This window comes from Oenanthe melanoleuca, chromosome 22, assembly GCF_029582105.1.
Source record: "Oenanthe melanoleuca isolate GR-GAL-2019-014 chromosome 22, OMel1.0, whole genome shotgun sequence".
NCBI classification, from domain to species: Eukaryota; Metazoa; Chordata; class Aves; order Passeriformes; family Muscicapidae; genus Oenanthe; species Oenanthe melanoleuca.
Genome location: NC_079355.1, coordinates 266,669 through 393,251, shown reverse-complemented (window position 1 = coordinate 393,251; position 126,583 = coordinate 266,669). Strand labels below are relative to the sequence as shown.

Genomic DNA, 126,583 nt, shown 5'->3' with positions numbered 1-126,583 from the left:
CCCTTTTTCTTCCCCTTTCCCTCTTCACTTTTTCCTTCTCACCTTTCTCCTTCCCTCTCCATGTTTTCCCTCCCGCTCCCCACTTTCACCCGCGCGGCCCCCCTCACCTTCTGTGTCTGGTCATGGTTGAGCTCGGTGAAGAAGTAAGCGAGGAGGTGCGAAGCGATCATGGCGGGAGCGGAGCGGCTCGGCTCGGCTCGGCTCGGCTCGGCTCGGCTCGGCTCGGCTCGGCTCGGCTCGGCTCGGCTCGGCTGGGTTCGGTGGGAGCGGAGCGGCCCCGGCAGCGCCGCGCGCTCCCCGCGCCAACCGCGCTCATTGAGGAGCTTCCCCCGCGCCCGTGACGTGGCCACGCCGCCGCTCCCCATTGGCCGAGCCGCGAGGGTGTGTGCCCGGCGCGCGCGGGGGGCGGGGCCGGGGGGCACCGGGGGGACACGGGGGGACACTGGGGCGATTCTGGGGGGACACTGGGGGTGCATTGGGTGGGCAGCGGGGAGACACCGAAGGACATTGGGGGGACACTGGAGGGGACACTGGGGGTGCATTGGGTGAGCACCGGGGGGACACGGGGGGGACATTGGGGGAGACACAGAGGGACACGGGGGGGATATTGGGCGGGTGCATTGGGGTGATTCTGGGGGGATACTGGGTGCGCATTGGGTGGGCAGCGGGTGGACATGTGGGGGACATTGGGGGGGGTGCATTGGGGAGACATTGCGGCTGCATTGGGTGGGCACCGGGGGGACACGGGGTGTGCATTGGGGTGACGCTGGGGGGACACTGGTGGTGCATTGGGTAGGCAGCGGGGGGACACTGACGGGGGCAGTGGGGGGACATTGGGGGAAACACTGGTTGGGGGACATGGGCAGTGCATTGGGTGGGCGCCGGGGGTGCATTGGGGGGCAGTGGGAGGACACGGGGGGTGCGGGGCTGGGTTATACGAGGGATCCCGGGCATGCAGCGGGGGTTACTGGGTGTATTGGGGTGCACCGGGGAGCTGTGAATGCACCGAGGCGGGCACGGGTGGGCTGGGGGTGCATGGGAGTGTACGGGGGGGCGCATTGGGCCTGCAGGCCTGGGGCATGCACTGGGGGAGTGCATTGGGGTGTACTGGGGTTGCATCGGGGGGGCTTCAGGGATGTTGGGGTTGCACCGGGGGGGTGAATTAGGGTGTACTGGGGGCCATGTATTGGTTTGTACTGGGGAAGTGCACAGCGGGTGCATTACGGGCGCTGCGGGTGCCCTGGGGGTTGCACTGGAGGATACTGGAAGTTGGGGGTGTACGGGGGGGTGCACTGGGAGGGTTGGGGGAGCACTGGGGGGGTGCATTAGGGGTGCAGTGAGGGTGTCCAGTGTGGTCTGCCGGGGGGCTGTATTTGGGATTCTCTGCGGCTGCATCACGCTTGTGCCGCAGCCCGTGTGCGTGTCCGTGCCCGCAGCCGGTGTGCGTGGCCGTGCCCGCAGCCGGTGTGTGTGTCCGTGCCCACAGCCCGTGTGCGTGTCCGTGGCTGTGCCCGCAGCCGGTGTGTGTGTCCGTGCCCGCAGCTCGTGTGTGTGTCTGTGCCCGCAGCCTGTGGCCGTGTCCGTGGCTGTGCCCGCAGCCGGTGTGTGTGTCCGTGTCTGCAGCCCGTGTGCGTGTCCGTGTCTGCAGCCCGTGGCCGTGGCCGTGCCCGCAGTCCGTGGCCGTGCCCGCAGTCCGTGGCCGTGCCCGCAGCCGTGTGCGCGCCCCCGCACGCAGCCGCCGCTCCGCCCCGGTGTGCCCGGTGCTGTCACATGCGTGTGAACGTGCGCAGCCCTGTGCACCCGTCAGGTCGCATCCATCACCCCGCGGCCCGTGGCGCTCGCTGCTTCGCGCGCGTGTCCCGCTCCCCGTGCGCAGCCACGGACGGCGGGGGGTGCCCGCTGCGCCCCCGAAACCTCGGGAGGCATCGTTTGGGAGCATCGCTGGGGCCGGGATCTGTCTCCACCACCCCGCTTTCTTCCTCGCCTCCATCCCGGCTCCATCCCGGCTCCATCCCGGCTCCGCGGGCCGCGGCCGGGCGTTGGTGGCCCCGAGCCCTACGAGGGCCGCGGCACGTCCTGGCCCTCCGGAGCGGCTCCGCTCCCCGCTGCCAGCAGAGCCGGTCCCAGCAGCCCTGGGGCAGGAGTTACCCAACCCGTCTGCCCGCTCCCGCCGCTTTCCCAACCAGTCCGGAGCAGCTCTGGCTCTTCTTGCCTTCATCCTCTCAAGAGTCCTTTCTACGCGGCCATTTACATCATTTTGGTGTTTTTGATCAAAGATCCCCCTCTTTCCGTTTCAAAGGAAAGAGGGGGAGAAACAACCGAAGCCAGAGGCAAGACAATCCTGCTACCAGACACCTTTTCCAGGAGGATCCAGTCCTGCCAGACCCACCATGAGTCTGTCAGGCGTTCCAGTTAAATCCCCAGATTGTGACATGATGCGTTTTAGGATTTGGACTCAATGATCCTTGTGGATCTCTTCCAGCTCAGGATATTCCATTAATCACTGCCCCTACATTTCAATTCACCATCTGATCCAGGTTCGTGGGGTTTTTTTTTATCCTAAAAAGCCAAATTCTCCCTGGTAAAGTTGAAATTAAAGCAGTGTTTGAGCCTAAAAATAGCTGGACACATCTGTCCGCCTTTCCCATCTGCCGCTGGCCTGGCTGGATGAAGGAAGCAACTGTCTGTGCAAAATGAGGGACCTGTCTCATCCTTCTGTCCCATAAAATCCGTTTATTCAGGGAAAATGTTCCCAAGACTCCATTGATTTGCCAGATAACGCCCTAGTCAAGAAAAGACAGGAGGAGCTGGGCTCTGCTCAACCAGTTCATCTAAATAAAGTAATTTTTTTTTAATTTGAGGTTTTTCAGTTGGCTTTGGAATTCCTTTCCTGGAATAAAGCTCCCAATGGAAACCTTTTCAAGGCATCCCAGCGGCTTCCCAGCTCCACATGAGCTTGTAATAATCTATTGGCATTTAATGCTGCGTTCCTTAGGAAAAGGAAGCGGCTGATTGCAGGGACTGGAGCTACAAGCAGCTCTAATTTCTCTAATGTGATTCCTTGGGGACTGATGCAGTAATAACCATGTTGGAGCGGGAGGAAGAGCCGTGCCCGGCGGCCAGAGCAGGGATGGTGCATCCTGGAGCGCTGGGACCAGCCTGACCCACAGCACAGAGCAAAGCCCCCCTGGAGCACTGCTGCTCCTGGGGACCCCCAGCAGAACACTGGGAACCCGGCGAGGGACATAACCCACTTTTCTACTGGGGAAACTGAGGCACGGGTGGGTGCAGAGGAATTGAGAACCAGACCGTCCAAGCAGGGAGCAGCTGGGATGACCCTGGAGCTGGAGCTGCTCCAGGAGAGGCGTGAACTCATCCGGGATCACTCGCCCCGTGATTCACCGCTCCAGCCCTGCTCCACATAGCTTCCAAGGAGGTTTCATTGGGCACGGGCACACACATCCCCACAAACCCATCGGCACCAGCGTGACACCAGTGACCAGTTATTGACTGTGCCCTGTCACCCAAAGCACCGGAAACCTGGGACCTGGCTGGACCCAGCCCTCGCACAGGGCCGGGAATAGAAAACCGGTTGGAGAACTTTTCTTTCTTCAGCCGCCGCGGGATGAGCGCGTGACCTTGGGCTGAGCTGGGTGAAACAGCTCACCCACCCCAAACTGCGAGGGGCAGGGGAGGGAGGACTGTGCCCTGCCCGCCTCGGGGATGGTGGGAATCCATCCTTCCTCCACCCATCCTGCTGCTGCTCCTCCGCACATCTCGTGGGCAATTCCCAGCCCATCCCAAACCCCTGCTGCACCCCAAGGTCACCCTGCACCGACATCCCTCCCCAAAACAGCCAGAGGGATTCCCCGGGGGTCGGATGGGTGTCCTGGGCTGGGCTGCCCCACAGCCTGGCTCCCCTCCCCACTCACCAGGCTAATCCCCACAGAACGGACGGAAAAGGGGAGATTAAATTAGATTAGCTGGAGCCGCCTAATTTTAGCTCCTCACATGTCACTGACACACTGCTCCAGCTCTTCCCTCGCTCCCCCAACCCCACATGACCCTCAAAGCCTCCAAGGCCACCAGTCAGGACAGGAGGACCCAAAGGGGGTGGGCATGGAGGTCACTAAACCTGTGCCAGGAGGGGACTGGGGGTGATGGCCACCTTCCACTGGCCATGGCCATCCGTGACTGGTGATGGCCATCCTGGAGTGGTGCTGGCCACCCTCCATTAGTGACAGTCACTCTCTATCAGTGGCAACCATCCACCTCCAGTGACGGTCACCATTCCTCATTTGTGGCCACCATCCCCTTGTGGTGGCCACTCTCCACTGGTGATGGTGACCCTCAGCCTTGGATCATCTCCACCCCTAAGGAGCCCCCTCTGCCCAGGGTGATTTTGTATTGGGACACTCCATTCTGGCACATCCCGATTTCCCCCTCCACTCCCAGCTCCTGCCCTGCATGTCCTCCCGAATCACCACACCGTGAAGATGACATTGGCCTGACCAGACCTCCCTCGGGGCAGTGCCAGCTCATCCAGCTGTACAGGAGCCCGCCAGCTCCATCAAACATCTCCTGATGCATTGGATGCTTCACAGGCTTGGCCCCGTGACGCCACAGGGAGAGGAGATGTCTGACCTCTTCCATTCCCAGGAGTCACACTGTTCCCAACATCCCAGGAAGGTCCCAGAAGTCCCAGTCCAGTACCCAAAGCCTGGATGCTGGGGATGGCAGGAGCTGTGTCAGGAAGGAAGGTGTCCCCAACAGCCAGCACGGCCAAATGCAGAGAGAGCCAAGGACCATCCTGTGACCCAGAGGGGCTGTGCCAGGTGCCACAAGACCTGGCACAGCTCCGAGGTCAAAAGTCCCGGTCAGGACACAGGACCCTGAGTCACCCTGCCCTGGCGTGAGCAACTCCTGCGTGCGGCACTTTCCCAATCCCAGCGGAAAGGGGAGGTTTCTCCTGCATCCCTGGGGCACTTTCCGTGGGCACAGCGTGGGACATGCCACGTCCCTGATGCCACCAAACTGGAGCACAGGACTGGGCAGGGGATGCTCAGTGCCAGGGGCTTTTCCCTCACCTCTCCCAGAGGACCCTCATCTTTTCTCCCAGGGCTGTGGGCAAGCTGGATGCCAGGGTCTCGTGGCAGTGGGATAACCACCCCAGTGGTCCTGTGCCACAGCCACATCCAGCTTGCCCCAACCCCATGAAATCCTTGAAATCTGAAGAAATCACCCGAAACTCGGATTTGAGGAAGGCACAGCCGTGACAGATCTCACCCTGCAGTCCTGTGGTGTCCTGGCAGGGACCAGTGTCCACACCAGCGTGGCAAAGCCACGTGCGGATGGATGTGCCTGCCAGCCCATCCTCGGGGTCTGGGTGAGGCACAGGAAGGGCTGGTGAGGGGCTGGGAGCCACCTCCAAAATCCCAGCTGAAAGCCACGGCACTGCTGGGGCCAGCCAAGGATTGAACCCCCGGGTTCCCCAAGTCCAGCACGATCCCTAAGCCCAGCTCAGAGCTCTCTCTGGGATACAGGAGTGGAGCTGGGCTCTCCCACGATCCTGCTCATCACAGGCAGCATCTCCCTTGCTCCCTAACGGAATGATCACAGCTCAAAGACCCCAGTCACATGTATTTCCACCAATTCACTCTGACAGGCAGAAAACCACCCCAAGTATTACATCCCACCTTGCTCCAACATCACCTCACCTGGTCGAGGCCGGAGATTTGAGAAACAGCTCCCCTCCACCCTGCCATCAATTACTCCCCAGCATCCATCCCGTGATCCCTTGGCACCCACAGCTGGTCCCCCTTCACCCCTTTGTGCTGCACCCATGGCAGATCCCCATCCAGGTACAAGCAGCACAAACTGCCTCACTCTCCCCAAGCCAGGGCGAAAATCCCCTTACCTGGGCGAAGCTTTCGTTGTCCATCCCGTTCTCCGTGGTCGCCATCCTTGGAGCATCCACGAGGGTTTGCTGAGGCAGAGAGCGAGAGCTGAGCTGGCTCTGGGAGGGCTTTATCATCTCTGATCCCGCGGAGGAAGGCGCTGCGTGCCAGCGCCCAGGTCATTGGCTGGGCACCGCGCGGATGGAGACGGGATTCGAGCAGCAGCGCCGTAATCCCGGAGCCTTGGGGTGACAGTGACGGAGCTGTCTGGGGAGAGATGCTCTCTGCAGGGTTTGGGCTCCTCCTGTCCCACACTGACAGCCCCACGGAGCGCCCCTCTGCTGCAGACCCCTCCTCTCCAGACCCCTTGGCACGGCAATAAGGAGCAGCCAGGCCATGGATCAGCCCCACATTGCTCTGTCCCTCTGGGGGTGACCTTGCTTGCCCCCAGCCCAAATTCCAGTGACTAGAGTTTTACTGAGGAATATTCCCTCCTTTCTTCCAGAGAGAGAAAATAAAACGGAGAAGCCCCCGCTGAGGTGGAATGGATGTGCTTGGAGGGGCCGGGAGCCCTGAGGCGGAACGAGGCCGGACAGCCCCAGCCTGCTGGAGACACATCATGCGTGTGCAAATGTGTGCTGCGTGTGAGAGCACACGTGGGACAGGCACACGTGGCCTCCCCCATGGATCTGACCCGGCAAAGGGCTTAATTGGGATCTGCAGCATCTGCCATGGCAGCAGCGGCGGCTCCTGTGCTTAGGAGGAGCTTTGAGAGTCCTGGAGAATTCCAAAACCCCGGATGGGGGATACAAGAGGGGGGAAAGAGCTGCCTGGCTCCTCCCCCAGCCCGTGGCTCCGTGGGTCTATCCCTACGTGACAGTGGGCACGCAGGGCCCCTCTCCCTTCTGTGAGAGGAGCTGCCAGGCAAAGAGGGTTAAGGTTGATTCGTTTATTAATTCTAACGGAGATTATTCAGCTCTGAGGGCCCAGCAGCAGCAGCCTGTGCTGGAGGGTTGTCTGGGATGGGAAAGGCAGGAACTGCTGTTATGGAGGAGGAGGATGGAGCTGCAGCCCCGGGTTTTCCCATGACAGAGAGTGATGGGCTTGACAGAAGGGGCAATGCCTGGATCTGGGAGCAGCAGGCTCCAGGCTGGATCTAGGCACCACCTGGATGGGCTGAACGTTAAGACCAGACCTAAATCTTCATCCAGGTGCTGAGCTCAGCCCCAGCCCTTGGTCAGATGCTGTGTGAGCTGGCAGGGCAAGGCAGAGCTGAGCTCCAGCCTTGGTCCCATCCCTGTCCTCATCCCTGCCCCTGTTCCCATCCTGATCCCTGTCCTTTTCCCATCCCTCCCCCAATCCCTGTCTCAACCCCATGCCCATCCTCATCCTTGCCCTGTCCCCATCTCCATCTTCATCCCCATCCCCATTTCAAACATGCTCCCAGTTCTCATCTCTGCCACCATCTCTGTCTTTGTTCCTGCTCCCACTTCAACCCCATCCTGATTCCTGTCCCCATCCCATCCCATCCCATCCCCATCCCTGACACCATCCTGGTCCCCATCTCATTCCCAAACCTTTCTCCATCCCTGTGACTATTTCCCATCTCAGTCCTAGTCCCTGTCTTGTTCCCTTACTCATTCCTGACCCCATCCCATCTTGGTTCTTGCTCCCATTCCATCTCCATTCTGTCCCATTATCATCCCTATCCCTGACACCATCCCTGTTCCCATCCTGGTCCTGTGCCATCTCCATCACCACCCTCATCCCTGTCCTCATCCCTCACCCCATTCTCATTCTCATCTCCATCCCTGTCGCCATCTCTGTCCTGATCCCTGTCCCATCCCTGTCCCCATCCCTTACACCATCCTGGTTCCTGTCCCATCCCATCCCTTCCCATCCCTTCCCATCCCATCCCTTCCCCAGGGCACATGGCCATCGGTGACAGCCCAGGGACCCTGGGACAGCCCGACCCCCACCCCGAGCTGTCCCCGCGTCCACTCGCCTCATGACGGGCTTTTGGCAGCGCCTTCATCCGATGGAAACTTCTTTTCTCTCCAGAAATTCCTCTGCTCTCGGACGGGGAAAAGCGCGGCTGCTGCAGGCTGGGATGCTCGCTCTGCCGCCCCCAGCTCGCACAAAGGCTCCTTCACCCGGCACGGACAGAGCCACCTTTGTTCCTCCATCCCGCCCGAGCGCTGCGGCTCCGGATCCACTGCCCGGGAACCGCCGGGCATGAGAAAACCCTGAAAACTAGGTGGTGGGACATCGCTACTTGTCCCCGACTTACTTCCTCCCTCCAATCCCGGTAGGATTTTAGTCATTATTTGGATTTAGGCTAGTCAGGGTTGTTTCATCTCCCGCTGGAATGAGGGGTGGGGTTGAGGGGATCCAAGCGATGCCGAGCCCCACAGCCCGGCTGGCCCTGCCCCAATCCTCGCCGTGCCAATAAATCCCTTTATTGTGTCTCCCGCCTCAGGGACAATCCAGGCACGGCGGGGTGAGACCTGCCCCTTCCCAGGACGGGACCCTCGCTGGTGGCCGGGACAGCTCCCACCCCCAGCGCCCCACCCCTGCTCTTCATCACGAAAGGGGGACAAACAACCCTTTGATAAGGAGGGGCGGAGGAGCGAGTGCCTGGGCTGCTGCAGGGTGGCGGGGATCCCTGGGATGTCCCCAGGATGTCCCCAGGAGGGAACCGACCCCGCTGCAAGTCCTACAGCATCAATCGCAGGGCTGGATTTAGCGGCAAACGCAGCCTCTGGAAATCCCTCCCAAATATCCCTTCAGGCTTCTGTGTGAGCTGGGGAAACTGAGGCAGGAGAGATCTCCGTGTCACATCAGAGCCCCGGGATATCGGGCAAGGACAAGGCACTTGGGAGCTGCAGTCCAGCAGCACCGACAGCAGCAGGAGAGAGGATTTCATTACTTTAATGACAGGACAAAAGTTTTCCAGGAGCCTGCCTGTCCTGCTCCCCTGCATGTCCCTGCCCTGGCAGCTGCGAGCTCATCCCTGGGCACCCAGAACCCGCTGGATGGGGATGGGCATCCTGGTGCCAAGCCAGGCTCGACCCTGCAGAGCTCAGGGACAGGTCGTGAAGGATGCCAGAGGCTGCAGGTGTCTTGGGGAGTGTTTGGCAGCACGGAGAGGTGGAAGTGGCCACAGCCTTTGAATATTCTGTTCCCACTCTCCCCACGACGGGCACCACGAGGCTGGCACGAGGCTGGCAGCTCCAGCAGGGGCCGGACACTCTCGAGACATCTGGGACCGCGCCAGGAAAGATTGGATCTAATCCCCTGCCAGCAGCTGCCCCGGGCCCAGATTAGCCCTGGCACCATCCCCCTTCCCCGACCTTCCCCGACCTTCCCCGGCCTCCCCAGCTCGGTAACTGGAAACCCTCGGGTCGTGTTTCCAGCCTGGATATCAAATGTCAGATCTTCGATGGATCATTGGCCTTGGGGTGGGTGGGATGGGGGTGGAGACACCTGGATTTAGGGAGCGTCCTAAACGCTGATTGAGGGTTGGGATCTGCCTCCAGCTCTGTCCGTGCCCAGAGAGGGAAAGTGAGAGGGAAAACTGAGCCTGGAGGGGTGGAAAACAGCGTTCCAAATGGGTGTTCCCAAAAAGCACCCCTGGGCTGGGATGGGGCTTCACAGGAGTTCAGCCTTTCCCGAGCTTCCATCCCTAACTGGGACCCCTCACGACTGTCACCTTAAAAAACACCCAAAAAAACCACCAAAACTGAAAAATGAGGTCCCTAATAACAGTGACCCCAAAAAATAGTGACCCCTAAAAAATGTGGGCCCCCTTAAAACCATGATCCCTAATAACCCCAAGTGCTAATTATTGTAACCCCCAAAAATGTGTCCCTAATAACCCCAAACCCTATTAACCATGGCCCCTAACAATTGTGTCTCCTAATAACCCCAAACCCTAATCACCATGGTCCCTAAAATGAGATCACTCATAACTGTGACCCCAAAACACCCTGACCTGCAATGACTGACCCCAAATAACCAAGACACCCCTGCAATAACTGTGCCTCCAGTAACCCCAGTTCCTTCCCTACTCACTTCCCCTCAGGGCACAACCCCTATAAACCCCATTTCCACCAGCCCCTTCACCACCCCCCACTTCTCATTTTCCCCTCCATAATTAATCCCCCTCTCTTGAACCTGGAGCATTTCCTGGCTTCTCCCACCACAGAGAAGGAACAAACCCCAGCTGGGGGGTTCAGCCCCCCCAGCTACTCCCAGTGTGAACTCAGGTGAGCAGCTGGGCACAGACCCACTTTTGGGGTGACTTTACACCTCCCTGCCCTCAGATTAATTTGTCAGATACCAGAATTATGCTCAGATCGGGGCAGGAATAATGAGATTATCCAGAGCCTGCTGTGGGATAGAGAAGCTCATTACAGAGCATTAAAGAGAAGAAAATTGGGTTTTTCTAAGTTCTTGGGAAAACCTCAGTTAACTTTGAGATGCTTCTCATTTTAGGGTTTCTTTAGAGTTTGCTCTGCACCCTCACTCCTCATATAAACACAGAAGGAACTTCCAGGACCCCGGGGCAGCTGGGGATGGTATCCACCCCCTGCAGGTGCTTCCAGGTTTTGGGGAAACTGAGGCAGAGCAGCCCCAGCCCTGCACAGGGAGCACGTCCATGCCCCACACAGAGAACCCACTGGAGCCCCAAATCCCCAAGGAAAATCAGGAGGAGCCCCTTGAAGGGCTTTTCCCCAGGAAAACACCAGAGAGGAGGGGAAATCCATCCCTGTGGTGGGACTGGGATGAGGCTCCCCCCATGGTGGATAACTCAAAGTGAGCTGACTTTTTTTGGAGGAAAAAGGGAGGTTTGGCCATTTTTTTCCCCAGCCTGCCTGAGTTTTGCAGCATGTCAGGGACTAACACTGCCACCTACCGAGCCAGGCCCCGTCTTTAAACCTCACATTTCTGCTTTCTCACCCAAAAGAGCTTCCCACGTTTTTAGGAACACACGAGGCCTGTTAAACCAACCCTGCTCTCTGGAGTGAATCCAGGTGTCCATAGGAGCCAGGCCCCCAAATATCCCTCAGGGTGGTCTGGGGGGGCTTTTCTGGGCTCAAGGCTTTGTGGATACTGGGTTGGGATGGGGAATGGGAACAACTGAGGAACAAAAAGGAATCAGAATTTTGGGGGCACCAGGCTGGGACAGTGGGCGAGGAAACTGAGGCACAGCTCGAGCTTGTCAGGCGCAGAGGGGTCCCAGCTGTGCCTCGTTTGGTGCCGGGTATTTCAGGCCCTTTCTCACCAACTCCCTCCCCTTTCGAGAGTCAGCTCAGCAGCTGCAGCTCTGGTGCTTTTGTGGATGGGGGAGCCGAGCAGAGCTGGGGGGTGGCCAGGGGTCCTGGGGGCCCCAGATCCTCCGGGGGTCCTGGAGCACTCAGGGACCCCAGAGCCTTTGGGGGTCCTGGAGCCCTCGGAGCTCCCAGAGCCCTCAGGGGTCCGGGGGGCCCCAGATCCCCCAGGGGTCCTGGAGCATTCAGGGGTCCTGGAGTCCTCAGGGACCCCAGAGCCCTCTGGGCTTTTGGGAGTCCCAGATGCCCCGGGGGTCCTGGAGCCCTCAGGGACCCCAGAGCCTTTGGGGGTCCTTCAGCCCTCAGGGGTCCTGGAGCCCTCTGGGCTTTTGGGGCCCCCAGATCCCCCGGGGGTCCTGGAGCACTCAGGGACCCCAGATCCCTCCGGGCTTTTGGGGGCCCCAGAGCCCTCAGGGCTCTCAGTTTCCCTGGGGGTCCCTGAGTCCCCGCAGGTCCTGGAGCCCCTGGTGGTCTCAGAGCCCCTGGTGGTGTCAGAGCCCCCGGGGGTCCCAGAGCCCCTGGTGGTCCCGGGGGCCCTGCAGCCCGCGCCGCCCCCCGAGCTGCTGGAGGCGCTCCTGGCCCAGCGCTTCGGGCCGCTGCCCCGGCCGGCCACCATCGCCCGCCTGCGGCGCGGCCCTCACGGCGGCTACGAGCCCAGCGGGGACCCCAGCGAGGTGCTGGAGCGGCGGCAGGCGGCCAACGCCAAGGAGAGGGAGCGGGTGAGCGCCCCAAAACCTGCTGAGCCCCCAGACCCACCGGGGCTGCTCGGGGGGGACACCGGCAGTGGTATCGGGTGGTCCGGGGGGAGTCTGCGTTTGAGGGAGTCATTTAATCCTGGCAGGGGACCCAGCTGAATTTTAGGAGGGTCTGGTTTAATCCTATGTTGGTCAGTTTAATCTTATGTTGGTCAGTTTCATCCTGGTTGAATTTTAAGAAGGCTGAGTTTAATTCTGAGGAGCCTAGTTTGATCCTGGGGAAGAGGGGCTTGGCTCAATGGAGCAAAGTCTGGTTTAATCCTGGAGAAACCCCAGCTCAATCCTGGCAACCCCAGGTTAACCCTGAGGTCCAAATTTAGTCCTGGAGGGGTTGGTTTAATCCCAAGCACCCAAATTTAAATCTGGGATGGTCCAATTTAATCCTGGAAGGGGCCTCTTTAATCCTGGTAAACCCAGTTAAATCTAGGGTTTAGAGCAGCAGCTTCATTCTAGATGGGGCAGAGTTAAATTCTGAGGCCTCAATTTAATTCTGGAAGAGTCATGCTTAGTCCAGGTGAACCCAGTTTAATCCTGATTTAAAGGCCCCAGTTTGATTTTGTGAGGGATCTACTTTAATTCTTGGGGAGCAGTTGGATTGGGGTCGGTTTAAGTCTGGGGGGACCCCAGTTTTGGCTGTGTATGGGTCTGGCTTAATCCTGGTAAACCCAGTTTGATCTTGAGGGATCCCAGTCTGAATCTGGGGAAATCCTGGTCCAGCTGGGGGCCCCTGGGGTAACCTCGGGGTCTCCCCTCAGTCTCTGACTGGTCCCTTTGGGGTCCCCTGTGCTACAGATCCGGAACCTCAACAGTGGCTTCTCCCAGCTGCGGAGCCTGGTGCCGCTGGTGCCGCGGGACCGCCGGCCCAGCAAGGCAGACACGCTGCGGGCAGCGGCAGAGTACATCCGCCTGCTGCGGGGCGTGCTGCAGGACTGCCAGGTGGGACCCCAAAACTGACCCTAAACTGACCCCAAAACTCACTGACACATCCGCCTGCTGCAGGACTGCCAGGTGGGACCCCAATACTGCCCCCAAAACTGACCCCAAAACTCACTGACACATCCGCCTGCTGCAGGACTGCCAGGTGGGACCCCAAAACTGACCCCAAACTGACCCTAAACTCACTGACACATCCGCCTGCTGCGGGGCGTGCTGCAGGACTGCCAGGTGGGACCCCAAAAACTGACCCCAAAACTCACTGACACATCCGCCTGCTGCGGGGCGTGCTGCAGGACTGCCAGGTGGGACCCCAAAACTGACCCCAAACTGACCCCAAAACTCACTGACACAGCCATTGCTGCGGGGCGTGCTGCAGGACTGCCAGGTGGGACCCCAAAACTGACCCCAAACTGACCCCAAAACTCACTGACACATCCGCGTGCTGCGGGGCGTGCTGCAGGACTGCCAGGTGGGACCCCAAAACTGACCCTAAACTGACCCCAAAACTCACTGACACATCCGCCTGCTGCGGGGCGTGCTGCAGGACTGCCAGTTGGGACCCCAAAACTGACCCCAAAACTCACTGACACACCCACTGCTGCGGGACTGCCAGGTGGGACCCCAAAAACTGACCCTAAACTGACCCCAGACTGACCCCAAAACAATCACTGCTGTGGGGCATGCTGCAGGACTGCCAGGTGGGACCCCAAAAACTGACCCCAAAGCATCCTGACACAGCCACTGCTGCGGGACTGCCAGGTGGGACCCCAAAACTGACCCTAAGCTGACCCCAAAAACTGACCCCTAAACTCCCCCATAATGTGGGGTTTTGGGAGGCTGATGGAGATTTTGTTGCTGTTTTTCATGTTGGAATCAAAAATTTAATTTATTTTTAGTAATTAAGTTTCTGTGGGGCACCCCAAACTAACCTCTGGGTCCAAACCCCCTTATAACTGGAATTTGGGGGGGCTGGGGGGGGGAGTGCCTGGTTGCAGATGGGTACATGGAGGGGGGACAGATTTCTTCTGTTTTTTTTAGTTTGGAATTCATCTTACAATTAACAACAAATGTAATTACTGGGGGAGGGCATCCCAAAACTGACCCTCCATTTCCAAGCTCCCCTATAATGTTGGGGTTTGGGGAGGCTCATGGGATTTTTCTTGATATTTTTCAGCTTGGAATTAATTTAGTAGTCAAAATTAAATTGAATTATTATTTGAGGAGGGACCTTAAAGCTGACCACTCACCTCTGGGGACCCCCTATAAAGTGGGATTTGGGGGATCATTATTCTTATTTTTCAGGTTGGAATTAATGTAAAAATTAAAAAAAATAAATTGAAAAAAAAAAACTGACCCACAACTCCTCTATAATGTGGGGGCCTGGTGGGGATTTTCCTGCTTGAGGTTTTAAAGGTTGGAATTAGTTTAATAATTAAATTATTAAATAATTAATTGTTAAATAATGATTAAATTATTATATGTGGGAGGGTTATTATTGGGGTGGTTGCTATTATTAGGGGGCCACTCCCCAATTCTAATATATGTTTTTAATTCCCCTTTTTCCCAGGAACTCAGCACTGAGCAAGAGCTGGGGGACACTTGCAGGGGTGTCCCTGGGGAGACCTGACCTGACAGTGCCCCCCGTGCCCCTGGGGACCTCTCCTCCTGCCCCCCAGCCTGGGGGACGGTGAGTGGGGGCACAACACCTTGGGGGGCACCCTGGGAATTTGTGGGGGTGGATCAGCTCGGGGGAGGCACCTGGGGTCCGGGTAATAGCAACATAAACAAGGCAGGCTCGAAATCACCTTTTCCCCAGAAATATTCCAAAGGTGAGAAAAATCTTTGGGGAAAACTTATTTTTTCGCCTTTTTTTTTTTTTTTTTTTTTTTTGTTTTGTTTTGTTTTGTTTTGTTTTGTTTTTTGTTTTTAAGGATTTTCCTGACATCCCTAAAAATCCGGGGGGGCCTCTCCCGACGTTCAAGTTCAAGGCTCCAGCCCCCATTTTCGGGATCACACTCCTGTCCTGGAGCCCTACACCTCGTGAAACCAGCACCCCAAAATTGGGGGGCAGGGGGTCCGTCACCCCTAAAACGTGGAGGTTGGGGGGGGGGGGGGGCGTGCAGAGCTGTAATTAATTGCTTTATGAAATCGTAATTAGCTGCTCCTCCCACGCCCCCCCCAGGTAAGGGCTTATTAACGATTGTTAATACAAACCAAATTAATCGGACAATAAAAAGAGATTGTGGGAGCACCAGCGCTGGGTTTGGGGGTCTCCCCCTTGTTTATGTGCAGGGTTGAGATGCCGGGGGGGTGCGGGGGGAGGGCGGGGCGGGGGGAGGTGCGGGGACACGCGTGGTGTGTCGGGGGGGGGCGGCCCTTTGTCAGGATGCTCTGAGGAGGAGGAGGAGGAGGAGGAAGGTGGGTGATGGCAGCAGCCCCCGGCTGCAGCATCCCTCGGGGGAGGGGGGATGTGGGGAGGGGGGATTTGGGGAGCTGGGTGACCCCCTTTTCCTCCCGCTGCATGCAGGTGTGGGGGTCTGCATCCCGCCCTGCCCCCTCCCAGGCCTCCATCCCTCGGTGGTACCCGAGCCCACCCCTCGCCGTGCCCGCCCGGGGGGCGATGCTGCGGCCCCCCGATCCAGCCCGGTTTCCAGCCCGGTTTCCAGCCCGGTTTCCATCCCGGTTGTCTCTCCCCCCCCGCCCTGCGGCTGCCGCAGCGGCGCTGGGCGCGGCGAGGGCGGAGGCGGGGTGGGGGTGGTGGGGCGGGGGGGATGCTGCGAGGGGGAAGCGTTGGGGGGTCCCGGCCCAGCCCCCCGGAGCCCCCCCACCTTCTCCGAGGGCCGCTCGGGCCCTGCGGCCGGGGGTCACCGGGCCCCCCTGGATTTATCCCGGCCAAGGCCCCCCCTGCCCGGTGGGACAGGTGCGCCCCGAGCTCCGAAATCGGGGGGTCCCCTTGTGCCCTGAGCGAGGGGGGCACTGGAGGTCACCCTTGGGATTTGGGGGAGCAGCCCCGCCCATGTTTTGGGGGTGCTCTGGTTGGGGGTCCCCTGGCAACAGCATCCTCAGAGGCTCGGTGACGGTGACTCGGGGGAGAGGGGGGAGGGTCCCTTTGGGGTCCTTTTGGGGTCCGCGAGCCGGGGGAGGCCGGGAACGCCCCCACGTGCGACGGCAGCGCGGCCCGACCCCCAGCAGCGGGTGACCCCAATTCGGGACTGGGGTGGAGAGGGAGCGCCCACGCCTGCACTGAGCTGTGCCCGTTCTCTGCTTCACCCCTGCACTGAGCTGTGCCCGTTCTCTGCTCTCAGCTCCATCCCTGCACTGAGCTGTGCCCGTTCTCAGCTCTCAGCTCCATCCCCGCACTGAGCTGTGCCCGTTCTCAGCTCCCATCCCTGCACTGAGCTGTGCCCGTTCTCAGCTCTCAGCTCCATCCCTGCACTGAGCTGTGCCCGTTCTCAGCTCCCATCCCTGCACTGAGCTGTGCCCGTTCTCTGCTCTCAGCTCCATCCCTGCACTGAGCTGTGCCCGCTCTCAGCTCCATCCCTGCACTGAGCTGTGCCCGTTCTCAGCTCTCAGCTCCATCCCCGCACTGAGCTGTGCCCGTTCTCAGCTCTCAGCTCCATCCCTGCACTGAGCTGTGCCCGTTCTCAGCTCTCAGCTCCATCCCTGCACTGAGCTGTGCCCGTTCTCAGCTCTCAGCTCCATCCCCGCACTGAGCTGTGCCCGCTCTCAGCTCCATCCCCGCACTGAGCTGTGCCCGTTCTCAGCTCTCAGCTCCATCCCCGCACTGAGCTGTGCCCGTTCTCAGCTCCATCCCCGCACTGAGCTGTGCCCGTTCTCTGCTCTCAGCTCCATCCCTGCACTGAGCTGTGCCCGCTCTCAGCTCCATCCCCGCACTGAGCTGTGCCCGTTCTCTGCTCTCAGCTCCATCCCCGCACTGAGCTGTGCCCGTTCTCAGCTCTCACCCCTGCACTGAGCTGTGCCCGTTCTCAGCTCTCACCCCTGCACTGAGCTGTGCCCGTTCTCAGCTCCATCCCTGCCCTGAGCTGTGCCCGTTCTCAGCTCTCACCCCTGCACTGAGCTGTGCCCGTTCTCAGCTCCATCCCTGCCCTGAGCTGTGCCCGTTCTCAGCTCTCACCCCTGCACTGAGCTGTGCCCGTTCTCAGCTCTCAGCTCCATCCCTGCACTGAGCTGTGCCCGTTCTCAGCTCCCATCCCTGCACTGAGCTGTGCCCGTTCTCAGCTCCATCCCTGCCCTGAGCTGTGCCCGTTCTCAGCTCTCACCCCTGCACTGAGCTGTGCCCGTTCTCAGCTCCCATCCCTGCACTGAGCTGTGCCCGTTCTCAGCTCCATCCCTGCCCTGAGCTGTGCCCGTTCTCAGCTCTCACCCCTGCACTGAGCCGTGCCCGTTCTCAGCTCCATCCCTGCACTGAGCTGTGCCCGTTCTCAGCTCTCACCCCTGCACTGAGCTGTGCCCGTTCTCAGCTCCATCCCTGCCCTGAGCTGTGCCCGTTCTCAGCTCTCACCCCTGCACTGAGCTGTGTCCGTTCTCAGCTCTCAGCTCCATCCCTGCACTGAGCTGTGCCCGTTCTCAGCTCCATCCCTGCACTGAGCTGTGCCCGTTCTCAGCTCCATCCCTGCACTGAGCCGTGCCCGTTCTCAGCTCCATCCCTGCACTGAGCTGTGCCCGTTCTCAGCTCTCACCCCTGCACTGAGCTGTGCCCGTTCTCAGCTCCATCCCTGCCCTGAGCTGTGCCCGTTCTCAGCTCTCACCCCTGCACTGAGCTGTGCCCGTTCTCAGCTCTCAGCTCCACCCCTGCACTGAGCCGTGCCCGTTCTCAGCTCCCATCCCCGCACTGAGCTGTGCCCGTTCTCAGCTCTCAGCTCTCACCCCTGCACTGAGCTGTGCCCGTTCTCTGCTCTCAGCTCCATCCCTGCACTGAGCCGTGCCCGTTCTCAGCTCCCATCCCCGCACGGAGCCGTGCCCGCTCTCCGCTGTGAGCCCCCAGGGCGGTGTAGCCCAGCCTGGGCAGTGCTGCCAGCGGGATGACCCCGTGCGGTCCCGCCCCGAGTGTCCCCAAGCTGTCCCCGCAGGGCGGTGGCCCCGCAGCCCTTATCTGCCGGGCACAGCTGCGCGCTGTTTTCGGTGCTTTTCCCCAATCTGTTCCTCGGGGTGACGCCGCGTGTCCCCGCGTCCCCAGGATGAGCACGGCCGCCAGCCCCGAGCCCCTGCCCGAGCTCCCCGCCCCCGGGCCCCGCTGCCCCCCGCAGGAGGACCCCGAGTTCCTGCGGGCGCGGAGCGGGGCCGGGGACCTGCGCCAGGACTTCAACCTCATGGAGCAGAAGAAGCGGGTGACAATGATCCTTCAGAGCCCGGTGAGCCCCCGGCCTCACGCAGGCCCTGTGTCCCCAACCCCTCCCGCCTGTCCCCAACCCCTCCCGCCTGTCCCCAAACCCTGTCCTTCGTGTCCCCAACCTCTTCCTTTACGTCCCCCAGCCCATCCCTCCTGGCCCAAATCCGGTCCCTCCTGTCGCCAGCCCCAGCCTTCTTGTCCCTGATCCCATCCTTCCTGTCCCCAAGCTAATAGATGTCACCACATGGTGGTGCATGTCCCCACCTGGCAATGTCACTGCCACCACGGTGCTGCTGTCTCTGAGCTGCCAGTGCCACTGCTGCCACCGTGCCGGCAGGTCAGTGGTGTCACTGACACCAAGAGGGTAATGCCGCCGTCACCGTGCCACCAGTCTGGTGGTGCCACTGTTGCCACTGTGGCATCAAGCTGGCAATGTTACTGCCACCAAGCTGGTGATGCTGGCACCACCGGTGAGCCACCAAGCTGTTGGTACCGCTGACACCGAGACAGCAGTGCCACCATCACCGTGTCACCGAGCTGGTGCTGTCACTATCACCACGGTGCCACCGCTGCCATGCCACCAAGGCAGTGGCGTCCCTGACATCAAACTGCCAGTGCCACCAAGCCAGCAGTGCTGCCCCTTGCCCCGGTGTCCCCAGCGGTGCCACCCCCCCGCTGTCACCTTGTCCCCGGTTCCGCAGTCCTTCCGGGAGGAGCTGGAGAGCCTGATCCAGGAGCAGATGAAGAAGGGGAACAACTCCTCGCACGTGTGGGCGCTGCGGCAGATCGCCGACTTCATGGCCACCACGTCCCCGGCCGCCCTGCCCACCTCCCCCATGGGTACGTGGGGCGGGACACTGCGGTCTGGGGACACCGCGGTCTGGGGATGCTCATGAAGGGTTCAGTTGAGGGAGGTGGGGTGGGAAAAGCCCCAAAACGTTGGGGAACACCAAATCTTTGCGATCTTGGAATCTCCAAACCTCTGGGGCCGCAGAAACCTTGGGGACCTTCCGGGGCATCAAATGCTTTGGGACCTTGAGGACCCCAAACACCTTTGGGGTCATCAAACCCTTGAGACCTTGGGGGCCCCTAAACTTTTGATATCCTGGGGACTCCTAAAGCTTTGGAATCATCAACTCTTTGAGACCTTGGGAGTGCCACCAAACCCCTGGGATCCTCCAAACCCTTTGGGGACCACCAAATCTTTGGGGCCATCAAAACTGAGGGACCACCAAACCTTTGAGGCTTTGGGGACCCCTAAAGCTTTTGGGGCCACCAAATCTTGATGTTCAGCAAACCTTTGGATCCACCAAACCGTGACAGCCGCCAAACCCCTCTGCCCCCCATCCCTGGTGAACTCCCCGTGGTTTGGGGGGGATCCCACCACTGATGGGGGTCCCCAATGCCCAGGGCTGGCATCGGTCACCCCCATCAATGACCTGCATGGGACGGAGGGGCCAGCACTGGCCAAGGGCGAGCGGCTGATGCGCTGCAAGGTGGGCAGCATCCACCGGCTGCTGGACCTGTACGGCTGGGCACAGCTGGGACACGCCGCCGTCACCGTGAGCACCCCAAAACCAGGCTCTGGGGGAAATTGGGGTTGTTCTGGGGGGATTTGGGGGGATTAGGGTGCCTTTGGTACCTGCTGGACCTGTACGGGTTGGGCACAGCTGGGACACGCCAGCATCACCATGAGCATCCCAAAACCAGTACAGTGGGCATGGGGGGCCTGGGAAGGATTTCAAGGGTAGCCAGGAGTCTTTTGAGGGGATTTAAAGGGGTTTGGTGTGGTTTTTGAGGGGAGGGGGTTGGGATCTGCTGGACCTCTTCAGATGGGCACAACTGGGGCATCTCATGTCACTGTGAGCACCCCAAAACCCCACGGGGGATCTGGGTTTTGGGAGAGTTAGAGGAGGTTTGGGGTTATTTGAGGGGGATGTAGGGGGAATTTTGGTTATTTTGGTGGGATTTGGTGTTGTTTGGGGGGGTTTGGACCTGCTGGGCCTGTTCAACTGGGCACACCATCAGCACCCCAAAACCTGTACAGGACAGGAAGGTTGGGGGTGTTTGGGGTTTGAGGGACTTTGTTGAGGAGATTGTGTTGTGTTTTGAGGGGTGGGGTTTTGTGTGGATTTTGGATTGGGGGTGACCGTTTGGAGATTTTCTGGAGGGAGTGGGGGGTTTTGGATGGTTGAGGTTTGGAGAGTTTTAGGAATTAGGATTTTTGGTGGGATTTTGGTGGGTTTGGTGGATTTTGGAAGGTTGGGAGCTGTTGGGCTCAGAGGGATGTCAGTGATTTGGGGGCTTTTGGACATTTGAGGTGGTTGGGATTTTAAGGGTTTGTGCATTATTTTGGACGGGAATTTGTGGGGGTTGGAGGTTTCGGGGTTGTTTTTGGGTTCCTTCAGGGTGCAGGTTTGGGGCTGAGTTTCAGAGGTTTTGTAACGGCTTAGGCGTGGTTGGAGAAGTGGGGGGGTTTTGCAGGGGTGTTTATTTGGGGATTTCTTCGGCACGTTTCCCATCCCACCCTGTCCCCGTGGCAGCTGCGGGTCAGCAAGGAGCAGGAACATTTCCTGGTGGCGCCGCAGGGGCTGGCGTGCAGCGAGGTGACAGCGGCCAGCCTGGTGAGTTCCTCCTTCCCCGGGGCTGCCCGGTGGGCAGCAGCCCCCCCTGAGCCCCCTGTGCCCCCAGGTGAAGGTGAACGTGCTGGGGGCCGTGGTGGAGCAGGGCAGCACCGGCTTCGCGCCCGACGCCCGCAGCTTCAGCCTGCACGCCGCCATCTACGCCGCGCGCCCCGACATCCGCTGCATCGTGCGGCTGCACACCCCTGCTGCTGCTGCTGTAGGGCTGGGAGCGGGGCTGGGGCTGGGGGGACTGGGGGAGGTACGGGAACTTGGGGGATTTGGAAGGATGTTTTGGAGGGGTTGGGGGATTTGGGGTTTGGGAGGATGTCCTGGAGGTTTGGGGGAGATGAGAAGGACTTGCGTTCATTGGGAGCTTGAAGGGGTTTGGGGCATGTGGGAGGTTTTGAAAGTTTTGGGGTGATCGGGATGATGAGGGGTTTGGGGGTTGGGGTTCTTTGTGGGCAGTTCATTTTGCGGGGGATTTTGGAGTTTGGGAGGTGGAGAGTTTGGGGGAAGTTAGGAAGTTGGTTATGGAAGGGTTTGGGGCGGTTGGAAATTTTTTTGGGCAGATTTTTTGAGGGGATTATGGGATTTTTTGGAGAGGAGTTTGGGAAGGAAGGGTTGAGGTTGTGAAGTTGTGGAAGGGTTGGGGTTTTTGTAGGGGTGGGCTGTTTTTGGGGTGTTGGTGTTGTCTTTCGAGCTGTTGCTGTTTTTGGGGGTGTTCCTTGGCCCTGCCTGTCCCCGCCGTGCCCAGGTGTCGGCCATGCGCTGCGGGCTCCTGCCCATCTCCCGCGCCGCTCTTCTCCTGGGGGACGTCGCCTACTTCGACTTCCGCGGGGAGGTGGAGGACGAGGCCGATCGTGTGGAGCTCCAGAAGTGCCTCGGGCCCACCTGCAAGGTGAGGGGACACCTGGGTGACGCGGGGGTCACCCCGCCGTGCCCTGCCCGCCCTGCTGACATCCCACCACGTGCTGCAGATCCTGGTGCTGCGGAACCACGGCGTGCTGGCCCTGGGGGACACGGCCGAGGAGGCGTTTTACAGCATCTTCCACCTGCAGGCCGCCTGCGAGGTCCAGGTGAGTGTGGGGCGAGTGTGAGCTGAGGCCGGGCCCAGCACCTGCACTGAGCAGAGCCAGCTCTCAGCCCTTCATATCCATCCCCATGCACTGAGCTGTGCCAGCTCTCAGCCCTTCATTTCCATCAGCTCTCAGCCTGTCATTTCTATCCCCGTGCACTGAGCGGTTCCAGCTCTCAGCTTCCCCCAGTGCCCCAGGAGCATGTCCTGAGCAGTTCCAGCTCTCAGCCCTTCATTTCCATCTGCTCTCAGCCCTTCATTTCCATTCCCATGCCCTGAGCCGTGCCCGCTCTCAGCCCTTCATTTCCATCCCCATACACTGAGCTGTGCCAGCTCTCAGCCCTTCATTTCCATCCCTTGCCCTGAGCCGTGCCCGCTCTCAGCCCTTCATTTCCATCCCTTGCCCTGAGCCGTGCCAGCTCTCAGCCCTTCATTTCCACCCCCGTGCCCTGAGCCGTGCCCGCTCTCAGCCCTTCATTTCCATCCCTTGCCCTGAGCCGTGCCCGCTCTCAGCCCACCCCTGCCGTGTGCCCGGCTCCGGGGCTGTTCCCGCTGAGCGGTGCGGTGCCCGCAGGTGTCGGCGCTGGCCAGCGCGGGCGGCGCGCAGAACCTGATCGTGCTGGAGCGGGCGCAGCAGCGCGTTCCCCACGGCCTGGGCGCCGTGCGCCGCGCCGGCACCACCTTCGGGCCCCTGCACAAGAGCCGCCTGGGCGAGCACGAGTTCGAGGCCCTCATGAGGATGCTGGACAACCTGGTGAGCACCCGAAGACGCCCAGCCCGCCCCGGAAGGCGCTCCAGCCCCCGGCTCGTCCCTGTGCGCCTGACCCCCGCTCTGTGCTCTTGCAGGGATACCGCACGGGCTACACGTACCGCTACCCCTTCGTGCAGGAGAAGAGCAAGCCCAAGAGCGACGTGCTGATCCCCGCCACCGTGACAGCCTTCGTGTTCGAGGAGGAGCCTGCCGGGACCCCCGCCCTGCGCCAGCACGCCCAGAAACAGCAGAAGGAGAAGACGAGGTGGCTCAACACCCCCAACACCTACACCAGGGTCAACCTGGCCGAGGAGCCGCAGGGCAGCGTCGGCGGCCAGAGGACAAAGACCACGGTGAGGGACAGAGGGGGCAGACAGGGGCTCGGGGAACCACAGCCAGGGAGGTGGAGGGTGTCCTGGTTATGGATCCTGCTAAAGTCTGGGGTGTAGGGAGCCCCTGTAATAATGATTATTTTGAAATCCCACCACTCCATTCTAGTGGGGCTGAGTGCCATCAGCTTCATTGGGGTCTTCCCTCTGTGCAAGATGCATTTATTGGGGTCTTCTCATTTATTGTAGTCTCCCTCTATGCAAGATATATTTATTGGGGACCTGCTTTATTTTCAGGGTCTTCCCTCCAAATAAGATCTATTTATTGTAGTCTCCTCTTTACGCAAAATGTGTGGACTGGGGTTTCCCCACATTTATCAGGGTCTCCCCTCTACATAAAATGCTTTTATTGGGGTCTCCCCTTTATGGGGGTCGCCCTTCTACACAAGACAAATTTATAAGGGCCTCCCCTCTATAATTGGGGTCTCTCCTCCATGTAAGACCTGTTTATTAAGGTCTGCCCTCCACACAAGATGCTTTTTTTGAGGTCTTCCTCTGTTGTTGGGGTCCTCCTTCTTTAGTCAGGGCTTCCTTCTATGCAAGGAGTATTTATTGGGGTCTTCCTGCATTTACGGTGCTTCCCATCCACCATTGGGGTCTTCCCTTCTACCATCGGGGTCTCCTGCTTCCCAAAACACCTTTCCTGGTTTGCAGTGGCTGCGAGCAGACGAGGTGGAGAAGGGCAGCAGTGGGACCCCCATCCGCATCGAGAACCCCAACCAGTTCGTGCCGCTCTACACGGACCCGCAGGAGGTGCTGGAGATGCGCAACAAGGTGGGCTGGGCTGGGGGACGGGGGCTCTCGGGGTGCTGGGCTGGCTTATCCTGGAGAGGGATTTATCCCTGTCCTCACCCACAGATCCGGGAGCAGAACCGCCAGGACGTGAAGTCAGCCGGGCCCCAGTCGCAGCTGCTGGCCAGTGTCATCGCTGAGAGCAGCCGCAGCCCCGTACGGCACCTGTGCCACCCGTGTCACCTGTGTCACCCCATGTCCCCAGCCCTGTCCACAGCCCCTGTCACCCTGTGCCCCCAACCCATGACACTCCATGGCCCCATGTCCCCAGTCAGAGCTGCTGACCATGTTGTTGCTGGGACCAGACACAGTCCTGTCCCCCCGTGTCACCCCATGTCCCCACTGTATCCCCAGGCCAATATCACCCCATGCCACGTCTTGTCCCAAGCCCCACATCACCCCACATCCCCAGTCCCAGGTCCCCCTTCCTAGAGCATCTAGCCCTTCCCTGGTTCCCCAGCATTCCACACGCTCAGGGGCAGTGACACCACTCCGAGAGGAGAGGGGACACTGCTCCAATGGAGTTGACACTGCTTGGGTGGGGGTGTTGGCACAGTTCCAGAGGGGTGACATCACTCCGGGGGCTTTGACACTGCTCCAGGGCAGTGACATCACTCTGGGGGTCTGTTTCAGTCTACCGAGAGCCAGCTGGGAGATGCAGAGGCCAAGGAGGGCCAGGAAGAGGCTCCCCCTGAGCCAGAGCCCCCCAACCCCTTCAGCCAGCTCACAGACCAGGAGCTGGAGGAGTACAAGCAGGAGGTGGAGAGGAAGAAGCGCCTAGAGGGTAGGAGAGACATCCCAAAGGCCCCAGACACCCCCAGGTGGCACTGAGGGGACCCGGGGCCAGCGTGTCTCTCTGTGGCAGGTGAGAAGGACGCAGCAGCAGAGGAGAGTGGGGCTCCCCCACCAGAGCCACCCCCTCCAGAGCCCCCGGCGCCTGCAGAGCCCGTGGAGGGTGAGTGGGGTGACGAGCACCCCAAAAACAGGGGTGGGGTTCCAGTGAGCAGCAGGAGTGGGGGGACAAGGGCGGCGGTGGCCAAACCGCGCTGAGACACAGCTCGCTGTCACCTCGTGTGCCCCGCCTGTCCCAGGGGCCCTGCTCCAGAGGGATTCACGGCAGGAGGACGTGTGTCTGCTGGGGTTTGGGTGCAGGGGACACCCCGACCCGCCCCAGCTCGCGCACTCCGGGGGCTGTGATGTTCCCGTTATTCCGACCCACAGCGCGTGCCGGGGCGCGGCTCGGGGCTGCTGGCTCTGCCATGGTGTCTCGTGGTGTCTGTCTATCTGTCTGTCTGTCTCCACAACGTCTCCTTTCTCTTTCCTCCCCGTGTGCCTGTCACCCAAGGAGTTACCCCTGAATCCCTGGCGCCGTAGTAAGTACGGAGAGGCCACCCTGGACGAGGGACACGGGCTCGGGGGGATCTTCGGTCTCCATGGCCCACTCCAGCCCCACTCGGGGGAAATCCCTTAGGAAATCCCTTGGGGAATCCCTCCTTGTTGCTTCCTTTTTTCCTGCTGCCTCCTCCCAGCTCTCCATCCCACATCGCTTGTCCCGCAGGGAGGGGGTGGCTCAGGGAACTGGTGCCTGTGGCAGGACAGGATCAAACCCCAACCTTCTCCACTCGTGGAGGCCAAATCCTGCTCCTGCCCAGGCCCCATCTGGGGGGATAAACCCCCCCCACCACACCGGTGCTGCTGCCCCAATTCCCTGTTCCCTCTCCCCTTCCCAAGGTGATAAGAAGGATGATGGCAAGAAAGCCCCCCCTGATTCCACTGCCAAGAAGGAGCCACCAGCGGTGGTGAATGGGAAGGATGAAGAGCAAAGCACTGAGGAAAACCTTGGAAAAGGGGAGACAGACCGGACAACTACCAACGCTGACCAGGACGCCCCCAAGGAGAAGGAGACAGTGACCAGCAACCCTGTGTCCCCCGACGGTTCACCCTCCAAATCACCCTCCAAAAAGAAGAAGAAATTCCGGACCCCATCTTTCCTGAAAAAAGGCAAAAAGAAGGAGAAGATTGAATCCTGATCCCCCAAGGCCGTGCGCGTGGCCGTCGCGGGATCCGGATCTCGGGGCGCGGGGCAGCCCCTGCCTCGTGCGCCTGGCCGAGGCGCGGCCCCACCCCGGCACAAGGCACCTCACCCCTTGTCACCCGCCTCCGGAGGCCACCGAGCTTAGAGAGACCGAGGTCCCCGTCTGGGGAAGCTCCCGCTGCATCTCCCTCCTGCCTTTCCCTCCTGGGCTCCAGCCCCTTCCCACCACGGGCCGAGGGTTGGATTTTCTGCACCACAGCCCAGATCTGCTTGATTTGAGGAAGAAAAGGGTGTTTTGTGGTTATTTTCTTCACCTTCTGTTTCAAGCTCTGCTGGAATGGCGCTGGCTTCATCCCCAGGGAAAACTGTCCATCGCTTCACCAGGAGAACAGGATCGAGCTGAAGGTGGGGATTGCTTTTCCTGAAGAAGCTGAGGGTTTTCCTTCCTAGATTGTCATCTTCCTCTCCTTGGGCAAAAGAACCACTTCATCCCCTTCTCCTGGTACTCCCACTCTGTTTTCTTCACCCAAGGAGCGCAGCAGGATTTCCCACCACTGGAAAAGTCCCCACCTCACTGCACGACCCACACCTGGGAAAATAGGGAAAAACAACCTCCGGGAATTGTCTGTGTTACTTAAAACTGAGCAAAACTCACTCACTAAGTGCTACTTCGAGATGAACACACGCTGCCAATTCCCGCCGGCCTCCGCTCACAGCGACCCCGTCCACGTTGGATCCCTGCTTTTCCCAGCTCTGGATTCCCAGCACAAGTTCAGTCCTTCCCTGGCGTTCCCTTCCCTCCCAGCATTACACCCTCCTGGCCAACTCCTTCCCAGGAAGAGCCCCAGCCATGCCAATGTTCCCCATAGCCATTCCAGCACTGGGATTTGGGGATAAATCAATGGGATCAGCCCCCCTCTGCTCCCAGTTTCCTGGGGTGCTCACCCTGAGCCTGCCTGTATCCATGGAGGCCTGTCCAGGAGATCTGGATTGCCTCAGAACCCCCTGTTTGGGGTTCCCTCACCCCAGCAGGATTTTCTCACGTGCCATCACTGTGGTTTCAAACCTTTTCACAGCTGTGAGACAGCCTGTGGGGCTTGGATCCCCTCTGGAAGAGTAGGGGTGGAGGCAGGGATTGCAGTGTAGGAAGCAGCAGAGAGACCCCAGACAGGGATCTTGCCAGAGCCCCATGGCCAATCTGAGCATGGATTTTGGGAAGAGCCTTTGCCTTGCCCAGTGTCCCCCCACAGGTCTCCATCCCCCTCCTGCAGGATGGGGGGCACCGAGGGGACACTCTGGGCCCATAACCCCCTCTGCTCCCCCACCCCTGTCACTGGGGGGGGGCTGTTCCTCACTGCCACTGATTTTAAGGCTCTTTGTGGCCGTTTTTGTCCCTGGGCCTGTTCCCCTGGGTGGGCCAGGGCAGCAGAGCCTGCAGAGACAGATGTGTCACCTTCCTGGGGGTAGCACTGCAGACCTGGGGGGAATTCCTCAATGACAGCACTGCCACGCCCCCAGCCCAACACGGGGGCTCCCCCCAGGCGTCTTGTCCCCCTGTTGTCCCTGAAGGTCTGTCCCCAGGGCCTTTGTCACCCCTTTTCTCCCCAAGGGTTTGTCCCTGGGGGCTCTGTCACCTTTTTTTCCTTGGGGTCTGTCCCTAGGGCCTTTGTCACCCCTTTTTCCAAGGGCCACTGGCTTTGCAGGGGACCCTGAGACTGACTTGCCCCTTCATGAAATTCCAGGGAGTTTCAGGTAGAAAGGGACAAGGGCTCCAGTGCCACCATCATCACCGTGATGGGGGTCCTGACTGCACAGCTGGAAGGAAACAGAGCCAGGATCACATCAAGGACCACCCTTGGGGTACTTCCCCCACCCCACCTCCCTGCCTCCCGCTCCAGCAAGGCTCAGGGTGGGGGTCTCTGCAGGGGAAGGCAGGAGGGGGCAAAGCCCTGATCCGGGGCCTCCACACCCGCAGCTCCACTGCAGAACAGAGGCTGATCCCATGTGGGCCAGGGGAAGGGCCAGTCCAGCTGGGCTCAGCACCCTCCGCACACCTGGGGCTGCCCGGGGAGGCTCCGGTGGCGGGGCAGGCGCTGAGCCCCTGGAATGGCACCGGGAGGGGGCCGGGGTGTGACACATCCCGGTGTGACACATCCCCGGTGTGACAATCGCGGCCGGGAGCGCACGGAACGGAACGCCGGTGTAAATAAACCCCGTGTTTGGCACCTGGCAGCGCTCCGACTGAGGGGATGGGGATGGGGATGGGGATGGGGATGGGATGGGGACGGGGACGGGATGGGATGGGATGGGGATGGGACAGGATGAGGATGGGGATTAGGGATTGGGGATGGGATGGGATGGGAACGGGGCTGGGGATGGAATGGGGACGGGGATGGGATGGAGGTGGAGGTGGGAGTGGGGTTCGGGGAGGATGGCACGGTGCCACGGTTCAAGAATGGGACTCCCCGATCCAGTGCCCTCACTGAGAGACACGCCGGAGCCGCTGGCACTGGGTGTGCCGGACACCGGGAAGGTTCCAGCCGCTTCTCAGAGAAGCCCCTCCCGAAGCCCCACTACCGAACCCAGGCTGGCCCGGGCGAGCTCCGGCTGACGGGCCCGCACCGACCCGCGCCCGCCTGCTTGAACCCGGGGGCCCGGACCGAGGGTGCGGCTCCAGCGGCCGGGGAAGGGACGGGAGCGGGGAAGGGACGGGCCGCGCAGGCCGGAGCGCCGCAGGCCCGCACGCAGCGAGCAGCGGCCGCCACACGGTGACGGCTCCGCCTTCCTCCCCTCCTCTTCCTCCCCTCCCCTTCCTGCCGCCCTCCCTCGCACGTCCGGGCCGGGCGGGCTCCCGGGGCGAGCGGCGGCGCCGTGCGGTGCTCCCGATGCGGGGCTGAGCGCGGCCCGCTCCCTCAGGCCGGGCCCGCTCCCTCAGGCCGGGCCCGCTCCGGCGCGGCGCCGTGCGAGCAGCAGCGCGGGGCTGAGCGGCGGCCATGGGCCGCAGCCGGTCCCGGTCACCGCCGCGGCGGGGTGAGGGGACACCGGGGCACCGCGGGGCCCGGGGAGGGCCGGGGCAGGTCGGGCCCGGGGAGATCCAGGCGGAAGGGCCCGGGGGTGGGGGGGACTGAGACCCTCCAAGGCGGGGAGGCCCCGGTTCCTCGCTGTGGGGGAGAGCAGAGCCCCATCCCTCGTCCTCCTTCCTCCTCATCCTTTTTCTTTTCCTTCTCTTCTTCTCCTCTGCTTCCTTCTCCTCCTCCTCCTCTTCGTCCTTCTTTTTCCTCCTCTCCTTTTCCTCCTTCTCCCCCTGCCCATCCTTATCTTCTCCTCTCCTTCTCTTCTTCTGCTCCTCCCGCCACCCCCTCTGTCTCCCTCAGGTTTTTGGGGACCATCACCCCTCCTGGCTGATCCCCCCCGGGTGATTTCCCCCTGCTCCAGGTGGAGGATTTTTCCTGCTGCTCTTTCACTTCTGGGGTGCCCAGAGGGGTCCCTGAGCCCAGAGCTGTGCTGGAGGGGCGGGAGGGGCCGTGTCGCGGCCTCCGTTGGGGATTTTCTGTGGGATTTCCTTTGGGGAGCGGGCAGTGAAGCAGCTGCTGACCCTTCCCCGGGCAGAGCGCCGGCGCTCGCGTTCCACGTCCCGGGATAGGGACAGGCGGCGGCGGGAGCGATCGCGGTCCCGGGACAGGGACAGGAGGAGGAGCCGGTCCCGCTCCCCACACCGGAGACGATCCAGGTGAGGGCAGGCACCGTGGAGGTGAGGGTGGGAACTGTCCAGGTGTGGGAAGAGACATCCAGGTGAGGGCAGGGTCCTTGAGGTGAGCGCAGGGACGATCCGGGTGAGGGCAGGGACACCAGCAAGGGGTGGGCACAGCTGGGTGAGGGCACCTGGGTGGCAGTGGGAGCCGCAGGTGGCAATTGCAGCCCAACCTAGTGTGCCCCAGCAGGTCCCCACGCCGGCACCGCTCCAGCTCCTCGTCACCAGCCCGGCCCAAGGAGCGCCGCGATGAGGAGAAGAAGGAGCTCAAGGACTCCAAGAAGGAGCGACAGATCACAGGTGAGGGGGGATTTTCCTCTTGGAACACCCCCAGATGCCCTGTGGGGCTGGGCCGTCCCAGGGACACCCCAGGAATTTTTGAGAATCCCATCATCTGTGTTTGCTCAGTCCCTGATTTTCTTCCCTCAGAGGAGGATTTGCAGGGCAAGACAGAGGAGGAGATCGAGATGATGAAGATGATGGGTTTTGCCTCTTTTGATACCACCAAGGTGAGCGCAGGCCTGAGGTTGCTCCAGGGGCTCTGCAGTGTCACTTGCCCTGTTTGGGGATAATCCATGAGATTTTGGGACGTTTCTCCTCAGGGGAAGAAGGTGGACGGCGCTGCCAATGCCTACGCCATCAACGTGTCCCAGAAGAGGAAGTACAGGTGTGTCCCCCCTCCTTTGGGATAGAAAGAGGATTTTGTTTTCTGAGGTAACTGTGGCCAGTGTCTCACAGTGATCTGGCTTCCATGCCTGGGGAAAATGGAAATTTTGTAAGGTTTAGACTGAAAAGCAGAGGTGAGAGTTCTCCAGATCCCTCTGGGAATAGGGAAATCAGGAGGATGAGGAGTGAAGAGCACGTTAGGAGCAGGTGGGATGTGCCCAGTGAGGCCTAGGCAGGATTGGAGCAGCAGGAAGCGACACTGTTCATCTGGTTTGTTCCCAAAATACACCCAGTTTGTCAATTCTGCTCCCTTTCTGATGGGAACTTGGGACCCTCACACAGCCAGGCTCTGGAGCACCTCCTCGCTGGGAGCCTTCCTGCCCTTTTTTTGGTCAAATCCACAGGGAATTTGGTTCGCTGTGGCCACTGAGCCCCGTTCCCAACCTCCCCCAGCTGAAATCCATGAAATTCCATGGATCTGGGGGGACTGAGTCTCCCTCCATCCTTGCCCAGGCAATACATGAACAGAAAAGGAGGATTCAACAGGCCCCTGGATTTCATCGCCTGATGCTGGGATGCAACTCCCACCACGGAAGGATTTCGGTTCCCTGCACTCTCCTGGGTGGCTCCAGTGCTGGATTCCAGTGGAATTTGGTTATTCCAAACAAATGCCAGAGCCCGAGCCGCCATGAGCTTGCATTTCTCAGATTTTTGTCGTTATATTTTTTCACAACAAAGGTCAGTTTCTGGCTGGGATTTTGCTGTGTTTTCCCCGGTTTTGGTTTGTTTCCCTGTTAATAAAACCCCAGATGTTTTTTTTTCTTCTAATTTTTTATCATTCAGAGATAAAGCTGGGCTTCCATTCCCCCTCCCACAAATCCTTGGAATTGATACAAATCATCTCAATCCCGCGGGGCCCCATTTGAGGCTGGGCTGAAACCGAAGGTGCTTGGCAGGGGCGATCTTTCTTTCTCCCTTGACCCCACCCCATTATCAGTTTGGGGGGATGGCCCCCCCCCATCACCTGCCCCCCGAGGGGCAATGGGATCTGGGTGCTCCCAGTTCTGGGAGGGACTTTGGGTGCTCTGAGCCTTGCTTGGGGTGGGTGTGCTCTCTCGGGGGTTGGTTCCTGATTTGGAGGGTCCAAAGTGCTCCCTGCAGTGGGACAGAGGGGGACCTGCCCGGGGGTGTTGTGCCCAGCTGTGGGGTCCCCTACCAAGGAGGGTGGCTACTTGGTGGGAAGAGTGGGGGTCCCGTCTCTGTGGGTGTGTCTGTCCCTGTCCGGGGGGATCCCGTTCCTGGGGCTGTGTCCCCATCCCGGGGTCCCTGTCCCTATTCGGGGGGTCCCGTTCCCGGGGCTGTGTCCCCATCCCGGGGTCCCTGTCTCTGTCCGAGGGGGGTCCCGTTCCCGGGGCTGTGTCCCCATCCCGGGGTCGCTGTCCCTGTTCGGGGGGTTCCCGTTCCCAGGGCTGTGTCCCCATCCCGGGGTCCCTGTCCCTGTTCGGGGGGTTCCCGTTCCCAGGGCTGTGTCCCCATCCCGGGGTCCCTGTCCCTGTTCGGGGGTTCCCGTTCCCGGGGCTGTGTCCCCATCCCGGGGTCGCTGTCCGGGGGGTCCCCGCCGGGCTCACGGTGCCCCACGTAGCCTTGGCCCCGCCCCGTTCCCGGTCCGGCCTCGCCATTGGCTAAGCGGCAGGAAGTGAGTCAGGGCAGCGCGTGTAGCCAGCGGGGCGGGGCCTGATGTGTGGGCGGGGCGTCTCGGGGAAGGGTCGGGCCAATGGCAGGAGGGCGTGGTGCTCTCGCCCAATGGCAGCTTGCGGGGGGCGCGTCCTCAGACGCGGCCACGCTCCCTTTCCGCCGCTCGTGGAGGCGCTGGGCGGAGCCTCCCCTTGTCCTCCAATCAGAGGCGGGACGGGGCCGGGCCTCGTTCAGCCTCCGCCAATGGGCGGCGGCGGGGGCGTGGCGCGCGTGGGGTCTGGCGGAGCGGCGCTCGGGGCGGGCAGAGGCCGCCGCTCCCCCCCCGCCGCCGGTCGCGGCCCGTCCCGGCCCCGCCATGGCCGCCCCCCCCCGCCTCGGCATCCAGATGCTGCTGGAGGCCGCCGAGTTCCTGGAGCGGCGGGAGCGAGGTACCCCCCGCGCCCCCCTCGGTGCCCCCGGTGCGCCCGGCCGGGCCCCGCGGTGACCCGCGCCCGCCGTTGTGTCTCCGCAGAAGCCGAGCACGGTTACGCCTCGCTGTGGCCCGGCGGGAAGGACGGGGAGGCCCCGCGGCGCCGCGCCAAGGCCCGGAGGAGCGGCGGCGGCGGCAGGTGACGGCAGCACCGGGCGGGGCGGGGGGACCGGACCGGACCGAGATGTCCCGGCCGCTGTGGGGCTGCGGGTCCCGCCCTGCCCGGCCTGACCGGGGGAGCTCCCGGCAGCTTGCGGCCGGGCCCGGTGAGCCCCCGCTGTCACCACCCGTGGGTGACAGGCCCCAGGGGGCTCCCGTGTCCGTGTGTCCGTGTGTCCGGGCCCGCTGAGGCCGCTGTTCCCGGGCCTCTGGCCGAGCCCGGGTCACCCTCCTGGTGCCCGGGCTCTGCTGGGGCCCCGCTATCACCGGGTGTGCCAGGCCCGGGGGCTCCTGTCCCCAGCTGTCCCGGCTCGGGGCGGCCCTGCTGTCACAGGGCCTGTGGCCGGGCCGGGGTGACTCCTCTCCCTCCGGGCTCTGTAGGCCCCCCCGCCGTCTCTGGGGGTGTCACAGGGCCGGAGGCACCCCTCTGTCTCCACGTGTTTGGGGGACAGGGAGGTCTTGCTGTCACTGGTTGTGTGACAGCCCTGGGGGACCCTTCTATCATCAGGTGACCCGACTCAGTGAGGTCCTGTTGTCACTGGGTGTGTGACAGCACTGGGTGGGGCTCTGCTGTCGCCAAAGTCCTCCTGTCACCGGGTGTGACACCGTGGGTGGGACCTTTCTGTCCCGGGCTGACTGGCCCAGAGAGGTCCTGCTGTCACAGCGCCCTGGCAGGACTGGAAGGGACCCTCCTGTAACCTTCTGAGTTATCCACCCTGAAACCCACCCAGAGCCTCCATTATCCCTCCTCGGTTGTTCCTCCATATTTCTCCTCCCTGATTTTAAATCCTAAACCTCCTTTGCTCTAAGCTGAAGTCGGCTCCAAGCACCCACCCTGAATTCCAGGAGCAAATCCCACATCCTGGAGGCTTTATTCCATCACTTAAAATAACCTTAAAATCACTCAGATCCTCGTTCCTGAGGGGACCCTCAGCTGATTTTGGGAAGGGCTGGCTCCAGGATGTGCCCCCAGCCGAGGGGACACTGTGAGGGGCAGCAGGTCCATCCCAACACGTCGTGGTGGTGCCAGGGAGGAGCCAGGCCCCGATGGCAGCACATCTGTCCCTCCTTCCCTGGCTGGGAGCGATCCCGGCTGCGCGACGCCGCGGCGGCCGACCTTTGGCAGCTGCCGGAACAAATCCACCTGGATTTGCCCGTGCCGTGCTTCCCCGGCTCCCCCGGGCCAGGGCGGCTCCCACACAGGCCTTTTGGGCTGTCAGGAGCCCCTGGGGGGCAGCTGGGCTCCAATCAAACAGGCTCCAGGTGAATCTGGGGATTTTCCTGCCTGGACACGCTTCTCAAAATATTTTGTTTGCTTCGGGCCAATCTGTTACAGTTTTCAGGAATAGAAAACACATTCAGAAGGGAAAGCTGGTGATCAGCTGAGGTTCAAACTGGTGGGAATCCAAATCAGTGACTCTGGGCATGAGATCGCTCTGGAGAAGATGTGGGAGCCACAGATGTGGGAGCTCCACCTGCCCTGGGGTGAAGCTGCCATCCCCTCTGTCCCTGCTTATTTTATGAAAAATTAAAATCCATCAGTTAATTCCTTCTTTCTACATATTGGTTGAACGCAAGTCCAAAAGAGAAAGCAACTATTCCAGGAAGGATCCAGGCAGAAAAAAGGATGGATTTGTAATTAATGATTGTAATGATGGCAGCTTTACCCTTCTCTGTACCAGTGCTCAGGAAGTGTTTGGATAATTTAGAATCAAGGAAAAAACTCCTAAGGCTGCAGCCCCTTGGTAAAGGGCTGGGTGTGAAACATGCAGATTTATCCAGGAAAAAATGTAATGGGGAGACTGCACAGGAGCCAAAGAGGTGAGCCCTTCCATTGTGTCAGGATAGTCCCATTGGAGTGGGAAGTGTCTGCTGGGATAGAGCATTTCTGGGAATGTGGGAGATGTGGCCCTGACCTTGCCAGAAAGCCAAAAATCACTGGAGCAGGGTGATCCATCAGGAAACCTTGCTGGAAAAGCAAAGGAGACCTCGGAGAGCATCTCCCACTGCTGTGGTAGTGACATCCCTTATTTCCCTTTGGTGACATCCCTTGTTTTTCCAGCACTCCCAGATCCCATGAGGTCATCCCAGTAGACATCCTCATCCAAACAGCCGCTGGGTTATTCCCACATTTATGTTTTCAGGCACATAACAGCATTTTTCCCAAATTAGAGTGGGGCTTTTGAGGCCTCTGGAGGTTTTAGAAAGTCAGTAGGCAGGGCAGCAGCTCTTCCCTAAGCACCATTCCTGGGAACATGAGCTGTGTGGCCTCCGGTGGCTTCTTTCTGGATTTCAGTGGAGGGAAAGTCAGCCCTAGCTTGTGTTTTTCACCTTTTCCCAGGTCCATGGAAATTGGGGGTTTTGGGGGGATTTGTGGATTTAATGTGTCACTGGTGGTTGGGGGTCTTCTCCAGAGCTGCTCTGTGCTGTTGGACACAGGGAAGGCTTTTTTCATGTTATGTTCCTGGCAGGTCGAGGGACAGGGATGAGCTCCTGATCCCAATCCCAGCTCTAAAACATGAGTCTCTGGTTTAAAATCCCATTTTTTTGACCCTTCTTTTGCCACTTATCCAGCAATTTCTGCATCTGCATCACACCATTCACCATCCTTGGGTATGGAGCTCTGGAAGCCCCCGGGTTTGCATCTTTTCCAGGCAGCCTTTGCTAATTCCCACATGTTAATCCCAACTGTTAATCCCTAATCAGTCAGAGGAATTAATAACTTCTTCGTTCTTTTCCAGGTCGACACACAATGAAATGGAAAAGAACAGGTGAGTGCCAGAGGGTTGACAGGAGCTGGACTGGGGGGAATTATTGCCTTTCCAGGAGTATTCCACCTGAGATGGGTTGAGAGGGGAGAGGGAGGGAAGGAATGGGATAAATGACATCAAGGATTAAAGCATTCCCTGTCCTTGGTTGTTGGGAACGATATCCATCTCCACAGCCAGCTCCTGCTCCACTTATTTAGGAAAATTGTCTTGTTACAGACTCATCTTTGAGCCAGTTGGAGTTTGGGATTCATCCCAAATAAATCCCACTTTTTTTTTTGCCTGTGTTGTCATGCCAAGGTCCTTTGGGTGAGGAAATCCCGGTTCACTCCCAGCATATCCCAAACAAGACCAGCAGGTCATTGCAAAATCCGTTTGGAGCTGCCTGGGATCAGGCGGTTCAGGGATGGGTGTTACAACCCATTCCCAAGGATCTGACCTACATGTTGGGATCAGAGTAATGGACACAGGGAAACTGGGATGTGCTGGGAGCATCCCTGCTTTCAGCAGAACAAGGGATCTGGTCGAGGAGCTGGAGTTTCCCTCCAGCATTAACATCCTACCTGGTACAGTGGAGAAAGCCCAGATGTTACAGGAAGAGGGAGGATGGCATGGTCAGCACTCCTGCAGGGATCTGGGGTTTTTGTATCCAAAACCATGCTGTTCCTACTAAAAATAGGGAGAGGAAGCACTTCCAAAGGATTCGCAGCTGGGTGCTAGCCTGGGCAGCTTCAGCTGTCGGCAGGAACCAAACTGCACTCCTGAGATGGAACCTTTTTGGGAAGAGAATGACCAAGAGTGGATATTCTCACCCAGAATTCCGAGGTCATTGGCATCTCATTGCGGCATCCAGCAGCCCAGGATGCCAGCAGGGTTTATCCATGAGGTTTTTCCAAGGCTTCCTTTTGCCTGGCTGCAGTTTTTTTCTCAGTTTCTGGAAGCCCATGGTGGCTGGGAAGGCTCCTGGTCGGGTTTAGCTCCCAGCACCCCATTTTTCCACAGCAGTGGGGTGGGATTCCATTCAGGAAGCTGATGCAGCTGTGTGCTCCTGTTCCAGGCGTGCCCAGCTCCGGCTGTGCCTGGAGAGGCTGAAGGGGCTGGTGCCACTGGGGGCGTCGGCTGGGAGGCACACAACGCTCAGCCTCCTCACCAGGGCCAGGCTCCACATCCAGGTGAGCCCAAAAACCGGATCCAGCACTGGGATCAGAGCTGGGAGCAACATCCCAGTATGGGGCATGGGCTGGGAGAGTGCTGGGTTGGGCTGAGATCACTGGGAGAGCACTGGCATCATGATGGGATAATGGGGGGAGCAATGGATGTGCTGGGATAATGGGAGGAGAACTGGGATGGGGCTGGAGTATCTGGGAGAGCACTGACATCAGGCAGGGATAACTGGGAGAGAGCCGGTTTTGGGCTGGGATGCCCGGAAGAATTGGAATCCACATGGAAGACAGGAGCCCCTTGGGAGCTGGGGGTGGCTGTGCCGGAGTGGTTTGGGCCAGGAATGCAGAGTGGTTCTGAGGGAATCCTGGGGCTCAGGGTGTCGGGAATGCCGAGTGGTTCTGAGGGAATCCTGGGGCTCAGGGTGTCGGGAATGCTGAGTGGTTCTGAGGGAATGCTGGGGCTCAGGGTGCTGTGTTCCCTGTGTGGTTCTGAGGGAATCCTGGGGCTCAGGGTGGTGGGAATGCCGAGTGGTTCTGAGGGAATGCTGGGGCTCAGGGTGGTGGGAATGCCGAGTGGTTCTGAGGGAATGCTGGGGCTCAGGGTGGCGGGAATGCCGAGTGGTTCTGAGGGAATGCTGGGGCTCAGGGTGCTGGGAATGCTGAGTGGTTCTGAGGGAATGCTGGGGCTCAGGGTGGTGGGAATGCCGAGTGGTCCCGAGGGAATGCTGGGGCTCAGGGTGCTGTGTCCCCCCTGCAGAAGCTGGAGGACCAGGAGCGCCGGGCCCTGCACCAGATCGAGCAGCTGCAGCGGGAGCAGCGGCACCTCCAGCGGCAGCTGGAGAAGCTGGGAATGGAGCGGGTCAGGATAGACAGCATCGGCTCCAGCCTCTCCTCCGAGCGCTCCGACTCGGATCAAGGTGAGAGCCCGCGCTGGGGGACGGCCGGCGAGGGGCCTGGCCGTGCTGGAGCTCCAGCCATTCCCGTTCCTCCGGCAGAAGAGATGGATGTGGATGTGGAGAGCACGGACGACCTCCCTGCTGACCTGGACTGGAGCAGCAGCAGCCCCAGCGACTCGGACGAGCGCGGGAGCCTCCAGAGCCTGGGCAGCGACGAGGGGTATTCCAGCTCCGGCGGGACCAGGGCGAAGCTGGCCAGCGGCCGGAAGCTGCCTGTCGGCGTTTAGGAAGAGCCGCCGCGCCCTTGGGCTCCCGTTAGCCAGCACACCGACCTGCCAGCATTCCCTGCACGGAAACACCCGAGCCCAGCTCCAGCTGCTCCGGGGCTCCGGGCCTGCATTCCAGCCACGCCTCAGCGCCCGGGAATATCCTGGCAATAACAGCCGCCTCAAGAGCCTTCCCTGGGTTCTTTCCCAGGCTGTCACTGCCCGGTATTCCCGATCTTCTCTACTTTTGGGTGGTGACATCACGTTCCTGATCCTCAGGACCCAAAAAGCTGAGTTTTCGGGAGGAGATCCGAAGAGAGAACCGGTCCTTTGTGGAGTTTCCATCCATGACAGAGTGGAGCCAGGCTGGGAACACGGAGCATTTCGGGCACAGGGATCAGCCTCAGTCGGGGGTTCCTTCCCCCGACTCTAAATATTCAGGGACACCCCATCCCAGCCCCCCAGAGCATTCCTGGCGTGGGGAGCAGCGCTCCGGGGGCTCAGAGCCATCCTCCCCCCTTGGTTTGGCCACCTCCGGGCTCCCTAAACCCAAAGGGGACGTCCCACCTGCCGTGGCACGGCATTCCAGACTCCTGGAATTCCCTTTCCACACTTCTAGTCTCGGGGACAATTTTTTCTACCTCGGAGGGAGCCCACAGACTCTCTCCACCCCTTCAGCACAAAGATGATGCCTCTGCTCAGCAATAACCCCACGGGCCTCCCCGGATCGTGTCCATCCATCCAGGATGTTTCCAGGCTCGTGGAGATTTCCAGAACCCACCACAGGGAGGGCAGCCCCGGGGGCAGGGGGTCCGAGCCAGAGCTGTCCGTGGTGTGGATTCATTTCCCAGTGCACTGGAGGGAGCATTCCCATCACTTCCTGCTTTTAGAGATGCTCTGGGAATGTTGACATGTAGATAGCTCCGCTTCCAACACCTTCCTTTTCCCCTCGAGCTGCTCCAAGAGCTTTTCCAGCCCTCGTGAGGAATCAGCAAGGAGCCCTCCAGGGCTATTCCCAGCGCTGGGATACAAACCTTGACCCTCTGCTGGTCCCTTTCAGGAAACACAGGTGCTGGAAGGCATCGAGATGATCCACGGAGTGCAAGGGGATGAGCAGCAGGAGACTCCAGTGCTTTTTCCTTTCCTTTGTCTTTTTGCCTCTTCCTTCCTTTTTTCTTTCCCTTTTTTTCCCTTTCTCTTTTCCTTTTCTTCTTACCCCTTTCCTCTTTTCCTTTTCCTTTTCCTTTTCCTTTTATTCTTACCCCTTTCCTCTTTTCCTTTTCCTGTTTCCCTTTTCTTCTTTTCCTGTTCTCCTCCTTTCCTGCTTTTCCTTTCCTTCTTTCCTCTTTTTCTGTTCCTCTTTCCCCCTTTCTCATTTTCCCCTATTCCTTTCCTTTTCAACACCCCAATCCCATTCCTGGCTCATATGGGCAAGTGGGAAGCCACCCACAAGCCCCACAAGTTGCCCAAATCCCCCAGGTTCTTGCTCTTTTTCCATGTGCTGGCTCCTAAGAGAAAAAAAAAAAAAAAAAAAAAAAAAAAAAAAAAAAGCCAAACAAAACAAACAAAGAAAAACAACAAACCATAAGGAATTTTCCTTTAAAGCTGGAATCTTCCTCCCTCTGGCATTGCCACAGACCATGGGCACCTGAGCTCAACCCCCTGCACCATCAAAAAGAGGGAAAAAAAGGCAAAAAGATGGAAAACGCCGAGAAAAAAGAGGAATATCAGCCTTGGGGGCCGGTGGCTCAGGTGGCTTTTGCCTTCACCTGGGGAATCCCAGCAGAACCCTGTGGGCAGGTGATTCCTGGCGTTGGGAAGGCCCTTCCAGAGGTACAAAACATTGATTTTTGGTTGGTTTTCGACATTCTGAAGGTTTGGCCTCAGCACAAATGAGGGGTTTTGGCAGGTTTGTGCCTTTTTGAGTTCCCAATGCCTTTTTTTTCCCCTTTTTTCTCCCTTCCTATCCCAGCCTGACCCTTCCCGGCCTTTTGCACTGTTGGGCTGTGCTCCGGGAGCCCCAAAACGCTGCACTAACCCGGAATCTCCAGGTCCCCAATGGTGGTGCCAGCCTTCTCCTGGAATTCACTGATCCACCAGCATTCCTACGAAATAAGCTGCAGGAAGGACTTTTTTATAGGTTGTGACAAAAATCCAGGGAGTGGGGGGAGTCAGATGGGGCACGGATGGGTGGGAATCAAAACCACCCATTTTGGGGCTGGTTTTCCTTCCTTTTTCCTTATGGAAGGCAGATCCCGAACCGCCAGCCCCAGGGAAGCACCAAAATGTTTGTTTCATCTTTAATTTTTCCAGTGGAGCCATCCCATCTCCACTCAACCTTTCCTTTATTATTCTCTGGGACACCTCCTATTTGTGCTTTTCCGTCGTTTTTTCTGTTCTTTCTGCTTCCCAAGCAGTGGATCCACCCCGGCCTCGGCTCCATTGGCAGCTGGGAGCGGACACGGATCCCATTTCCAGCCGTTCCTGCTGTAAATATCCCATTGTTGGGCTCAACCCTGTGTCAAGCCAATAGAATGGTGCTTTTTTTTTTTTTTTTTAGGAATTCCGTGTTTTAGGAGAACTTTGCTGTGTCCATGGATATTTCTGTCTTGTTTGATTGTTAGGAAATAAATTATTTCGTTACGAAAGAGCGGCGTGAGCTGGAATTGCTGCGGGCAGGTGAGGATGGGGATTGTGGAGGGGGAGAAGGTCCCCCTGAGCCTCCTTTGCTCCAGGTGAGCCCCCCGAGCCCCCTCAGCCACATCCTCACCTCTGAGCCCTCCCAGGTGCTTTATCCCAGTGCTGCTCCTGCTTCTGGCATTGTCCCTTGTCCTGTCCCCGGGGTCACCCCTGGACCGGCCCCTGCCCCGCGTGTCCCCGGAGCTGCCCGGGGTGGCACTGGGGAGTGGCACACAGGGTGACAGGGGCACGGGGCGGGTCCCTGGGACCCATCCCAGCGCCTCACCTGGGGCAGGTGCCCCCCCCCCGTGGGGCTCCGCCCTCCAGCCGCGCCCGCGCCGAGGGCTCTCGAGTGACAAGTGGGGTCAGGGTGGTGACCAGGGAGGGACATGCCGGGAAGAGGAGCGGCGGGGAGGGGACAGGGGGCCACACTCAGGGGGTGGCGAGGCACAGGGCTGGGGGCATGGGCAGGACGTGGGGGGATACGGGGACTCTGGGGGACGAGAGCAGGAGGGCAGAGAGGGGGACACGATAACACCGGGGGACATGGGGCACGCGGGGGACACAGGAACATGAGGGTTTGGAGACATGGGGACAGTGGAGATTTCAGAGGGACAGGGCAGGGTGGGGGAACACAGGGGGACATGAAGGAACAGGGGGACTTAAGGGCCTGTGGGGATTGGAGTGTGACATAAAGGGGACATGGGAACATGGGGGTCTGGGGACATGGCAGAGGGGAGGGAGATGGTGATATTGTGGGGGGGACATGGGGGGGGCTGAGGGGATGGGGGGAGATTGGGGACAGGAAGAAGTGTAGGGGGACATGGGGACTACAATGGGAACATGGGACCCCAGCAGGGAACACAGGGACAGCAATGGGGACTTGGGACATGGAGACATTAAAAGGGATCCCTGCTGGGGACAGGGGCCCCTTGAATCAGGACGTGGCTGCGGGGACACAGGGGCATGGGGCCAGCAGCAGAGTGGCAGGGCAGGGGTGGCAGTGTCCCCATGGCTGTGACACACCTGCTGGCACAGTCCCAGGGGCCACATCCCACCTGCAGGGCTTTAAGAGGCCGCGGGCTCGGCCCTGCCAGCAGCGCCATGGCCCTGCCACTGTCCCTGTCCTCGGCCCTGTCCCCTGCCATGGCCCAGCCCCTGTCCCTGTCCCCCACCATGGCCCTGGCACTGCCGCTGCTCCTCGCCCTGCTCGGGGCCAGCCCAGGTAAGGCCCTGCAGCCCCGCACCTGGGGGCAGCCCCAGAGCTGAATGTGCCTGCAGGGCTGGCACCTCCAGAGCTGGGTGCCCCCCTAAGGAACCCTGTGGTGAAGTGACAGGGGCACAACGCCTGGTTGCCCTTGGGCAAGGGGGGAAGGGTGAGGGTCTGAGCTCCTGGGATCCCTCTTGGGGTCTCAGCTAGGATGGAGTGTGCAGGGGGTGTCCCTCATGTCCCTCATGTGCCCCATGAGGAATGGGGGGGCAGGCTGTGGTATCAGGGGGTGCAATGGGGGGGTGTCCCTTCCACCCGGGTCTCCCATGGTGGCAGGAGTGGAGTTTTGGGGGTGGTACGTGTTTAGAGGTGGGGTCGTGGTGCCAGAGGCCCCCGGGATGGGGTATTGGAGTGGGAGGGTTCATTGAGGGGGTCCCCCATGGCCGGGGTCCCCCAAGAGGGCTGGTGTTGGTATGGGGTGACTTGGGGGAGGTGTATGGGGGGGTCCTGGATTGCCAGATCCCCCTGGCTGGGTGCTGACAGTGGCCACAGGTTTGGGGGCACCAGGGGGGGGCTGTGGGGTGCCCCCCTCTGCCTGGTGCCAGGACTGGGTGACGGCGCTGCGCTGTGGGGCCCTGGGGCGCTGCCCCCACCTCGCCCAGGGACATCCCGACATGGTGAGAGACCCCCCGTGTCCCCATCACCCCTCTAATGTCCCTCCACCCTTCCCTCTGTCCCTGTGCCTCCCGTATGTCCTCAAAACTCCACAGGGGTCCCAGTACTGCCACCATGGTGCCACACCATGTCCACATGCTTTCCCCTTTGGTCCCCATGTCCCCACTCCCCCATTCCCCCATATCCCATATCCCCATGTCTGTGTGTCCCACCTCCCAACATCCCTGTGCCACAACAGCCCCATGTCCTCACCCTCCCCATGTCCCCGTCCTCCTCCCCATTCCCCAATGTCCCACACTGCTGTGTCCCCGTGTCCCCATGTCCACCACTGTCCTCCCCTGCAGGACGTCTGTGCCCTGTGCCAGCAGCTCTTCGGCTTCCTCCACCAGGCCTCCAACCACTCAGCCACGGAGGTGCCTGCGGGGACGGGGGCAGGTGCCCCTGTGGGTGTCACCGTGGGGCCACATGTCACCACGGCAGTGTGTGCCACTGTGGGCTGGGGTGGTGGCTGAAGTGGTGGCAGCTGCCAGCGGGTGCCACGGTGGTGAGGTGGCAGGACAGAGGCACCACCCGTGGCACCAATGGGGCAGTGGTGACAGGCGTGGCTGGGTGGTGAGTACGGCAGCGGTGGCTGTCGCTGTCGCTGTGGCTGTCGCTGTCAGTGCCCTGGCACAGGTGGTGCTAGATCAGGTGGCAGGGTTTCTGTCCCTGCCATCGTGCCCCCGTGCCAGCCGCGGTTCGGGTGCTTGTCCATCACCTGCTCTGGCAGATCCAGCCCCTCGTGAGTGGCGGCGGGGGGACACACGGCAAGGAGGGTTGGGGCCACTGTGCCCTCAGGGACATGTGGGCTGCTGGGAGCAGTGGGCACACCACGGCACCCACGCACACCCCGGGGTGCTGGGGGCGTGGGGACAGCCGGGTCACCCTGCGCTGCCCTGCAGAAGCCCTGGCAGGTCTGTGCCACGCTGGAGCTGTGTCGCGGAGAGCCCGGGGCCGCCCCGGCCGCGCCCGTCCTTGAGGCGCCCGGCGCCCACCTGCAGGTACGGGGACACGGGGACAGCGGGGGGGCGGCGGTGGCCCCGTGGGCATCGGCACGGCCACCACGGTGCTGGCGGGGCACAGCCCGTGTCCCCAGCACGGCCGCAGCGTCCCCTCCCGCAGGGCTCCGGTGGGGCCGGGCTGTCCCCGGCGATGCCGCTGCCGCTGTGCTGGATGTGCCGCTCGCTGGTGGCGCGGGCCGAGGCCGCTGTCCCCGTGGGCACGGTGGCCGCGGCGGTGGCCGGGCTGTGCCGGGCGCTGCCGCTGCCGGTGGTCGGGGCGTGCCAGTGCCTGGCCCAGCGCTACGCGGCCCTGGCGCTCGAGGGGCTGCTGGGCCGCCTGGGCCCCCGCCTGCTCTGCCGCCTGCTCCTCGCCTGTCGCAGCGAGGACACCGAGGACGTGGGGACGCTGCCACCGCCCTGGGTGCTGGAGGCCATCGTGGTGCGGCTGGCGGAGTGTGTCAGTGAGGGGGACACGGGGGGGATGGCTGGCGGGGATGGTCCCCGGGAGGTGACAGGGTGCGCACCCCAGGGTTACAGACTGAGGGGACGCGGCCGGGAGTGTCACAGCCCCAAGGACACACCCCTGATTGCCTCGGTCCCCGGGAGCCGTGCCAAGAACACAAATGCCGGCACAGCCCCAAGGGGACACAACCTGTGTGTCACAGTCATTAGGGACACATCCTGGGGTGTGACAGTCCCGTCACCCTGGGGACACAGGGGTTCCCAGCAAGTGCCACCCTCCATCCAGAGGCCAGTGCCAGACTCCACAAGGCACAGCCCTGGCGAGGGGGCTTTGGGGGGGTCCTGGGGGTGTCCCCCACCCTTGGGGGACCCCTCATCGCTGTGTGCCCCCCACAGGACCCCAAAGGTGTCGGTGTCCCTGCGCTCTCCCTCCCCCTGGGCCCCTGTGCCCTGGGCCCCACCTTCTGGTGCTCGGGCCCCGAGGCCGCCCAGCGCTGCCAGGTGAGTGGGGACACGGGGACAGGGGGCTGCCATCTGCTGCAGCCCCAGCTCACCCCTCCACCCCTTGCAGGCCCTGCAGCACTGCCAGGAGCACGTCTGGCTGTAGGGGGGCACCAGGACCCCCTAGCACTGCCCAGTAAAGCTTGGATGCAACTCGGCCTCTGTGTTTTGGTGTGTTTCAGGGCATGATGGGGGCTGGGGGGTCACAGGGTGCTGGGAGGAATCATGGGAAGCAGCAGAAACCACAAATCCTCCCAAATCCAAAGGAGAGAGAAGGTGAAAATGAGTTACAAAAATAGTGGGCGGCATTTACTGGGGGACACACCTCTGGGGGGGCTGAGGGTGTCCACAGGTGGGTTCTGGGTGCTCCCAGGGGTGTCTGGGTGTTGTTCCCTGGGGACCTCTGGGTGACCCCAGGGCGGATGGAGGTGTCTCCAGGTGGGCCATGGATGTCCCTGTGAGTCTCTGGCTGTCCAGGAGGGAGCTTGAGGTGCTCCTAAAGGGGTCTCAGGGTACCCCTAAGGGGCTGGGGATACCACTGAGGGGGAGCTGGGGGTGTCCCCAAGGGGGTCTCTGGGTGCCCCCAGGGGTCTCAGGCGCCTTGCTGGTTGGTCTCATCGTCCTCGCGTCGCTTCCAGATCTGCAGGAGAGCATGAGGGGGTTGGGGGGGCACTGGAGTCATTCTGGGGGTATCAGGGGACATTCAGGGGGTGTCAGGGGATGTTCAGAGGGAGTCAGGGGACATTCTGGGGGTACCGTCACCCCCCTGCTCCCCTCACCTGGATGTAGGCCTCGGACAGGGTGATCATCTGGGGCAGGATGTCGGTCACCTGCAGGTCCTGCAGCTCGTACCACTTCCCTGTGCCCTGCCGTGACCCGGGAGAGGAGGGGGTGACTCAGGGGGTCCCCACAGCCCCCCAGGCCCTGCACGGACGGGACACTCACGTGGTGCAGGACGTGGATGCGGTAGGAGCCCTCCGAGGGCTTCCCGTCGTGCACGATGTTGGCGATGAGGTCGTAGGTGGTGTGCGCGTGCGCCGCCTGCACCTCCTCCGACAGGTATTCCCGCAGGTCCACGTTCCTGGGGACCCCCGCACCCTCAGGGGGGGCTCTGCCCGGGGGGGACCCCCACTGCACCCATGGACACCTCCAAGCTCTTCCAAATCCCTCCTGGACTCGTGCGATCCCGTCCAGATGCCCACAACACCCCCTCGGGTATCTACATCCCTCCCCCAGGTGTTACAAGCTACCCGTTCAGAAACGCCCCTCAAGTGCCTTCCAACCCCTTTTTGATGCCTAAAAACTACTCAAAGCCTTCCTGGATGCCTACAAAACCCCCCCAGATGCCCACGTACCACCCTAGATGCCTATCCCCTAGCCCAAGTGCTTCCAAAGCTCCTCTAGATGTTTCCAGGGCTTCCCAGATGTTTACAAACCCCTCCAGGTGCCCCCAATCTCCTTAGATGCTTTTAACCCTCTCCACAAGCTCCCAGCCCCCCAAGCCCCCTCCCCATGGCTCACGTGATGGGGAAGTTGACAATGGTGGGGTTCTTCTCCACAAAGAAGTTGTTCTTGGTGAAGCGCTTGATGCAGAAGATGAGGTAGGGGGGCAGGCGTGTCAGCTGGAAACGCTTCAGGAAGTTCTCCTTGTAGGTCTTGTACTCCTTCTCGGTGCTGCCGTTGAACTTGGCCAGGATGCTGAACAGGGGCACCTGGGGGATGATGAGCTGCTCCTTCTCGTCCTTGTAGAGGGGCGCGGTGGGCAGGTCCAGGGTCAGGTAGAGGAAGGTGGACTCCACCATGCGCTCCTGGTACTCGCTGTTCTGCAGCAGCTGCGCCTTCTCCTCCGCCGGCTGCACGGGGCACCCACGGGACACCCACGGGACATCAGCCCCACGGCACCATGCCACCCCCACTGCATCCCAACAGCCCTTTGTTGAACCCAAAGACCCCCCACCATATCCCAACACCCCCCAGCCCTCATTTCACCCATATCCCCCCATCAGACCCTGGACACTTCTAATCCCCTGGCCCAGGTGTTCCATGATACCCAACTACCTCCTCCACCCCTCCATTACACTCAACATCCCCCAGCACTCCTAAACTGCTCCTACCCGACCCCACCACCCCACATCTGCACCATGACACCCCTTTTTTTTTTACCCTGCCATTCCCACAGTACCCCAACTCCCACAGTTCCCCAACTGCCCCTCCAGACCCCGTTGGAAACTGGCACCCCAACACACCCATCACCTCCCACCATACCCTGATACCCCTCATTGGACTCCAACATCCCCCACTGCACCCCAACACCCCCCAGTCCCCCCCAGTCCCACCAGGTCAGGGTGTGGCAGCTTCTTGGTGAAGATGCGCATGGAGCCCTGGAACACGTCGGTGACAATGGCTGGGGGGACAGCAGGGTCTCAGCAGGGGAGCAGCAGCCCCCGAGGACCTCCCAGAACCTCCCCCCACTCACTCTTCTTCTTCCTCTTGGTGCCGCCCAGTGCTGCGTGCAGCGCGTTCAGGAACCAGGACAGGAACTCCACCCCGTCCCCTGCAAGGGCAGAGCTGCAGCTGAGCCTGGATCCTGCTCTGCCCCCTGAGCCCAGAGCCCCCAGATCCAGCCCAGCACCCCCAAATCCAGAGCCCCCAGACCCAGTGCTGCCTCCCACACCCAACCCCATCCCCCAGATCCAGCTCTGCCCTCCACATCCAGAGCCCTGACTCCAGCACTGCCTCTCCCAATCCAATGGCCCCAGATGCAGCTCCTCCCCTCAAAGCCAGCACTGCCCCCTAAACCCCACCCTGCTTGGTGATCTGGAAGTTCTTCTTGCTGCAGAGCACCACGGCCTGGAGCATCTCATGGGGAGACACGTGTGCCTTGAAATTCCGGGGGTTCCAGAGCTTCCTCATGAGCTCCCCAAAGCGCTGCACCAGCAGGAACATGATGTCCCCGGGCGGGCGCTGGATGTGCCGGTAGTTCTCCTCCTCCAGGAAGTAATTCCGCAGGGGAGGCACGTTAGACAAGGCCTGGGGACACAGCAGGGCGGATTCAGACCCAGGATGCCCCAGGGTCTGAACCCTGGGAGGGTTTGGGGGCAGTTATGTAAACCCTGCACTGCCACGGGGGTGAGGCCTGCAAGAAATCTCAGAACAGTCTGAGCTGCAAAGGATCCAGAGGTGGGGCTGATCCCTGACAGCCCAACAGGGGGTTTGGGGAGAGTTATGAGGGAATTTTCACCCTAAAAGGTCACCTGCACCCCCAGGTGTAATGTCTGTAGAAGAGAAGATGGGATACGCCATCAGGACCCCCAGAGTGGGATTTTAGGAGGATTTCAGAGGCAATTCAGACCAAAATGAAGGCAGCATCCCCCAGGTGTGTACGTTATGGGAAAAGAGGTAGGAGTCATCCCTGAGACACCCTAGAGCAAGATTTTGGGAGGGTTTCACCCCAGAATGAAGCCTGAACAGCCTCACAGGTGTACAGCCCATGGGAGAAAAGGTGCAATTCCTCCCTGTCAGACCCACAGCGATGTTTTGGGGGCGAAAATGCCAAGAAGCAGCCTTTAGCCCTGGTGTCACCTGGAGCACAGCATTGGCATAGTCATTGGCCTTGATGTTGTTGAGCCCCACAATGCCAGGCAGGTACGTGGTGCCATCATAGGCCCGGGACAGCTTGGCCTGTTTGTCCAGGTGAGCGATGTGCTGGGCTGTGAAGGTGGGCTTGAGCACGTACTGTGGGGAGAGAGAGACCTCAGAGCTGGGGAACCCCACCCCAAACCCCTCAGAGACAGCGGAACCTCAACCTGATCCTCTCAGAAACAGGGGGACCCCACCCCTCAGAAACAGTGATCCCAACCTGACACCTCAGAGCAAGAGGATCCCAACCTGAACCACCCAGAGCTGGGGGGACCCCACCTGAACCCCTCAGAGCTGGAGGACCCCACACCTGAACCAGGGGCACTCAGAGCTGGGGGACCCCACCCTGACTCCTCAGAGATGGGGTACCCCAACCCTGACGGCCCTCAGAGCTGGGGGAGATGCAAAGCCAACCCTGCAGAGCCCCCAGACGTGCCCCTGGAGGCAGGCTGCCCCCAAAGGCAGCTCGCACCGTGATGTCCTCGAGCGAGGAGTCGATGATCTCGTAGTTGTCGGGCAGGCAGTAGAACTTGAGCGTGTGCAGGTTGAGGAACACGTGGTGGCTCAGCTGCACGCTGTGGATGTAGGCATGCGACTTCAGCCCGCGGCCTGCGGGGACAAGGTTAGGGTCAGGGGGACACAGGGCACCAGGGACGGCCACAGAGCAGCCATGACAAGAGGGAGGGGGCACAGAAATGATCCCCCAGGCATACACACGCGGGTTGTGCCCACTGGAGGGTCCCTAAACTCCCCCAGCAACCACCCTGTTCTTGGGTGTCCCCATGGTGTCCCTCCCTTGCCAGCACCCTGGCCCTGGCTGTTCCCTGTCACCTTCTGAGGCACAATCCCTGTCCCTGAGTGTCCCTGCAGCCCTGGGGTACACCAACATCCCAGATCCCTTGTGCTCCAACCCAGTTCCTGGGTGTCCCCCTCATCACCACCCCTATCCCCACGTGTCCCCTCACATCAGCACTGGGGTGTCCCCCATAGCCCACACCAGCATCCCATTGCTTATGGGCAGCACACCAATCCAGGCTGTCCCCTGCGTGCCCCCCAGCAGCCCCTGGGTGTCCCTGATGTCCCCTGTGTGCCCCTCAGCAGGCCCGGGGAGGGTCTCACCCTGGAAGTACTTCCCACAGACGAGGCAGGCGTAGACATTGATGTGGGACAAGGAGATGGAGCACAGCTTCTCAAAGTCAAAGTCCAGGACGCTCCTGGGGGAGGGCAGTGTCACAGGGTTGTGGGGGAGCTGGGGGGGACCCCCAGGGACAGGGGGACCCCAGAACACCCCCATCACCCACTTGTTGATGGTGTCCAGGTAGGGGCAGTGCCGGCTGCGCTGGTCCTCGGGATCGAAGCGCCCATAGCGCACTGGGGGACAGAACGGTGCTAACAAGAGGGGCACAAGCACCCCAAAAGCACGAGGGTGACGGCCCCTCCAGCCCTCCTTCCGGTACACCTGCCTGGGGCTAAGCCCCAGCTCCCCCTTTGGCTCCAATGTATCCCCAGTGTCCCTCCACACCCCAGGGTCCCCAATGTCCCTTCACACCCCAGGGTACCCTCACACCCACTGCTGCCCACCCCCTGCTGTGTCCCCACATGCACATCCCGGCACTCCCCCTTTCAGTTCCCCGCTGCCCATCCCGGCGCTCCCCTCATGCTCCCCTCACTCCCCCGGCCCCCCGTATCCCCTCAGCCCCTCGGTCCCCTCAGTTCCTCCCGGGCCGCACCGGCGGGCTCGGGCTCAGGGTCGGAGTCTCCGTCTGGCTCCCGCTCTCGCTTCACACGCACGGGCGCGGCGGGGGCGGCGGTGCCGGAGCCCCCCCAGACGCTGGTGCCGGTGCCGGTGCCTGGTTCCCGCTTGACGCGCGCCAGATCCACCGGCAGCGCCTCCGCCGCCTCCCGCCGCGCGCGTTCCCGCTCCGCGTCCCGCCGGCCCCGCGGCCGCTCGGCGTCGGCGTCGCGGCGGCTGCGGGAGGAGCCGCGGGCGGAGGAGGCGGTGGAGGAGGCGGAGGCCCCGCGGGAGTCCCGGGAATCGCGGTCCCGCCGCCCGCGGCTCGACATGGCGGCGGCGCGGGAGCAGTGCGCATGCGCGGGGGCCGGGACCCGGTCCACTCGTCCGTCACTCTGCGCATGCGCGCCCTTCCGGCGCGCGCGCGCGCCGGGCCCCCGGGGCTCTTAAAGGCGCCGCGTCCCGGTACCGATCCCCGCCCCCGGCGCCGGGATGGAGGCGGCGGCCACAACGGCGGCCCCGGGCTGGCGCTGCCGCCCGGGGGGACGGCTGGACATGAGCCACGGCTTCGTGCGGCACATCCGCCGCAACCAGCTCGCCAGGTACCGGCTGCGGCGCGGGCCGCCGGCCACCCCCGGTTTGGCCCTGGTGCTCCTCGGTCCCCCCCAGCCCGTAACCCCGATGCTCCGCCGGTGCCCAGGGACGCGTACGACCGCGCGGTGCGGCAGGCGCGGGGCCGAGCGCGGACGCGGCTGACCCCGGCCCCGGCGCGGCCCCGGCGGCCCGACCAGCAGGTGTACCGGCCGCACCGGGGCGGCGGTGAGCGGCACGGGGGCGGGGACGGGAGCACCGGGAGCTGGGGATGCGGGGGCTCCTGAGGGACCGGGGCGCACCTGGGGCTGGGGGGACCGCAGGAGACTGGGGGGAAGGGACCGGGGAGCACCCGGGGGTGGGGGGACACGGGGGGCACCCAGAACGCGGGGGGCGGAGGGAAAGGGGCAACACCCCAGGGTGGGCTGGGACCGCCGGGGCATCCAGGGATGGGGGGACACGGGGGGCCCTGCGGGAGGGCTGGGGGGCACCAGGGGAGCGGGGCGGGGGCACCCGGGGCGGGGGGCACCCGGGGTTCTGGCCGGGCAGACCACCCTGAGGGTGCAGGTGCCGCAGGGGGGCCCGGGGGCGACGCCAGCGCGGGGCCCCCCCCCGAGAGCCGCGGGGCGCCCCCGGACCCCGCCCGCGGGCCGCGGCTCTTCTGCCTCGAGTACGAGGGGGACGACGGGCAGGTCACGGCCGTCATCGTGCACCAGGTGCGGCCCCGGCGTTCTGTGGGGGTTCTGTGGGGGTTCTGTGGGGCTGGGGGTGCGGGGTCTGGGGGTTCACTGGGGCTGGCCGTGCGGGGTCTGGGGGTTCTGTGGGGCTGGGCGTGCGGGGTATGGGGGTTCTGTGGGGCTGGGCGTGCGGGATTTGGGGGTTTACTGGGGTGCGGGGTGATGGTGTGGGGATTCGCTGGGGGTGCAGGGTATGGGGGATCTGTGGGGCTGGGGGTGCGGGGTGATGGTGTGGGGGTTCTGAGGGGCATTCAGCACTGCCCTGGGTGTGGGGGTGCGGTGGGTGCCCGTCAGAGGGGCTGCCATGGCACGGGGGTGCCACAGGTCCCAGCTGCACTGGGGTGCTGTTGGTGGGGGTCCCACGGGACAGGGGGCATTGCTGCGGGGCCCCACAGGGCTGGGGCTCCGTGGGGGCTGTGGATAGGGGCCCTGGGGGGCCCCGCGGGTGACACGAGTGCCGCAGGGGGACAGCGCTGAGGAGGTGACCCGCCGGGTGTGCGCCCGCAGCCCGCTGGAGCCGCCCCTGCGCCGGGCCCTGTGCCAGCGCGTGCAGGACGAGCTCAGCAAGCGCCGGGGCACCGGGTGACGCTGCCACAGCCCCGGACACTGCCACCCCCAGGGGACCGGTGCCATCCCCCCGCTGTCAATAAAGGTGCTGCGAGGCTCTGGTGTCTGTCACTGCTCAAGGCAACTGAGGCATGGAGGGCGGAAGGGACGTGGCTCCTGGGCCCCCGAGTGTCACTTGTCCCTTCAGCAGCCCATGCCAGGGTGGCCCCATGCAGTGACACTGGGTGCCAAGTCCTCCCAGTCCCTCCCAGCTGTCACCATGTCCCTGGGGACCTCCAGTCCCTGCCCCAGAGCCACCATCCGCTCCTTAGGTGCCATTGTGTCCCCAGGGTCCCCTCTTGCTTGGTAGCGGGATCAGAGCCCCCTCCTGCCCCCAGCCCGGGTTGGTGGCACCTCTGGCCAAGGCCAGGTATGCCCAGGGTGTCCCCAGGGCAGGTGCCATGACCAAAGTGTTGTAGGGTCTCTCCAGGGTGGGTTGTTTATTGTGGGGGTCCCCGAATCAGGGCCTTTTGTTATTGTAGGATCCCCCTGAAGATCACCCCGCTGCGCTGTTTTTGTAGGGTCTCCCAGCAGCAATGTGCAGAGGGGTTATTATTGTAGGATCTACCCCAAGCAGATTCTGGTGTTTATTTATTGTAGGGTCTCCCCAGAGAGGGTCCAGGATGTTCTCCCTGGAGCAGGTCCTGCTGCTTTGTTTCTGTAGGGTCTCTCCAAACAAAACTTGGGGTGTTTATTTCTCATAGGGTTTCCCCAAAGAAGATCCAGCATGTTTGTTACTGTAGGGCCTTCCCAGAGATTATCCTGGTTGTTTGTTATTGTAAACAACAATAGGGTCTCCCTAAAGAAGATTTTCATGTTTGATAATTGTTAGGTCTCCGTGGAGGTTCTGGCACGTTTGTTATTGTAAAATCTTCCCAGGACAAAAGGGAATTTCTTCAGTGGAAAATCATCCCACTGGGTTGAAATTGTAGGATCTCCCCCAAGCTGATACCACTGCTCTGTTTTTGTAGGGTCTTCCAAAGAGCTCTTGGTATTTGTTTATTGTAGGGTCTCCCCAAAACAGATCCTGGTGTTTATTTTTCATAGGGTCTCCCTGAAGTAGATCCGGCAGGCTTCATTGCTGTGGAGTCCTAAACTTACTCTGGAGTTCGTTTATGGTAGAGTCTTCTCAAGAGTTCATCCTGCTGGTTTTTTATTGTGGGGTATCTCCAAATCAGATTCTGATCAACCCAAAGGTCAACCCAAAACAAATCCTAATATTTATTTATTATAGGGTCTTCCGGAAGTTCATCCTCCTGGTTTGTGCTTGTCGGGTCTCCCCACAGAGCTCTTGGTGCTTGTTGTAGTGTTTCCCTCGAGTGGGTCTTGCTGGGTTTTTATTGTAGAGACTCTTCAAAGCAGATCTTGGGGTTTATTTATTGTGGGGTCTCCTTGAAGCTCATCCCACTGGTTCACTATCGTTATTGTAGGGTCTCCCCAGGCAAGTCCTGATGTTTATTCGTGGTGGAGCCCCTCAGGCTCTGTCATGGAGCCCCTGCAGTGCTGGGGGGGTGCTTGGTGCCCCCCTGCGGGGTGGGGACAGTGCTGGTGACAGTCCCGGGGGATGACCGTGCCAGGGCCAGTGCCAGTGCCAGAGCCAGGATGAAGAGGAGGAGGAGGCCGAGGCCAAGGGCCACCAGGTGCCACCGCCGATGTCGCCTGCGCTGGCGCCGCGTCACCGTCTGTGTGGTGCGGGTGAAGGCTTCGCTCTGTGGGGACGGGGAGGAGGGTAGGGGACAGTTCCCCCAGGGATTCGGAGGGGTTGGGGGACCCATTGGAACAGAGAGACACCCCCCAGCCCTTCCACGGCCCTGGAGTCTCTCCTCCCCAGACTCTATGTCCCCACAGTGTCCCTCAGGCCTATAGGTCACTCCAGGGCTCTGTGTCCCAGTACTTTGTCCTTCCTGGGGCTCTGTATGTTCCCCCCACAGGGCTCGATGTCCCTAGAGCAAGTCCAGCCCTGAGACTCACGTCCGCATAGTGTCCCCCAGGGCTCTGTATGTATCTCACAGGGCTACATGTCCCTATAATGTCCCCCCAGGCTATATGTCCCTAAAATACGTCTTCCCTGGGGCTTTATACCTCTGCAGTGTCCCCTGGGCTCTATGTCCCCAGATTTACATGTCCCCATACAGCCCCACTCCCTGTCCCCCTGGTCCGTGTGTCCCTGCTGTCCCATCCTGTGTTGCAGGTCCTGGCCATCTCCCTGTAGAGCCACAACCCGGGCCATGTGTGTCCCCAGGCCCTGACCCGGCTCTGCAGCTGTTCCAGGTGTCCCCTCTAGTGGCACTCCCCCACGCCGCGTGTCCCGGCCTGTTCCCGGCGCTCCCACCGCTTTTCGCAGGTCCTGGGCACGGCTCTGCAGCTGCTCCAGGTGCCCCTCCCGCTCCAGCGCCCGCGCCACGTTCTGTCGCATCAGCTCCGCCACCTCCTCGGCCTCGCGCTGGCACCGCGCCAGCCCCGCCTGGGGACACGGGGGGACAATGTGGGGACATGGGGGAATGCTGTGGGAGCACTGGGGGTACAGGCGCTGTGGCGAAGGGGGACCGAGGGGACAATGGGGATATCGGGACCATGGGGACACGGAGATGCCACCGGGGACAGGCAGGGACACCGAGGACAAAGGGCACCATGAGGAAGAGGGACTGGGGGAACGTGGGGACTCAAGAACCCGGGGATGGGCCCTGTGGGGACCAGGGGACATGAGGATCATGGGGACGATGGAGACACGGAGCACCATGAGGAAACTGCCACCCTGAGGACAAAGCCTGACCACAGGGACAAGGGCAACCCAGGGACATTGGCACAGCGAGGGGGGCACACAGGGACCACGGAGACAGGAAACCGTGGGGACGTGGGCACAGGGCCACCTGAGGACAGGGACCGCGGGGGCACGAGCACTGCAGGGCCAGAGCACACACGGGGACACCGAGACCACGGGACACGGCGGGGGACACCGCGGCACGCGGGGCCGGGACACTCCCGCGCGGGCCACCTCCCACCACCCCCGGGGGCCGCGTCCCTCGCTTCGGCAGGGAGAGCCCGGGAGCGGACCGGGAATGACACCGGCACCGGGAGATCCCGGGCCCGGCGGGTCCCATGTCTCCGATCCCAGTCTGCCCCCGGGGAAAGCGAAAGCGAAAGCGGTGGCAGCGCGGCCCGGGACTCACCATGGTCCCGGTACCGCGGGTCGGTATCGGTGCCGGTACCGCTGCGCCCGTTCCTGTACCCGTCTCGCCTCGGGCCCCAGCGGCCGCCCCCGACGGGAGGGACCAGGACCGCCCGCCCTCCCACCCTCGAGTGTCCAGTCCCGAGACACCCCGGCCCGCATCCCCCGGGATGGGGCTCCTCAGGACCCCTACTAAACTCTCCCCAGCTGCCGGGTGCCCCGGGCCCCCCATATGCCCAGAGAGCCCCTGTCCCTACAGCCCCACATGTCCCTAGAGAGCCCCTGTCCCTACAGCCCCCTGTTCCCACAGCGCCCTGGCCCCACAGCCCCCCTGGCCCTACAGCCCCACATGTCCCTAGAGAGCTCCCTGTCCCTACAGCCCCACATGTCCCTAGAGAGCTCCCTGTCCCTACAGCCCCCCCATGTGCCCAGAGAGCTCCCTGTTTCCACAGCCCCCTGTCCCTAGAGAGCCCCTGTCCCTACAGCTCCCCTGTCCTCACAGCCCCCTGTCCCCACAGCGCCCCTGTCCCTACAGCCCCACATGTCCCTAGAGAGCTCCCTGTCCCTATAGCCCCACATGTCCCTAGAGAGCTCCCTGTCCCTACAGCCCCACATGTCCTTATAGAGTTCCCTGTCCCCACAGCCCCCCATGTGCCCAGAGAGTTCCCTGTGCCTACAGCCCCCCAGGTTCCCCATGTCCCCAAGATACCCAGACATGTGTGCTTTGGGACTGCCCTGTCCCCGAGAAAAGTGGCCCCACAGCCACATTCACAGACTCATGTCAGAGTCCCCAAGTCCCTGCAGATATGGGGCCACACCAGGACCCCTATGTCCGGGTCTCTGGGGATCCCCCATGTCCCCGCCACTGCCCCTCCCCCTTCCCCCCCCTTCACCCCAGCCTCCAAGGGTGGCAGTGCCACCACAGTGTCCTTTGTCCCTCAGTGCCTGGCACGGCCCCTGGCGCCCTGGCACGGCACCCACCCCCCCACGCATCCCCTGATGCCTGTGTCCCCACACGTGTCCCCCTTGTGACTCCACTTGAGTGTCCCTGGGGCCTGTCCCCCACCATGTCCTCCCATGTCCCCACGCATATTCCCGTGTCTGCATGCCTGTGTCCTCCCTATGTCACAGAGCCATGCCCATCTCACTATGTCCATGTGTCACCCACCATGTCCCCATGTCCTCCCCCCACCACACACACACACACAAGTCCTGCTGGTTCTTCCCCCAATCTGTATTTGGGCCTGGGGGTGGCTGTATTTCCGGGAGGACAGTGGCTCTAGGTGGGGATGGTGCCAGTGGCCAGGAGGATGATGAGGACAAGGACAATGACACCCACGAGGCCGAGGATGATGAGCAGCTTCACATTCTTCCACCAGTAGCGCCGGGCCATCTTCTGGGACGTGGTGCGGAAGTGCTCTGACTGCAGGGACAGTGCTCAGAGACATGGGGACATCCCTGACACCCTGGGAGCCCCAACTGCCCCCCAGGGACAGCCCTCACACCGTGGGGACAGCACACTGCCACCCCAGGAGCACCCCACAGCCATCCCAGGGCCACCTCCTGTGATCCCAGGAACATTCCTGACATACTGGGGATCCCAAGTGACACTCAGGGACATCCCTGACACCCTGGGGACTCTATGCCCACCCTGGTGACCCCGTGCTCCCCCTCACCGTGGCCTCCAGGTCCTGGCTCTTGCTGTGCAGCTGCTCCAGGTTCTCGCCCCGCGCCAGGATCCGCTCCACATTCTGGGTCATGATGCTGGTGACCCCCTGCACCTCCCGCTGCAGCGCCCGCACACGCCCCTCGCCCGTCGTGGCCTCTGTCGCGACATCCGCTGGATTTCCCCCTGGGATCCCTGCCTGCAGCACAGGGCAGGGGTCAGGGGGCACCTCCAGCACCCCACATGTATCCTGGACACCCCCACAGCACCCCACAGCACCCTACAAACACCCCAGGCACCCCAAAGGTGCCCGCCAAGCCCCCCTGGGCACCCCAGCAACCCGTGGGAGCCCCATATACACCCTGTGCACTCCCCATACCCCATATACCCTACAGGTTACCTGAAAGGTGCCCCCACAGTACCCACAAGGCACCCCATGTCCACCCCAATCACCCTATGTGCACGCTGGGCACCCCTCCAAGCACCCTACAGGCACCTCCATGACATCCCATATGTATCTCAGACAACCCATATGCTCCCTGGATACCACACATACACTTTGAAGCATCCCTTAAGCACCTTGAGACCCGCACAGGCCCACCCCAAGCTGAGCACCCCATGGGCATCCTGGGCACTTCCTCGAGCCCCTACAGGCATCCCACACACCCCACCACCTCCAGCGCCCCACAGGCACCCTCTGAGCAGCCCCAGGCATGCATGCCCCCAAGCAACCTGCAGGCATAGCGTGAACTCCCCAGCACCCTATGTGCACACCTTGGCACCCCACACATACCCCAGACCTCCATATGAGCTCCAGAAACACCAAAGACCCCCTAAGCACTTTACGGGCACCCCAGGCACCCACTGTGAACCCACCTGGCACCTCGTATGCACCCCGGGCACCCCATGTAAACCCCATGTCAAAGCAGCCCACAGGTGCACCACGTCCACCCCAATCACCCCACAGGCGCTTGCCCAGGCTCCTTTTGGGTGCCCTGGACACCCCCCCACCCCATAGGCACCCGCCTGGCACCCCCCAGCCTCCCATGCCCACCCCAGATACCCCAGAGGAACCCAGTAAGCACCCTGTGGGCAGTCTGAGGGCACCCCAGACCCTCACACGCGCGCCGGAGCCCCCGAAGGGACCCCCTAAGCACCCCAGGGGCACCCCTCACCCCCTATGACCCCCCAGTGGCACCCACAGACCCCCAGGAACACCCCGGCTGCTTCCCCGCGCACGCCCCCGGAGCCTCGGCACCCCTGGGCGCGCCCAAAGGGACCCCCGCACTAACCCCCGGGGCCCCCCCGTGTCCCGGTCCCATCATGGTCCGTCCGGCCCCGCTCGGCTCGGCTCCCGCGGCGGCCCCGGACCCGCCCCGCCTGCCCGGGGCTTCCGGGAGCGGCGGCACCGCGGGGCGGGGGCGGGCCGGGGGCGGGCCGGGGGCGCGGCGGGGCCTGGGTCAGGGCGGGCTCGGGGGTCCTGCGGAGCCGGGGCTGCCGGGCCCGGGGGTCGGGGCGGGTTTGCGGCAGACGGGGGGGCCTGGGAGGGGTCGCGAGCGGGGGCCGCGGCCGGGGGCCGGGGTCACGGGCCGGGGTCGTGGGTCGGGGGTCACGGGACGGGCTCGCAGTCTGAGGGAAAGGGGGCGTGGCTTGATGGGGTGTGGTCACGCAGCCCCGCCCCTCGATGCTGATTTGGTGTCGCTGCCGTCAGTCACGGCGGCGGGGCGGGGCTGAGGCAATGGCAGCGGCGGCGGCGGCGGCGGCCGGTACGGAGCGTGGCGGGGCGGGGAGCCCGGAACCCCGGGAACCGCCGGGAACCCCGGGAGCCCCGGGAGCCCCGGGAGCCCCGGGAGCCCTGAGCCGCCTGACCTGTGACCCCCGGCAGGCCCGGCGCGGCGGAGGCGGCCGGAGCGCGGGGAGGCGGCGGGGCCTCCCCCGAGCCCCACCGCGTCCCCCAAGTCGTCCAGCACCAGCCCCGGGTGGGCGCGGCGGCTGCTGGGGTTCGAGCTACGGGACCTGACGCGATGGCACCGCTTCGTGCGGCTGCTGCACCGGCCGCAGGACCCCGCTGCGCTCGGAGCTTTCCGCGCAGCCTTCGGTCAGCCGGGACGGGACACAGGGCGGGTTCCGGGGGACCGCAGGGCTCGGAGGCACCGGGACAGGAGACCGTGCACGTGGGGACAGCGGGGGGACAGCGAGGGAATAGAGCGAGCAGTGTCTGGGGGACCGAAGGGCTGGGAGGGTTCTCGGGGGGCTCGAGGGCACGGAGAGCCCCGGGATGGGATGGGAGGGCCCGGGGGGCTCGGGGGACAGCGAGATCGTGGGCGCCAGAGGGGCCTGAGAGGGCGAGCGGGGCAGGGAGGCTGCGGGGACCGGGGGGCTCCGGCGGGCTGGGTGGGCTCGGAAGGGCCCAGGGGACAGGGAGGCCGGGCCTTCAGGGAATCCCGGGCTCGGGGGGCACCGGGACTTTGGAGGTGGCGCTCAGGGGCCTGGGGAGAGCGGCTGAGATCCGGGGTCCCCCCCGTGCGAGGGCAGCCGGCAATGTCCAGCCGTGACACGTCAGCACCAGAGCAAAGGTTGGGCAATGGCCTGGGGGGGTGGAAGGGTCAGTGCCCGCCTGGACACCCGGGGCCCCCTGAGGCCGGATGGAGGGGAGCACGGCCACTGGCGCCTGGGTCTCCCCCGGCCCGGTGGGGTCACTGACCCCCCTTCACGTCCCCCAGGGCTGCTGATGGCCCTGGATGTGCCACAGGAGCGGGGCCTGGGGCACCTGGACCAGCGGTACCTGGATGGGCTGGAGGTGTGTCGCTTCCCGCTGCTGCCCTTCCTGCAGCCCCTGCCCCTGGACTGGATGTACCTGCTCTACACCATCATGTTCCTGGGTACAGCTGGGCTGGGGCCAGGGAGGAACGGGACAGGCACTGGGCATGGCACTGGGGCAGGAACAGGGGTGAAATGTGGGCAGGAATCACGGTGGGGTCTGGCACTGGGGTGGGCATGGGCATGGGGACTGGCAGGGGACAAACACCAGGAGGGAGCAGGGGATTCACCGGGGGTCCTGTGCTCACAGGAGCCTTGGGCATCATGCTGGGGTGCTGCTACCGGCTGAGCTGCGTGGCGTTCCTGTGCCCCTACTGGTACCTGTTTCTGCTGGACAAAACCTCCTGGAACAACCACTCCTACCTCTACGGGCTGCTGGGCTTCCAGCTGGCACTGCTGGGTGCTGACCGCTACGGGTGGGCACCTGGGGGCTGCAGGGACCCAAAACACAGGGGGACATGGGGGGCACTGGGGATCCCAAGCTCTGGGGTTCTGCAAGGCAGCAGGGGCGGGACATGAGGCTGGGGTTCCCATGGGGTGGCAGAGGTTTTGGGGTCCCTTGTAGCATGGGGCCCCCCTGAGGTGGCATAGCCCACGGTGTCCCCAGCAGGTGGCACAGGTGCTGGGGTCCCTGTGGTGCTGTTCCCCCAAGGGACATCCCTGTGGCACTGTGTACCCACCTGGTGGGACACCTGATGGCACCCCTGGCACTCTGTCCCCAGTGTGTCCCTGTGGGGCAGTGACACGTGTCCTCACGGCTCTGGCAGTGTGTGACAGTGGCCTGTCCCCCCATGGTCCCCGTGTCCCCGCAGGTCTGTGGACGGGCTCTTCCGTCCCCGCAAGCGGAACGCCCACGTGCCGCTCTGGAACTACGCCCTGCTGCGTGCCCAGGTGGGTGTCCCTGCCCCGGGGCCCCCGGGGCCCCCAGCACCCTCTGACCCTGCTCCCCCAGGTGTTCATCGTGTACTTCATCGCGGGGCTGAAGAAGCTGGACGCCGACTGGGTCGGGGGCTTCTCCATGGGGACCCTCGCCCGGCACTGGCTCTTTGCACCCTTCAGGTCAGGGCAGGGGAAGGGGTGAGGGGGTGGGAGGGTGGGGAGGGAGACGGGTGGGGTGGGGATGAGGTTGAGGGGAATGGGAGGTGGTTTGGGGTGAGGATGAGGAGGGTGAAGGGGGTTGGTGAGGGTGCAGTGGAATTGAGGGATCCAAGGTGGAAATGAGGAGGGGGTGATGGGGATGGGGTGACGGGAATGGGGCACAGTGAGGAGGGTGAAGGGGCATGAAGGATGGGATGGGATGGGATGGGATGGGATGGGATGGGATGGGATGGGATGGGATGGGATGGGATGGGATGGGATGGGATGGGGTTGGAGGATGAGGTTAAGGACGTTTGATGGAGATGGGGAAGGGGGTGATGTGCTGGGGTTAGGATGGGGATGGGATGTGGAAGGGTACAGGGGGATGGATTTGGGTTGAGGATGAGGGATGTGGAGGGGGCAGGGTGAGGCTGAGGCCGGTGCTGGGCCCGTGCTGAGGAAGGCTCCGTGGCCAGGCTGGTGCTGTCTGAGGAGCTGACCAGCCGGCTGGTGGTGCACGGAGGGGGGCTGGTGCTCGACCTCTCCGCCGGCTTCCTGCTCTTCTTCGACGCCACGCGGCCCCTCGCCCTTGTCTTCGTCACCTACTTCCACTGCATGAACTCCCAGCTCTTCAGCATTGGTGAGGGGGGACATGGCACCCCCAGACACCCCCACTGTGCCCAGGGCACCCCCAGAGCATCCCCAGCCTGGACATGGGACCCCTGGGTAGCCCGAAACACCCTCAACCAGGGCAAGCTCCCCCCACCACAGCCCCCAAAAACCCCCCAGTCCTGGACAGGGGTGCTCAGACACTCTAAAACATCCTGGCACTGTGCAGGGCCCCCCACCAGTCCCAGACAGGGGCACCCCCCACCCCTGGGTGCAGTGGGGGTCCCTAAGTGTCCTCCTCCCAGGCATGTTCTCCTACACCATGCTGGCCACCAATGGGCTCTTCTGCCGGCCTGAGTGGCCTCGGGGGCTCCTGGCCCGCTGCCCCCTCTGGCTGCAGGGGTGGCTTCCCAGCACAAAGCCCCCCCAGCCCAGCCCCGACTGCCACTACGGGGGCCGGGGGGCACGGGGGGGCCTTCGGCCTCGCCAGCACTTGGCCGCAGCCTTCACCATCCTCTACGTGCTGGAGCAGCTCTTCCTGCCCTACTCCCACTTCATCACCCAGGTGGGCACGGCGGGGAGGGACTGGGAAGGCAGGGGGTGATCTGAGAAGAAGGAGTTTGGGAGACAGAGGGAGGGGACCGGGGATGTGGAGGGCATTTAGGGGTATGTAGGGGGAAATTTGGGGAGTAAATGGGGGCTGGTGGTAGGTGTGGGGGTCCCTGTCCCCTCCTTGTCCCATGGGGACTCTGTGACGACCCCCCCCGTGCCTCGCCAGGGCTACAACAACTGGACCAACGGGCTCTATGGCTACTCCTGGGACATGATGGTCCACTCCCGCTTCCACCAGCACGTCAAAATCACCTACAGAGACGGGCTCACCGGGGAAGTGGGCTACCTGAAACCAGGGGTGAGTGAGCCCGGCGGGCACCTGAGACTGGGCGCTGGGCCCGGGGGTACAGAGGGATGGGGGGCTCTGATCAGGTTAGATAAACTCAGTGGTTTCCGCCAACACTGCCCCAGGCCTCAGTTTCCCCCTGGTGACCCCCCCATCACCCCCGAATACAGCCTCAGTTTCCTTCATCCCTCATTTTTCCCCTATACCTCCATTTCTCCCCATGTTTCCCCATCACCTCCCCCTCACGGAACAACCCCTGTGTGTCATTTTTCCCCGTTCCTCCTTTTCCCCCTTCCCTCGTTCCGCCGTGCCTCAGTTTCCCCGCCCTGCAGGCGTTCACGCAGAGCCGGCGCTGGCGGGACCACGCAGACATGCTCAAGCAGTACTCGGCCTGCCTGAGCCGGCTGCTGCCGCGCTACAACGTCAGCCAGCCCCAGCTCTACTTCGACGTCTGGGTGTCCATCAACGAGCGCTTCCAGCAGAGGTGGCGTGGGGACAGGGGCCGAGGGGGACAGGGGCCGAGGGGGCCGGGGCCGAGGGGGACAGGGGCCAAGGGGGGACAGGGGCCGAGGGGGACAGGGGCCATGGGGGGAAAGGGGCCGAGGGGGAAAGGGGCCAAAGGGGACAGGGGCCAAGGGGGACAGGGGCCGAGGGGGACAGGGGCCGAGGGGGACAGGGGCCGAGGGGGGACATGGGCCGAGGGGGACAGGGGCCGAGGGGGACAGGGGCCGAGGGGGGACATGGGCCGAGGGGGACAGGGGCCGAGGGGGAAAGGGGCCATGGGGGGAAAGGGGCCGAGGGGGAAAGGGGCCAAAGGGGACAGGGGCCAAGGGGGACAGGGGCCATGGGGGACATGGGCCGAGGGGGACAGGGGCCAAGGGGGCCGGGGCCGAGGGGGACAGGGGCCATGGGGCACAGGGGCCGAGGGGGGACAGGGGCCGAGGGGGACGGGGCTGAGGGGGACAGGGGCCAAGGGGGGACAGGGGCCGACGGGGACGGGGCTGAGGGGGACAGGGGCCATGGGGGACGGGGCCGAGGGGGACGGGGCCGAGGGGGACAGGGGCCAAAGGGGACAGGGGCCATGGGGGACAGGGGCCATGGGGGACCCGCAGGTGGGTCTGGACTGGGAGCTGTGGGTGCTGCTGCTGCTGGAGCTGGTGCTTTCAGCTGAGGTTAGGGACATGTGGGGTGCTGGTGCCTTGTCCCACCCACACTGTGGTGTGCACTTAGGGTCCCCCATGCTATGAGCACTGTCACTTCCAGCACTGGTCAGGATTTAGGAGTGCTGCAGGGTCTTGACACCTTGTCTCCCCCAGACTTGTGGACCCCCGGGTGGACCTGGTGCGTGCCCCATGGTCCCCGTGGACCCCCACGCCGTGGCTGCTCCCGCTGCTAGTGGATCTCTCTCCGTGGCGCCAGCGGCTGCAGGAGTTGGAGGCACATCTGGACGGACACACGGACACCGTGTTCATTGCAGACTTCCCTGGTGCGGCCCAGGGGGGTCCTGGGGGTGGGGTGCAGAGGTTTCAGAGCATGGAGAGGGGTCAGTGGTGGGTACAGGGAACAAAGGGGTTCAGGGGTTGGTAGAGGGCATAGGGGAATCCTGAGGTTGAGGGTGGCTTTTGGGGTACTGACCTGCAGTCAGCGGGAGGGGTGGAGTAGAGGACATGGGGGGTACCTCAGGGCTTGGAGGGATGTGGTACAGGGCACAGGGGTGCCCCAGGGGTTCGGGGTGGGGGTACAGAGCCAGCTGTGTTCAGGCCTGCACCTGGAGAACTTCGTGAGCGAGGACCTGGGGAACACGAGCCTGCGAGTGCTACAGGGGAAGGTGCTGGTGGAGCTGGTGGAGCAGCAGCAGAACTTCTCACTACAGGAGGGTGAGGGAATGCAGGTGAGAATCGGGGCGACCCCGGGGGGCTTGGGGGTGCCTGAGGGTGCTGACACCCCTGCTCCCCCAGCTGCCGGCGGGGCAGTACCACAAGGTGCACACGGTGTCCCCGGAGCCCTCGTGCTACATGTACCTGTACGTGAACACCACAGCGCTGGAGCTGGAGCGGAACCTGACCCGGCTGCGGGAGCTGCGGGAGCGCGTGCGCAACGGCACCGGTGAGAGCGCGGGGACCCCAACACCAGCGCCCCATCCCTGGGGACCCTGGGACCCCTGACACTCTCACCGGGGAATCTCAAAATCCTGGGAGCCCAGAATCCCTATCGCCTCGCCCCCTGGGTAGCACTGGGGGACCCCAAAAGCTCTGTAACCTCAACCCCTGGTGAGCAGTAGGCTGAGGGGATCATGGAAGTCACTGTCACTGTGGTGGGGGGAGCAGCAGGGCCCCCCAGTTCATCACCTCATTCTCTGGTGAGCAGTAGGATGGGAGGATGACAGGGCCACCCTGTCACTCAGGTAGGGAGATGATGGCAACATCCCTAGTTCCCATCTCCAGACTGGGGGGATTGTGGGGACCCCCAGAATGCCTGGCACTGAACTGAGAGGATCACCTTCACCCCCAGAACAGTCCCCGCTGCCCCCTGAGCTGCGTCCCCTCCTGGGGGAGCCGCTGCCCGCGGGGGTCCCGCTGGACCCGGTGGTGTCGCTGTTCCTGCGGCGGGAGCAGCGGGAGCAGCGGCGCGAGCGGGAATCCAGCCTGGCCCAGCGCCTCCAGCGCTTCCTCCGCAGGAAGTTCTTCCTCTTCCGACGCAGGTCAGTCCCCAAGCCCCCTGTCCCCCTGTCCCCCGCTGCCCCCCGCTGCCAGCGCTGTCCCCGCAGTGCCCTGATGACGCTGATCGCGCTGCGGAACCTGGCGCTGGGCCGCCCGTCCCCGGAGCGCCTGGCACAGGAGGTGGCCTTCGCCAGCTGGCGTGGGGAGGAGGAGGCTCGGCCTGAGACGGACGGCAGCGCCCAGAGGGGCCCCGAGCTCTGAACACCCCAAATAAATGCTGTTTTTTAAGCCAAAAATCTTCCGGTGCCTCAGTTGCCCCCACGCCCTGGATTCTCCCGTAACCTGCTCACCATGCCCTCTGTATTCCCCACCCACTGTACCCATTTCCTTCCCTCCCTCAGCTCCTGCCGTGCTCCCGCTCCCCAGCCCCATTCCCTTCCTGGTTCATCCATCCCAGTCTCCCCTGTGCCCATTTCCCCCAAACCCCAATTTCCTCTATCTGTTTCTGCACTCCTCATATTTCTCCAAACCCCAACTTCCTCCCACATGCTGCCTTCGACTCCACTTCCCCCACCCCCATTTTCCCCCATCCCAGGACCCTGTGCCTCAGTTTCCCTGGTACCTGTTCCCCCAGCACACTTTCTCCCTATCTACTCCCCCATATCCCACCTCCCCTTGTACCCCAATTTCTCCATCTCCCAGTGCCTCAGTTTCCAAAATCCTCCAGCTGCCCCCCGCATCGGTTTCCCCCACACACTTGACATGGCTCCATCTAACTCATCACTTTTATTGAGATTTTTTTTTAATTTGTTTTTGGATTCAGTGGATCAAAACATTCGGACGAAATCTCCCGAAAATAGTAAAATCAAGAAAAAAACAAAACAAAAAAAAATCATCCTCAAGGGCAGGAGAAAGCCCCCTCTGCCCCCCCCCAAGGCACTCTGGGGCCGGAGCCCGGGCGGGCAGTAAACAAGCCGGCTTCTCTGTACCACACCGGCCACCAGCGCCGCGCCCGGGGCACCCCAACAAACCCAATCCCCCCCCGGCACCCCAAGCTGCTGGGGGCGGGGGGAGGGCAGGGGGAGGGGAAGGGGGGCTTTCAGGGATCAGGAGCTGCCGGCTGAGCACGGGGACTTCTCTGTACTCACGCCCCCGCCTCGGCACACAATAAATACACCAAACCTTCAAGTATCAAGCGCCAAATGCCCCCCCTTTCCCCCCAAAATTCAGACAAAGTTGGGGGGTGGAGGAGTTGTGCAGCTGGGGAGTTGCTTCAGTTTTTGGATTAAAACCACAAAAAAAAAAAAAGTAAAATGTTTTCCTCTGGTACTGAACCCTCAAGGCGGGGGTTTGGATGTTGGTTTTACCGTGTCCCCCAAAAATGTGCATTTTCGGAATAAAAAGAGGTTAAAAATGAGGGTTAAGAACCAAACACAGCACACCAGTGAGGTCCCAGGGGGGTGGGGAGGTGGAATGGAAAATGTCTTCCCCACCAGTGGGACTGGGGGAGCCAAAATGAGTATCCTCCCAGTGGAATGGGGATTGCTGGGGAAACACACAGGGAGCCAGAATCAGGGGTTTGTGTGCCACCCCTCCCCCAGCAGGACAGGGGGGGCAGTGGGAGCCAAAATGGGGGTGTCCCCCTAATGTAGTGGAATTTGGGGTCAAGGGGGAACAAAGAGTGTTAAAATGGGGTATCTCCCCACAGCAGGACTGCTGGGACCCAAAATGGGTTGGCCCTTGCCACAGTGGGACTGTGGGAGCATGGGGAAGGGTGGGAGAGGGCACTTGGGCCTTTTTCTCCATCTCACAGCTCCGAGTAAAGACAGATGTGTTAAAAACTATCCAGAGAGATCTGGGGGGACACGGGTAGGGGGGCTCCAGGAGAGGCACATGGTCCCCACACAACCAAAACGATGGTGAAGAGACAATGGCGGGGCTGGGGAGCCTGGGGGGGGCCGGGAGCTCTTTCCCCCAGAGCCCACGGGCTTCTCTGTATCCTACGCCCGCAGGAGTGGGGGGAAAAGCCCTAACAATGCTCTTTTTTCTCAGTATTTTAGCTTTTTGGGCACTTCCCAAGGGAAACTGTCCCTACCAAAGTGGCCATAGGCTGCAGTCCTCTGATAGAGGGGCTTCTTCAGATCCAGATCCCTGGAATACACAATTCCCGACTCAGTGAGGCGGCCCCGGGCTCCTGCCTTCGCCCCTTCCCTGCCTGGCCGGGGGTTCCGCAGCGGCGCCTCTGCCCCCTCCCCACCCCGCGGGGCGGTTGGAGCTTCCCCAGCCGCTCCCAGCACGCGGCACGCTCCCGGCGCTGGGGAAGCTCCAAGCGCTCGGCTCCGGCGGATACTTACCCCGTCCGCACCTCCTCCGTCCGGCCAAGCGGCTCCGCGCCGGGTCCAGGCGCCAGGCGGTCCCCAGGCTGCTCCGGGAGGGACCCCTGCCCGCCCCCACCCCCCGGCACAGACCCCCACGCCCGTTACCTGACGATGACCCCGGGCCGCAGGTCGAAGTTCTTGTTGACGATCTCCAGCAGCTCCCGCTCGCTCTTCTGGGAGGTGCCATAGTGGAAGATGGAGATGGACAAGGGGTACGGGACCCCGATGGCGTACGAGACCTGCAGGGAGGAGGCGAGGCTGCAGATGAGGCAAGACCCCCAAAGACCCCGGGGAGGGGGGCCCCCGCGCCCACCTAGACCAGCCTTGAGGCAGAGCAGCACCCACCTGGACCAGCACCCTGCGGCACAGCCCAGCCTTCACCAGGGACTTGGCCACCCAGCGGGCGGCGTAGGCGGCCGAGCGATCCACCTTGGTGTAGTCCTTGCCCGAGAAGGCGCCGCCCCCGTGTGCGCCCCAGCCCCCGTACGTGTCCACGATGATCTTGCGGCCGGTCAGCCCCGCATCGCCCTGTTGGGGACAGCACTGTCACAACCCTGCCCGCATTTCCCCACTGTCACTGTCACCGAGCCATCCCATGCTGTCACTGCCACCACCACACCACGCTGTGACCACTGTCGTGTTATCACTGCCTCCATAACCACACTGTCTCTACCCCTCTGTGCCAGTCTCACCACCACCAAACCATTCTAACTGCCACCAGTGTGCCACCTTCAGTGTCACCATCACCACTGTCACCACGTCCTCAGCACCACACCATCACTGCTGCCATCACCATGCCATCATTGCCATCATCATGACATCCCTACTGCCACCACCATGCTGCCCCCACAGAGCCCTCGGCTGCACCTGGGGACCGCCGATGACAAAGCGGCCGCTGGGCTGCAGGTGGTAGATGGTGTCATCATCCAGGTACTTGGGGGGCACCACAGCCTTGATGACCTTCTCCTTGAGTGCGTCACGCATCTCGTCCAAACACACGTCCTCGTCATGCTGCACCGAGATCACGATGGTGTGCACCCGGATGGGGATCACCGCCCCGCGGTCCTGCATGTACTGCACGGTCACCTGCCAGGGGACACCAGTCAGAGGCCAGCCAGGGGAACAAGGGGCTCCTGAGGGCTCTGTGGAGCCACCGGCAGCTCACCTGCGTCTTGGAGTCGGGGCGCAGCCAGGGCAGGGCTCCGCTGCGGCGCAGCTCGGCCAGCTTGGCGTTGAGCTTGTGCGCCAGGACGATGGTGAGGGGCATGCACTCCTCTGTCTCATCCGTGGCGTAGCCGAACATGAGCCCCTGTGGCACGGGAACAAGGGGGTCACACCTGACCCCTGGGCACACCACAGTGACCCCAGGGTGCCGGGTCTCACCTGGTCACCAGCACCAACGTCCTCCTCGCTGCGGTCCAGGTGCACGCCCTGGGCAATGTCTGGGGACTGCTGCTCCAGGGCCACCAGCACGTTGCATGTCTTGTAATCAAAACCTGGGAGGACAAAGGGGAATCTGGTGAGTCTCAAAGGACTCTAGTGAGCTCAGTGCCAGCCCTGTGATGTCACCGAGGCACCTGGGTGGCAGCCCAGGACACACCTTTGGAAGAGTCATCGTAGCCAATGTCTCGGATCGTGTCCCGAACCACCTTCTGGTAGTCCACGTTGGCCCGGGAGGTGATCTCCCCGGCCAGCAGGATCATCCCGGTCTTGGCAACTGTCTCTGCAGGGACAAGAGTGATGTCAGCAGGGTGTCACCTCCACGTCATCCACCTACTGTCCCCTGGTACCCTTACTCACCACAGGCCACCTTGGCATCAGGGTCTTGCTTGAGGTGGGCATCCAGGACAGCATCGCTGATCTGGTCACAGATTTTATCTGGGGACAAGGAGAGCGGGAGGCGTCATGGGGGCGTGGGACAGCCCAACACGGCACAGCCCTTCCTTCCTGAGCCTCCAGCACAGGGATCGGAGCCCCATAATCCATGAACCTCCCAGGGTGCACATAGCCCTTGCCCTGTTCCCAGTCCAGAATTCCTGGCATGTCCCAGCTAAGCTCCAACTCCAACTAAGGCTAAGCCCTGTGGCACCACTGAGGGGATCAGACCTGTATCCCAGCTTCCTAAATCCGCAGCACGTCAGCTTCCAGCAGCTCTGCCTCCAGCCAAAGCTGCTCCAGCCATACCTCAACCCGACACCCAGCTCCCTCCTGCTCTCAGGGTGTTTTGTGTGGGTGGGGGGTGTCTAGGGTGTCCCAAGAGCCACCCATGTCCCCGGGACTGCAGGTGTCCTTGGCAGCGACCTTCCGGACAGGATCAGGGCGAGGACAAGGCAGCGCCCAGGCAGGGTGTGGGGAGGAGGATCCCCCGGATGCTTTTTGGTGGGAAGGAGTGAGGAAATGGACTTCAAAGCATCCTCCCTCATGCAGCTTGGGGGGAGACCCAGAAAAGCCGTAGTTTGTGCCAGTGGGTTGAAGGCACTTGCGGCAGAAGAAGCAGAGCTGTGGGGTGCTGTGGGGCCCGAGTGGGATCCGGAGATCATGGGAACTTGGAGGGGCAGAGTGTGCCCTGAGAGGCGGTGCCAGAGTGAGAGGGTTCGGGAGTCCTGGGTGTGCCCAGGCAGCGGACGCTGGCCGTTGACAGCCACCTCCGCAGATTAACGGTCATGTGCCCCAGACGGGCGAGGACAAAGACCGGGAGGGACCGGCACCGCCTGGTACCGAGCTGGAGGGCTCCAACCACCGTCCGGGAGAAGTGTAACCCCCCCCAGCTGCTGCGGGAGGGCACATCTGGGGAGACCCACGAGACTTCATCACCGGCTGGGCGACATCGGCGGCACAGTCGGGGGGCGTGGGGAGTGCGACGCTCCGGCGGGACGGGGGGGTGCGTGGGGGTGACCAGGCCTGTCTTACCCCCGGCATCCACGCGGGGAGGGAGCCGACGGCGCGGGTCACGTGTGGTACGGGGGCACCGGGAGCTGCTTAGTCACGGCTGAGTCACGGTGACACCGACCCCCCCCCCCGCCCGCCCCACCGTCACCCCCGTGTCCCGCCCCACGCGGGCAGCACGTGCGCGCCGGGCCCGCATTGCGGCGAGCGCGCGCCCGCCTCACACTGCGCGCGCTCCCGCCCGCGTCACCGCCCCCGGCCCACCCTCATTCCCTCCATCCTCATCCTCATTTCCTTCGTCTTCATCCTCACCATCCTCCTCCTCGTGCCCCCCCCCGCCCGGCCGCGCCTGCGCGATCGATTCCCCGCCCAGCCCCGCTCGGCCCGCACCTGGGTGCCCCTCGCCCACGGATTCGGAGGTAAAGAGGAAGGTGCCCTCCTCGATTAACACGTCGGGGAAGCCGTTCAGTTGCCCGTTCATGGCGACGCGATGGGCGGCGACAGGCGGAAGGGGAAAGCACCGGAGCAACAAAACCAAACCACTGCAGCGATGGTCTGAACGCGGCCCCTTTCTCAGCGCCTTTATTTATAGCCTTCTCGCCCCGCCCCGCTGCTGCGTCCAGCCAATGGTGAGCGTAATACGCGCCACGGGGGCGGAGGTCCAGAACCACTGCAGTCAGGCAGGGGGAACACGTTACGTAACGCGGAGCTTGGGCTCAACCCCCGGGGCAGCCCGTAGCGCCCCGCCGCCAACCGGGCACTCACAGGATCTAAAGCGCCAGTCAGGCCGGCTCCTCTGCCCAGCATGGCGCAGCGTTGCGGGCGGGCACTGATGCGCCCTGCATACTCCCCCGTAGTGGCCGCATGGTGCCTCCCGGGGGGCTCCGGGGCTCGATGCGTGCGGCGGTGCACGCATGCGCCCGGCGACGGCATGAAGAGCGCATGCGCAGTACACGGCCCGCGGGCAGCGAGGACGGCCCGGCCCCCTCCGCCATCTTGCGCTGACCGGCGTCGCCATTGTGCGACATCGGGCCGGCCGGGACCGAACTCGGCCGGGACCGAACTCGGCCGGGCCCCGGCCCCGGCCCCAGTCGCAACCGGTCCCACGGCTGCCCTTGGCGCCACGGCCCGGCGGGGCTGGTCTGAGCCCGGGCGCGGCCCTGATGGTGCCCTATGCCATTGGTGCCACTTGACGCCTGATGCAACCGGCGCCCAGTGTTGCCAGTGCAGGAGCCGCCGCCGGTCAGGCTCCCCTCCCGCCACCGCCTCCGGGCCCGGCTCGGAGCACTCCCGTATCCAGCTGCTCCATACAGGGCTCGGCTGGAGCCTGGGCAGGAGCCATGTGTCCAGGACACCCAGGACTGACATACCCTCCAACCACAGACAGACAGACAGACAGACGCCCCGGAGAGACAGATCTGGCACCCACACACAGCCAGATCTGACAGACACCGGACTCCCAGCAGCCATTTGCTGCGGGCTGCCAGGTCACTGGCACGCCCAGCCCTGCACCACATGGACATACAGACACTCGCAGGCACAGTTCAGATGCACACCCCTCTGGGTGGGACAGGCACACACAAACACTCCTGTGTCCAGGCCAGGACAGATGGACAGACCCGGCCATGTGCTCCCGGCAGGCAGGGCCTTGGAACATGCCCCACCCCACCAAACATCTGCATAGGGCTTGTCGCTCACAGTGTATTGGCACAGGCGCTTATTTGATGGGATGCCCTGGTACTGGGGGCATGCCCACACCCCTACCCCCACCACCACTGGAGACAACACTCAGGATTTTTGTAAAAAATTGTTTATGGGTTCCATTTTTGTATAAAACTTGGGGGCAGCCGAGCCACTCGCCCACCCCTGGCTGCCACCCCACAGCCCGCGTTGTGTCCTACTCAGAATCTAAACCCATCCCAATATTTCCTCTACAGTCAATCCTCTATGCTCTTCCTTTTAACTATTCCTTAGAAAAAAGTTGCTCGTATCCCCGAGATGTTCCTGTGCCCAGGTACAGTACGATGACGGGGGATCCGGTGCTGCACTCCCTCTACGCCGTTTTCTGCTGTCCCTTCTTTCCAATCAGGGACTTGTGGATGTGGGGAATGACGCCTGCAAAGAGGAGGGGAGAAATCCCGTCAAATCACTCACAGAATTCCCAAGGAACTACAAAAAATCCTCAGTTTCCCATTTTTGAATGTCAAGTAGATACCCTCAGTGTGAATCAAGGGAAGCAGTGAGCCCATGCATTTTCCATGCAACTGCCAAATTCCTATTTGGTTTCCCACCTTTCCCCTTCTTGCTCAAATTCCCACTCAAGGCTGGAAACATGGGAACAATGCCTACCTCCACCAGCAATGGTGGCTTTGATCAGGGAGTCCAACTCCTCATCACCACGGATCGCCAGCTGCAGGTGCCGGGGCGTGATCCGCTTGACTTTGAGATCCTTGGAAGCGTTCCCAGCCAGCTCCAGCACCTGCAGGACAGCAGCAAGAGGTGGGAATGCCAAGGGCAGGGCTGCTGGCCCTGGGGAGGGGGGTCTTACCTCAGCAGTCAGGTACTCGAGGATGGCTGCACTGTACACGGCTGCCGTGGCTCCCACACGCCCGTGGCTGGTGGTCCGAGTCTTCAGGTGCCTGTGGATGCGGCCGACTGGGAACTGGGGTGCAATTAACAACGTCATTAACACTGACAGCCCCCCCAAATGTGCATATTTGCACCCTACGCTGCTGGTTTGGGCTGCAGCTTCCAGGAGCAACTCTCCAAACAGAGGACTTAATGTTCACTATCCAATTTATTTATTACTAATTAATATATAATATTAATATATTAATATTAATATGTTATAATATATTATGTTGTTATCATGTATATTGTAATCATATAATTTAGTAAAATGTAGTTATATCTTGTACAGTATAAAATAATTGTATTTTAATTATTATAATTATTAATTAGAAAATATAAACTAATTCATTCTCCTAATTAATCCTGCCAATCTCTCTGTCCCACCTGACAGCAAACCCCCTCTGCAAGCCCAGGGTTCCTCATTGCTCCATAAGCCTTCAAATGCCAAAATACTCAGTTTTGACCCCAAAGAAAAGGGAATGGGGCCCCAGCTGCCCAGCTTTCCATTTCCTGGTGATTCCCTGTGCCATACCTGCAGCCCGGCTCTCTGGGAGCGCGACACAGCCTTGGCCTTGGCCTTGCCACTGTCCTTGCCCGCCTTGCCACCAGCCTGGGGGAGAAAGGGGCCTGTTAATTAATCTAATTAATCCCAGAATCCAAACAATCTCGTTAATTCTAAGCCACAGGGACCTGCTGCAAGATAATCTGGCAGCTCCCTGGCAACTCAGGGCCTCTCAAACCATGCAGACTCAAAGGGATAAACAAGGGAGGTTATCAGGTGCAGCAGCTGCTCCCTCACCCAGATATATTATTCCTGCTGCCACTATTCCCAGTACTTTCCAAGAAATGCCAAATGTGGGGAAAACCAGCCCAAAATTCCATTGATGGGCATTTTTTTTCCAGCAGCTGTGAGCCCAGTTTGTTTTCAGATTCGATTTCTCCACATGCCGACACTGGGCACTAGGCAGGACACAGTTCCTGTATATGGAAATGTGAATCCTGCAGGACTCAGGGGTTAATCTCCTCCTATTCCAGTGTGGGAAATCACCCAGGATGTAATGAAAAATCACATTGGAAGGGGTGGAAATGCCAAATCCAAGAGTTTGGGAGTTGCTGAGTAACAAGAGCCGAGCACAGGTTTGCTGGGCTCTCCCATCTGCTGTCAGGAAATTCACGGATTTCAGGGAGATGGGAAGACCCCATGACGTCATTAATCACTAATGAGAGCTTTTCCTAGTGAAGGTGAGGCCTGCGGGTGACGCGGAAGGCAGAGGGAGCTGCATCTTCCCCACAGGAAAGACGTCAGCAGTCCAAAATCTGCTCCAGGTAAAAAAAAAAAAAAAAAAAACAAACCGGGGAAAAACAAACAATCCCCAAAAACAAGTTTTCCAGCTCACACAGAGACAAGAAACAACAGCAGAGGAGATGGGAGCCTGAAAACACCATGGATACTCACAACCTCTGTTTTTATAGCATATGCTGATTCCACAATCCCCATCCCCTCTAAAAAGGAAGAATTTTGGCTCATGGTGTGGGAGCTGAAAGGGTCTAGAAATACCAGGAGAGCAAGTGGAGCACGTTAATCCTTAAAACAAGATGCTGGTTAACCTGGGACTGTCCAAGATCTGTGTCCCATCCCAGCCAGGTGGGAGTTAACACAAGATTCAGTTCAAACACTGGAAAAAAAATTAGTCACAAGGACGCATTAATTAATCCCGAGGTGATTAAAACAAGAAGAGGGCCTTGGGTGAGACCATGGGGGACCCAGCAAATCCGCTCTGTGTCCCAGTAGTCACAACAGGAAGGGTCTTCAGGGATGACTTGGAGAAACGGTGAAGTACCAGGAGTTACTTTAATCAGAAGAAAACATCCCTGCAAAACTCAGGGAGGGTGTTTCAGGGGGAAGGAGGGAGGATTTGAGGGGTGGAAAGGGAGATTTATGGGAAAGAAAGGGGGAGGCAAGGGGGATTTGTGGATATTTCCTTGGTCAAGGAATAAAAGGCAGTGTTGGGAAAAGCACTGGCTGTTCCCACTGAGGCCTTTTATCAGCCACCTGTGAACTTTCCCACTGCCCCATCAGGTTTTCCAGCTTGGAGCTGCCTGCCTGATACATCTTCACAGGGAGTTTGACTAAGAAGAGCAAGAAAGGTCTTGCCATGGGAATACTGAAGTTTGTCCCAATTTCCATCAACCCTCCACAGGGTCTGCAGAGGAAACATGGGAAGTTCCCCCAGCCCAGCTGCCGCCGGCTCCCTATGGGAAATCATCCCAGTCTGTGCTGGGAGTGAGGGCTCCTGGACTTCTACCTCCTGAGGAATTCTCTCCTCACTCTCCGGGTGAAGGCTCTCAGGGACTCAGACAATCCTTGTGACATCTCCATCTCTTCTCTCCACCAAATTCCCTCGCTGGGAGTACATTCCCACGCTAAATCCTCCCAGGGTCCGACGCACTGGATCTTTCACAGCGGGCAAACTTTTTTTTTTTCTTATCGATTCAAACAGGATAAAACCCCTCCAAGCAACAACTTTTTATCTCCTGCCGCACATTTCCCAGACATCCCCGAGCACAAGTTCTTGGCGGCAGCATGAGTTGCATAATCCAACGGTGTTTCCATCAACGCTGAGGCATCGGGGCCCTTACCGCCGGTTCCGGAAGCTCCGTGAGTCCCGGAGCCCCCCTCGGAACCCCCTGGAGCCCACCTGTGGATCCACAGAACCACCCGAATTCCCCTACAAATCCTCCTCTATGTAACCAGAGAACCCTCCCGCGGATCCGTGGAGTCCTCCAGGCCCCCTGCGAATCCACGGAACCCCCTAACGATCCTTAGATCCGCCCAAAGCATCCTGCAGAGCCACAGAACCTCTCACAGATCCACGGAACCCCCGTAAGCTACCTCTCCCCGCCCGCCTTCGCTGACAGCTTCAGACCCGGCTCCTCCCGTCCCCCCGACGGGGCCACAGGAACGGGGCACCGGGGAGAATGAAGCCCCTTTTCTCTCCCCACGGACCGGGCCGTTTCCCCGGGAAGCGCGCTGAGCTGTATCCCGCGTAACCCTGGAGGAGGTGCCAGGCGTTTGACAGAACCCGCTCGGGCCCCTGGACTGACGTTTCCCCCTCGACAGCCGCTTCCTCCCGTCCAACCGACCCGCAACCGGAACAAATCGCAACCGAGCAGACACCGGCCGACACTGCACCGCTCTGACAGCGCTGGAGGGCACCAGCGGGGCCGGATTTGGAGGGCAGGACAAACCCCCTCCCCAGGACCCAGGCGGCAGCGGCCGCGGGGCACCGGGGGAGCGCCGGGCCGGACCCAAGGTCACGGACCGGGGCCCGGCCCCCTCCCCCCGCCTGGGCTGACAGCGGCGCCCATTGGCGGCCCCACGGGGCCCGGCTCAGCCCGGCCACGCTGTCCCGGCCGGCCCCCCGAGTCCCGAGCCCCACTGTGGCCCCTGCCCTCACCATGATACCACTGCCGCCGTCCGAACCCCAAAGCCACCGCCGCGCCCGACCCGCCTCAGGAGCCGCCAGACAATGACCCGCCCGGGCGGGGGCGGCGGGCCGCGCCGCGTCGCCACCAATCATCGCCTCCCATACTAATTTGAACATCCCGCGGCGCCCAATGGGCGATCCGCTTCTTTCCCTGTCCATCACTGGCTCCGCCCCGCGGCTCGTTTAACGGCTGTGTTGCCTTTGCACACGGCACGCAGAGGGGTGAGGGCGGGGCGTGCTCGCGTCGGTGACGTCACCGCCCGGCGAATAGCAATAACGAGCACAGCGACGTGAGGCGGTGTTATGATGATGGACAGCGGGCTGAGCCACTAGAGAGCGGATATTGTTTCCCGCCCATTTCATCGCTCCGCCCCGTGCCGTGTTTGTGTGAGGGAGTCGGTGGGGGGGCGGGGGTTTGGCGGGCCCGGGAGAGCCGCGGGTCTGCGAAAGCGTTCCGCGGGGTCGGGGGCTTCGCTCCTGAGGTGGCCTGGCCCTGCTCGGGGCTGAGAGAGGCCCCGACGTGAGGGGAGCCCACCCGGGGGAAGCCAGGCCCGCCGGTGCCTCTGACCCTCCCTGTGTTTCTTCGGGGCAGTACAGAAATAAGCCGGCGCTGCCCCGTAGGATGAGTGCTAAGGGCAGCTGTAGTGAGGTAACATGCACCCCGCAACCCCCGAGCCGAACTGGGGGCTGGGACGGACCTTGAGTGGCTGGAAGGACTCTCAGTGGTGACGGCAGGGGTCAAATGTGGCCAAAAAGCCCAAAAATCCACAGCACTGTTGGGGGAGAAGGACCCGTTTTCTGAACAAACGTGTCACAGTAAATAAAAACTCAGTTTCTTACGACGGGCCCCTTTCAGTGTCAAATGGAACCTGACTGCGTGAGGAGCTGGGTTTATAAATGGAACTGGGGATTCCTAAGCGAGGGTCGGTGACGGGGCAGCGGTCGCAGAGCCGGTGGGCCCCGCACGGCCCGCTCAGCCCGGCTGCTCCCGGCGGTCACTGTCCCCGTGGCCACCGGCCGTCCCGGCCGCCGCGCCTCAGTTTCCCTCCAGCCCCACGCCACTCCGCTGAGGCACGGGCTGCGAGAGGGAGGCACCTGTTAGTGCTGCCTCCGGCTGTCCCGGCCTCGCTGCCGCGGTTTCCCCGCACCGTGCAGCCCGGGCCCCTCGCTGCAGCTGCCGGGGACCTTGAGACGGCCCCCGGTCCCCCTCCCTGCCCCGGCTGCACCACGGCTGAGGCGCGGGCTGGGAGGAGGAGGAGGGCGAGGAGGAGGATGACGAAGGCATCTGTCACTGTCCTTCCCGAGGTGCCTCCCCGGCGGCTTTCCCCCAGCCCCGCGCATCCCCCGCCCTCGCTGCAGCTGCCGCCGAGGCTCAGGGTGCCCCCAGCCCCTCACGCCGCAGCTGCTCCCGGCACCCGGGCGGGCAGTACCGTCCGCACCTGCCCCGGTCAGCAACTGCCGCGGGCTGCGCCCCCCCGCGCTCCATCCAGCGGCCCCCCGGCTGTCCCCGGGGCCCCTTCAGCTGTCCCCAGCTCCCTCGACCCCCGGGCCAGCCGGGGGGACCCCGGAGCAGCTGCGGGGTGGGATGGGGCCGAGGATGGGGCCGGAGGAGCCGCTCCCTCCGGCCCCAGGGATATCCGGGTCGGGGGCTCGGGATGGGAAGGAGCCGCGGGGCGCTCGGGGGTCGCACCAGTCCCCGGTGGCGGTGACAGTGATGGCGGTGACGGCTCATGCGCAGGCGGGTCCCAGCGTGTCCTCAGATGAGCCCGAGCCCGCAGGGAGCCGCAGCGCGGGGGGCGGGGGCTGCGGCACCGCCGGTGGGGACACGGCACGGGCACGGCGGGGACGCGGCACACAGCCCTGCTGGGCACGGCACCGTGCCTGTGCACAAGCACGATAGCACACCCGCACGCGTGGCACGGCCGTGTGATGGCACACACACCGCGCACCAACCCTTTCACACCTGCGCGCACACACCTGAGCACGAACCTGCCCGAGCCATGGCACACACTGGCCACGCCAAACCCTCCCAGCCTTACACCAGCACACAGCAGGCAACCATGTGATGGCACGCATGCCTTACACACATTTTACACACACACCCACAACCGGCAGCCATGTGATGGCACAAATGCCTTATACTCACTTTACACACACACACACCAGGCAGCCGTGTGTTGGCACGCACACCTCACTCTCACTTCACCCACACCCACACACACATTATACCTGTGCACACGCCAGCCTGAGCTGTGACACAACATGCCTAAGCCACGCCAAACCCTCTCCCTCCCCACCGTGCTGGTACCTCACACTCCCAACTCCCCTGAGTCAGGCGTTCCCCTCAGGACAAGGTGGGGGACTCCACGTTCTCTCTTTGTGTCCCCGACGCCTTCACGACATCCTGCATGTCCCTGCAATGCCGCAGGGTGACCACCCCACCCTCACCACGATGGTGGCACCAGCTCCCCACCCTCCTGAGACCCCCATCACACCCCCAAAGAGCAAGTCAGGCCCGGGCTGGTTTTCATTCACTTTTCCGCATACTTTATTTGTTACAAACATACAATTCTTTAAATATAGACTGTAAAACTCCATTTGCAAAAATCTGCTACGTCAGGAGTGCTCGGAGCAGGAGGAGTTCGTCGCGTCGGCCTCGTCTGCGCTAGTGGTAACACCCAGGACCTGCCTCCGGCCCCTGGAGCCGCCCCGCCGGCCGCAGGGAAGTGACACGGGGGCCCCGGCCCCCCCGGCCGCCTAAAGTGCAGGTTTGCTTTAGTTTTTGTTTTTCTTTCATTAAAAAAATAACAGGAATAAAACTTTCTTTTTTTTTTTTTTCTCTTTTCGGCAAAGGGACATCATGGCGAGCGCTCGGGGAGGGAGGCGGCGCTCCCGGGATCTGCTGCTCTGAGGAGGACCCGGTGCTCGGAGGGGGATCCAACATTCATAGGATCCAGTTCTCAAAGGATCCAACTCTCCGAGGAGGATCTGCTGCTTGCAGAAGAACCCAGCTCGAAGAGGAGGGCCTAGTGTTTAGAGGATCCAACTCTCAGAGGATCCAGCTCTCAGAGGATCCAACTTGGAGGAGGATCTGGCTCCTGGAGGAGGATCTAGCACTCAGAGAAGGATCTGGTGCTGGGAGGATCCAGCTCTTGGAGGATCCAGTTCTTGAAGGATCCACCTCTTGAAGAAGGATCCAGCTCTTGGAGGAGGATCGGGCACTCAGAGGACACAGCTTTTGGACGATACAATTCTTGGAGGACCCAGCTGTCAGATAATCCAATTCTGGGAGGGCCTGGCTCTTGGAGGAAGATCCAGTGCTCTCCCCACTGATGCTGTCCCAGCCTCCTGGCTCATGTGCTGAGGCCCAGTGAGCCACCCGAGCTGGACCCGCTCCCAGCTGCTGCTCTGAGGCCAGAACCCCCGGGGGCTCCAGGCCGTGCCGTGCTCCTCCCTGGCCGTCCCGCCCGGATCTAGGTTCTCCTGCCAACACCCAACCCCAGCTCTGCATGGCTTGGCCCCGGTGCCGCTGGCTCTACCGGCTCCGTGAGGATGAGGAGGGCGATGGCACCCGTGGCCAGGCCTCGCCCTGCAGGAAGATCTGGGAACATCCATGGAGCCAGCTGGGATTTCCCACTGGGAATACCTGCTGAGCTCCATGGTGCACCACCCTGCATAACCCCAGTGCTCCCTCAGCTGCTTTTTTAAAATCTTTTCCAGGCTTTTTTGCGATTTTTTTTCCACTTTTTGCTTTTTTTTTTTGAGAGGCCAGTGAGAGATTGGGTTGGTTTTGTCACCAATGTGAGGCGTCGCCACTGGCACGGCCCCCAAACCATCCCTCACTGCCCCCAAATTGCCTGGAAACAAGGTAGGAGAATCTGAATTTTCTTCTGTATTTTTTAGGGCAAAAAGAATTGAAGCTGTTTGAACTTGCCCTGGAAGCACCACCTGCTCCAGACCCAGCCATTTGGGGTATTTTCCAGTGGGTTTTGGGGCATTGTATGAGACTTCCAATATTCTGTCTGTACAGCCATCATCGCATTCTCCATCAGCCCCTCTGGGGCAGCAAAGCTGGAAGTACCAGGAATATGGGATATTTTTCCCTCTAATTGTGGTTTAAAAATTAAAATAAAAAAAAAAAAAAAGCAATTTGCCCATTTTCTACAGAATTCAACCCAAAACCCAACCGAATCTGAGCTATGTACACACAGCCATGTCTATACACACAAGGATGGGAAGAGGGTTCAGGGGAGATGCCGGCATTGTCCCACTTTCCTGGGAAACACCCAACGGCTCCTAGGGGGCTCCAAGAGAAAAAAACCCCAAAACTGCTTCCCAAGATCCCCTTCCCCATGACAGCCCCCATGGCTGGTCCCCTCGCTCCAGCTGGCACCTCAAATCCAATTTTTTCCCTATTTTATCTCATTTTGCCTGTTTTTTCCGCTGTCTTCCTCCGACGTGCTCTGCTCTTCCCACCCAAATGGAGCTGTGGGAGGTTGTGTCCATGGATCCAGCGCTTCTCTGGCCAGGAAAGGCTCCCTGAGCCAACGCTGGGAGCTGCTTTTTTGGGTTTATTACTGGATTTTGGTGGTTTTGCCTCTTTTTTTTTTTTTTTTTTTTTCCTCTTCCATGTATTTCTAGCCAGCTCCACAGAGCTGGGCTGGGCCAGCAGCGGTTCCGCCGCTATCCCGAAGTAGAAATAAGGCCAAATCACCGCAATTCAGCCAAAAGAAAGAAACCCAAAGGAATATATATATATTTTTATATATATATATATATATATATATATATCTCATCCTCTTCAAAAATAAAAGGAGAGGTCCCGCGGCTGGACGCCGGTGAGTCCCGCGGAGCTGGGAGCCTTTTTCCCCCCAAATCCATCGTCGCCGTCGTGGTTTATGGTTTTTCTCCGTGGCAAAGAACACAGGACCAGGAGGATGGGTGGATACAGCAGGAATTCACCGGAAAGAGCTGCCTGAGGGTACAAAATACAGTACGGACACATCGGCCATCGAGGAAGGACTATTGCTCCCGTGTGAGTGAGAGAGGGATCCAGGTCCTTTGCGACGGAGAAGGCTTAAAAACGGGATAAATGGAAGAAATTCGCTTTAAAAATCCCTTTAAAAAGAGCGACGGCAGCGGGAGCAGCGGGATGGAGCAGCGGGAGCAGCGGGATGGGGCCAGGGGCCGGGTGGACGGATGGACAGCGGCGTCCCTGCGGCGCGGGGGGACCCCAGGGGTCTGTGGCTGTTCCTCACTTCCCAATAAATACGGAGAGGGAGATGCCGGATCCGTGGTAATAAATTAAAGAGACAGCTCACTGGGCTCCCAAAAATGGATTAAAAGGGGGAAAAAAAAAAAAAAAAAAGGAAAGTCCTAAAAGTGGTGGAACCGTTGGAGAAGAGGCAAAACCCTGGAATGAGAGCGATGGAGTTCAGAGTTATGTGAAAACAGGGTGAAAAACTGGAATTCTGGACAGGGCAGGACTGAGCTGAGGGAGTGAAAAAGAATTTTAAAAAAAGACTATTTGAGAGTGGAAAAATGTGTTTAATAGGAGGTGGCTGGAGGGACCAGGCAGCACCAGGGCCAGACCCATGGAGGCAAAAAAAGACAAAAGGAGGCAAAAAATAACAATAAACCTCCAAAATCCACCCCCAAGGTGTTGGGGCCGGGCGTGGCCACGGATTTGGGACCAGAAAATCCAAATTGAGTGAAGCCAAGGGGCGGATTCCGGCGGGTCCTGGTGAAACGGGGCCGGAGGCTCCTTATTTGGAGAGAAGGGGAAGATGGTTCGCCCCGTCGAGTTTTTCCTTGTGCTTTGTGCCGGCGCCTCCCCCTTCCCGGCGGGAAACGGGGAGGGGGGGGGGGAAAAACGGTTAGGAATCGGCAAAACCGAGGAAATCTTCCCTAATTATCAGGGAGCCGCCAGCTCGGGGCGGGTTCCAGTTCGGGCACCCGGAGTTTTCATCCCAAAAACAAACAAACAAACAAACAAACAAAAGCCCCCCCAAAACAAAACAAAAAGCAAAAAAACCGAAAAAACCGTGGAAAGAGGAGAAAAGAAAAAAAAAAAAAAAAAAAAAAGGGAAAAATGAAGGAAAAATCACAAGCCGAGGGAACGGCCGTTGGTCCAAGGTGCCTCCGCTGCCCCCCCCAGGCTCTGTCGCTGCCGCTCGGCTCCGGGGCCCACGGGTGCTGGTTTTGATGGGGGGGCACCGGGAGGGGAGGGGGCTACGGGTGACCCCCTGCCCCCTCTAAAGCAGCGAGTCCCGGGGGCTGGGGGTCCCATGGTGGGAGCAGGGGAGGGGGCGAGGGGGCCGCAAGGGGCGGCACGGTCGGGCCGGTTTCTCTCTCTCCGGTGGCAGCAGGAGGGGGGGCTCGGGGGGCTTAGGGACCCCCGTGCTCCACCGCTGCTGGGGGGGGGGGGCTCGGGGACCCCTTTGTCCCGTTGCTGGGAGTGGGGAGGTGGGGGGTTTGGGGACCCCTTCACCCCGTCACTGAGAGGGGGTAGGGGGGCTCAGGGACCCCTTCGCCCCATCGCTGCTGGAGGAGGGTCGGGGACCCCTCTGCCCCCGTCACTGGGAGTGGGGATTGGGGACCCGTTCGCCCCGGGGCTCGGAGGGGGTGGTGGGGGGCCGGCGTCGGGGTCGAGGGCTGGGGGGACCGGCTCAGTCGTCGTCCACGTCGTCGCCGTCGGAGTCGTCACCGGCGCCGCTGCCGCTGCCGGGTCCCGGCGGGCCGGCGCGCCGGTCGTAGAGCTTGTCCCGCTGGCGCTCCTGGATGTCGCGCATCTCCTCGGCGTAGCGGCAGAAAGCGCCGCCGAACTTGGCCCAGGCCTTGTAGGGGACGGTGATGGCGTTGCGGTAGGACGGCTTCACCTCGCTGACCCGCAGGAACACCCCGTACTTGTTGCAGCCCACGTCGAAGAAGAAGCGCTTGGAGTCCACGGTGATGGACGTGCCCTCGGGCAGCTCCCCGTAGAGCCCCCCACCGCCCGGGCCGCCGCCGCCGGGGCCGCCCAGCTCGTCCTCCTCGCCTCCGTAGTCGTCGATGAGCTTGGCCAGGGCGTCGCGGAACTCGATGAGGCCCTGGGCCGGCAGCGCGATGGTCTGGCCGCTCTGCAGCCCGGGGGGGCCTCCCGCGAACCCCCCCGGGCCGCCGGGGCCGCGGTTCACGGTCTGGCGGATGCGCAGGAAGCGCCCGCGCTGATTCTCCTTCAGGTCCAGGTAGTACTTGCGGTTCTCCCGCACCAGGAACTCGCTCTTGAGGGCGCGGCGGGGCCCGGCGCCGTCCTCGCCCGGCGGCCCCGCGGCCTGGGCCAGCTGCTCGGGGCTGGACGGGCCCAGCTGCGCGTAGTGCTCGATGAAGTCGCCCAGATAGTCGCGGAACTCGGCGGCCACGGCCATGGAGAGCGTGAGGCGGCTCTTGGAGCCGCCCGCGCCCACCTCGGCGATCTTGAGGAAGCGGCCCTTGGCGTTCTGCTTCACGTCCAGATAGAAGCGCTTGTTCTGGATGTCCAGCCGCTTGGACGCCAGCTCCTGCGTCTCCTGCTCGGGGCCGGCCGCGCCGCCGCCGCCGGGCCCCGTGGCCGGGCCGGCCCCCCCCGCCCCGCCGCGGGCGGTCCCGAACCCGCCGCCGCCGCCGCGCTCGCTGCCGCTGTCCCCGTCCGCCATCTTGTCCGCCCGCCCCGCGCGCCGCCCGCTTCCGGCCCCGCTGCGACACCGCTGACGTCACCGCCGCACCGCCGCCGTCACGTGCGCGGGGGCCCCGCCCGCCGCGTCCCCGCGCGCCCCCGGAGAAGCTCCGCCCCCTTTAGGCCCCGCCCTGAGGTCCCTCCCCCAATGACATCGAGTCCCGCCCCAGCTGTCAGTCACCAGCACCACGCCGCCCATTGGTCGGTGGGCCCAGGCCCCGCCCCGCAGACCCCCTCTCCTTTGAGCGCAGAGCTGCTGCCTGGCTGTCAGTCACGGCCACAGCTGGCTCCTATTAGTCAATTAGGCTCAGGGCGCCGCCCCATGAGCCCTGTCCCGCACCCCCTCCCAGCGACAGAGCCCCCCCGCTGTCAGTCACGGGCACTGGCAGCTCCTATTGGTCGCTGAAGCCCCGCCCCCAGCCCCGCCCCTCCCGGCGCCCTCACCGTCGAGCGCAATTCCCGCCCTTCCCGGCTGTCAGTCACAGCCTCCCGCACGCCGCTGCTCCGGGAGGTCCAAAGCCCCACCCGCCCCCAGCTGTCACTCACCATTAGCACAGCCCCCATTGGCCAGGGAGGCTCAAAGCTCCACCCCCTCCAGCCAGGACTGCATGATGTCATCAGCAGTCAGCATGACATCATCAAATGACATCACAGCTAGTCAGTAGCACTGGGGCCACACTTGAGACAGGAAGCCTCCAGGTCTTCCCTGGGCCCCAAGACCCCTGAGCAGGGCCTGGAGGGCAGAACCCATACTCCTGTGCAGTATGGGATGGCCCACCCAAGGGAAGTCCTCCTGTTGGGGATGTGGCAGCCCCTAAGGGACACCCTGGGACCATGCAGGATGGCTGGGGATCGCATGGGAACCAACAGGGACTTCCCAGCATCTCCTGGGAACCTTCAGGGACTTCTGTGGCCTTGTGAGGATCTCCTGTGGCTGCTTGGGATCACCTGGGAACCTTTGGGGACTTCCTGAGGTCCCATGAGGATCACCTGGGAACCCCTGAGGATCTACTTGCATTTGGTGGGACCTTCTGAGTCCCCTCAGAGGAAGATGGAGCCACAGGTGCCTGGCAGGACCAGCACTCTGGGACCCTCCAGCAGCAGGACGAGGCTCCTGCCCACAGGGGTGTCACCCATGGGACAGGCAAGATCATGTCCAAGGGGACAAACAGGTCCCCAGCAGGACTCTGGGGAGGTACCCTGTGTACCCTGTGTGAGTGGGGTGGTGATCTGTCCAGGAGTGCACAGGACAAAGCAGCAACAGGACCCAGTAGGCTTTCCCCAGGGCCCCCCCAATCCCAGAGCAGAGGGACAATGAAACGGGTTCCCCCCACCCCAAATACTGCTCCTAGGCCACGGTGTTCTCCTCAGACCCCCATGTCCCCTCCCCACTCATGATGACACCCCCGTGGCCTGATCCTCCCACCCCACTGCCTCCCCAGCACAGACAGAATCAGGCTCTCAACACAACCTCTTTATCTGGGGTGACTCAGGGGGGTTCAACAGGGCCCCAGCAACACGGGGAGAGGGTGGAGGGTCCTGCAGCCCCCTCAGTGGGGCAGCTCATGGGGGATCAGTTTGTAGTGGGCACCACAGGAGGGGCAGCGCTGAGCCTCACCCTTGTGCAGCCAGAACCAAACCACGTAGCTGTTGTCCTCCTCACCTGGGGGAACAGGGACAGCGTGGGTCAGGAACAGTGTGGGACAGGGGACAGGGAGGGACACACACGAGGGAGAGGAACAGGGGACATGGACAGTGTGGGACAGAGCAGGACAGAAGGGATGGACAAACAGACAAGGGACAGGAATGGACACACAAACACTGAGCAGGCAAAGATGGACACACAGAGAGAGGAGCAGGACAGACACACAGCAGGGATGGGGGTCACTCACAGACACAGCCCACGATGCGCTTGTTGGTGATGGAGGGCACGAGGTTTGGGTCCTCCTTGGTGCCCATGTAGCGCTTGGGCCGGAACATGCTGTAGGGATCCTGTGGCACGGGGGGAGCAGGGACACCCCCGGAATGTGAGCACCCCTGAACCCCCAGCTGCCCCTCCAACCCTCACACCCAGCACACCCCTGGAGGGCAGCCTGGCTCTGAGAACGCCAAACTGACCAGGGCACTCTGGAGTCCCCCAGTCCCACCCCCAGACCCTCCCAAGAACTCCCAACCCTAGACCCTGCAACCCTCCAAGGACACCAAAACCCTGAAACACCCACTCCACCTGAGTACTCCCCAAACTCCTTGGGATCCCCAGATCTTCTCACCCCTCAGATTCTGCCCCCATCAAAGACACCAGAACTCTGAAATAACCCCGAACCCCTCGCCATCCCCTCAGCCCCCCAAGAACACCCTCCGACTCCCCACTCATCCACCAAACTCTGCCCCTCCAAGGCAAGTCAAACCCTGAAACCGCCGCAGAGCCCCCTGTCATCCCTCGAGAAACCGCGGGGTACCCCGGAGATACCCCCATCCAGATCCCCAGAGATACCCTCAAAGATACCACCTTACCCCAGAAACAGCCCCTCCCTCCACAGCCCCTCCCGAGCCCTCCACGGGCTCAGTCCACGGCACTCACCAGACCCTTGTTCATGGCCTCCATCACCTTCCGCTCCAACCCGGTCGCCTGTTCCTCATCGCTGGCCAGGTTCCCTGCGGGGCGCCGTCACACTGGGCGTGCAGACACACCGCCCCGGTCTCCCCCCGGTCGCGCTCCTTCCTCCCCCGCTCCCCCCCCGTTTCCCGCCCCCCCGGTCCCCGCTCACCGGGCACGCCGAGCTGGCGGACGGGCACGGCGCGGGCAGAGGCCGCGGGCAGGAGCCGCAGGGCCGCGCTCACCCGCAGTAACCTTGAGGCCATGGCGGCGAGAGTGGCGGCACTTCCGGCACTGGCGGAAGAGGAATGACGTCACGGCGCGATGGATATTCGCGCCACCGGCCTGAGCTCCGCCCTCGGTCACGCCCACATTCATCGGGCCACGCCCACACCCGCAGACCCCGCCCCGTGCCCCCCCCGTGTGTCCCCCCCGTGGGCCCGGTGGTCACCGTGCGGGGGGGAGGGGGGAGGCTGAGATTTTGGATGGGAGATGGGACCCGTGGGAACAGGGACAATGTCCCGGGGGCGATGGGGATGGGACACCTCGAGACTGGAGGGGAGCCGGGGATACCCTGGCGATGGCGGGGACACCCCGTGGGGACAGGGGTGACGTCCCTGGGACCATGAGGATGGGACACCCCCGGCGGGAGGGTGACAGATGCTCCTGGGGCCTTGGGGACACAACAGCCCGGGGTGACAGGGACGGTGTCTCTGGGGACTTGGGGACAAGGCCAGCCCAGGACACTGCGGAGCGCCATCCCTGCGGCGATGGGTACAGATGGTCATGGGAGGAGATGGCACCTCTAGGGGCACGGGGACAGCCCCGGGGGGACAGAGACAGACCTCAGGGAACGGGGCCTATGTGCCCAGGACTATGGGACACCCACAGAGGGGTGGGGACAGCTCTGGGGAGCAGGGACAGCCCCCCTGCTTTCCCTGCCTCAGTTTCCCCTCCCCTCGCTGCTTACTCATCCCCATCGATCCCATCGATCCCACCCGTGGCGGGGGGGGGGGTGGTAAAACAACGTTTTTTTCACCCAATTTTGAGGCCCGCCCTGATTTGACGCCCCTCGGCTGTGAACTCAGCACCCACGGGTGCTGCGGGGAGCGGGGGTCGCGCCCCTGCCTCCCCTCGACCCCCAACTTTCTTTGGGAAGCTGCAAATAAAATATGGGAGAGCAGAGCCGGGGGGGCCGGGGGTGGGCGCGTGCCAAGGGAGGAGGAGGAGGAGGAGGAGGATGAGGGCAGGACGGGCGGACACGGCGGCAGCACCGCCCCGCGCTCCCGCAGCACCCCGCACCGCACCCGCCGGCCTTGGGGGGGGACCCCCGACCCCCCCCGGGGGCCATGGGCATCCAGGGCATGGAGCTCTGCGCCGTGGCCGTGGTCATCCTCCTCTTCATCGCCGTCCTCAAGCAGTTTGGCATCCTGGAGCCCATCTCTGTAGAAGGTACCCACTACCCTACTTAATGAATCCTAATTATTTCATTAAATTAATTCTTGCCCCCCCATCCCGGGGTGTCCCCTTCCCTCCTCCCGCACTAAATGACCTGTTAGCCTCTAATTGGCCCATGTGGAGTAGAACCGGCCGGTTTTGGGGCTCCCCCTCGGGAGGGTTTGGGAGTGTGGGGGAGGCGGCAGCGCCGTGACCCCCGAGGGCGGGTAGGGACCCTCGCCCCAGAGATTTCCCCCACTCCCAGGGCTCCCGTGCCCTAACCCCCAGGAGCGGATAACGGGGACCCCCAATGTCCCCCCAGCCTTCCCAAGGTGGGCCGGGAGGGCTCTGAGCTGCCCCCTGAGGTGGGGTGCTGGGGGGCCTCGACTCCACAGTGACCCCCAAAACCTCCTGAGGTGGGACACAGGGAGCCCCTGCATCAGCCCCTGAACCTCCCCCCAGAGGGGCCATGAGGGTCCCCTACTCCCTCACTGCCCCCAAGACCCCCTGAGACGGGACTCCAGGGACCCCCAGTGTCCCTGAGACCCCCTCACAGCCGGCGCTGAGGGTTCTCCCCCTTCTGACAGCGCCTGGGAATTTTTCGGGTTCCCAGCCCCATCCCAAAATTGCTGACACCCCAGTGTGCTGAGCGACTCCACAGGGGCTTCCTCGGCTGAAATTATTAATGAACCATCATTTATTAATTACCTTCCGCTGGGCCAGGCGGGAGCAGCGGTGGCCAAGAGCCGGCTCGGGAATCTTCTGCGCCTTGGGAAAGTGGGAAACCCTCGGGATGCAACACCCGCGGTGTTCAGGGGCCCGAGGGAGATCCGGGCTCCGCCGAGGCGCTGGGCGGTGGGTCTGGGGGCAGGTTTAGGGGGGTTTCTAAGGGGTCTATGCCCGGGGGTCTCTCCTGGCAGACAGCAGCGATGCCGACGTGGAGCTCCCGACCATCCGGCACCAGCCCGAGGGGCTGGAGCAGCTGCTGGCTCGGACCAAGTTCACCAAGACGGAGCTTCAGTCCCTCTACCGTGGCTTCAAGAACGTGAGTCTGGGGGTCCGTCACCCCGATGCCCCAAATTCGTGGGTCCCCACTTTCCTCGGGGTCACCGGTGCCGCTCCCCTTTCCAGGAATGTCCCAGTGGCCTCGTGGATGAGGAAACCTTCACGCTCATCTACTCGCGGTTCTTCCCTCAAGGCGGTGAGTGAGGGGTCCCAAAGCCGGCAGGGGGGTCTGGGGGGGCCCATCCGGGAAACTCCCGACCCCAGTTTTGGGGAGTCACTGTCCCCCTTCCCCCGCAGACGCCAGCTCCTACGCCCACTTCTTGTTCGACGCCTTCGACGCCGACCGCAACGGGGCTCTGTGCTTCCAGGTGGGAATTCCTGGTGGGAATGGCTGTGCCAGCGCCGTGATTCATCACATCTTCCCCCTCCTCTTCCTCCTCCTTCTCTTCCCCCTCCCAGGCTGTGGCCAAACTCTCCCCGCGGGTGCCGGGAGCGCCGGGCGCTGCGGCAGCGGGGGGTAAAAATAACAGGATCGATAGAGAATGAAATCCCTCGGGCGCCCCGGGATCGATGCGGCCGCGGCAGGGAGGGGCAGGGGGTGAGGGTCCCTCCCCGCTCACGGCCGCGACCCCTCGGCAGGATTTCGCGGTGGGACTCTCGGTGCTGCTGCGGGGGACGGAGCAGCAGAAGCTGAAGTGGACGTTTGACCTCTACGACGTGAATAAGGACGGCTACGTCACCAAGGAGGTGACAGTGGGGAACACTGGGGGGCTGGTGGGGTGGGGACGCCCAGAGGGGGAGCTGCCAGTGCCCTGTGTCCCCCAGGACATGCTGGAGATCATGAAATCCATCTATGCCATGATGGGCCGCTGCACCGAGCCCGCCCTGGGGGCCAGCGCGCCGGCCCAGCACGTGGAGCTGTTCTTCCAGGTGAGACAGTCCCGCTGTCCCCTCCCGGGGCCGCTCTGCGGCCGGGGGCGGCCCCGCTGAGCCCTGGCCCCTCCCTTGCAGAAGATGGACAGGAACAGGGACGGCGTGGTGACTTTCGAGGAGTTCCTGGCCACGTGCCAGGAGGTGAGGGGCTTTGGGGGGCACCATCCTCCTGCTTGTTCTGCCCCAAAATGACGTGCTGGGGACATCAGGAGAGAGGGGGACGAAGGGCTCACCCCGGGGTGGATGGGAGTGGGACAGGAGAGGCACAGGAGTTGGGGCTGGGACAGGGATGCGGGGGGGACAGGAGAATTGTGATGGGAAGTGTGGGATGCGGGCGACAGGGGGTGGGGACGAGAGGGACCAGATGAGGGGACAGGATGAGGGGAACAGGAGGGAGATGACAAAAGGATGACAAGAGAAGGAGAGCTGGGGGGGGTCAGGAGGGGGACACGGGGTCTCTGATCTCTCCCCCCCAGGACAAGGACATCATGAGCTCCATGCAGATCTTCCATAACGTGCTCTAGATCCTGCCCAGCCCCCCGGAGTTTTTCTGCTCTTTCAGACAAACAAGAAGTTCAAAGGCAGAAGAAATCCAGCATGTGGCTCCCAGAGGTGGGATAGGACAAGGACGGTTGCCACCAGAGCCCCCGGGGGATGGCTCTGCCACCTGCCAGACAGACCCACTTTGGGGGGCTGTGCCTCCCCTTGACACGGACCCCCCGCCCTTGGCAGTGCAGGGACCTGACACAGCACAAGCCCAACCCCAGGGTGGGACACGGGGACTGCCTGGGACCTGAGGACCCCCAGAGATGGGACACCTCAGGATGCGGGGGCCCTCTGGAGGGAGTATTCGTATTGCAGCCATGAAATGGAACCCCCAAACACCAACTAAAAGCACAGCCCCTCCTCCCCCCAACACTCAGGGGTGCCCTCCCCATGAAGCCACAGACACCTCCTCCCCCAGCAGCGTGGAGAGAGGGGGATTTTATAAATAAACCAAATATTGACGAATTAGGGGTGAAATGGAGTCCTGAGGGATGTGAGAGATGCGCAGTGTCCCGGTCCCCGTCCGGCTCTCTGTCCCTGTCCGTGTCCCAGTCCCTTCTCCCATTCCCAGCCCCTGTCCCGCTCCCAGTCTTATTCTCCGTCCGTCTTCCAGTCCCTGTCCTTGTCGGGCTAGCAGTACAACTCCCGTGCCTCTCCCGGTCCCGTTCCCGTTCCTATTCCCGTTCCCATTCTCGGTCCCGTTCCCTCTCTCATTCCCACTCCTGGTCCCGTTCCAGTTCCCGTTCCCACTCCCGGTTCCGTTCCAGTTCCCGTTCCTATTCCCACTCCTGTTCCCGTTCCTATTCCCGTTCCCACTCCCGGTCCCGTTCCCATTCCCGGTCCCGGTTCCGGCCCCGCCCCTCAGCCCTGGCCGCTCATTCGCTCTCGTTTTCCGCTTGGCCCCGCCCACTCCTCGCTCCCATTGGTCATCCTGAAGGGGCGGGATATTGCAGCTGCTGCCGCCAGGCGGGCGGGGCAGCACGTGACGTGACACGTGACGTGGGTGGTGCCGGGGCCCGCAGCGCCCCCTAGCGAAGCGGGAACAGCCGTGTGTGAGACCCCCGGGACCCCGGGATGGGGGGACCCTGGGAACGGGGAGAACCCCCTGGATCGGGGCTCTGTGGGACTGGGGGGACCCTGGGATCGGGGAGAACCCCCTGGATCGGGGCTCTGTGGGACTGGGGGGACCCTGGGATCGGGAAGAACCCCCTGTATAGGGGCTCTGTGGGACTGGGGGGACACTGGGAACGGGGAAAACCCCCTGGATCGGGGCTCTGTGGGACTGGGGGGACCCTGGGAACGGGGAGAACCCCCTGGATCGGGGCTCTGTGGGACTGGGGGAGACCCTGGGGACGGGGAGAGCCCCTGGATCGGGGCTCTGTGGGACTGGGGGGACACTGGGAACGGGGAGAACCCCCTGGATCGGGGCTCTGTGGGACTGGGGGGACCCTGGGAACGGGGAAAACCCCCTGGATCGGGGCTCTGTGGGACTGGGGGGATATCCCTTGGATAGCGGGCATTCCCGGGATCGGGGCTGTGTGGGAATCCCTGGGGTCGGAGTTGTGCGGGATCGGGACTGTGCGGAACTCGGGGTTGGTGAGGTCGGTGGAGAATCCCACGGAACCGGGGCATTCCTTGGGCTCGGACTGAGTGGGCGAGAAATGGGGGGGAACCCCTCGGGTCTGGGTTTGTGCGGGATCGGGGGAATCGCTAGGATTGGGCTGAGCGGAATCGGAGTGGGGGTGATGTCCTCGGGGATCGGAGCGGTGCGGGGTCACGGGGGGCACTGGGGGGTTCTGGGGATCGCAGCCCTGTGCGGTTGGGTGGGTACCGCGGGGTCGGGGCCCGGTGGGGTCGAGGGCAGGGATCCCCGGGCCCCGTGCGGCGGATCCCGAGCCGCGGTGCCGCAGGGGATGCGCGGGGCGCTGCGGCTGGTGCGGTTCCGAGGGGCCGCGGGCGGGGGGCCCCGGCTCGGGCTGGAGGAGGCGCCCGGGGGTGACCTGGTGGATCTGAGCGCGGCGGAGCCGGAGCTGCCCCGATCGATGCGGGAGTTCCTGGAGATCGGCCCCCGAGGGCTGGCGCTCGCCCGGAGGTGGGTGAGGCCAAGGGCGGGTCCCAAAGCTGGGTGCTCCAAAAGAGGGGACCTCAAAAGGGGGGGTGTCCTCATGGATCCCCACAAGAGTGGCATCCAACTCTACATGTTGCTTTAGATGACCCCAAAGTGAGTTACCCCAACAGCTGGCCCCCCAAAAAGGTGGGCACTCCGAATCATGGGTGACCCCCCCCCAATGATGCGTGACCTCCAAGAGTGGCCGAGCCCAACAAGTGGGTCCCCTCAACTGTGGACATCCCCAGAAGGAAAGTCCCTAAAACACAGCTGACCCTTCTGAATGACGCCCCAAGAGTGTGTCCCCTGAGAAATGGGTGCCCCAAAATGCGAGTGATCCCGAGGGTGGATCTGTCCCCACAGAGCACTGGAGTCAGGGCAGCACCGGGTGCCCCGGGCGACTGCACGGCTGCTGGCACCTGTGGGGGACCCCGAGAAGGTGATCTGTGTGGGGCTCAACTACCACGACCATTGCCAGGAGCAAGCTGTGAAGGTCCCCAAGGAGCCCATCATCTTCAGCAAGTTCCCCAGCGCCATCACTGGGCCCTTTGATGACATTGTGCACCCTCAGGACACCAGCGTGGGTACCCTGGTACCCACCCCCACAGTGCCCCGAGGAATGGCCCTCCCAGCCCCCCTTCTGTCCCCACAGGAGCTGGACTGGGAGGTGGAGCTGGCTGCCGTCATCGGGAAGAGGGGGCGACACATTGAGGTACCCCCGGCCCCTGTTGCGCTTCGGGGGGTGTGTGAGCGTCCCCTGTAAGCGGGTCCCGTCCCAGGAGGCGGCGGCGCTGGAGCACGTGCTGGGCTTCACGGTGGCCAACGACGTGAGCGCCCGGGACTGGCAGATGCGGCGCAACGGGCGGCAGTGGCTGCTGGGCAAGACCTTCGACACCTTCTGTCCCCTGGGGCCGGCCATTGTCACCAGGGAGGCAGTGGCAGGTGGGACAGTAAGGGGATGGAGACGGGACACAGATGGGATGAGATCAAGACAGGGAGGGGATGGCGAGACTTTCTTGGCTGCCACTGGCGCCACCACAGCCCCATGTTCCCCATTCCCCATGTTTCTCCCCACAGTGGGGTCACGGTGGCACTACCACGGTGGCCGTGTCCCCCCATGTCACCTCCCACAGACGTCCACAACCTGTGGATCCGCTGCAGTGTCAATGGGCAGCGGATGCAGGACAGCAACACCAGCCACCTCATCTTTAGGGTGCCCGCCCTTGTCGCTTGGGTGTCCCGGTAGGAATGGGAGAGCTGGGGACCCCCAAAGCCCAGGGGGCCACACGGCTGACACCTCATGTGCCTCAGGTTTGTGACACTGGTCCCTGGAGACGTCCTGCTGACAGGGACCCCAGCGGGAGTGGGGGTCTTTCGGAAACCGCCCGTTTTCCTTAAGGTGAGGGGAAATGGGGGCTCAGGTGGGGAACACGGTGGACCCCACTGGGGACAGATGCCACCATGTCCCTCCCTTACAGCGCGGTGATGAGGTGCAGTGTGAAATTGAAGAGCTGGGCACCATCTGCAACCGGGTGGTCTGACAGTGGAGAGATGCCCCAGATCCCACCTCCCCCTCACAGGGTCAATAAATCCACGAGCTGTTGCATTGCTGTGCCCTGTTTATGGGTCTGGGGGGGTTACAGTTGGGTGAACTGGCGGATAAAGGCTCCCAGCTTCTCCCGGTTGGAAGCAGACTGGAAAGGCTGGGAGAGCAGCAGGAGGGGTCCAGTGGGGGTCTGCAGCTCCTCCAGCACCTGGAGGGGGGCACAGGGAGGTCAGGAGGGGAGAGAGGGGGCAGTAAAATGTGGGGGGCTGGGGGAGCTGTGCTTACCCCCATGTCCTTGAAACTCTGCAGGGAGCTCAGGGCCAGGCTCCTGTCGGGATATCCTGTGTGGAGAGAGATCCCAAGGGAGCCCCCAGATGCCATCTCTTAAGAACTCTTAGCTTGGCTTGGGGGTCACTGGCCCCTAGAAACAAGACTCCCCCCAACCTTGACTCACCATCCTCATCCTTGGCCAGAAATTCCAGCAGTGCCTCCACATAGTCTGCCTCTGCAATGGGGAGGGGTGTCAGACCCACCTTCTGGGGGCTGCAGCCCTGCCTCAGTGGCCCCAGGGAGCCACAAGGGGTTCCCCACTTTGGGGGCTCCTACCGGGCTGGGGCCAGGGGCGCTGCTCCAGGAACTCCACAGCCCGGCCGTAGGTCTGCAGGATGGGGCTCAGGAGGCGGCAGAGGAAGAGGAGGAAGCCAGGGAAGCGCTGGGGCTCACTGAGCTGTGGGGGATACATGGCCAGAGCTGGGGGAGACCGCCCTCCCTTCAGCCCAGGGGCAGTGGGGGACCCTCAGTACCTTATAGAACTGCCTGGGGACCTCATGCTCGCTGTCATCGTCGCTGTCATCAGAGAAGGATCCCAAGGAACGTCCCCACAGGAAGCGCCGGGGGGCCACATCACAACCCCAGCGCTCACTCTCCGGCTGTGGGGACAGCAGGGTGTCACCTCACCTCGAAGCCACCCTGTCCCTGTGCCCCAGGAGAGGTCTTGAGGTGCTACCCACCTCCTCCTCCTCCAGCAGTCCCCCAAGGATGAGCTTGTCCAGGATGTCCAGGCTGTGGCAGTCAAGAGGCTGGCAGGGCTGGGGACACAGCAAAGGGGTGACCGGCGACCCCTGTGTCCCCACCTGGAGCGCCAGCAGGGCTGGGGATGACAGGCCACCCCTGTGTCCCCACCTGGAGCCCCAGCAGTGTTGGGGATGACAGGCCACCCCCGTGTCCCCACCTGGAGCCCCAGCAGGGCTGGGGATGACAGGCCACCCCCGTGTCCCCACCTGGAGCCCCAGCAGTGTTGGGGATGACAGGCCACCCCCGTGTCCCCACCTGGAGCCCCAGCAGGGTCGGAGGCAGCAGCTGCAGCAGCTCCAGGATCTTGCGGAGCAGCTCGTCCCGGTTCAGCACAATCCTGGTGACGCTGGAGGGTTGCCCCAGGATTGGCAGCACCTCCAGCAGCAGGGCATGGATGGCACACGCTGATGGGAAAGGGGTGTCACCAACCCTAGAGTCACCAAATACCCCAGCATCCCCAATCCCCAGTGTCCCCACCTCCCCCAGTGTCCCTGACCTCTGCCATCCCCAATCCCCCCAATCCCCATTCCCCAGTGTCAATAATTCCCTGCTTCCCCAGCCTCCCCAGTGCCATTACCATGGTGACACTGAATCTCCCAGTATCACCAATCTCCCTGGCACCACTGATCCCTGGTGTCCCAAATCGCAATGTCATCGATCCCCCCAATATCAACAGTACCCCTGGTGTTCTCCTGCAGCCATCACCCATTCCTGGAGTCCCCAGTTCCCCCAGTGCTCCCTGCTAACAGCAGTGTCACCCCATCCCCACCCCGATGTCCCCGCTCACCGCCCACGGCCTCCCCAGCCAGGTGGTGCCGGACGCCGCCCACCAGCCGCCCCAGCCGTGCCCGGGCCGAGGCGTCGAGGGGCCACAGGGCAGCCCTGGGGGACCCCCACAGGTGGGTGGCCAGGGGGAGCTGCAGCTGCTGCAGGCTGTGCCACACCAGCGCCCGCAGCTGCCCCGAGAACCCCACGGCACAGCCCCGCAGCAGGAGCTGCTCCAGCAGCTCCGAGAAATCCCACATCAGCTGGGGCAGCAGCACAACCTGGGGGAGCAGAGGATTCTGCTGTGAGGGAGAGAGGGGGATTCCCACTGGGAATGCTGCTCTGAGTGATTCCCATTAGGACTACTACTTCCTGTTAAAGGAGGGTGATTGCTATTGGAATGCTGCTCCCAGAGAAAGAAGAGTGATTCCCACCGGGCCTTATGGGGAGGGGAAGTCCTGCTGGGAATGCTATTCTGAGGGAAGGGAAAGATGGAAAACTTATCCCACCTTGTAATGCCTGTGGAGCAGCAGCGCTGCAGTGATTCCCACAGCCATGATGGCAGAGCAAGCTCTGGAATCTGCAGTGGGAGAGAGGGACTTGTTATCTGGGGGGATTAACCTCCACCCCTTTCCCAAGCAGGGAATGCCATCCCAAGGGATGCAGGGACCTCCCTCACCACTCAGTGCGTGCAGCCCCAGTGCTGTCACCAAAATCTCCTCTTCAGTCCCCAAACTGGGACTCAAAGTCCCCACATTCCCAACATCCAGCGGGCTAGGAAGTCAGGATGAGAGGGGTGAGGAGAGAAGCAGGGAGCAGAGAGCCAAGAGGAAACACTGCCCAGGGCTCAGCTCCTCACCGCCTGCCCAGGATGGTGGGAAGCAGCAGCTGCTCTGGACGATTCCCTGTGAGGATTGGCCTGACGAGATTGTTGTTCACAAATTCCTGGGAATGAGGATGAAGGAGCCTGTGGGTGCTCACACCCCTCAGCACCACGAGCTCACTTGATCCCTGGATCCCCAGGGCTGGGAGGAGCGCAGATTTCCCCAGGATGGATTCACTTGATACCCCCAGACACCTCAAACCCCACCAGCATCCCAGGAACAGTCTCCCAGTGCTGGGATGGATCCAGGGGCATCCCCAGCGGTCGTACCTGTAAGGAGAAGGGCTGAGAGAAATCCACCTGGGCACATCCACGGTGGCGGCGCAGGGCCTGGAACACTGCCTGGAGACACGTGCCGATCCCAAGGGGCTGCCAAGAGAGAGCATTGAGGGATTCATGGCAGCTTTGGGGGATGCCACCCCCAGGGATGCTCCCAGAGATCTGGGGAGATGTCTCTCTCCCTAGGGAACTCCCCAGATATTTAGGGGAACAGCGCTTCCTAGAGATTTTGGGGAGCACTGACTGCCAGGGACGGTCCCAGCGATTTGGGGGAGCACCGGTGAGCCCCCTGAGTTCCTCTCACCGCTCCATCCTGCTCCACTCTGCCAGGAGCCACGTCGTAGGCGATTCCCACGGGCACGAGGAGCACGTCGGGCACGGCGTTGTCGCGCAGCGCCCGCAGCAGGCGCAGCAGCCACGACCGCGCCGGCGCTGCCAGCCGCAGGGCGGCCGAGGGCTCCTCCAGGAACAGCACGAGGGGCTGCCGGCTCCGCAGCACCTCCTGCACGTACTGCGGACACACTGGCCATGCTGAGGGCTGCCGGCGCCTCCCTCAGCACTCCGCAGGGATTTCTCAGGCCAAACGGCACCTACCGCATCCAGCACAGCCCCCGGCAGCCCCTCATCCAGCTCACTCCCTGAAGGCAGGAAAATCCCTCCCAGGCGTTGGAGCAGGGATCTGGCGAGGGAAGGACACGGTGGGCATCCCCCTGGACGCTCTGGGAACATCCCAGACGCTGCCTTACCTGAGGCGAGGGCTGGTCCAGGCATCCACTGCCACCCTGGGCAGTCCGATCCCCTGGGACAGGAGGATGAAGGACAGGAGCAGCCCATCCATCTGGGACTGGTGGCTGCACAGGAACACCAGCGGCACCTCGGGCTGCAAGCAAGGGATCCTGGGGTGAAGTGCCAGCGCTCCAGGGGCTGGCAGCGCCCGGCCGGGCTCCCTACCGTCCTGGCAGCTCGCAGCACCATCTCCAGCTGCCCGCGGTGCAGCTGCACGCTCAGGAACAGGCGGGTCAGCAACTTGGGGAGCAGCCAGCGGCACAGCCTGTGGGAAAACTGGAATGAGGAACTCTGCCATGCATGGGGCTCCCCCAAACCCCCAAATCCTCCCTGCCTCAGTTTCCCCAACCCAGCCCTGCTCAAAATTATCACATGTGAAAGGCTGTATGATGAGACCTCCTCCTTGCCATTAGCAACCAGAGCTGTTGTTGGGAATCCTGCATTCCCTCCATCTTCCTGTCCTGCCTTGGGATCCCCAGATGCTCTTATTCCATGAGGAATTTCTTATTCCCAGGAGAATACTTTCCCTTTAACAGCTCAAAAGTACTCTTCATTCCAACTGGATTAGACAAGCACTGAAGCCCTGGATTCCCAGTTGTCACTGATGAGATGGGAAATGGAAAAGGAAAGGGAAAGTTTTCTCTGCTTCCCTCCTTCCTGTGGGGTTTGGATTTTCTCACTCCAGCTCCTCAGAAAGAACTGGGAGAATGGCCCCAGGACCTACAGAGGACCCCGAGGGCAGCCAGCCAAAGGATCCTGAAATATCCCCCAAAGTATGCCAGCACATCCCCCAAAAGGATCCCAGAGAACCACCCAAGGGATCCATGTGTGTCCTCCCAAAATCCCAGAATATCTCCAAAAGGATCTGTATCTATCCCCCAGAGAATCCCAGAATGTTTCTCCAAAAGATCCATGACCTCAGCAGCAGAGGAGAGAGCGGGGCCTGGATCTCCCCCAGGATCTGGCAGATCTTCTCCTTCCAGCGCTGCCGGGATCCCTCATCCCCTTCGGACCCAGGGTCTGGGCTGGAGGCAGCACCCTGCACCCTGGGGACAGGAGCAGCAGGGAGCACCCCAGAACCCACGTGCTGGGGTCCAGAGAGCCTCAGGGGATTCCAGGATCACACCGACCTGGGCTCCAGGGACCAAACAGGATCCCCGTGATTGGTGAGGGTGGTCCTGGGATGGCCCCAGCTGCTCCCACCCACCTCTTGCTGCTGCAGATCCGCACCAGCAGCTCCCCAGGGGTCTCTGCTGGAATTTTCCATTCCCAGGCTGCAAGGAACCCGCAGACCCTCCGGACCAGCCAGCCTCGGAACCTGGAAGGGGACATACAATGACATCCTGGCAGGATCAGAGCCCCCCAGACTGCCTCTTTGCCAAATTCAGGACATTTCTCCCCATTTCACAGCCGGAAATGTTGAGGCACCGGTGGATTGATGCTTCAGGCTGCCCAGCAGGAAGGAAACCTGAGATTCAAACCTGGGATTCCCAAACCATGGAAATTTCCCAATCCATTCCCAAATCTGCACTGAGGGCAAGGTGGGAGGGAGCTTTGGGATATCCTGGAGTGTGCAGAAAGGCCTGGAGTGGGACAGGGGAACTGCATTCCCCATGATCCCAACAGATTCTTCCAAGCATTTCAAAGCTGAAGCTAGGAAGACTTGGAACTGAATGGAGGATAATCATCTGAATTGGGAAGAAAAAAAGCAAAAAATGGATTTCTCCCTAGAGGGAAGTGGAGCTAAAGTGATCTGGCACCTCAAAAATAAAAACATCTGGAAATGGCTCTGTGGCAGCTCCTGAAAAAGGAAAAGGGAGGATAACCACAATTTTGCCTTTCCTGCTACTTTTCCTTCTAGGGGGAAGTGGCTGTTCTCCCTTTTCCCTGTGAGCTAGAGAGAAAAACCCTCCACCTCCCCCAGATCCCAATTTTTGCTCCAACAAATAAAGGCATGACCCCAAATCCCAGTTCCATGACTAGAGCACGGCCCAAGCCCTCGGAGATGCCACTTCCATCCTCCCAAAACTGATTCATGAGCTCGGTTTGCCATAACGAGTAACAGGGAGGACTGAGAGGGATTCCCAGAATCTGGTGAAACGTGGTGGGGAGGTGTTTTTGCAGGTGCTTTCTGCACAGAGCTCATCCATCCTCACCGCGTGTCCGCCTCTGTCACACGGCTCACGTCGCGGAACCCGAGGGCGGCGAGATCCTCGGGGTAGAATCCATCCTGGCAGGAACAACGGGGTCAGCCCCTGCCAGTGCATCCCCAGCGTCCCGGGATCCCCAGCTCTCCTACCCAGCTCCCGGGGGTGCAGGTCTGGCAGCAGTGCCTCGACACCGGGCGGTGGTACTTGCCCAGGAATGGGATGAAAACTTCCAGCTTTGGGCCCGAATGGCTGATCCAGGTTTGAATCTGAGGGGGAAAGAAAAATGGGGAAGGGCATCTGGAGTGCCAAGTGTGGGTGGATAGACCCCAAAATGCACTCGCCAAGTGGGAGGTTTTGGCAAGGAATAAAGGAATTTTAGCTGGGAAAGGTGGTGGCACATTTTGGTGACTGTGTGGACATGGATCAGCCTGGATGCAGGGGAACCAGCCTGGTTTTGGGGATCAGCACCCTGGCAGGATCGGGCACTGGCTTTTCTCTTCCTCACAGACACAGATTCAGTGGGATTAACCCAGATCCACTGAGATCAGCTGGGAAATATGGGCCTGAGGGGGCTCAGTGGGATCTGGGGAGACCCCAGCCCTTTCCCTCCCAACCTCCAGAGTCAGGGGGTACCCTGGAACACTGGGATTCCAATTCCTTTGCCCCCAAATTGGGATCCCCCCCTCCCTTTCTGAGGGGTAGGGTTAACCAATTTTATTTCCTAAAAAAAAAAGGCGGGGGGGAAAAACCCAAATTTTGTTTAAAATGTAGCTGAGAGAGAGAAAAACAAGTGGGAAAATGAGGAGACCCCATTATGATTTGGGGGGATTCAGGAGGAGCAGGCTGGTGGCACAAAGGGCCCCTGTGGTGTCACATACCTTGGGGGGTGTCATGGCTGGGAGGATACCCCCAAACTGGGGAGAAGAGGCACTGGTGCTCGAGGGTCCTGGGAAAAATCCTGGAGACACAAACAGGTGGAAAGTGTGATTTTGGAAGGTTTGGGACACACAGAACAGGGGATGATAGAGACCCTACATGAGCCCCACAGAGCCTGGAGTGACCTTGGGAAGAGAAGGAACTGGGGGGGCTAACACCCCACATCCCCCACAGGAAACCTGGGGGGGCAGCACGCTGACCCCTCACACCCCGCATCTCCCACAGGGAATTTGGGGGGGCGGGTAACACACCCCACGCTGACCCCTCACACCCCACATCTCCCACAGGGAATTTGGGGAGTTACACATCCCACGCTGACCCCTCACACCCCACATCCCCTGCAGGGAATTTGGGGAGTTACACATCCCACGCTGACCCCTCACACCCCACATCCCCTGCAGGGAATTTGGGGAGTTACACATCCCACACTGACCCCTCACACCCCACATCTCCCACAGGGAATTTGGGGGGTAACACACCCCACGCTGACCCCTCACACCCCACATCCCCTGCAGGGTTTGAGGGCAGTAACACGCCCCACGCTGACCCCTCACACCCCACATCCCCTGCAGGGAATTTGGGGGGGTAACACATCCCACACTGACCCCTCACACCCCACATCTCCCACAGGGAATTTGGGGGGGCGGGTAACACATCCCACGCTGACCCCTCACACCCCACATCTCCCACAGGGAATTTGGGGGGGTAACACGCCCCACGCTGACCCCTCACACCCCACATCCCCTGCAGGGAATTTGGGGGGGTAACACACCCCACGCTGACCCCTCACACCCCACATCCCCTGCAGGGTTTGAGGGCAGTAACACGCCCCACACGGGCCCGCCAGGCCCGGCCCGAGGCGCGGGGCCCACACGGGGCCCACACAGGCCCCGCCGCCCCCACGGCCCCGCTGTGTTACCCAGCCCGGCCGCACGTCCCCGGCCCGGGGGTCGCAGCCCCGCCGCCCCTGCGGTGTTTCGGCAGTCGCAGCCCCCGGCCCCGGCCCCGCTCACCGCAGCCCCCGCGCTCCGGCCCGGCCCCGCTCCGCCCCCGGGCAGTCCGGCCGGAACCGGGCCCTGCCCGGCACAGCCCCGGCCCCACCTCAGCACCCGGGGCCTGGTCCCCACAGCGCTTCGGACACCGGCGCCATCCCCGCCCTGTCCCCGTCCCCCCAGCCCCGCTCCCATCCCCATCGGTCCCCGCTCCGTCCCCCCGCGCCCCCGAACCCGGGGCGCTGCCGCCACAAGGCCTCGGTTCACCTGCGGAGGGGCGGGGGCCTCGCACCTCCGCGCCCACCCCCGGGAGCGATAGGGAGGCGGTGGGAGTGGCAGGCAAAAGTGGGAAAAGAAGCAAAGAGAGAAAAAAACCCACAAAAACCAAACAGAAACAAAACCCCAAAAAAACCAAGCTAGGTGTTGGGTTGATGCGGCCAGAAATGTGAATTCTGTCCCCATCTGCTGCAGCCGGGTGGGGCAGTGACCCTGATCTCCTGGCACACATTATCTGCTCATGGCCCATCTTTAAGACAAGATGGGGCAATCATCTTAACTTTTCCACAACCCATCCACCCTTCAGGAAGATATCTTCTGCTGCTGGGTCATTGAGTCCCAGTGCATGACTGATAAAATTACATCATCCCATTGGGAGATGCTCCAGCCAGGGAGAGGAGCCAAACATTTCCTACCCAGATAAAAACTGAGATTTGGAACACCAGAGCAGCCTTTTCCACTGGATTCCAGAGGAAAACCAGACCCTTCCACATCATCCCTGGAGCTTCAGAGGAAACTGCACCTTCTCCAGGAGCACTGCTCCAGCTGAACCACATCTGCCCCTGCAGGAGGATGCAGCCACCATTGAATGGGACTGTGCCAACACCCTGACTGACTGACGGGTGTCAGCTTGGATTCTGACTCTGGCAGGGTTTGGGATTGCTCTTTGTAATACTGCATTTCTATTTTAATTTTCCCAGTAAAGAACTGTTATTCTTAATTCCCCTATCTTTGCCTGAGAGACTCTTAATTTCAAATTTATAATAATTAGGAGGGAGGAGATTTACATTCTCCATTTCAAAGAGAAGTTCCTGCCTTTATTGGCAGACACCTGTCCTTCAAACCTGGACTAGGAAAAGGATAGTGGGGCCTCGTTCCCTCCTTTTTCTTGTCCTTTTTTTTTCTCATCTTTTTCTTCCTCATTTTCCCTTTGTCCTTTCTATTTCTTTCTTGCTTCCCCCCTCATTTTTTCTTGTCTCTTTGCTTTCGTTCTTTTTATATCACGCTTTCTTTTTTCCCTTTTTGTCTTTTCTATCCCCCCTTTTCCCAGATCTCAGATACCACTCCCAAATGTGTTCCCATCGGTGCAAGACTCCCCCGACCTCCCCAAAGGTGACACCTCCACCTCTTCCCCTCATCCCCCTGGTTCCTGCATCCCCCACATTCCCCCCACCACCTCCATCCCCACCCCACATCCATGTTCCCCCAAAACACCTGAAAAGGATTCCCCCTTCAATTTCCACAATAATTCAAGATCAGCAGAGCAAACCCCAACTTCAGGCTCCTTTTTCTCCATTTATTTTATTTTTTTCCATCCAGAAGCGTTCCCAGCCCCAGGAATCATTGCCCTTTCAGGGGGGCTAGGGCCACAACACTCCATTCTCCCTCCAGCTCCCACTTCTCTCCTCCAAATCCCTCATTTCTCTCCAGATTTGGACTTTGGGGGCTGCTCCTCCCCATTTTTAGGGGCCTGGGAACACTCCCAGCATAGGCCCTAAGCTGCTCCCAGAGGAAATAACCCTTGCCCTCCTCCTCGGAGCTCTCAACCCTCATTTCTCTCTTCCACAGCACCTTTTTCACCCCAAAGTGGACTCAGGGCAACCCCAGTGTGCCTTTCCTTGCCTCAGACACAGAGTCCAGTGGCAAATCCAAAACACTCTTTTCACCAGATCCCTCATCTCCCCCGCTTTAATAACTTTTTTGAGTGCTGACACCCCACAGGGACCCTGGGGGGTCTGCCCCAGCCCAAAGGCACTGCTGGGGCCAGGATGGGATCCAGGAACACAGCACCACCTTCCAGCTCCACCTGGGGAGGGTAAGGACCCAGGTGGGACCCTGGATTTGGATGGAGAGGGACTATCCCAGTGCCAGGCCGGATGGCTCATGGAATGCCCTGCTCCACCACCTCCTCCTCCTGTGCTTCCAGAGAGTTCCACCTGGAGCAGGCAAAATCCCAGCTCCATGACCTCTCCCAGCCCTTCCCAAACCTCAAACCAGGGCAAACACCGGTGTGTCTCCCTCCAAGGGCTGATCCACCAGCAGGATTCTCTGTGCAGTGTCCCACTCTGGGTCAGATCAGTCGGGAATCTCCCTCCAGCTCCACCCCAGCGTCACAAATGCTGCTGAAGTGGATCTGGGAGGAGGGAGGGGAGGGAGGCCGAAGGCTGCAGCTCAGGTAGGCTTCCAGGGATTTCAGCAGCTGCCTCGGCTTCTTTTTGGTGGATAATTCCAGCTCTGGAAGGGTCAGAGGGGGAAAAGGGCCTGGATGGTGTCAAGGGTCCAATACATCCTGTGTCCCCACATTTTTCCTTGGGAAAGGGTATGCTTGTCCTTTACTTGGGATGAGGGAGCACAGAAAGCTCAGAGCCAGCCTGAGCACCCTGAGATTGGAATGTAAGGAAGATGGGGCAAAGCTGGAGCCCAGCAGTGCCAGCTGGACCCAAATTTTTGAGGAATATATTAGTCCCACTGACAGCCATGCTCTCTGGAATAAGTAATTCAAGGACAGGGCTTGAGCTATGGCTCCCTGTGAGCCTGGGGAGCCAGGAATGTCCCCATGCATCACCTACCTCGAGCCATCCCATCACAGCATCCCTCTGGGGTGGAAAATGGGAGGAACACCCCTTGAACCACTGGGATAGGGAAAAATTGTGGAAAAACCTCAGTGTGAGGATGAAACTGGGAATGTCTGGACATCTTGGGCATTACAGCCCTTGCATTGGGCTGGGATGTGCCGAGAACACAGCGAGGGGTGTTCTGAGGTTGCTGTCCTGAGGCTGTCTCCCCAGGGAAAGCTGGGGAAGGAAAAGCCAGGAAGACAAACCCTTGAGGAAGAAGCTGGCGTTGGTGACAGTGCCGTGCTGCTGCTTCCAGAGGCAGGAGAGGCGCAGGAAGGCGGCGGCGTACAGGTCGTTCAGCACCCCGATCACCTGCTGCCGCCGGTTGCACTCCCTGCAAACGGCCAGAGAATTGCACACAAGGAAAGATGGTATAAAACAAAAGTCTTTAAAAAATACAGTTTAGGCCCTGCTACTCTAGCTAGGCTAGCAATAGCTTGTAGTTCCCATGTGAAACGATCTTGGGAGTGAAAAGTCTGTTAACACAGCAACCCATTCTTGGAAAGAAAAATAAGTCTGCATAATTTACCTGCATAAACAATAGATCTGTCCCACGAGAATCCATTAAGGAAATGTGTAAACACTTGAAGATGGAGAGAGTCTTAACACGTGCACACATAAGCACTTTTTAACCAATGAATTGATTAGCAAGAAAACTACCAGGCAATTGGAGTTACACGTGAGGTCTGTGAAAACTGTGTAAAATGAGTTACGTGAATAAAGAACTGGCATGAAGAAATGGAGTCCTGTCTGATTATTATTACAACAGGAGAGGGCTCAGCCACCTTCTGGGAAGGGCAAGGACCCGGGATGCAGCTGGAGACTCCAAAACCAACCCTCCTCACCGGGAGAGCCGCTCCTCCTGCAGCGCCTGGATGACGATCCGGGTGATGTTCACAGACATGATGCAGAAGGGAAAATTCTGGAAAACAACCAGAATTCCAGCATTATGGAAGCTCAGTTGGAAAACCCTCCTCACCTCTGGCACCTCTGGCCCTTTGACACTGCATCCATGCATCTACAAATCCATGGGATAACACCCCTACAGATCCAGGCTTGGATGGATGCTGAGGGTTGAGCCCATCTTGTACCCATGCGTAAACCCAGACTAAAACGTGGAATTTAGGAAGACAGGCTCCACTCACTCCCATTTTCTTGTGGCCCAACTCTCCAGCCTGTTTATCCCACTCCAAGCCAGTATCAATCTCTAAAATCCCATTCTCAGCATAAATACAGCACTTGGAGCTCAGCTCCAGCCTAAATCAGGCTCTTGGGCACCTCCTTTTTTTCCCGCACAAGCACGAGGTGGTTCAGCATTCCAAAAAAAAAAAAAACTCAGAAGGTTTTTGTTCTTCTCTTTCCCAGAGTGTTGGGAATTCCAAGGGAAACCCCCTGGCAGGAAGGAGGGGGAAGGTCATGCCTGGGTTTCATGCTGGGAGAGCTGGAAGATCTCCCGTGCCAGAGGCAGCAGCCGGGAATCCAGCACAAAGAAGAGGATCTGCATCAGCCCCAGCATGCCCGTCCCACGCAGGTCAGTCCCGGGATCCGCACCTGGGAGGGGAGCGACAGCACGGAGTCACTTCCTGTCACCTTCCCGCTTCCATCTGCTGTTTGTTCCCTGGATTCCCTGTCACTGCACTTCCAGAGTCCAGGAATCCTGGGATTCCCTTTCCTGAGGGAAAGCTTTCAGGCAATTTCCCTAATGGGGCCATCACCTCACTCATCTGGGCATTAGCCAGCCCCTGCTCCACTCCACCTCTCCTATTCCCACAGTTTTCCAGGAATTAGCAGCTTTTGTAGGAACATGGTACAAGGACAACCCAGTCCAGATGTTGTACTGGGGCCAGTTTGGTATAATTCCTCTATGGGATAAAGGGATTGAGACTGCCCTTGGGAATTTTGTAGGGATATGAAGAGGAGTGGGAGGATTAGGATGATCAAAACCTGGGATCAGTTTTAGGGTCCAAAAAGGACATTGAGGTGCTGGAGCATGCCCAAGGGAGGCCAGTGGAGCTGGGTCTGAGCACAGGGAGTGGCTGAGGGAGCTGGGATAGAACAGAGTTGCTCCAGGGGAAGTTTGAATGGATTTTGGGAATCCTGGGAGACCCCCAGGCAGAGGGTTGCTCCCTCTCCTACCCTGGAAGCCCAGCTCCTCCCAGTGTGCTCCATAGCGCGGGCAGCCCAGCCTGGAGCGTGTCAGCTGCTGGTAGATGGTCTGCAGGATCCGCATGTGCACCCGCTCTGAGTCATCCAGAGCACCTGCAGGGAGGGACCGAACCCCAGCTGGCTGAAAACACTCTGGGGGTTTAAAAATGACCCTCAGTGCCCCAAGAACACCCCTTGGTCCCCAAAAGCATTCCTTGACACCTAAAAAAATAACCTCACATCCTCCAAAAAACCCCCTTGTTACCTAAAAATGCCCCTTGGCACTGTAAAACCCTCAGCAGCCAAAGCTACACCCCCCTAAAAATCCCTCCAGTATCTCAAAAGCACCACTCAGCACCCAGAAGTTGCCTCTTGGCAGCCAAAAGGCCCCAAACTAACCACTCAGCACCCTAAATAGCCCACAGTGCCCAAAACCAAACCCACACCCTCCAAAAATGCCCTCACAGCACCTAAAAACCACAGCTCAGCACCTTAGAACCCCCCTCAGTGCCCAGAAAAGGCCACTCAGCCCCCAAACCCACAGGCCCACGGTTTCTATGTGTGTGTGACCCCCACACACCAAGGGACCAGGTAATTCCCATCCCATTTGCCCCTGACTGAGGGGCAGAAGGGCCGTGGAGCCAGAGGGCTCCCCCCTGGAGCGTGTCCAGCAAGGCACAAAGGGACCCGGGCCCACTCACAGTGTGCCATGGCCAGCGCCAGCTCCTGCTCTTCCCGGAGCTGCGGCTGGAGCCGGGGGGGCCCGCAGAGCCAGCGGAGCAGGGCACCCAGGATCCCCCGGCGTCGCGGCGCCCGAGCCTTCCCCTGCAGGAGGAACAGCCCAAAGCCCTCAGGGAGCGCGGCCAGAGGCAGGGAGGGGGTTGGTGCCCCCACTCCTACTTCCTACAGTCCCGGCAAGGAGCGGCAGCCGGAGCCCGGCCGTACCCGGCTCCCGGAGAGCTCCGCGCTCTGGAAGTGCTGCAGCGCCTCAGAGAAGGAAATCGGAGGAGGGAGCGATCCTGAGGTGCTCCCCAACCCTGCAGGGAGGCAGGGAGTGGGTCAGACCCCCACTGAGCTCTGACTCCCCCCCCGAATGATCCCTGATTCCAGGAGAATGAAGCCGTGGGGAACAAGGGGAAAATGGAACCTCCCGTCCCCTCCCTCCCTCCCGTCCCCCACAAACAACGCTCCCAGCTTCTCCCCACCCGTCCTCCCTCCAGGACACAGCCCCTTTCCCCCTTCAGGGACCTGTCCAGCTGCCAGGCCCCTGTTAGTCTCAGTACCTGACTGGATCTCTTCCAGAGCCTCCCATTCCTCCCGGGCCTGCTGCTGCTCCTCGCTGATCCCTGCCCAAAAGAAGGGGTACAGGTACCTTTCAGTACACCCTGGGGCTGTATTTCCTCCTTTCCAAGGAAAATCCCAGCCGGACCCACCCGGGCCACCACAACGTTTATCTTGAGTGAATTCGGGGAATAAACTGGGACCAGGCAGATTTGACTGAGACACCCGCCCTACTTGATCCCTGGAGTCCCTCCGAGCCCCGCAGGTGAACTCCCCACCAGGAAACACCACGACCGATCCAAGGGATGCAGGAAAAGCTCACCAGGGTCTGGGGACTGCCCCACTCCGAGCAGCAGCTCCTGCAGGACACCCTCCTGCCCCAGAGCCGGCATCTGAGGGGGACAGAGGGAACACAGTGTCACTCCCCTTGACAGACCCCAAACACCAACCGACCCCGAATTCCAAGCTTTTCCCCCAGGAAACAGCACCTGTGCCCCGCGGGAAAGTGGCTCAGGCTCCTTCAGGGGGGTCTGTACCCCCAAGATGATTTTCTGTGGCTGTAACGGCAGAAACGGAGCAATGAGGGGACTGGAGGCCGGGACCCCTGAAGTGAGGGACCCCGCGGGTGTCGGCTGGGGCGCTCCGGCCGGACACGCACGGGCGGGGACTTGCCGGGGGGACAACGAGCTCCTCCGTTCGCTCCGAGCCCGCGGCGCCGCTCATGGCCTGCGGGAGAGCAGGGGATCAGCTGGTGGAAATGGGGGTGTCCCGGCGACTGACACCCCAGAACCACCCCAGACCCTCAGGAACCGCCGTGGGCCACTCAGGGCTCCCCCATTCTGAAGCCCTCAGCGCCCCCGCCTCTCAGGAGCCCTTCCCAGGCCTCCCTCAGCTCCTCGGGAATCTCCCAGCCCGCTCACGGTCCCCCTGGTCCTCAGCACCTCCCAACCCCTCAGGAGCCTCCTGCTGCCCTCAGCACCCCCCAGCTCCTCAGGAGCCCGTTCCAGCTCCCGCTCAGCCCTTCAGACCCCTCGGATCCTTGAGGTTCCCTCAGTCCGAGCCCGCCACACTGCCCAGGCGCGGCCGCGCTGCACACCGGGAGCTGTAGTCCGCACCTCGGTCCCCTCCGCCGTCCCGTCCGGGAGCGGACGCGGGACTACAGTTCCCAGCGTGCACCGCGCGACGCGGAGACGCAGGAGCGGGCGACTCAGTGCGAGGGGAGGGGCAGGGGTGGGGCCCGGGGGGCGGGACTAGGCTCGGGGGCGGGGCTCGGGGCGGGGCGGGGCCCAAGCCGCGGAGCCGGAACGGGGCCGGTGCCAGGAGCGGGACTCGGGGCTTCCGGGATCTGCTCCGGGGTGACCAGCCCAGCGCCGAGTTTCAGCTCCCAGCTCCCATTATCCCAGTGCCAACCCCAGCTGTCGCCAGCTCCTAGTTCCCAGTGTCGGCTCTCACTGCACTCCTAGTGCCCAGGACCAGCTCCCGGTGCCCGGTGGCACTTCCCAGTCCCAGGTCCCAGTAGGTCACTCCCAGCTCCCACCAGTGCCAGGTCCCAGTCTCGGCTCCTGGCCGAGTGCCCGCTCAGTGCCTGCTTCCCGTTTCCTGTTTCCAGCTCCCCGAATCGCAGTGCCCGCCCCCGGTGCCCAGTTACCAGCTCCCAGTGCCCGGTTCCCAGTGCCCGCCCCGCCCCCGCGCCCCTCCCCGCGGTCCCCCCGCCCAGTGCCGGAGCCACCCCTTGTCCCCGCTGTGACCGTTCGTGCTGTCCCCGCCGGTCCCGCTGCGTTCCCGGCTCCGCGGGGCTCCCACAGCCGGAGGGCGCAGCACCATGTGGCTGCAGGCGCTGCTCTTCCTCGTCCCCCTTCTCCTTCTCCTCGTCGTCCTCCTCCCCGTCCTCTTTCTCCTGCTCCCGCTGCTCTCGAGCAGCCGCAACCCCTTCGCCACCGACTCCCGCCGCCCGCCCGCCCCGCTCGTCACCGACAAGGCTGTGCGCAGGACCGTCGTCAAGACAGGTACGGGACTCCCGGGGGCATCAGCCCAGCCGGCGACATTAAACCCCGGGCTGGCATCACCAGCCCGGGGCGGCATCGCCCCAGGACAGCACCTCCACCTGCGGCAGCACCGATGAGCCCCCGCCGTGACACTGTCCCCCCAGTGCCACTCCCGCGGTGCCGCCTGCTCGCCGTGGTTTCGGGGGTCCCCCATGCTGTGGGGTGCCCCCAGTGACGCCCTCCCTTTCCCCGCAGTGTTCTCGGCAGAGAAGGTGCCCCAGAAGCTCGATGCCATCGTGGTGGGCAGCGGCATTGGTGGCCTGGCGGCTGCGGCGCTGCTGGCCAAGGCCGGCTGGCGTGTGCTGGTGCTGGACCAGCACGGGAAGCTGGGGGGGTGCTGCCACACCTTCACCGAGAAGGGCTTCGAGTTTGACACTGGTACGATTCCCCAAATTCCCCCCAGGTCCAAGGGAGGGGCATGGGATTACCTCCGAGTGGGAATTGCACCCATTGGGGTGAGGACCAGGACTCCCCAGCACACACCTCATGTTAGACAAACCATTTTCCTGCTCTTCACCCCAAAATCCTCTGGGTGTAAGATAGCAAACACCCCAAATTCCCCATATCCAGCCCTGCATGTAATTCCCTGCGTGGGGGATGTCACCTCAGGACACATCTTTCTGGTAAACTTCTTGTGGCAAGACAAAGTCTGGCTCTGCATGTCTCTGAATCTCCAGGATTAATTATTTACAGCAGAGACAAATGGCAAAGTGTGACAAATGCCAAAATTGCCAGCTAAAAACACTATGGTCTGTGCCATTCACCTCAGGAGGCGGGTGTATCCCAGATTTTCCCTTTCACATGGAGCTTATGGGTTGGGGATGGATAAATAAGAGGTGGGTTTGGTGCCTCCTGGGGTGGGAAAATTAAAAAAAACCCAAACAAATGTGAAAATAAAGTAGGAAATGTCTCTTTTAGGGATCCACTATGTGGGGCAGATGAAGGAGGGCTCCCTGATGCGGTTCCTGGTGGACCAGCTGACAGATGGGCAGCTGGAGTGGGCCCCACTCCCAGCCATCTACGATGCTGTGGTTCTGGGGGATCCCCAGGGTGCTGGCAAGACCTTCCACATCCATGCTGGGAAGAGGGAGTATTTCCAGAGGCTGAAGGAGCAGTTCCCCGGGGAGGCAGCGGCCATTGAGGAGTTCCAGCGGTTGGTGAAGGTAGAGGCGGGTCTGGGCGGGATGAAACCAGGGGAGTTTGGATCTGGGGAAACCCCCTGGCAGCTGGACACTGGGCACCCACAGGAAATAATGGCATCACCCCAAAAGGGAAACACGTGCAAAATTGCTCCTTTCTGCCTCAAAAATGCAGCATCACAGTGTTTTGGGGAGATTTCTATGAGGAAGAAGTTCTTTAAGGAATTGGGGCAGAGTTCCTAAGGAAGTTATTTTGAAGAACCATTTTTTTAGGGAGCTTTTTGGGGGAGTTGTTTTCTGGGAGGACGTTTTTCGGGGAGTTTTGGTTGGGAAAGCGTTTTTGGGGAAACTTTTCTTAAAGGAAGGTTTTTGAGAGAAGCTTTTTGAGGGAGCCAGTACTCCCCTTGCCCACGGCTCCCCAGGATGCCTAGCAGTGAATTTAAGGGGAAAAAATGCTTTGCAGTTTCTTTGGGGCACGTCTGAGCCCCTGGCTCTCCCCACAGAGTGCCAGCCGTGGGGTTGTGCTGCTGGGGATCCTGAAGATGCTCCCACGGTTCCTGGCCAGGCTCCTGATCTGCTCCAGGCTGCTCCCACGCCTCTGCTCCTTCTCCCACCTGGCCTCACGCAGTGTCAAGGAGGTGGTGGATGGTCTCACCCCCAACCCTGAGCTCCGGGCTGTCCTCAGCTACATCTTCCCCACCTATGGTAGGTGACCAGGAGGCTCTGGGATGATTTTAGACCCTTTAGAAACAGAAAAAAGGTGAGAATGCCCTGTTTGACCTTTTGGAAGGTTTGCAGGGATGCTGTGGTGGATGCTTGGCCAGCATCCTTGTCCCCAAATCATTGGCAGGTGACATGTCCCCATTGCTCATCTCTTTCCTTCTGCATGCTTCGTCTTCCCCATGGGGTGACATCCTTCCTGTACAAGGAAATGTTCCTGAGCCTCCCCCTTCTCTCTGCCCCATGGCTGGGCTTTGCTCACAGCTCCCCATAACTTGGTCAGGTTGGTGACCATGGGCTTTGCCATGGGGACACCCACACCTGATGTCCTCCCTACTCCTCCAGGTTCCCCACCTTCCTCTCATGTTGTGTCCAGGGTGTTCCTCATCCTAAAATATTTAGGATAAGCTCCAAACCCATCTCAACTGTCTCTTTTCCCAGGTGTGCTCCCCTCTAAGGCCAGCTTCTCCATGCACAGCATCCTGGTGAGCCACTTCCTCGGAGGCGCCTGGTACCCCAAGGGCGGGGCCGGGGAAATCGCCTTCCACACCATTCCCGTGATCCGGAGGGCTGGAGGCAACGTGTTTGGGAAGGCGCCGGTGCAGAGGATCCTGCTGGACGCCCAGGGCAGAGCCTGCGGTGAGCCCCAGGCGGGGACGGGGCGGGGGCTGCTCTCCAGGGTGGGGCTCCTCTTGCCAGCCCCTCATTCTGCTTTTCTGGATCTTCCCTCCCAGGCGTGAGTGTCAAGAAGGGCCAGGACTCGGTGGAGATCTTTGCTCCCGTGATCATTTCGGATGCCGGGATCTTCAACACCTACGAGCGGCTGCTGCCGGCGGAGGCGCGGGCTCTGCCGGGTGCGGCGCCGGCGCGGGGCTGGCGGGGTTGCGCGCTAATCCGCCCTGAGCCGCCTCGGAAAGCAGATCTATCAATTAGCACTGGCAAAGCCCCTGCTGCTCCTGTGCCACAGCCCTCAAAACCCAGCCCCGGCCGCTCCTTTCTGCACAGGAGTTTTATTGAGCTTGAATTAATTGGCCCAAATTGGCTGTAGTTTGCAAAGTCCTGGCTTGGTGTGAGGATTTCGTAAAAAGCACAGTGCTGGGCCCCAAAATTTGTGGGAGTTGATGGCATGGCAACTTAAAGTTGGATTGCCAGAAAGTCTTCTGGAAGGGGCAGGGATGGGGGGAAGGGGAATGGTTGGGTGGAAGGGGACAGAGGTGCTTGGGAAGGGGCACAGTTAGGGGGAAGGGTCCCAGCTGGGTGGAGGGGGATGGTTGTGTGGGTGGGAAAGGTCAACAGTTGGTGGGAAAGGACCAGGATTGAAGAAACCGCTTCTTGTATCTGAGGATTCCAGAAAAGCCTTATTTCCCCCAGAGCAGCCTAATTCCCCTTTTTCCCCCTGCCTGCAGAGATCCAGTCCCAGCTCCGCATGGTGAGCCCCGGCGAGGGCGGTTTCACCGTCTTCGTTGGCCTCAACGGCTCGAGGGAAGAGTTGGGGCTGGAACCCACCAACTACTTCATGTTCCCAGGGAACGACCTGGATGGAATGTAGGTTTGGCTTTACTTTGGATGTGCCTCATTGAGCATTAGGAGATGAATTCCTGGGCAGTGACTCAGAAAATGGGGATTTGGCCGTGAGGAGCACTGAGGGGAAGGTGTGCTCACCCAGCTCACCCTTCCCTCTCCTGCAGGATGAAGCGCTACCTGGCTTCGTCCAGAGATGAAGCTGCCAACAACATCCCTGTCCTCTTCGTCACCTCGCCATCGTCCAAGGACCCCACCTGGCAAATGAGGCACCCAGGTTAGGCTGACACCCAGCCTAAATGCTTGTGAGGGGCTTCACAACTCTTGCTGGGGTTTGGTGATCCCAAACAAGGAGTTTCTACTCAGCTATTCATGATCAAAGCTGCTGAGCACAGGGCTCATGGAATACAGTCTTTGGGATACCTGGATGAAGGACATGGAACCCCAAAGATCAGGGGACATCTCCTGGGTGTGGATGAGGAGGGTTTGGGGCAGTGACAGGGTAGGATGAGGGTGGGCAGAGGGACAAATACCCCAGCCTTCTCCTCCTGCAGGTAAATCCACGCTGGCCATCGTCACCTTCGCCAGGTACGAGTGGTTCGAGGAGTGGAAGGACACACAGGTCCACAAGCGGGGGGATGACTATGAGGACCTGAAGAAGACTTTTGTGGATGCCATCATGCAGACTGTCTTCAAGCTCTACCCTCGCATTGAGGGCCGGGTGAGGAAACACAGGGTTCAGGGGTCCTAAACTCGGAGTTCAGGGGTCCCCTCTACCTACTCAATGACCATGGAGTCATGGAATGATTTGGGTAAAAGAGCTTAAAGCTCGTCCAGTTCTACCCCATCATGAGCAGGGACATCTTTCACTAGACCAGGTTTCTCCAAGCCCCATCCAACCTTGGCAGGCCTGCATGACCTTCCCAGGATGATCCTCCAGAACAATCCTGGGACAAAACCTGGCCAGAACCCCCACCCCAGGGTCTGCGAGGAACCCCCCACGCAGGTTCCTGCAATGTCCCTGTGCCCCTGCAGATCGAGTACCTCTCGGGTGGGACTCCTCTCACCAACCAGCACTACATCGCCAGTCCCCACGGCGAGTTCTACGGCGTCGACCACGGCATGCCCCGCCTGCAGGCTGAAGCCATTGCTGCCCTGAGGGCAGACACGGCTGTGCCCAACCTCTACCTCACAGGTGACAGGGCCACCAGCGTCCTCAGAGGAGGACAGCTCTGGGGGAGCGGGGTGCGGGGAGAAAACCTTCAATCCTGAAATGGAATAAAGGGAAGAGCCGCTGTGGGGCAACGGAATAACGCCTGGAAAAACAGAGTTCCCCAGGCCCAAGGGGAGGAGGAAGGGGCTGTGCTTCTCCAGCTCTGGGAGTTTGTCTCCTTGCCCAGTGCATGATAGGGCAGGATGAGGCTCTTTTCCTGCTGGAGACAAGGAAAGGTCAGACAGGGAGGGGGTTGTGGGTTCAGACCCCAGGGATGGTGTGGGGGCAGCTGGAAGGTGAGAAAGGTGTAGCCCAAACCACCACGGATGGTCGGCTGAGATGGAATGGGGAGTGAGGGCTGCTCACCAGGGGACCACATCTGCTGCTCCCTCCTTTCAGGGCAGGATTTGTGCCTGGGAGGTTTCATGGGAGCCCTGCAAGGAGCCCTCATCTGCGTCAGCACCATCCTCAAGCGCAACCTCTACGCGGACGTGGTGCGGCTGAAGAGGCGCTTGCAGCCCACCAACTCCAAGAAGGGAGACTGAAGCCCACCATCCCCCACCAGGGACCCCTGCTCCCCACCACATCACCCCCACCGCACTCTCAGCTGTCACACGCCTGTAGCAGACCTGTCTCTATGCTATGCCAAGGGATTTCAATCCAGGAAGATGCTGTTCCCATTCCCAGACAGATGTGTTGGACGTCACCCCCACCAAAAAATGCATCCCCTTCCACCATCGTGTCCAGTGCTGGTCCTTGGCCATGAAGGGAATCCCCAGAGCTGTTGTGGCCAGGAAAGAAGTGAAAACAGGTGGCTCAGCAGGTACCAGCATGGCCCAGCAGCTCCCACGGTACCAGCAGCACCCGTGGCTGTTGATCCCATTGGGATCACTGACCTCCAGCTGCAGCCCCGGAGCTGTCCCAGAGCAGCAGTGCTTGCAGGCTGTCCAGTGCTTCCAGAGTCATTCCTGGGAGCAGCAGGACCCCAGCCCCACAGTATTCCCAGTGTTTGGGTGCTGCTCTCCCCCCACTGCCCAAGGCATCAGTGGTACAAGCACATGCTCCTTTAGCAGCAACAAAGTCCTTCTGTCTGCTGGTAAAAGCCTGGGAACAGGATCAAAGTCATCTCCAGATGGGAAGGGAAGCACATGAGACTGAAAATAATAAAATAGTGGTAATGTTCCTGGAATTTGTGCCTCATGATGGGTCAGTGGGGCTGGGGGTTGTGAGGGAGAAAAGAAGGGGAAGGGAAAGCAGAATGGACAGTGGAACAGGAATGGAAAGGGGAAGCCAACAACAGCCCAGTCGTTGTGAACATGTTGCTGGGGGTTTGTCCTGCACCAGCCAAGTTCTGGGGAGGAATAATGGCAAAACAGCCATAAATTGGGAACCCAAGTGAGGAAAACCAGCTGGCCAACATGGATTTACCTCCCAGCTCCTTGGAGTTAACAGCCATGGCAAGAAGGAATTCCCAGTTCTGGGGGGTACTGCTGCGAGCATGTGAGTCCTTTGTGGGCATCAGGACACCTTAGGCTGTGTCTCAAAGCCCAAGAAACTGACACAGGTTTTCCAGATTTGATCACAGAAGTGCCCAGCGCTTACCAAAATGCCCTGAAACGTCTTTGTCCAGGTAAAGCAGAATTTCCCCACACTTTGCTGGGTTTGGGCAGCATTGGACTGGCACAGCATGAGGTTTTGAACTGCTGCCAGTATAGATCTGGTTTTATTGTGGATTTTGGTCCCTCCTTGATCCCCTTCTCGCTTCCCAGCTTCCCACCACAGCTCTCCATCCCAATTATTCTATGCTCCCTACCTCCTTTTTGATGCTTTCACAGATCTTGAAGTCTCCTTGCTCACTGCAGCCCCCTCTTGCAGCCTCCCACCACCCTACAGGTGTCTGTCCTTCAGCATACAGCCTCAGTCATCCCAGTGTCCCCATTTCACCCAGTGGTTTGTACCCTGTGAACTGTTGGGGCTGAAATCACACTGTGTGCCATGACACAGGAAATCACTGGCAGCAAATATTCCTCCCAGACACCAATTAGATGTCAATGAATTCATAAAAACCGACTTGAAGTCCCATCACAGTGACATTTGGGGACAGCAAACCCCCAGGGCAGGGCTGGGAGAAGCCCAGCTGTGAGCTGCTGGTGCAGTAGGAGAAAAATAAACCCCAGAGCAAGTTCCTGAGCAGGGTGACCGAGCAGGGAGTAGTGTGACCGTGCTGGAAAGGAGCCTTGGAAAGAGGCTTGAAGGCTGATCTGGCAAAGAGGATTAGATCACTGAGCAGAGATAATTCAGTGATGGGATGGAATTTGCAGAGAAGGTGAGCTCTGCAAAGGGATCACTGAGTCAACCCCCTGGGGAGTCCACGCTGGAGTGCCCTGGGCACAGCAGTGAACTGGGGAGGCTGCTTGGGCACTCCAGCAGCTGCAACCCTGCAGCCCAGGGGAGACCCCACCTGTAGAGCTTCCTCCAGCTCTGGGCCCAACACCAGAGGGATGTGGAGCTGCTGGAACGAGTCCAGAGGAGGCCATGGAGCTGCTCCAAGGGCTGGAGCCCCTCTGCTCTGGAGCCAGGCTGGGAGAGCTGGGAATGCTCACCTGGAGAAGCTCAGAGCCCCTTCCAGGGCCTGGAGGGGCTCCAGGAGAGCTGGAGAGGGACTGGGGACAAGGGATGGAGGGACAGGCTCAACCTGGAGGTACCAGAGCTGTTGTGGGGAGGGTTTAACAAGCCAGGAAACCAGGTCCTCTTCCCAGGGACCTCTGCAGAGCAAAATCTGATTCAGGCACAGAACAGTGCAGTGACACTCAGCCTTCCCCCCAGCAGCACCCCCATGGCTCCCACAGCTCTGAGGAGACCCAAACCTGCCTCTCCTCTGGCTTTTCTCAACCCAAAGAGCTCCAACCTTGCAAATGCCATCTCAGTAATTTTGGTAGTTTTTAAATCCAAACCAACTTTTCCAGACCAAGGAATCTATCTTGCAGAGGCAAAGCTGATGTGTGTGCTGGCTGGTGCCCTGCCCATTAGGAAAATACCTGCTGTGAGATTAGCTTATTCACATGATTTGCTCAGGAGGCCGTGCAAGATTCAAAGCTTCCAGCAAAAGAAGATAAAATAAACCCAGGGTGGTTATCAGGGTTTGCAGGTTGGGTTCATTTGGGTCAGGGAGTGGATGTAGCAGCATTTCACAGAACCATGGAATCATTTGGGTGGAAAAGCCCTGAGACCATCCAGTCCAACTGCTCCCCCAGCACTGCCAAAGCCACCACTGCCCCATGTCCCCAAGTGCCACATCCACACAGCTGCTAAATCCCCCCAGGGATGGGAACTGCAGCACGGCCCTGGGCTGCTGTGCCAGGGCTGAACTGCCATTTCAATAGAGGAATCTTCCCAATATCCAACCTGAACTTCTCCTGGCACAGCTTGAGGCCATCTCCTCTTATCCTGTCCCTGTTCCCTGAGAGCAGAGCCCAGCCCCCAGCTGGCAGCACCCTCCAGTGAGGAGCAGAAGGGTTGAAGGGCACAGCCCAGTGCTCAGCTTGGCCCCATTTCCCGTCCATGAAACCTCCTGCACCCTCCGGGCCTCTCTGCTAAACTGCCTCTGGAATGTCTCAGCAACCCAGCCCCAACAAGGGAGCCCAACCCAGCTGGAAAAGCATTTCTGATTGTATTTGACATTATCTCCACTCCTGGACTTTGACTCCAGGGCATGACCCCGTGGGCACGCTCCCACTGCTTCCTGACCCGAGGGGCTGTTCCTGCCCCACACACCTGCTCTGCCTGCCAAAGTATTCTGGGGCCTTTCCAGCCCTCTCAGACCAGGGTGAGAGCAGAAAGGGGGTTCAGGGAGCTCCTGGAGCACAATGCAGTGGGGGTTTTTTGGGAAATCACCCTAAGGACACAGAGCAGAGCAGTGCTTTGAGCCCCCTGCAGCAAGGCTTGGGACTGGAGGGTCTGTACCCACATATGCCCATGGGAATCTTCATTTAATCCCCCATTTTCACCCTTTTTCCCCCCTGCAATCTGACAGTAACCCCACCCAGGAAACCAGTGCCCTCCCCTATTCCCAGCCTGGCCTATTGGCCACGGTCGGGACTGGAGGGGAGAGCGGAAGGCGGGATTTCCTCCTTTTAGGGAAAAGGAGGGCGTTTCTTCCACTGTCAGCAGGAAACATTCTGCAGAAGTACCCTCACCATGCGCTGGGGATTGGGCACCTCCTCTTCCCTGTTCCACAGCTGGCTGGCAGCAGCAGCAGCAGCCACACCACTTCCTTTTCCATCTCCCAGCTGCTGCTGCTCCAACAAGCTGGGATGTCCTGGGATTGCCCTCTGGGGCTCTCTGGAGGAGAAAGAAGAAATCCAAGAAGAGAGCTCACGACTAAGCTGTGTCCAGAGCAGTTTAATCTCTTGGGCCCTGACCTCACACACCCAGTGCCAGCCCCCGTGGAGCTGGGCTGACACTGGGCCCTGGAAAGCAGACTGGAAACTTCAAATCCGCTCTGGCCTGGGCCTGTCTGGGCTCCTTCCGGCTGCACACGCAGCTCTGAGCACAAGCAGTTCCACAAAACCAGGTGTTTTTATCAAAATCGAATTGTTTTGCATGAAGAGGAGCCCCCCTGCACCTTTGGTGCCAGGTGTCAATGAAAACCATGCAAAGAACATGACAAAAACAAAACCAAGAGAGAAGTGAAAACTCAACCTTTCTTGGGTCTTTTTAAATCCATTTACTGATTTCACCACACAGAAAATAAAAAAACAGTACAAAGAACTGTAAAAAATTCTGATCCTTCCAAGCAAGGTGCGTTTCATTGCAGCAGAAAACAAATCATGTGCTGGTTCAAGCCCAAAAAAGTTGGAGAATTTGGCAAAAAATCCCTCTGTACCAACAGACACCATCCCTGGAAAACACGTGCGTCCAAAGGGAAAGGCTCTCTGCACCCTGACCCCTTTGGGACACGTCACATCAACACCATAAACTCCACAAACTGGAGCAATTCCAGAGCTGTGGGGCAGCCTGGACTGTTGGTAGAACACAGCAGCCTCAGAAGTGCTGGCAGGGAGATTCTGGGGGAACACCCCCCAGTTCAGCCTGGTGTGAGATCTGCCTCTCCCCACAGCCAGTGCTTCCCAGAGCTGTGAGGTGTGTCCTCATTACCCTAAGGAGCTTGTGCTTGGCTCAGCCTGGGATCGAGGTGTTTGAGGTCCAAAATGTTCCCTCCCCTGCTGGCAGCAGGGTGGGATTCCCACAGCTTGGGGCAAGAGAGGATTTGAAACAGCTCCCAGGATAGAAAAATAAGTAGGAAAAAAAAAAAAAAAGGTCTAAATTACCATTCAATTAAAAAAAACCAAAAACAAACCAACAGGACAAAGCAAGCACAGAGCACTCACACTCCAAAAAGCTCACACACTCCAAAAACCTGGCTGGAGCAGCCCAGGAGCACAGGAAATTCCACACACTGGAACAGGGTTTGTCTCCCTGCTGCCACCAGCCAAAAGCAGTGTCCCCCTCCCCGACCCTGCCCTAAAGCAGCCCCCCAGCCTGGCTGATCCCACAGGAGCTTTGGTGCAGGATGTTCCCATCCTTTTCCCCAAGAGTTCCCAGCCCTGTTTCCCTTTCCCTTCCCTCCTGTTCTTCAAAACAACTCCTGGAACTCCTTTTAGCATCCTAAATGTTTCCTAGGGAAACTCTGAGCACTCTTTAAAGCCAAGAGAGATTCTCATGCTCCTTGTGCTTGCCAAGAGCCAGCAAAAAGGGAAAGGATGATTTTAGGGTTTGGATAAGGTCAAGCCCTCTTTTTCCTGTTACAATGAACTGTTAGGAAATCAAAACTAGAGCTGCAGCTTTCACAGTGACCAAAAAATGGCTCTGCCCTTGTCCAAGGTAATCACAGGGCAAGGAGCTGATTGCTCCCAAGCCTGGGAAGCCCAGAAAAAAGCCCCACAGGACGGAATTTAGCCATCCTGGGATTCTTCCCATGCAGTCAGTCGGCAAGTGTGGGACTGGCACATGCCTGGCACCTGATGTGGCACAGCTGGGTGCCCATGTGAGGAGCTCTGGGTTCCTCAAATCTTCTTTTTTGTCTATCCTGGGGAAATCCAAAGCAGGAGTCAAGCAGGTACTTTGTGCCCTCTCTCAGTAACACTCCAGCTTGAACAAACCTGGGGAGGGAACTGCAGGAATAAAAACCACCTCACAGGTGTAACTGGGGCACCAATGCCTTTGGCAGCCCTTGGTCTGACCAGTACCAGTCCAACACAACTGGAGGGACTGGGAGCTTCACTCATCCCAAACTCCTCAGGGATTTACATTCCTTCCTTCCTACACTTGACAAGGGGGAGGAAGCAATCTTCCCATCTGAAGTCCTGACCCCAAGAGGGCATAGAGCTTTCCCAGCCTGAGCCCCTCCTCCACAGCACCACACCACAACCCCCAGTGCAAACAGCTGAACTGGGAGGACTGGGAGGGAAAAGACCTGCAAAGAGCATGAAGAGTTTGAGCTACACTGCAAAAACTGCTTCAGCATGGCCAAAGGCATGTGTGAACAAGGAAATCTGGGTGTGGAACTGGAAAATTGACCAGGGAGAGAAAATCCAAATCCAAATCTGTAGTGGTCAATTCCAAACAAGCGCAAGAGAATTCACATGCTCCCAACCTGAGTATCCAAATCCAACAGATGGAGCAGAAGGAGGGGGAGGAGGAGACCAAGGCAGCTTTGCTCCCAGGCAAGGGACAGTCCCATGGCTCATTGTGCAGCAGATCCTTAATTTCCCCCCCAAAATGAGGGGTCAGTCCAGCAGATGGCAAATTCCATTGCACTGGGACATAGAAGTTCTGGATGTGCAGTTCTGGGACTGGCTTTTCCAGCAGCCAGATGCCCAGGGGAAAAACAAGGCAGCTGGGAAAGAGCAATTTAGGGAAGTGAGAGGTTTTATCAAGGTGCAGGTGCAAAACAAAAAGCGTTTCCCCTCCTTCCTGTGGACTGAAATCCAACTGTGGCAACACTGCATTCCCATCAGCGGCCGTCATCATCTGAGGAGGAATCTAGATCTGGAAAGGCAAAAGGAAAGGTTGGAACTACCTCAAAGCTCAACTATCTCAGCAGAATCACTCTGCTGCTCTGTTCAGACTTGAGAGGCTCCCAAAGCAAACATGAGCCTTGTCTTTGTTTTCCCACCTTTCCTCTTCCTATGGAACAAAATAACTACAGGCACATCTGTCTTGAATGGCAAGAGATGGAAAAAGGTTTCAAGAGAGAGAAGAAAGGGATTTCTCCACAGATCCTATCCTCCTGACAAGCCATTTGGATCAGTGACAAAGCCACTCAGCACAGCCCAGCTGGAGACTGTTCCACCTGTGCCCCAGGTCAGCTCTGCCAGCAATTCTCAGTCTTACCTTTTCATTTTCTGGCAAAACCCTGTTTCAACACCAATCTGTGCTATCCCAAACTGACTGAGTTAGTGCTTTGGGACCCTTCCTAATGCAAAGGGCCAATATTTTGTATTTCCAACACACACCAGGCACACCAACCCCCACCTTGGGCTGCTTCTCACCTTTTGATCCAGTCTCTGATAGTCACCAGATTTGGGCCGTCGACCAGTCTTTGATCTTTTTCCTTCCAGAGCAAAAGCAATAATCTTTGGAGAGAGAAAAATGGAGACAGGGTGAGTGGAACACAGCTTCCAACACAGGCTCACCTGTGGTTTTTCATTCACCTGCTCCTGCAACTCTTTTCCTGTGACCAAGCACTTGAAATACATAAATGCCAATATTTAACCCCAGCTAAGATGGATAATGAGGTTTGCTCAACAAGCAGAAAACAGTAAGAATTTGCTTTCCTTCTCCTCCCTCAAAACAGCTTTACGTGAGGAAAACCAACCCCAATCTTGTGCAATCTGCTACAGAAAATTGTCAATAGGAAACTGTCACAGAAAAGATGCAGGGATCTCACATCCCTTCGTGCTTTCACCTCTCTGCTAAGAATCAGCAGCAGAGCTGAAAACACACGGTTTCCACCAGACCTGACCCCCTTCCCTCCCACTGCTGTGGGACCACATGAGCATGAACCAGATTAGGAGATACTGGTGACAAACCAGCCAGGTCCCAGCCCCAGTCCCAGCCCTCAGGAACTGAGCAGGGCCGCTCACCTTGCGTTTGTTATGGTAGGCCACGTACAGGGCTGCGACGATGATGGCTGTGGTCACCAGGTAGGCAAAGAAATGGCTGCTCTCCGAGCGGGGCCTGGGCAGGGAGGGAACACCCTTCCCTCCGTCCTGATCCAAGGTGTCCCTGCCCTCCTCGGCGTCAGCCTCATCCTCTGCGGTGTTTTCTTCGTTTTCCTCCACAGTGGAATGTGCCCCAGGGCTTTGCTCCTCCTGGGAGTTCTCTGGATTGTCCTGGCCCTGAGGCTGCTCGCCACCAGCAGTGCCCTGGCTCTCACCAGCAGTGCCCTGGGTCTCAGTCTGGGCCTGCTGCCCACCACTGCTGCCTTGGCTGGTGACCCCGTTTGTGTGCCCATTGCTGGCCTGGCTGCCCTGGGTGCCAGCCTTGTTCTTGTCACTGCTGCCCTGGTCATTGTTGGCGCTGTCCTGAGTGTTGCTGCCCTTTGTGTTTTCACTGTCGTTGTTGCCGCCGTTCCCAGTGCCAGGGTTGTTTTTCTCACTGCTGTTCTCCTTGGTGCCCTCCTTCCCAGGGCTGCCTGACTGGCTGCCATCCTGCTCTGTGTTCTGCTCATTGTTCTTGTGGCTCTCAGTCTTGCCACCAGTGCTAGTGTCTGTACTGCCTTGGCCACTAGTGCCACTGCTTGGGTTGCCCTGGTCACCATTGCTGGTCCCTTTACCGCCCTGGTCACCAGTGTTGGTCCCTGCACCACCTTGGCCACTAGTGCCACTGCCTGGGTTGCCCTGGCCACCATTGCTGGTCCCTTTACCGCCCTGGTCACCAGTGTTGGTCCCTGCACCACCTTGGCCACCAGTGTCACTGCCTGGGTTGCCCTGGTCACCAGTGTTGGTCCCTGCACCGCCCTGGCCACCAGTGTTGGTCCCTGCACTGCCCTGGCCACCAGAGTTGGTCCCTTTATTGTCCTGGCCACCAGTGTTGGTCGTACTGCCTTGGCCACCAGTGCCACTGCCTGGGTTGCCCTGGCCACCATTGCTGGTCCCTTTATTGTCCTGGCCACCAGTATTGGTCCCTGCACCACCTTGGCCACCAGTGCCACTGCCTGGGTTGCTCTGGCCACCAGTGTTGGTCCCTGCACTGCCCTGGCCACCACTGCTGGTCCCTTTATTGTCCTGGCCACCAGTGTTGGTCCCTTTATTGTCCTGGCCACCAGTGTTGGTCCCTGCACTGCCCTGGCCACCACTGCTGGTCCCTTTATTGTCCTGGCCACCAGTATTGGTCCCTGCACCACCTTGGCCACCAGTGTTGGTCATACTGCCTTGGCCATTAGTGCCACTGCCTGACTTGCTCTGGCCACCAGTGTTGGTCCCTGCACCACCCTGGTTATCACTGCCTTTGTTACCATTGCTGCTGTTCTGCTCTTCATCTCTCTGTCCCCTGCCTCCTGCATTGCCGCTTTCTCCAATCTCATTTGCACCTTGGCCACCCTCGTTTTCCCCCTCCTCCTCATTACTGCCATTTCCAGTCAGAAGGTTGTCGTTCTGCTCATCATCCACCCTGGTCCCATCGCTCAGGGCTGTCTGGGAGTCGTCATTGTTGGAGTTATCCTCGCTTCTGCTCTCTGTGAACAGGCTCCTGTATCCCTGGTTGTCATCTGCTCCAGGTGTCTCGGCTGGCTCAGGCACTGTGGAAGATTGGCCGGAATGCGTTTGCGAGGTTTCTGCTGTGGGCAAGCACGGGGAGTACACTCAGTCGGCACGGGGGGGGCTGAGAGCCGGAGAGCAGAGGGGAAATCCGCGAGAGGGACGGGGGAACCGCTGGGGGAGGAGGCGAAACCACAGGAGCAGGGGGAGCCCACGGGGGCAGGAGGGAGCAGCGGGGAAAGCGAACCTCAAGGGAGAGGAAGGAGCGGGAGGGGAAGCTCAGGAGCCCAAGGAAGCCCTCACGGAGTAGGAGGGCAGAGGAGGCCCCGCAAACCAAGGGGGCTGCCTGACCCAGACCCGGCCCAAGCGCTTCACTGCCCTTTCCTGCCCCTGCCATAGTCCCCTGCCCCTCCGCGACCCCTCCCCGGGCGCCCTGCCGGTGTGCGAGCGGCCCCTCACCCGCCGCGCGGAGCCCCAGGAGCAGCAGGAGCCCCAGGAGCGCCAGGAGCAGCAGCACCGGCCGCGGCGCCTCCATGGCGGGCAGGCCTCAGCGCCGCTTCCGGGCACGGATCTCGCGAGAGCGGGCGGCGCCCGGGAGCGCGCGAGAGCTGGCGAGGGGCGGAGACTGAGCGGGACGGGGCGGGACTTGGGCAGCGCCGGGGCGGGGCTGCGGGAGGGGGCGGGGCTCGCTTGTATTGGGCGGGGCTTGCTCGGTTGGGGCGGGGCTCGGGGAGCGCCATCGGGAGGCGGTTGGCGCCCCCTGGCGGGTGCGGCCGCAGCCGCGTTTTGGGGTGAAAGCCGCCGGTTTGGGGTCTGTGTCCCGGCCCTGAGAGTCAGTGAGAAGTTAGTGACTGCAGCCCCAGACGGGTGCTAGGACTGCGCTCTCGGCTCTGCAGTGAGCAGGGCTGGGGGGCAACAGGCAGGGAATCAGCACTGCTTTTCCTTTCCTTTGCTCCAGGACAACCTGCTGTTTTTGATAAAATGGTGGATTTTGGTTTTTGTTTTTTTTTTCTTTTAATACCCTGTTATTTTTCGGATTTTATTTTATTTTTTTAATGTCCTGTTATTTTTCAGATACTTTTTAATTTTTCTGGATAACCTGCTGTTTTTCTTTCCTGGCCCAAGTGGGCATGCCCTGTGTGACAGCAGCAATTCCCAGCAGCAGCAGGAAATTGGCTGTGTCTGTCAGTGAGCACCCAGGACTGTTCACTTCTTTCTGCTTATCTGGTTTAGACTGTTAAATCTCCCTTCTCTGGACCAAATATCCAGAATAATCACGGAATCACAGAGTGATTTGGTTTGGAAGGGACCTTAAAGCCTGTCCTGGGACATGGGCAGGGACACCTTCCACTATCACAGGTTGCTCCCAGCCCCGTCCAGCCTGCCCTTGGATACTTCCTTTGGGATCAGTGGGTTTGCCTCCACCTGCAGCCAGGATGAATTTCTTGATGTGTAACCCCCCTGGGTCATTTGTGCTGTTCCATGGAGTCTCATCCATCACACAGCACCAAAGCCAGGCAGTGGAATTTCCCTGTCTCCAGCAGGAATCACAATCTTCCACGGATCCATTGCCTGCTCCAGTCGCTCCATTTAACCCTAAAACACAGGAAAAACATCACATGGAAACCAAGCAAGTCCTACACAGTGTTTAGGAATAACTGGGGAATAATCCTGCCTTGGAGTGTGGCAGAAGATGTGCTTGATTTTCTCCTCTCAAGGCTCTTTTTCCCCCCAGTCTCTGGGGAATCTCGGTTCAATTCAACACATTCCAGCAATCCCTGCTGCTCGGCTCTGCCTGTGCCAGCCTTGCCAAGGAGACCAGAACAGTTGGCCCAACGCTTTTTTGGGATTTAAACAGAGAACTGGGGCTGTTTCTCATGCTCAGCTTTCACTCACCCCCTGGAAGTCAAGAGTGACTGAGCAGAGGCCAAGTTTCTCTGGATTTACAGAAATGCCTCTGGGAATGGAACTCTGCCCAAAATACCACGGATGAGCTGACAGCAGCCCAGAGCCAGGGGGCTGCACCAGGACCCTCCACTGTTGGATCCAACAGGATAAAGGGGCTCAGTGAGCTCCCCTCACCTCACATCCCTCACAGCACAGCCCAAGCCACTGATGGCAGCTGCTGATCCTGGATCACAGCATCCTGGATTCATGGAATATCCCAGCCTGGAAGGGACCCACAAGGACCAGGGAGTCCAGCTCCAGTCCT

At 60.8% G+C, this 126,583-nt stretch overlaps 21 protein-coding genes across 40 annotated transcripts in view; 10 read left to right on the top strand and 11 right to left on the bottom strand.

Annotated features, from left to right (window-relative positions):
• LOC130261853 (hexokinase-2) overlaps positions 1–334 on the bottom strand; it is a 27,249-nt gene extending 26,915 nt beyond the window's left edge. The window contains exon 1 of the mRNA XM_056508457.1: positions 108–334. Within this exon, the coding sequence (XP_056364432.1) occupies positions 108–170 (63 nt within the window). The 5' untranslated portion in view covers positions 171–334. The remainder of the gene's footprint in view (positions 1–107) is intronic.
• A 5,764-nt stretch (positions 335–6,098) lies between these two features.
• Positions 6,099–12,939, top strand: FIGLA (folliculogenesis specific bHLH transcription factor). The gene is made up of 3 exons (XM_056508601.1): positions 6,099–6,126; positions 11,573–11,949; positions 12,778–12,939. The coding sequence occupies exons 1-3, from the start codon at positions 6,099–6,101 to the stop codon at positions 12,937–12,939; spliced, it is 567 nt and encodes a 188-aa protein (XP_056364576.1).
• A 2,324-nt stretch (positions 12,940–15,263) lies between these two features.
• Positions 15,264–28,167, top strand: ADD2 (adducin 2). Its single transcript, XM_056508469.1, has 15 exons — positions 15,264–15,339; positions 18,119–18,293; positions 18,973–19,111; positions 19,682–19,833; positions 20,815–20,895; positions 20,963–21,112; positions 21,650–21,793; positions 21,873–21,971; positions 22,545–22,724; positions 22,817–23,074; positions 23,765–23,884; positions 23,969–24,058; positions 24,536–24,686; positions 24,768–24,857; positions 25,634–28,167. Exons 2-15 carry the CDS (start codon positions 18,120–18,122, stop codon positions 25,930–25,932), a joined length of 2,127 nt encoding a protein of 708 aa, XP_056364444.1. The 5' UTR covers positions 15,264–15,339; position 18,119; the 3' UTR covers positions 25,933–28,167.
• Positions 28,168–28,790: 623 nt separating this feature from the next.
• SNRNP27 (small nuclear ribonucleoprotein U4/U6.U5 subunit 27) lies at positions 28,791–31,169 on the top strand. Its single transcript, XM_056508520.1, has 6 exons — positions 28,791–28,967; positions 29,547–29,667; positions 29,879–29,988; positions 30,118–30,197; positions 30,291–30,355; positions 30,868–31,169. Exons 1-6 carry the CDS (start codon positions 28,931–28,933, stop codon positions 30,920–30,922), a joined length of 468 nt encoding a protein of 155 aa, XP_056364495.1. The 5' UTR covers positions 28,791–28,930; the 3' UTR covers positions 30,923–31,169.
• A 1,037-nt stretch (positions 31,170–32,206) lies between these two features.
• MXD1 (MAX dimerization protein 1) lies at positions 32,207–39,592 on the top strand. Of its 3 annotated transcripts, none has more exons than XM_056508515.1 (6): positions 32,212–32,477; positions 32,561–32,657; positions 35,419–35,448; positions 36,503–36,617; positions 37,366–37,525; positions 37,607–39,592. In XM_056508515.1, the coding sequence occupies exons 1-6, from the start codon at positions 32,405–32,407 to the stop codon at positions 37,789–37,791; spliced, it is 660 nt and encodes a 219-aa protein (XP_056364490.1). In that variant the 5' UTR covers positions 32,212–32,404; the 3' UTR covers positions 37,792–39,592. The 3 variants fall into 3 exon arrangements, with proteins under 3 accessions (XP_056364488.1, XP_056364490.1, XP_056364489.1); XM_056508514.1 differs by having other exon boundaries at positions 32,218–32,477; positions 37,604–39,592; XM_056508513.1 differs by having other exon boundaries at positions 32,207–32,477; positions 37,366–39,592.
• A 774-nt stretch (positions 39,593–40,366) lies between these two features.
• On the top strand, positions 40,367–44,495 carry SFTPB (surfactant protein B). 5 transcript variants are annotated; one of them, XM_056508507.1, is made up of 8 exons: positions 40,367–40,449; positions 41,514–41,674; positions 42,203–42,336; positions 42,679–42,747; positions 43,276–43,374; positions 43,496–43,831; positions 44,233–44,337; positions 44,408–44,495. In XM_056508507.1, the coding sequence occupies exons 2-8, from the start codon at positions 41,554–41,556 to the stop codon at positions 44,441–44,443; spliced, it is 900 nt and encodes a 299-aa protein (XP_056364482.1). In that variant the 5' UTR covers positions 40,367–40,449; positions 41,514–41,553; the 3' UTR covers positions 44,444–44,495. The 5 variants fall into 5 exon arrangements, with proteins under 5 accessions (XP_056364482.1, XP_056364481.1, XP_056364480.1 ...); XM_056508506.1 differs by having other exon boundaries at positions 40,409–40,505; XM_056508505.1 differs by lacking the exon at positions 40,367–40,449 and having other exon boundaries at positions 41,310–41,674; positions 42,227–42,336.
• Positions 44,496–44,620: 125 nt separating this feature from the next.
• On the bottom strand, positions 44,621–50,058 carry USP39 (ubiquitin specific peptidase 39). Its single transcript, XM_056508487.1, has 12 exons — positions 49,707–50,058; positions 49,278–49,347; positions 49,096–49,190; positions 48,449–48,585; positions 47,920–48,072; positions 47,142–47,367; positions 46,814–46,891; positions 46,674–46,741; positions 45,859–46,190; positions 45,283–45,418; positions 45,117–45,203; positions 44,621–44,977 (listed from the first exon to the last, which is right to left on the bottom strand). The coding sequence occupies exons 1-12, from the start codon at positions 50,038–50,040 to the stop codon at positions 44,930–44,932; spliced, it is 1,764 nt and encodes a 587-aa protein (XP_056364462.1). The 5' UTR covers positions 50,041–50,058; the 3' UTR covers positions 44,621–44,929.
• A 48-nt stretch (positions 50,059–50,106) lies between these two features.
• Positions 50,107–51,700, top strand: C22H2orf68 (chromosome 22 C2orf68 homolog). Its single transcript, XM_056508519.1, has 4 exons — positions 50,107–50,310; positions 50,409–50,527; positions 50,876–51,015; positions 51,500–51,700. Exons 1-4 carry the CDS (start codon positions 50,201–50,203, stop codon positions 51,620–51,622), a joined length of 492 nt encoding a protein of 163 aa, XP_056364494.1. The 5' UTR covers positions 50,107–50,200; the 3' UTR covers positions 51,623–51,700.
• A 787-nt stretch (positions 51,701–52,487) lies between these two features.
• Positions 52,488–55,026, bottom strand: LOC130261881 (synaptobrevin-like protein 5). Its single transcript, XM_056508526.1, has 3 exons — positions 54,813–55,026; positions 53,975–54,106; positions 52,488–53,351 (listed from the first exon to the last, which is right to left on the bottom strand). The coding sequence occupies exons 1-3, from the start codon at positions 54,813–54,815 to the stop codon at positions 53,127–53,129; spliced, it is 360 nt and encodes a 119-aa protein (XP_056364501.1). The 5' UTR covers positions 54,816–55,026; the 3' UTR covers positions 52,488–53,126.
• A 998-nt stretch (positions 55,027–56,024) lies between these two features.
• Positions 56,025–57,863, bottom strand: VAMP8 (vesicle associated membrane protein 8). Its single transcript, XM_056508525.1, has 3 exons — positions 57,770–57,863; positions 56,488–56,676; positions 56,025–56,234 (listed from the first exon to the last, which is right to left on the bottom strand). The coding sequence occupies exons 1-3, from the start codon at positions 57,800–57,802 to the stop codon at positions 56,091–56,093; spliced, it is 366 nt and encodes a 121-aa protein (XP_056364500.1). The 5' UTR covers positions 57,803–57,863; the 3' UTR covers positions 56,025–56,090.
• A 337-nt stretch (positions 57,864–58,200) lies between these two features.
• On the top strand, positions 58,201–64,837 carry GGCX (gamma-glutamyl carboxylase). Its single transcript, XM_056508462.1, has 15 exons — positions 58,201–58,243; positions 58,363–58,575; positions 59,201–59,359; positions 59,548–59,713; positions 60,110–60,188; positions 60,250–60,356; positions 60,851–61,014; positions 61,289–61,548; positions 61,762–61,893; positions 62,214–62,365; positions 63,198–63,367; positions 63,642–63,772; positions 63,840–63,987; positions 64,393–64,582; positions 64,649–64,837. The coding sequence occupies exons 1-15, from the start codon at positions 58,216–58,218 to the stop codon at positions 64,800–64,802; spliced, it is 2,253 nt and encodes a 750-aa protein (XP_056364437.1). The 5' UTR covers positions 58,201–58,215; the 3' UTR covers positions 64,803–64,837.
• Positions 64,838–65,308: 471 nt separating this feature from the next.
• Positions 65,309–70,294, bottom strand: MAT2A (methionine adenosyltransferase 2A). The gene is made up of 9 exons (XM_056508502.1): positions 70,196–70,294; positions 68,720–68,797; positions 68,520–68,642; positions 68,303–68,415; positions 68,085–68,228; positions 67,787–68,005; positions 67,265–67,447; positions 67,025–67,158; positions 65,309–66,692 (listed from the first exon to the last, which is right to left on the bottom strand). Exons 1-9 carry the CDS (start codon positions 70,284–70,286, stop codon positions 66,590–66,592), a joined length of 1,188 nt encoding a protein of 395 aa, XP_056364477.1. The 5' UTR covers positions 70,287–70,294; the 3' UTR covers positions 65,309–66,589.
• Positions 70,196–76,764, bottom strand: LOC130261875 (histone H2A.V). Its single transcript, XM_056508518.1, has 5 exons — positions 75,895–76,764; positions 72,969–73,046; positions 72,354–72,467; positions 72,155–72,284; positions 70,196–71,920 (listed from the first exon to the last, which is right to left on the bottom strand). Exons 1-5 carry the CDS (start codon positions 76,081–76,083, stop codon positions 71,859–71,861), a joined length of 573 nt encoding a protein of 190 aa, XP_056364493.1. The 5' UTR covers positions 76,084–76,764; the 3' UTR covers positions 70,196–71,858.
• A 1,681-nt stretch (positions 76,765–78,445) lies between these two features.
• PURB (purine rich element binding protein B) lies at positions 78,446–83,602 on the bottom strand. The gene has a single exon (XM_056508509.1). The coding sequence runs from the start codon at positions 83,595–83,597 to the stop codon at positions 82,593–82,595; it is 1,005 nt and encodes a 334-aa protein (XP_056364484.1). The 5' UTR covers positions 83,598–83,602; the 3' UTR covers positions 78,446–82,592.
• A 1,474-nt stretch (positions 83,603–85,076) lies between these two features.
• Positions 85,077–86,550, bottom strand: LOC130261879 (cytochrome c oxidase subunit 5B, mitochondrial). The gene is made up of 4 exons (XM_056508523.1): positions 86,386–86,550; positions 86,199–86,272; positions 85,510–85,609; positions 85,077–85,280 (listed from the first exon to the last, which is right to left on the bottom strand). Exons 1-4 carry the CDS (start codon positions 86,477–86,479, stop codon positions 85,168–85,170), a joined length of 381 nt encoding a protein of 126 aa, XP_056364498.1. The 5' UTR covers positions 86,480–86,550; the 3' UTR covers positions 85,077–85,167.
• Positions 86,551–87,553: 1,003 nt separating this feature from the next.
• KCNIP3 (potassium voltage-gated channel interacting protein 3) lies at positions 87,554–90,955 on the top strand. Its single transcript, XM_056508527.1, has 8 exons — positions 87,554–87,665; positions 88,571–88,695; positions 88,782–88,851; positions 88,953–89,023; positions 89,295–89,402; positions 89,481–89,585; positions 89,667–89,729; positions 90,065–90,955. The coding sequence occupies exons 1-8, from the start codon at positions 87,563–87,565 to the stop codon at positions 90,110–90,112; spliced, it is 693 nt and encodes a 230-aa protein (XP_056364502.1). The 5' UTR covers positions 87,554–87,562; the 3' UTR covers positions 90,113–90,955.
• A 132-nt stretch (positions 90,956–91,087) lies between these two features.
• Positions 91,088–93,849, top strand: LOC130261872 (fumarylacetoacetate hydrolase domain-containing protein 2-like). 3 transcript variants are annotated; one of them, XR_008842036.1, is made up of 8 exons: positions 91,088–91,186; positions 92,045–92,226; positions 92,605–92,821; positions 92,894–92,953; positions 93,021–93,183; positions 93,319–93,483; positions 93,553–93,640; positions 93,720–93,730. XR_008842036.1 is itself a non-coding variant. In XM_056508511.1 (8 exons), exons 2-8 carry the CDS (start codon positions 92,048–92,050, stop codon positions 93,780–93,782), a joined length of 879 nt encoding a protein of 292 aa, XP_056364486.1. In that variant the 5' UTR covers positions 91,092–91,186; positions 92,045–92,047; the 3' UTR covers positions 93,783–93,849. The 3 variants fall into 3 exon arrangements, 2 of the variants coding, with proteins under 2 accessions (XP_056364486.1, XP_056364487.1); XM_056508511.1 differs by having other exon boundaries at positions 91,092–91,186; positions 93,375–93,483; positions 93,720–93,849; XM_056508512.1 differs by having other exon boundaries at positions 91,095–91,182; positions 93,375–93,483; positions 93,720–93,849.
• Positions 93,843–101,963, bottom strand: GPAT2 (glycerol-3-phosphate acyltransferase 2, mitochondrial). Of its 6 annotated transcripts, none has more exons than XM_056508467.1 (22): positions 101,920–101,963; positions 100,603–100,682; positions 99,874–99,990; positions 99,731–99,804; positions 98,782–98,892; positions 98,492–98,620; positions 97,740–97,839; positions 97,535–97,668; positions 97,383–97,467; positions 97,093–97,299; positions 96,780–96,878; positions 96,486–96,571; positions 96,306–96,400; positions 96,136–96,206; positions 95,649–95,907; positions 95,117–95,265; positions 94,798–94,875; positions 94,591–94,716; positions 94,394–94,514; positions 94,242–94,292; positions 94,073–94,128; positions 93,843–93,995 (listed from the first exon to the last, which is right to left on the bottom strand). In XM_056508467.1, the coding sequence occupies exons 2-22, from the start codon at positions 100,615–100,617 to the stop codon at positions 93,879–93,881; spliced, it is 2,280 nt and encodes a 759-aa protein (XP_056364442.1). In that variant the 5' UTR covers positions 100,618–100,682; positions 101,920–101,963; the 3' UTR covers positions 93,843–93,878. The 6 variants fall into 6 exon arrangements, with proteins under 6 accessions (XP_056364442.1, XP_056364440.1, XP_056364439.1 ...); XM_056508465.1 differs by having other exon boundaries at positions 101,887–101,923; XM_056508464.1 differs by lacking the exon at positions 101,920–101,963 and adding an exon at positions 101,762–101,857.
• Positions 101,964–103,204: 1,241 nt separating this feature from the next.
• On the bottom strand, positions 103,205–109,112 carry ELMOD3 (ELMO domain containing 3). The gene is made up of 12 exons (XM_056508510.1): positions 109,088–109,112; positions 108,631–108,698; positions 108,461–108,529; positions 108,295–108,364; positions 107,975–108,037; positions 107,637–107,728; positions 107,393–107,516; positions 106,683–106,805; positions 105,967–106,097; positions 105,392–105,468; positions 104,753–104,880; positions 103,205–104,163 (listed from the first exon to the last, which is right to left on the bottom strand). Exons 4-12 carry the CDS (start codon positions 108,362–108,364, stop codon positions 104,000–104,002), a joined length of 972 nt encoding a protein of 323 aa, XP_056364485.1. The 5' UTR covers positions 108,461–108,529; positions 108,631–108,698; positions 109,088–109,112; the 3' UTR covers positions 103,205–103,999.
• A 127-nt stretch (positions 109,113–109,239) lies between these two features.
• On the top strand, positions 109,240–115,799 carry RETSAT (retinol saturase). Its single transcript, XM_056508478.1, has 11 exons — positions 109,240–109,978; positions 110,213–110,395; positions 110,936–111,180; positions 111,660–111,861; positions 112,318–112,515; positions 112,611–112,730; positions 113,283–113,421; positions 113,565–113,674; positions 113,952–114,118; positions 114,433–114,592; positions 115,010–115,799. The coding sequence occupies exons 1-11, from the start codon at positions 109,795–109,797 to the stop codon at positions 115,153–115,155; spliced, it is 1,854 nt and encodes a 617-aa protein (XP_056364453.1). The 5' UTR covers positions 109,240–109,794; the 3' UTR covers positions 115,156–115,799.
• A 3,522-nt stretch (positions 115,800–119,321) lies between these two features.
• On the bottom strand, positions 119,322–124,986 carry TGOLN2 (trans-golgi network protein 2). Of its 7 annotated transcripts, XM_056508477.1 has the most exons (6): positions 124,831–124,946; positions 123,810–124,451; positions 123,708–123,719; positions 122,758–123,587; positions 122,164–122,247; positions 119,322–121,660 (listed from the first exon to the last, which is right to left on the bottom strand). In XM_056508477.1, the coding sequence occupies exons 1-6, from the start codon at positions 124,904–124,906 to the stop codon at positions 121,655–121,657; spliced, it is 1,650 nt and encodes a 549-aa protein (XP_056364452.1). In that variant the 5' UTR covers positions 124,907–124,946; the 3' UTR covers positions 119,322–121,654. The 7 variants fall into 7 exon arrangements, with proteins under 7 accessions (XP_056364452.1, XP_056364449.1, XP_056364451.1 ...); XM_056508474.1 differs by having other exon boundaries at positions 122,758–123,482; positions 123,543–124,451; XM_056508476.1 differs by having other exon boundaries at positions 123,708–124,451.
• Positions 124,987–126,583: the final 1,597 nt, after the last annotated feature.

What these genes read in the sequence shown, in the direction of transcription:
- FIGLA (XM_056508601.1), top strand. Translation starts at nt 6,099, where the DNA reads ATGGAGACGGGATTCGAGCAGCAGCGCC. An exon ending in GGGATTCGAGCAGCAGCGCC is followed by an intron (nt 6,127 to 11,572) that starts GTAATCCCGGAG and finishes TGGGGCCCCCAG; the next exon opens with ATCCCCCGGGGGTCCTGGAG. An exon ending in ACGCCAAGGAGAGGGAGCGG is followed by an intron (nt 11,950 to 12,777) that starts GTGAGCGCCCCA and finishes CCTGTGCTACAG; the next exon opens with ATCCGGAACCTCAACAGTGG.
- ADD2 (XM_056508469.1), top strand. Translation starts at nt 18,120, where the DNA reads ATGAGCACGGCCGCCAGCCCCGAGCCCCTGCCCGAGCTCCCCGCCCCC. An exon ending in CCTGCCCACCTCCCCCATGG is followed by an intron (nt 19,112 to 19,681) that starts GTACGTGGGGCG and finishes CCCAATGCCCAG; the next exon opens with GGCTGGCATCGGTCACCCCC. An exon ending in TGCTGGAGATGCGCAACAAG is followed by an intron (nt 23,885 to 23,968) that starts GTGGGCTGGGCT and finishes CCTCACCCACAG; the next exon opens with ATCCGGGAGCAGAACCGCCA.
- SNRNP27 (XM_056508520.1), top strand. Translation starts at nt 28,931, where the DNA reads ATGGGCCGCAGCCGGTCCCGGTCACCGCCGCGGCGGG. An exon ending in CCACACCGGAGACGATCCAG is followed by an intron (nt 29,668 to 29,878) that starts GTGAGGGCAGGC and finishes GTGCCCCAGCAG; the next exon opens with GTCCCCACGCCGGCACCGCT. An exon ending in CCTCTTTTGATACCACCAAG is followed by an intron (nt 30,198 to 30,290) that starts GTGAGCGCAGGC and finishes GTTTCTCCTCAG; the next exon opens with GGGAAGAAGGTGGACGGCGC.
- MXD1 (XM_056508513.1), top strand. Translation starts at nt 32,405, where the DNA reads ATGGCCGCCCCCCCCCGCCTCGGCATCCAGATGCTGCTGGAGGCCGCC. An exon ending in CCTGGAGCGGCGGGAGCGAG is followed by an intron (nt 32,478 to 32,560) that starts GTACCCCCCGCG and finishes GTGTCTCCGCAG; the next exon opens with AAGCCGAGCACGGTTACGCC. An exon ending in GGGCCAGGCTCCACATCCAG is followed by an intron (nt 36,618 to 37,365) that starts GTGAGCCCAAAA and finishes TCCCCCCTGCAG; the next exon opens with AAGCTGGAGGACCAGGAGCG.
- SFTPB (XM_056508503.1), top strand. Translation starts at nt 41,416, where the DNA reads ATGGGGCCAGCAGCAGAGTGGCAGGGCAGGGGTGGCAGTGTCCCCATG. An exon ending in CCTGCTCGGGGCCAGCCCAG is followed by an intron (nt 41,675 to 42,202) that starts GTAAGGCCCTGC and finishes GGGTGCTGACAG; the next exon opens with TGGCCACAGGTTTGGGGGCA. An exon ending in CGCCCGGCGCCCACCTGCAG is followed by an intron (nt 43,375 to 43,495) that starts GTACGGGGACAC and finishes CCCCTCCCGCAG; the next exon opens with GGCTCCGGTGGGGCCGGGCT.
- USP39 (XM_056508487.1), bottom strand. Translation starts at nt 50,040, where the DNA reads ATGTCGAGCCGCGGGCGGCGGGACCGCGATTCCCGGGACTCCCGCGGG. An exon ending in TACCTGGACACCATCAACAA is followed by an intron (nt 49,191 to 49,277) that starts GTGGGTGATGGG and finishes GCCCTCCCCCAG; the next exon opens with GAGCGTCCTGGACTTTGACT. An exon ending in AGCTGCCACACCCTGACCTG is followed by an intron (nt 46,191 to 46,673) that starts GTGGGACTGGGG and finishes TGCCCCGTGCAG; the next exon opens with CCGGCGGAGGAGAAGGCGCA.
- C22H2orf68 (XM_056508519.1), top strand. Translation starts at nt 50,201, where the DNA reads ATGGAGGCGGCGGCCACAACGGCGGCCCCGGGCTGGCGCTGCCGCCCG. An exon ending in CCGGCCGCACCGGGGCGGCG is followed by an intron (nt 50,528 to 50,875) that starts GTGAGCGGCACG and finishes CAGGTGCCGCAG; the next exon opens with GGGGGCCCGGGGGCGACGCC. An exon ending in CGGCCGTCATCGTGCACCAG is followed by an intron (nt 51,016 to 51,499) that starts GTGCGGCCCCGG and finishes CGAGTGCCGCAG; the next exon opens with GGGGACAGCGCTGAGGAGGT.
- LOC130261881 (XM_056508526.1), bottom strand. An exon ending in CCCAGGACCTGCGAAAAGCG is followed by an intron (nt 53,352 to 53,974) that starts GTGGGAGCGCCG and finishes CCGTCCCCACAG; the next exon opens with AGCGAAGCCTTCACCCGCAC.
- VAMP8 (XM_056508525.1), bottom strand. Translation starts at nt 57,802, where the DNA reads ATGATGGGACCGGGACACGGGGGGGCCCCGGGG. An exon ending in GACACGGGGGGGCCCCGGGG is followed by an intron (nt 56,677 to 57,769) that starts GTTAGTGCGGGG and finishes CCTGTGCTGCAG; the next exon opens with GCAGGGATCCCAGGGGGAAA. An exon ending in GCCAGGACCTGGAGGCCACG is followed by an intron (nt 56,235 to 56,487) that starts GTGAGGGGGAGC and finishes CTGTCCCTGCAG; the next exon opens with TCAGAGCACTTCCGCACCAC.
- GGCX (XM_056508462.1), top strand. Translation starts at nt 58,216, where the DNA reads ATGGCAGCGGCGGCGGCGGCGGCGGCCG. An exon ending in AGCTTTCCGCGCAGCCTTCG is followed by an intron (nt 58,576 to 59,200) that starts GTCAGCCGGGAC and finishes CACGTCCCCCAG; the next exon opens with GGCTGCTGATGGCCCTGGAT. An exon ending in AGGAGGGTGAGGGAATGCAG is followed by an intron (nt 63,773 to 63,839) that starts GTGAGAATCGGG and finishes CTGCTCCCCCAG; the next exon opens with CTGCCGGCGGGGCAGTACCA.
- MAT2A (XM_056508502.1), bottom strand. Translation starts at nt 70,286, where the DNA reads ATGAACGGGCAACTGAACGGCTTCCCCGACGTGTTAATCGAGGAGGGC. An exon ending in CGTGGGCGAGGGGCACCCAG is followed by an intron (nt 68,798 to 70,195) that starts GTGCGGGCCGAG and finishes CCTTGTCCCCAG; the next exon opens with ATAAAATCTGTGACCAGATC. An exon ending in CTACGATGACTCTTCCAAAG is followed by an intron (nt 68,416 to 68,519) that starts GTGTGTCCTGGG and finishes TTGTCCTCCCAG; the next exon opens with GTTTTGATTACAAGACATGC.
- LOC130261875 (XM_056508518.1), bottom strand. Translation starts at nt 76,083, where the DNA reads ATGGACAGGGAAAGAAGCGGATCGCCCATTGGGCGCCGCGGGATGTTC. An exon ending in TCGAGTACCTGACTGCTGAG is followed by an intron (nt 72,285 to 72,353) that starts GTAAGACCCCCC and finishes GCTGTCCTGCAG; the next exon opens with GTGCTGGAGCTGGCTGGGAA. An exon ending in AGCCACCATTGCTGGTGGAG is followed by an intron (nt 71,921 to 72,154) that starts GTAGGCATTGTT and finishes TCCTCTTTGCAG; the next exon opens with GCGTCATTCCCCACATCCAC.
- PURB (XM_056508509.1), bottom strand. Translation starts at nt 83,597, where the DNA reads ATGGCGGACGGGGACAGCGGCAGCGAGCGCGGCGGCGGCGGCGGGTTC.
- LOC130261879 (XM_056508523.1), bottom strand. Translation starts at nt 86,479, where the DNA reads ATGGCCTCAAGGTTACTGCGGGTGAGCGCGGCCCTGCGGCTCCTGCCC. An exon ending in CCGCCAGCTCGGCGTGCCCG is followed by an intron (nt 86,273 to 86,385) that starts GTGAGCGGGGAC and finishes GGCGCCCCGCAG; the next exon opens with GGAACCTGGCCAGCGATGAG. An exon ending in AGGCCATGAACAAGGGTCTG is followed by an intron (nt 85,610 to 86,198) that starts GTGAGTGCCGTG and finishes CCCGTGCCACAG; the next exon opens with GATCCCTACAGCATGTTCCG.
- KCNIP3 (XM_056508527.1), top strand. Translation starts at nt 87,563, where the DNA reads ATGGGCATCCAGGGCATGGAGCTCTGCGCCGTGGCCGTGGTCATCCTC. An exon ending in ACGGGGCTCTGTGCTTCCAG is followed by an intron (nt 89,024 to 89,294) that starts GTGGGAATTCCT and finishes ACCCCTCGGCAG; the next exon opens with GATTTCGCGGTGGGACTCTC. An exon ending in ACGTGGAGCTGTTCTTCCAG is followed by an intron (nt 89,586 to 89,666) that starts GTGAGACAGTCC and finishes CCTCCCTTGCAG; the next exon opens with AAGATGGACAGGAACAGGGA.
- LOC130261872 (XM_056508511.1), top strand. Translation starts at nt 92,048, where the DNA reads ATGCGCGGGGCGCTGCGGCTGGTGCGGTTCCGAGGGGCCGCGGGCGGG. An exon ending in CTTGTCGCTTGGGTGTCCCG is followed by an intron (nt 93,484 to 93,552) that starts GTAGGAATGGGA and finishes CATGTGCCTCAG; the next exon opens with GTTTGTGACACTGGTCCCTG. An exon ending in AACCGCCCGTTTTCCTTAAG is followed by an intron (nt 93,641 to 93,719) that starts GTGAGGGGAAAT and finishes CCTCCCTTACAG; the next exon opens with CGCGGTGATGAGGTGCAGTG.
- GPAT2 (XM_056508467.1), bottom strand. An exon ending in CCTGCACCCCCGGGAGCTGG is followed by an intron (nt 99,805 to 99,873) that starts GTAGGAGAGCTG and finishes TGTTCCTGCCAG; the next exon opens with GATGGATTCTACCCCGAGGA. An exon ending in CTCTCTCCTCTGCTGCTGAG is followed by an intron (nt 97,840 to 98,491) that starts GTCATGGATCTT and finishes GTTTTCCCACAG; the next exon opens with GCTGTGCCGCTGGCTGCTCC.
- ELMOD3 (XM_056508510.1), bottom strand. Translation starts at nt 108,364, where the DNA reads ATGCCGGCTCTGGGGCAGGAGGGTGTCCTGCAGGAGCTGCTGCTCGGA. An exon ending in TCTCCCAGCATGAAACCCAG is followed by an intron (nt 105,469 to 105,966) that starts GCATGACCTTCC and finishes GTTGTTTTCCAG; the next exon opens with AATTTTCCCTTCTGCATCAT. An exon ending in CGCCAGCTTCTTCCTCAAGG is followed by an intron (nt 104,164 to 104,752) that starts GTTTGTCTTCCT and finishes TGACCCTTCCAG; the next exon opens with AGCTGGAATTATCCACCAAA.
- RETSAT (XM_056508478.1), top strand. Translation starts at nt 109,795, where the DNA reads ATGTGGCTGCAGGCGCTGCTCTTCCTCGTCCCCCTTCTCCTTCTCCTC. An exon ending in GGAGGCGCGGGCTCTGCCGG is followed by an intron (nt 112,731 to 113,282) that starts GTGCGGCGCCGG and finishes CCCTGCCTGCAG; the next exon opens with AGATCCAGTCCCAGCTCCGC. An exon ending in GCCCAACCTCTACCTCACAG is followed by an intron (nt 114,593 to 115,009) that starts GTGACAGGGCCA and finishes CCCTCCTTTCAG; the next exon opens with GGCAGGATTTGTGCCTGGGA.
- TGOLN2 (XM_056508471.1), bottom strand. Translation starts at nt 124,906, where the DNA reads ATGGAGGCGCCGCGGCCGGTGCTGCTGCTCCTGGCGCTCCTGGGGCTC. An exon ending in CCTGGGGCTCCGCGCGGCGG is followed by an intron (nt 124,452 to 124,830) that starts GTGAGGGGCCGC and finishes GCTTGCCCACAG; the next exon opens with CAGAAACCTCGCAAACGCAT. An exon ending in CCTACCATAACAAACGCAAG is followed by an intron (nt 122,248 to 122,757) that starts GTGAGCGGCCCT and finishes CTCTCTCCAAAG; the next exon opens with ATTATTGCTTTTGCTCTGGA.